The 140,646-nt window shown below is 58.2% G+C and overlaps 4 protein-coding genes and 8 long non-coding RNA genes across 12 annotated transcripts; all 12 read right to left on the reverse strand.

Moving 5' to 3' along the window:
- Positions 1-14,055: 14,055 nt before the first annotated feature.
- On the reverse strand, positions 14,056-15,295 carry LOC148161702 (uncharacterized). Its single transcript, XR_015767397.1, has 3 exons — positions 15,172-15,295; positions 14,979-15,070; positions 14,056-14,268 (listed from the first exon to the last, which is right to left on the reverse strand). It is a non-coding gene; the product is annotated as an uncharacterized LOC148161702 (long non-coding RNA).
- A 2,397-nt stretch (positions 15,296-17,692) lies between these two features.
- LOC148161703 (uncharacterized) lies at positions 17,693-19,267 on the reverse strand. The gene is made up of 3 exons (XR_015767389.1): positions 19,157-19,267; positions 18,811-19,025; positions 17,693-18,709 (listed from the first exon to the last, which is right to left on the reverse strand). It is a non-coding gene; the product is annotated as an uncharacterized LOC148161703 (long non-coding RNA).
- Positions 19,268-24,700: 5,433 nt separating this feature from the next.
- LOC148161704 (uncharacterized) lies at positions 24,701-25,865 on the reverse strand. Its single transcript, XR_015767399.1, has 3 exons — positions 25,742-25,865; positions 25,549-25,640; positions 24,701-24,816 (listed from the first exon to the last, which is right to left on the reverse strand). It is a non-coding gene; the product is annotated as an uncharacterized LOC148161704 (long non-coding RNA).
- Positions 25,866-27,208: 1,343 nt separating this feature from the next.
- LOC148161705 (testis-specific Y-encoded protein 1-like) lies at positions 27,209-30,155 on the reverse strand. The gene is made up of 3 exons (XM_088020619.1): positions 29,726-30,155; positions 29,380-29,594; positions 27,209-29,278 (listed from the first exon to the last, which is right to left on the reverse strand). Exon 3 carries the CDS (start codon positions 28,206-28,208, stop codon positions 27,603-27,605), a length of 606 nt encoding a protein of 201 aa, XP_087876745.1. The 5' UTR covers positions 28,209-29,278; positions 29,380-29,594; positions 29,726-30,155; the 3' UTR covers positions 27,209-27,602.
- A 5,110-nt stretch (positions 30,156-35,265) lies between these two features.
- On the reverse strand, positions 35,266-36,432 carry LOC148161706 (uncharacterized). The gene is made up of 3 exons (XR_015767398.1): positions 36,309-36,432; positions 36,116-36,207; positions 35,266-35,381 (listed from the first exon to the last, which is right to left on the reverse strand). It is a non-coding gene; the product is annotated as an uncharacterized LOC148161706 (long non-coding RNA).
- A 264-nt stretch (positions 36,433-36,696) lies between these two features.
- LOC148161707 (testis-specific Y-encoded protein 2-like) lies at positions 36,697-38,935 on the reverse strand. The gene is made up of 3 exons (XM_088020612.1): positions 38,266-38,935; positions 36,902-37,014; positions 36,697-36,706 (listed from the first exon to the last, which is right to left on the reverse strand). The coding sequence occupies exons 1-3, from the start codon at positions 38,776-38,778 to the stop codon at positions 36,697-36,699; spliced, it is 636 nt and encodes a 211-aa protein (XP_087876738.1). The 5' UTR covers positions 38,779-38,935.
- Positions 38,936-39,037: 102 nt separating this feature from the next.
- LOC148161708 (uncharacterized) lies at positions 39,038-40,725 on the reverse strand. The gene is made up of 3 exons (XR_015767393.1): positions 40,296-40,725; positions 39,950-40,164; positions 39,038-39,848 (listed from the first exon to the last, which is right to left on the reverse strand). It is a non-coding gene; the product is annotated as an uncharacterized LOC148161708 (long non-coding RNA).
- A 4,085-nt stretch (positions 40,726-44,810) lies between these two features.
- On the reverse strand, positions 44,811-45,903 carry LOC148161709 (uncharacterized). Its single transcript, XR_015767392.1, has 2 exons — positions 45,709-45,903; positions 44,811-45,005 (listed from the first exon to the last, which is right to left on the reverse strand). It is a non-coding gene; the product is annotated as an uncharacterized LOC148161709 (long non-coding RNA).
- Positions 45,904-52,251: 6,348 nt separating this feature from the next.
- LOC148161710 (testis-specific Y-encoded protein 1-like) lies at positions 52,252-53,844 on the reverse strand. The gene is made up of 4 exons (XM_088020624.1): positions 53,737-53,844; positions 53,380-53,525; positions 53,187-53,278; positions 52,252-52,464 (listed from the first exon to the last, which is right to left on the reverse strand). Exons 1-3 carry the CDS (start codon positions 53,807-53,809, stop codon positions 53,207-53,209), a joined length of 291 nt encoding a protein of 96 aa, XP_087876750.1. The 5' UTR covers positions 53,810-53,844; the 3' UTR covers positions 52,252-52,464; positions 53,187-53,206.
- On the reverse strand, positions 53,809-56,005 carry LOC148161711 (testis-specific Y-encoded protein 2-like). Its single transcript, XM_088020613.1, has 2 exons — positions 55,336-56,005; positions 53,809-54,084 (listed from the first exon to the last, which is right to left on the reverse strand). Exons 1-2 carry the CDS (start codon positions 55,846-55,848, stop codon positions 53,809-53,811), a joined length of 789 nt encoding a protein of 262 aa, XP_087876739.1. The 5' UTR covers positions 55,849-56,005.
- Positions 56,006-56,107: 102 nt separating this feature from the next.
- Positions 56,108-57,795, reverse strand: LOC148161712 (uncharacterized). Its single transcript, XR_015767394.1, has 3 exons — positions 57,366-57,795; positions 57,020-57,234; positions 56,108-56,918 (listed from the first exon to the last, which is right to left on the reverse strand). It is a non-coding gene; the product is annotated as an uncharacterized LOC148161712 (long non-coding RNA).
- A 4,093-nt stretch (positions 57,796-61,888) lies between these two features.
- LOC148161713 (uncharacterized) lies at positions 61,889-62,981 on the reverse strand. Its single transcript, XR_015767391.1, has 2 exons — positions 62,787-62,981; positions 61,889-62,083 (listed from the first exon to the last, which is right to left on the reverse strand). It is a non-coding gene; the product is annotated as an uncharacterized LOC148161713 (long non-coding RNA).
- Positions 62,982-140,646: the final 77,665 nt, after the last annotated feature.

Below are 140,646 nucleotides of genomic sequence, written 5' to 3' on the forward strand. Positions count from 1 at the left end.
CCGTGGTTCTGCTGCTGCCCTCCCCCGGTGCTCATGCACAGCAGCCAAACCCCACCCAGCCGGAGGAAGGATCCGCCTGGGCCCAGAAGCCAGGGATGCACTGGATGATGGCCCTCCGGCGAGCCAGGTGAGAACTCCGCTTCTGATTCACCCTGAGCTTGTGCCGCACGTAGGCCCTGGTAGCTTGGGCATCCAGAGAGCTGAGCGCTAACTGCACAACCTCCAGCGCGGCCAGCGGGGCCCCGGCTGGCTCTTCCTGCGGCAGCTCCTGCACTCCTCGTCCTGTTCTGCTTGAGTCACCTCCCCGTCTTCCACGGCCACGACCTCCATCACCGCCATGATATCCTCCGCCACCACCACCAACTCCTCCCCCGGGGCGGCCTCGCCTCTGCGCTGCCGGTTTTCAGCCTCCAGCGCAGCCTCTACCACTATGCCCCCCAGCCTAGGGCCTGCGGCGCCCCCGCCCGGCCCGGGCGCCTGCCTCCCCACCGGCCCCGGTCGTCACCGCCCCTCCGCGGACTAAGGCTGGTCAAGGATTCCGGAGCAGCCCCGTCGTCCCCGGACGGCGCCTCGCTCCCCATGGGGCCTTGGACCCCAACCGCGACAGCCGCGGAAGGTAGGAGCTGGGGGGGCGAGCACGCGGCGCCGGCAACCGCCGAGCAGTTGAAGCTCTGGCGCCCACGCTTCGAGGCGGGGCTCCTACCGGAGATGGGGGCCTGGCGGACGCATGCGCACAAAGCCTGCGGACTCGCGGCGTCTGGGTGGCGTGGGGGTGGCGCCCCCGGCACGCATGTGCCCTTGGCGGGATGTTACCACCCCCCTCAACCCCTCACGCCCAGGTGCTGAGCCGCCCGCGTGGTCCAACCAGCGGCACGGCGGTGGGCGTGGCCGCAACCAGCCCCGCCCCGCCCCTCCCGGGAGCCCGCCTCTGCTTCATCTCCTCGGGGTGGCGTCCGGGCCTGGACCGTGGCATTTTCTTCGCTGACACCTCCCAGGCCATTCCCGGGAGTTCCCTCGTACCACCAACCTCGTGTTCACACTCTCATCCGTTCCACTGGGAACACGCTGGGCTGGCACCGGGAAATTCACAGCCAGCCGCTCAATAGGGTGGCCCCCGCCGCCCGGGAACCCTCACCCGGCCCCTTCTTAGTCACACCGGGGGAAGCCCTGCACTCATTAGCTGGTGCTCCAACCACTGCCACATGGCTGTCCACAAGGCTTCCACCCCTTCGCCGCCCGGTGCGGGAGGGAGCCAGGAGGCGGCCAGGAGGATCCAGCACGCAGGCTCGTCCCCGCCCCAACGACCCGCCTCTCCTAGAAAGAGAGGAACCGCACACAGATCATTGGCCTGGCATGAGCAAGGAGCCAAGGTCCGAGGCCACCTCCGTGCTCACACAACCACTGGCACAGCCCCAGTCAGTTCCGGGATTGGGACTCATGGCATGCTAATGGGCGGGCCCAGGTAGCCTAAAGAGTAACTCTGTCGGGGGCCTGGGTGGCTCAGTCTTTAAGCTTCTGCGTTTGGCTCAGGTCATGATCCCAGGGTCCTGGGATGGAGCCCCGCATAGGGGCTCCGTGCTCAGCGGGGAGCTTGCTTCTCCCTCTCCCACTCCCCCTGCTTGTGTTTCTTCTCTCGCTGTGTCTCATCTCTGTAAATGAATAAATAAAATCTCAAGAAAGAAAAAACGGTAACTCTGGGTGTTCTTTCGTCAAAGCCACTGGTAGGATTGGTTCCCACCGTACTTACCCTCTGCCTGGCCCTTCCTCTTTGCTTCTTCCCTCCTTGTCTGACCTCCGCGTTCCTTTTCCTGGGTCTTTCTTCCCGCCTCACCATAACTGCCAGGGATGTCCGATCTCCAGCATAATGGTCCACGGAGACAGCTTTAATCCGCCTTGCTGAAGGAGCTGTGGCTGTCTTGGCTGCCCCAGCTCTGCTGCAAGTTCTTCCCTTGGTCTGTCTGTCCCTGAGTGGAGTGCCAGTCGGGAGGGGATGGCAAAGTGAGCATTGGCGGCACACCCTGCCCATTCTCAGCTACCCACAAGGCCATTCTCGACACTCCGCACTCCATGCCGGTCCCTGCAGGGAGGCGTACCGGAATATGGAGGTGTAGGGGCGCCTTGGGTGCCAGGAAGGCCCAGTGGGTGACGGCAAGGATGAGGCGTTGGTGTCGTATCGTGGGAGGGCCTCAGGTACAGAAGAGGAATGTGTCGGGCCGCCCGTGACGGGAGGGGTGGTTTTGAACCGAAGGAGGCAGGAGGAACACGCTTGGGGTGACGTGCAGGGTTCTGGATGGTAGGGCGTCAGCGTTTCAACTCTACTGGTCAACGCAAACCAGGGACTTTGCAGGGATGACAACGCCCGGCCGTCTGCAGGGGAGAAGCACAATTATCTGAGACTGTCCCTGACTCAACCCAGTCTGTGGGTTTACTGCTACAGTCCAAACTGAATTTGGTCTTGTATACATGCCCAGGACACTAGAGGAGCGTCCTGAGTAAATAGTGCACCCAAAACAACGCATCATGGAGATCGAGAAGCCTGGGGGGCGGGGGGCCGGACAGGGAGCGGGGAAGAGCGGGAGCGGCGCGGAGAAGGAGAGAAGAGGGAGGGTGGACAGAGGGAGAGGAACAGAGAGGGAGAGGTGGGGATGCGAGGGAGAGAGGAGGGCCAGAGGAGGAGGCAGGCTGGGGACAGGGTGGGCGGGGGAGGGAGAGAGGGAGCGAGGACGGGCGGAGTCTGGACGGAGGCTGAAAATCTGTACATTGCCAAGCCCACAGGCTGACAGCAAACATTCCCTCTTGGACGTCAAGAGGAGATCTGAAAGCACCCGTGGACCTTCAGACAGATCCCACTCGGTCATGCGGGGTTCGGTGGAGAGTTTAAACCTCAAAGAAATGAAGTGAAGGGCTCCACAGAAGGTCTGCGGGAAACCCTCATGCCCACGACTGACATGTACGACTCGGGAACGTCAGAGAGAGGTGGGGCAGAGTTACTCACGTAGCAGTTCCACGAAGACCTAACGTGACAGGGTTTGGAAGTTGCCCGACAACCCTGACTCTGCCCATCCAAGGAGCACTATGTGCGCCTAGCGGAAGACACGCGCCGAAGAGACGCCCAGGTCACTGGGCAAAGACACATCTCTCGGCAGTCTACAGAGGTGGGACTGACGCACCACACACTGGGGATCCTCAGGGAGAGGAAGAGCCAGCCTCCCCTTCGGATGCATGGAGGCCAGAAGGCAGTATGTGATAGGTTCGATATGTTAGAGAAAAAAGTAGTATAACGTGCAGGCCATGTTCGGCACCAATGACTCAGAAAATTTTCACCAGACAGAAGGTGCAGGAGTGGGAGGGTGAGCCCGTGGCTCGGAGGGGGGGGCTGGGCGTGGAATGGAGCTGGCAGCCGGGGCTCTCTGCTAAGGAGGGTCCGGCCGGCCGAAAGGAGGCGTGTCCGTGATTCCGCTAAGTCAAGCTGCTAGCCTGAAATAAGGCATCCCCCTAAAGTACACCATAACCAACACCAGAGCAGGTTTTGCCTATGGAAATCCTCCGCGTTGCCTATGGGGCCCCAAAGGCAAATGCGTCCAAGGAGGCATCCGTGTGCGTACCTCTGCTGAGCACGCACAGACCTGTATCTTGGAAGCTGGAGTGTGCCCTTCCGTGGATTCATGAGAGACAGCCAGGCGCAGGCCCCGGGCGCCTTTCGCCAACCATGTCCCTGGTATCGACAGACCCGGGTCCCGCCAGGCTAAGGTGTTCACTCAACTGGGTGTGGGGAGAGCCCCGACGAAGGTGCGTGCAATGTAGATGCGGTAAAGCACTCTGGGGTACAGGAGTTTTCTTCTCTGAGTGCCCAGGCTCTTGGCCGCGTCGCTTCGAGGAAGGAAGAGGCAGACCAGACGAAGAGCGCTGGGCAGCAGGGAAAGTTTTATTCAGCCGGAGGACAAAGCTCCCCGAGAGTGTTCCCGGGTTCCCATTCAGACTTGGGGGTTCTTTTGAGCTCTTTCCCGGACGTTGAGATTGCGCCCCCTGTGGATTACTCGCCAAGGTGTGCCAGTCAGGATTTGGAACACGCCCACGTCTCCGGTGCTGATGGGTCTTGTGGGCTGACATCTGGAGACTAAGTGCCTCAGGTTGTGACAGCGACCGATATTTCATGGTTAGTGGCTTTGTTTTGGGTCGTCCTGCAAAGGTCCCCCCCTGCAGAGGCTGCCAGACAGAATGCCATCGTGGTCTTGTCTGAGCGTTCACACGGGAATTCTGCGTGGGTTTGTCTAAGCTGTCCCGGCACCCTGCTTTCCTGTTGGGGACCCTGGCCCCGAAGGCCTCAGCGTCCAATTGAGTCCTGACATCTGGGGCTCCCTGATCTCCCAAAGCTTCCCCCCCAAACCTCGCCTCACCCTTCTCTCCGGGCCGTGCCCCAACATCACGCCTTTACGCGAGCGCTGGTGCGAGATGCTCCGAGTGGGGGACCCTGTGCCCACCTCTTTCCCCGAGCTTTACATCCTCTGCCAGTCCCTACCAAACGGCACATGCGTAGAGGACTACCCTGCGGTCCCCCGAAATGGCCCAGGCTAGGACCCCTTCAGACCATGCGCCAACATGGGATCTGACCTGCTCCCGCTGCGGATTATGAAGTCACACTTTCTTCTGAGCCGCGCAAGCAGAGCCAGGGGCCAACAGGCGCGTACACCGGCATTACCAGACCAAGCAGCTGAAAGGAAGGGCCCTTCGGTGGCTCAGTTGGTTAAGCCGCTGCCTTAGGTTCGTGTCATGATCCTGGAGTCCTCGATCGAGACCCACGTCGGGGGGGGGGGGTCCCTGCTCAGCGGGGAGTCTGCTTCTCCCTCTGACCCTCTTCGCTCTTGTGCTCTCTCTCATTCTCTCTCTCTCAAATAAAACAGTAAAATCCTATAAAAAAGGAAGCTGAGAAGACCGATCTCCCCTGCAGCCGGAGAGAGCCAAGCCTCCCTCCTAGAGCCTCAGGGGCCTCCGCCCACTCTCTAAGGGGCAAGGCTAGATCCTACAGATCATCAATTCCACAGGCTGACGCCGGACAGGCGATCGGTCCTGCATAATGAAAGGGACAAGAAGCATCCTTGCAGTTTGCCTGCCGAACGCTCCTCCGGGAAAGAGCCGCCGCAATTCCCGGAAGTTGTGGAGCGGGGAGCCCCACGGGGAGGGCCGCGGTCGGGGACAGGAAGGTTAGTATCGCCCTATCAGGGTCGGGGCTACTGCCCGTGCAGCCCTCTTAGCTGGGGATGGAGAAGAGTGTCATGGGGCGAACGCTGACATCTCCCCACTGTGCTGGCAGCAGATTCAGTCCTCTGCCAGCATCCCTAGGCCCAGGCGTCCCAGGCCAGCAGATGCCGGCCTGGGGGAGGAGCACCCCAGGGGCTCACCTCACCGCCTCCCAGGTGCGGCTTGCGACACCTACTCTCTATGCTGCGGGTCTTTCCATGGACCTACGCACAGAAGGCTAAGGGATATCAGCCCCAGAGTCATCATGGGACAGAGAGCACACGCGAGGTTGGCCCGGCCCTTACACTTAGCAACCGTCAAACCCTGTCCCTCCCCTCTCTCTGCACCCTGGCCTTAGGGAAATAGGGGGCTAGGATCCTGGGGAAGCATGCGTGCGTCAGTGTGTGAGTGTCAAGACATGTGAGTGAAGAAGCCTTTGGATGCGTCAGTGAGTGAGAGTGTGCCTGCGTGAGGACTGAGTGGGCGTTTGTCAGGGGCGGTGAGTGACGGAAGGAGTGTGTATGTGGGGGGTGCCTGAGAGTGAGTGTGTGTGTCAGTGTGTGGGAGTGCCTGAATGAGTGTGTGGGGGTGTGATTGTGCACCTGCTTGTGCATCTGAGAGTGTCTGTGTGTGTGTGTGTGTCGGTGTTCCCCACAAACGAGAGCCTCGCCCGGCGCCTGAATGAATGTCGTCTTCCTACCTTCCCACCTCCCTCTGTCGCCTCTCCCACCGTCCCTCCATATGCCCTGACCCACCCTCGCTATTACTGTGGCTGGTCCTGAGAGTCCAACCGTGTCAGCAAGAGCCTGTGCGCGTTCCAAGGCATGAAGAGCACCGGCGCTGGGTTCAACGGAGTGATGAACCTGGGTTCTCCCCCGACTCCCCCGTGGCGTGTGCAGTGGATGTCTGAGGACACCCACCAGGGAGCATCCCTGGACGACTGTTTTCTCCATCCAGCGAACGTGGGTCCTGCACCCGGTCGGCCCCGGCTCATCGCTCCTTTCCTTGAACGTCCTCATTTCCCCAGGGAAGAGATGAGCCCCAGGGAGCTGGCCTTGGTCCCATTTCCTCTCCCTGCTCAGCGCCCCCGCACCCCAAGGGAAGGACCTCTGGCCCCTGGGATGCAGTCCCCGTGCGTGTGTGCCCTAGCCCTCTGGGCAAGCATACAGGCCAAGCCATTCCATGGGCTGGCGATGCCCAGGCAGAGAAGTCAAACACCCACACGAGGCCGATGTGCTCAGGCAATCCCCCGACCCCTGCCTCAAAGAGGAGCGCAGGCACGCGAGCGACCCCGGGCGCGCGCACGCACACACACACACACACACACACACAGGCACACACACGCTCACCCACACACACATACACGGACATTTGACTTTGTTTTTCAACCTTTTAATATTTTTCCAGGGTTCCTGGCGCCTCAATCTGCCGATGTTTCGCCCCGGCAGAGGACTTCAGTTACTTCCCGCGCAGATGGACCGGCCAGACCTTTCGGCTCCACCTCAAGCTTGTGGACTGGCTTCGGTCAAGTGCGATGCTCCCTCCTATTCATCTCAAATTCATGACGCTCCCTGGGAGGGACAGACACACGGACACGCAGACAGACACACATACACACCGGCACAAGGGAGGAGACACCTGGGTACACTCTCCGGGCCATAGGTTGCTTCAGGGTTTGAAGGCCCTCTGCGGGATCCGCGGTCACTCTCCCATGCCACTCCCTGCTGCTGACTGTGATCGCCTTACCTTTCCTCCACCCACGTATTCAACTAATTTGTGCACGCTGGCCAGTGCACTCGGCGCGGCTGGGGGCGGGGGGAATGGAGCTGCCTATGGAAATGAAGGGGTCAACTGTGGTGTCCAGACCCACACAGACAGGTGACGGGGCGGCGGGGTGAGCCTTGGTGCCTGGATACCCAGACATCTGTGCCAAGCGTGGCGGGAGGTAGCTCCGGTGGGCCCACGTGTAAGGCGGTGTTAGGAGAGCTGTGGGTGGGGTTTATGGACTCGGAATGACAATTCCCACAAGTGCAGCTGGCTTTGACTCTCCAGCTCGGCTCATGGAGGCTGCCTGGCCCCGCCTGCCTCAAGCTTCGCCAGGCAGAAGCCGTTTGGCAATGCACTTATCCAGTCTTCCTGTCGCACGGTGATGCCCTTTGGACTCAGGGTCCCTGCGGCGGAGAGTTCCTCAGAGCCTCAGTGTCTCCATTGGTGGAGCCAGGTCCCACGGGCACCATGGTGCACAATTTGGCACCCACACCCCGAGCACCTCACCTGTCCTCCTCTCGGTTCCCTCTCCTGGGGCCTTCTTCCTCACGTAGTACTGCAGGGGTTGGGCCACAGGTCGTCCATGATGATCCGGCAGGGGAAACGGGGCAGGGTTCAGAGGCCCATCCTAAGCTGCCGCCGAACCCAGCGGGGTCCTTCCCGCTGTTTGTCGCAGGGCCCCACCTCAGCTATCCAGCTAGACCCGGCAAAGCTGTGCTCAGAGAACCAGTTGAAGAAGTTAGGACTGGTGTTGTGGTGCCTGCGACTGTAGGCCTCCTGTTCATAATCCTGGTGCCGCTGGATGGGAGTGGAATGTGACGGCCCATACCCTGCCGGAAGACGAGTTTGGGAGAAGGTGGAGGGTATGGAATCGTGTTTGGCCCTCCCTCCTGGACCTGCGACCGCCCATCCTGGCGGCGGCCTCTTAACCACAGCCCTGAGGACACACTCCTTCACACGACTACATTCTGGAAGTAGGGGTTCTGGCCAAAGAAGAGCAGGACCTTGCGGCAATCGTGGGGAACCCTGAGCTCCTCCACCTCCCGGGTGGCAGATTGGGGGAGACGGGGGTGAAACCTCTGTCGAGCCGAACCTCCCCGTCCTGACTTTGGGGATGGATCCCTTCGGCATGCTCCCCTCTCCCGTCCCGCGCTCCCGGCTAAGGCGGCTGTACAGACCTTCAAATCCGTCATGTAGCCAAGGAGGGCGTGATCTTGCTTCCTGATCACGGCTGACATCTGTGGGTGTTTCACAAACTGCTGTAAGTCAAGGACCCTCCGAGGGCTGGAGATGAAAGTGCTAGAACTACAGTGCAAGTCTGGACAGCAGCTGGGCACTGCTTCCCCTCTGCTCCCCCGGGTCATACTCCGTCCACACGGACTGCCTCAATGCCCCCGGGCCCCCTCACGGGATACTGCAGGTCTCAGCACTCACACAGGGGGCTGAGAATCCTCAGAGACAACCCCTCCCGCCCCAGGCCCACCTCCGCAGCTCATCCTCCTCTGCTGACAGCCAGACACAACCAGCTCATCTCCGGACAAGCACACCTTCCTGCCTCAGGCTGAGCAGGTGGGCACTCACAACCTCCGCCTGCCACGTTACCCCGAGGGGAACCTGAGCTTAAGCTGGACCTGTTTTGTGGGAAGACGCCCTGCTGCGACTCCTAATGCCTAATTGAAAGCTGGCTCTCTGGTCCTACACCTCCACTGGACTTCGAGAGCCTCGTGTGACATCAAGGGCAGCCAGAGGCCCCCAGCCCCCACCCCCACCCAGGGCGGGGATGTCCAGGCTGTCCGGATCACCAGGGCATGGGCGTGGCCACCGGAACCCGGGGAGTTGGGGTGGGGCTGGGGGTGGGGGGTTCACCTCCAGATGTATATTGATACTCAACGGCCCCCTCCCTTCGGTACTTCTTGCTCTAGCCCGGCCACATCGGGGTCCCTCCATGACAGCGTCAAGGCTACAGCCTTGGCCCAGAAGCCAGGGATGCACCGCATAAGGGCGCTTTGGTGTTCCAGGGGACGCTGCCGCCTCCGACAACACCTGAGCCTGAGCCCGGAGTAGGACCTGCTGGTTTGTTTCTTAACGCACTCCAGCTCTGACTGCAGGGCCTCTAGAGCCTCGAGCGAGGACGGGATCGGACCCCGCCGCCCCTCTGGCTGTTCTTCTCCTTTCTGCTTCTCCTGCATCTCCTGCGCCCCTTCTTCCTCCTTCTGGCCCTCCTCCCTCTGGTCCTCGTGCTCAGCCTCCTCCTCAGCCCCTTCAGCCTCCTCTCCCTCCTCAGGCTCCTCGCACTCCCCAGCCTCCTCTGCCTCAGCCACCTCCTCTCCAACAAGCTCCTCCTTAGCCTCCTCCACCTCAGCCTCTTCCGCAACAGCCTGCTCCTCAGCCTGTTCCTCCCCCTCCTCTTCCTCAGCCTCTTCAGGCCCCTCCACCTCCTCCTCTTCCTCGGGCTTCTCCTCCTCCCTTGGCTCCTGCTTAACCACCTCAGCCTCCTCCTTCTCAGCATGCTCAGCCTCCCCCTCCTCCCTGTCCACATCCTCCTCCTCCTCGCCCTGCTCCTGCTCAGCCTCTACAGCCTCCTCGCCCTCTTCCTCCACAGCCTTGTCAGCCTCTCCTCCTCCTCCTCCTCCTCCTCACCCTCCTCTTCCTCACCGTCCCCCTCTCTCTCTACTCCTCCGACTCCTAAACTGCCCTTGCCTCCTCTACCTCCTCCGGGTCCTCCGTGGCCTCCTCGCCGTCTCCGTCCTCGCCCTCCAACACGGCAAGGTTCAGCACCCACCATAAGACCAGCTCCACCGCCAGGATGGCACCCTCTCCCTCCCATCGCTCCTCCCCTTCCCGAACAGCCATGCCCGCCATCCCCACACCGAGGGACTTCAGCGCCCCCGGCGCGCCCCAGGGGCCTCTATCTCCGGGGACAGCCGCCACGTGACCGGCCCCTTTCCCGACTGAGGCGGGTCCGGGATTCCCTCGCACCCTGCGTCGCCGGGGCAGCTGCGGAGGGAAGGGCTGGAGTTGTGAGCACAGGCCTCCTCAGGTTCCTCCCCAAGCGCAGCTCTGGCACCCAGGGACGGCGACCGAGAGCAGTCTCCTCCCGGAGGCCTCTGGACAATGGGACCCATGCACACAAGGGCCTGGGGCGAGGTGTGCAAGAGGCAGATGTGGCCGGGCCACGCATGCGGCCTTGGCGGGATGGAGTCCCGGAAGCACGCCCAGGACTCAGCCAGGCCCTTGGCTCTAAGCTTGGGCAGGGCGGTGGGCGTGCCCGCTGGCGGCCCCGCCCCTCATCCCACCGGAGCCTGCCAGCCCGCCAGAGAGCCTGCCTGCGTGCCTCCTCCGCGGTGGCCTCGAGCTCCCAGCCCGACCGAACCCCCCTCCCACCCCTACGCCACCCCCCAACACAACCGCCACCCCACCCCCCCTGCCCGCGCCTCCCACGGCCTCGTCAGGTGCGTGCTCTGCCTGGATTTTGTACCGACAAGGCGAGGCTGTCCCTCAACCTTCCCGAATAGACTCCTCTAAGACCCAGGATACTGTGTGCACCACGGGAAGCCTGCTCCAGTGTGCGTGGAAATGGTCAGCCCAGACCCTGGAGTATTCATAGTGCGTTTCCAGGACACAGAGGCCCCGAACCCCTCTGCCGCCTCCGGGAAATATGCCGCTACATTTTGTCCCCGTGCATGCCCTCTGCTGGCCAGGAGGAAAGCGACGAAGAGCATTCACTCCACCCGTCCGACTGTCCTTTCCTCACGCTCTCCTCGCCGGCCTCCTGTCTGACTCTGTCTCCCGGCGCAATTTCTCTGACCCCTGTGGGCACACGGCCTCTGGTACCTAAAGAATTCCGGACAGAAGATGCAGCTGCATCTCGGAGCAGCTCCTCTCCCAGGAAATCAAAGCCCTCTCCCGCTCTGGGACCGGCAGCCACGCCGGTGACCCTCGAAAGGGTGCCAAGCCGGCTGCGCACACGAACACAGCTCACACACTCACACAGAGAACGAGTGTGTTTGTAAGGGAGGACAGAGGGACACATACCTTTCCTGGGGCCAAGAGCATACAGGAAAGGTGACCCAGACGCCCCTCCCTGAAGAGGAAGTCTGACCCAACCCTGTGGAGAGGGCGGCAGGTGGATGCTGTCCGCCGGCACAGTGAACTCAGGGCCCACTCATTGGAAAGCCAGGCGGCAAGCAGCTGAGGACGGGACCCAGGCGACCGGCAGCACGAACGCCCGGCCCCCCACCCCACAGACGGAGCGTCTAATGTTGCATGCTGCCAAAGGCACGAATGCCCCGGTAAGGGGTTGCCAGCTCGTCTGGCCTACAGAGGGGAACGCATCCTCCCTAGCCTTACGTGCTCTGGGCCAGCCGGGTCAGACCGTGAGTGGATCGGCAAGCTGGGCCATCACATACCCAGAGCTGGCCCACAAATGAGGTGAGAGATGCCCAAGTGTGGTTTGAAGCCTGAAAAATGGCATGGGGCTTTTGGTCGGTGCCAAGGCCAGCCTGTCTCTACAGGCATCACCGACAAAAGGGGCTTCTTACACGCCCCCCTGCCCCCGTCTCAGTCAGGAGAACCGTGCACGTGTATACAGGTAGAGTCCCCGACCGGGTCTCCACGTATTTCCACCAGACTGGATTTAATATGCGCCCCCACAGTCTTCGGACCGTGGTTTGCATCCGTTCGCCCGTCATGTGGATGCTGTCCACGTCCACTCCCACTCCCGTGTGACATTCGTGCAATGACAGACGTCTGGCCTAGCCCTTGCCGGGGAGGGAAGGTGAGAGAGGCCACACCACAAGAGGTGTGTGGCCTGGGAAGAGGGTGAAACCCCTAGCTAATTCCCACACCTGGAACCATGTGTTCAATCAGCACAGATGGGTGGTGTGCCTCACAACCGCCTGCCAAATCCCATCCCGCCCCCCTTGGCTTGGCCCCTTTGCGTCTGTGCATCGACACGGGAGACGGACCACTGAAGAACCACGGAATGCACACGAGGCCTGTGTGTCCGGAGGGACGTGGCTGCCCTCGGCCTCTTGCCCCTTTCTCCATCATCGGCAGAGCTAGCAATCCCACAGGCCCTCTCCTTCGCTGACCGGGGCCTACACACACTCTCATACACACGTGTGCACGTGCAAATGCTTGGACACACGACACAGACGCATACGGTCTCGACACACAGGCATGGGCCAGTGGCCACACACCCTCATACTCACACGTGCCTGCAAACACACAGAGACATGCAACACACACTCACGAGGTCATGCAAACACACGCACACGACACACACACACACACACACACACATTCCCGGGCTCGACACACGGGAATGAAGAGGGCCGCATGCACGCACATAAACACAAACCCATGCGGACGGCACCGCTCTCTCTCTCTCTCCCACGTGCGCGCGCACACACACACACACTCACACACACACAATCACCCAAAGCCTGCAAATACACACACAACAGACACCCTTGTGCCACCAATGACACTTACACTCAACGCTCACACGGAAGGTCTCTGGAACTCTTCCATACATACGGACCCCTGTGAAAGTCGCACGCCCAGGTACGCCTGAAAACACACACACACGCAATATGCCCATGGAATAGCACAGACAGCCAGGCGAATTTCTACTCGCCTGCACACACACGTTCACGTGCACTGGGAAACACAAACACCATGCAACACACACACACGGTCCCCGCACACAGGCATGCACATTGACCGCCCAAACACAGACCAACCCACGCATGGCCAAAGACACCCTCAGGAAACAGACACCCAAAATATTTGGTCTCCAGTACACAGACATGCACACTTGCCAGGAACACACACAGATGTGTACATGAAAGATACACACACTCACACAACACATGGAGGTACAAAACATCCCCGACACACAGAAACGCACACTTGGCCACACACATACACCCATGTGTCGCATGCAAACACGCATTCCCATTAAATATAAACACACGGTGCCCGCACAAAGGTATGTGCATGTGGGCCCACACGCGCGCGCGCACACACAGACACACACACACAAACAGACAAGCCATCTGTGTGGAAACACGCAACACACACCAACTCACAAGTGCTATGGCACACAAGCATGCGCACTTGGACACGCACATTAACACATACGTGGGCATGCAAACATGGAAATGCAGCACATAAACACCCTGGGCCCCTACACACTGATGCACACACGTGGCCTCCCAAACACACACACCCATGCGCCTGCAAACACATACTCTCGAAACACACCAAGACACATGGTCTTCGGACCACAGGCATGCACCCTTGCCACACACTCACGTGCGCATGCAAACTCACACACACTGCACAGACACACAAGATCCCCGGGAAAGGGCCATGCTCAGGGGGCCGAACGCACAGGCACACATACACGAACCCACATGCGCTGACACACACCCGAAAGTGTACGTGGGCATGCAACTCCCTCCCACACAACCCACTCACAAAGCCACAGTGCCCAGCACTCAAACCTGCCTTCCGTCACACGTGCTTGGAACTGTCCCCTGTGGGCAGGTGGTGCGGCGCAGGAGGGCTTGGGTCTGCAGGGAGCACAAGGAAATGCCTCCATCTTCTCCTCGGGACACGTGGGTTTTGCAGTGCTCCTGACCGGTTGAACGCATGGGAACCGATCACAGCATGTGGGGCACGCTTCCAGGTAGCAAGGCTATTGGGCCAAGCTCCTCAAGCGGTGTCAATGAGGCGGTGCCTGGAGCCACCAGGCGACGAGGGTCCCGCTCGCCAGGACCCTTCCCCGCCTGTGTGCCCTACCCTAAAGGACAAGGCTCCCATGAAGAGAGGTCTGCCTTTGACCGAGCTCCTCGTAGACCCTACCTAGGATGGGGGGTGCTCTGTCCGCATGCCGAGCCCTGACCTCCACTGCCCTGCCCCCATGCTGAACTTCACCGCCACACATGGAATCCCACAGGCCATGGGGTGGAGGGTCCCACTAGGCTGACTGCCTCCTCCCCATATCCTGGCTCCAAGTACAAACCCACACACAGACGCAAAGAACTTCTTAACTTGTTTATGCCTCTCTCGCCTTCCCCACATAGGTGCTGGATACTCTCCAGAGCGGGCACTGGTGATCCTTTTCACAACTGTGACCTGTGCAGGCAGAGCACCACGTAGATTCGTCCACACATCTCTCACAGCGGTGGTGGCCTCCTCGACGATTTCTTGTTGGTAAGATTCTGATGCTCTGAAGTGGACACGTCCACACAGCTGCCATGCACACGACACACACACACACACACACACACACACACACACACACACTTCCACACAGCTGCCATGCACACGACACACACACACACACACACACACACACACACACACACACACACGTCAGGGATTCGTGAAATTGCATAATACCAAGGATAGCCGAGGCGGTGTTGAGGGTGTCCTCTGTCCTCGTGGGATCCTTCTTCCAACTCAGCTAGAGCCTCACGAGCCTCCTGCTCAAGGCCCAGTGCCATTCCCTAGAATGGCCGTGTGGCTGTGCGAGGCCACGGGGTGGTCGGGACCGCGGAGGGAAGTTGGGATTCTGGGCACAGGAGCGGGAATGGAAGGAGGCAGCCCCACTCGTAAAGACACACAGGACATCCCCAAATGAACGAACGGCAGAAGGCCTGAGAGGGGGTCGACGGGCACGGGTGAGGGTTCAGAGAAACGGGGTGGAGAAGTCTTCCTTCTCCGGAGTGACCTGGGACATTCCAGCTGCCATCCTGGGGTCCCTGAACGTGCCCGCATGGGCGCACCTGCCTGGATGGGGACCCTGAGTTCCCCGAGGTTCCCCTCTCACCCTGCCAACCGCTCTCTGGGTGAGCTGGGGCCAAGGCTCCCCTGAGCCTCAGTGTCCCCGCCGCCAACCAGCCTGTGTCCCGGCACCTGCCACACACACAAGTCAGGACCCAGCGCCCCCGGCTTCTCACCGACAGGCCCTCTTCTCAGTTCATTCTCTTCGGCTGCCTTCCTGCCTCCGGTAGTACTGCAGGGGATTGGACCACAGGTCTTCGATGATGACCTGGTGGGGAAACAGACTAGCTGAGCAAGGAGCCCGGGCCCCGTTCCCAAGCACCGGGGCCCAGGCATCACCCCGGCGGACGAAGGCCGCAGAGTCCCCACCTCGGCGATGCCGTCAGACCCTGGGGAGCAGGGATCACACAACCAGTTGAAGAAGTTAAGGCTGGTGGTTTCGTGCCTGCGCCTGGCAGCTCCATGTGCATTGTCCCAGAACCACTGCACTGGAGTGGAATGAGACGCCCGATATCCTGCAGGAATGGAAAATTTAGGAAAGCCTCTCAACGGCCTAGCAACCAATCCCTCTCGGCCTCTCTCCCTCTCAACCTCCCCGCCTCTCTCCCTCCCAGGCAGGGTCCCGGCCCTGCCCCCCCCCGGGCCCCCCCCCGCCTACCTCCCCTTCCGCTCCCAAGGGCCCCCTGCCCGACCCCAGCACCCTCGAAGCTCAAGCCCACTCTTACCGGCAATGCTAAGGTGATACTCCTTAATGATCACTTTGTTCTGGAAGTAGGGGTTGTTCTCAAAGAAAAACATCAACCTGCAGCGGTACTTAGGACGGCACAATTCCTCCACCTACCCCGCCGAAGGAAGAGGAGGGCACGTGGGAACGTGTCCTCTACGTATCCGGGGCTGCTTGCCTGGCTGCCGCTCCTAACCACTATGCCGGGCCCATTCCTGCTCAAAGCCCACTCCCACCGGACCTCCCCCAGCCTCCGTCTCCCAGGACTGACCTCCAACTTGGTCATGAAGCTGAGCACGTCTCTGCCCTGGTCACCCGTCACGGCTGATATCTTGGGGTGATTCAGGATCTGCTTTGGGTCAAGGAGTCTCGGCAGCCCTTGCTACGGTACGAGAGCCAGGTGCAACCCAGCCCTTGCCGGCTGAGAGCAAGAGACCCGGACAGTGCATGTGCAGAATCACCAGGCACGGCCGGGCTCCCAACGTCCTCATCTCCTGCCCTATCTTCCCACCTGCTCAACCCTGGGGAGTGCCTTGGATTCCAGCACCTCAGAGGCTGCCGGCACCCGACAACAGGGGAAGGCCAAGGGCCTGAATGCTCTCCCTTCCCACGGGCCCCTGGCCTGTGCGTGTGGCCTGCAGGCGGTCACTTCTTTGGATGCCTGGATGTGCTCCCTCCCACGCTCACGTCTTCTTTGCTTGTGTGTTTGCCTGAGGTCTGGTAACTTTGAGGGGCCTCCTGCGCCCAGGAGGGGGCCGCTCGGCTCACGTGGAGCACGGCTGCACACCCACGGCCCAAAGGCTGGTCCTGGCAGAGTCAGCGAGTGAGGGAGGGAAAGGAGTAGATGGGGGCGGGAGGGAAAGCAAAAGAGAGACAGGGACACAGAGACCCCACACCGGGAGGAACGGACACAGGGGGAGGGCACAGAGGACAGAGCGAGGGGGCGAGCGAGGACACAGAGGGGGAGAGCCTGGCAGGGAGGAAAGGTGCATGTAGGCGCCTGAGCCTGGGGCCACGGCCTGGCTGTGTGGGGCTGGTGGAGACAGGTTTGCAGCACCGCCGCTGCGCCGTGTCTGAGGTTACGCGGTGTGCCGAAGCGAGGCGGCCCACTGACTGGCTTGGCAACCCGCGTGCGGACGAGATGGTGGGTCTGCCCTGAACTCTTTGGAAAACCACGCAGGGTCTGAAGGACAGGGAAGGGGTTCAGGCAGCCTCCCCGTTTGCCCCATGTCCCAACAACGGTTTCCTTCCAATAGGTTTTCTGAGCCAAGTGGGATTTGTGCTACACTACTTGTCGAAGGCTGTTGACCCGTGTTCCCTGAACCCCGCAAGCCTGCTGGGAGAGCTGCAGCCCCAAAGCTTCCGCCTGCAGCTTCTGATCACACACGGTCTGGACAGGTCTTAGCCCCTGCGTTCTCACGCGCGCCCCGATCCGCCTCCTTCTGCTGTGCATTATCGGGACCGTGGGCCCACTCCCACCCGGGGAAGGGGGTTGGAACCCTTCCCCTCAGCGCCCATGGCCGTGGCCGTGGTTCTGCTGCTGCCCTCCCCCCGGTGCTCCTGCACAGCAGCCAAACCCCACCAGCCGGAGGAAGGATACGGCCTGGGCCCAGAAGCCAGGGATGCACTGGATGATGGCCCTCCGGCGAGCCAGGTGAGAACTCCGCTTCTGATTCACCCTGAGCTTGTGCCGCACGTAGGCCCTGGTAGCTTGGGCATCCAGAGAGCTGAGCGCTAACTGCACAACCTCCAGCGCGGCCAGCGGGGCCCCGGCTGGCTCTTCCTGCGGCAGCTCCTGCAGCTCCTCGTCCTGTTCTGCTTGAGTCACCTCCCCGTCCTTCCACGGCCACGACCTCCATCACCGCCATGATATCCTCCGCCACCAACACCAACTCCTCCCCCGGGGCGGCCTCGCCTCTGCGCTGCCGGTTTTCAGCCTCCAGCGCAGCCTCTACCACTATGCCCCCCCAGCCTAGGGCCTGCGGCGCCCCCGCCTCGGCCCGGGCGCCTGCCTCCCCACCGGCCCCCGAGTCGTCACCGGCCCCTCCGCGGACTAAGCTGGTCAAGGATTCCGGAGCAGCCCCGTCGTCCCCGGACGGCGCCTCGCTCTCCATGGGGCCTTGGACCCCAACCGCGACAGCCGCGGAAGGTAGGAGCTGGGGGGCGAGCACGCGGCGCCGGCAACCGCCGAGCAGTTGAAGCTCTGGCGCCCACGCTTCGAGGCGGGCTCCTACCGGAGAATGGGGGCCTGGCGGACGCATGCGCACAAAAGCCTGGGGACTCGCGGCGTCTGGGTGGCGTGGGGGTGGCGCCCCCGGCACGCATGTGCCCTTGGCGGGATGTTACCACCCCCCTCAACCCCTCACGCCCAGGATGCTGAGCCGCCCGCGTGGTCCAACCAGCGGCACGGCGGTGGGCGTGGCCGCAACCAGCCCCGCCCCGCCCCTCCCGGGAGCCCGCCCTCTGCTTCATCTCCTCAGGGGTGGCGTCCGGGCCTGGACCGTGGCATTTTCTTCGCTGACACCTACCAGGCCATTCCCGGGAGTTCCCTCGTACCACAAACCTCGTGTTCACACTCTCATCCGTTCCACTGGGAACACGCTGCTGGCACCGGGAAATTCACAGCCAGCCGCTCAATAGGGTGGCCCCCGCCGCCCGGGAACCTCACCCGGCCCCTTCTTAGTCACACCGGGGGAAGCCCTGCACTCATTAGCTGGTGCTCCAACCACTGCCACATGGCTGTCCACAAGGCTTCCACCCCTTTCGCCGCCCGGTGCGGGAGGGAGCCAGGAGGCGGCCCAGGAGGATCCAGCACGCAGGCTCGTCCCCGCCCCAACGACCCGCCTCTCCTAGAAAGAGAGGAACCGCACACAGATCATTGGCCTGGCATGAGCAAGGAGCCAAGGTCCGAGGCCACCTCCGTGCTCACACAACCACTGGCACAGCCCCAGTCAGTTCCGGGATTGGGACTCTATGGCATGCTAATGGGCGGGCCAGGTAGCCTAAAGAGTAACTCTGCCGGGGGCCTGGGTGGCTCAGTCTTTAAGCTTCTGCGTTTGGCTCAGGTCATGATCCCAGGGTCCTGGGATGGAGCCCCGCATAGGGCTCCGTGCTCAGCGGGGAGCTTGCTTCTCCCTCTCCCACTCCCCCTGCTTGTGTTTCTTCTCTCGCTGTGTCTCATCTCTGTAAAATGAATAAATAAAATCTCAAGAAAGAAAAAACGGTAACTCTGGGGGTGTTCTTTCGTCAAAGCCACTGGTAGGATTGGTTCCCACCGTACTTACCTCTGCCTGGCCCTTCCTCTTTGCTTTCTCCCTCCTTGTCTGACCTCCGCGTTCCCTTTTCCTGGGTCTTTCTTCCCGCCTCACCATAACTGCCAGGGATGTCCGATCTCCAGCATAATGGTCCACGGAGACAGCTTTAATCCGCCTTGCTGAAGAGCTGTGGCTGTCTTGGCTGCCCCAGCTCTGCTGCAAGTTCTTCCTTGGTCTGTCTGTCCCTGAGTGGAGTGCCAGTCGGGGAGGGGATGGCAAAGTGAGCATTGGCGGCACACCCTGCCCATTCTCAGCTACCCACAAGGCCATTCTCGACACTCCCGCACTCCATGCCGGTCCCTGCAGGGAGGCGTACCGGAATATGGAGGATGTAGGGCGCCTTGGGTGCCAGGAAGGCCCAGTGGGTGACGGCAAGGATGAGGCGTTGGTGTCGTATCGTGGGAGGGCCTCAGGTACAGAAGAGGAATGTGTCGGGGCCGCCCGTGACGGGAGGGGTGGTTTTGAACCGAAGGAGGCAGGAGGAACACGCTTGGGGTGACGTGCAGGGTTCTGGATGGTAGGGCGTCAGCGTTTCAAACTCTACTGGTCAACGCAAACCAGGGACTTTGCAGGGATGACAACGCCCGGCCGTCTGCAGGGGAGAAGCACAATTATCTGAGACTGTCCCTGACTCAACCCAGTCTGTGGGTTTACTGCTACAGTCCAAACTGAATTTGGTCTTGTATACATGCCCAGGACACTAGAGGAGCGTCCTGAGTAAATAGTGCACCCAAAACAACGCATCATGGAGATCGAGAAGCCTGGGGGGCGGGGGCCGGACAGGGAGCGGGGGAAGAGCGGGAGCGGCGCGGAGAAGGAGAGGAAGAGGGAGGGTGGACAGAGGGAGAGGAACAGAGAGGGAGAGGTGGGGATGCGAGGGAGAGAGGAGGGCAGAGGAGGAGGCAGGCCTGGGGACAGGGTGGGCGGGGGAGGGAGAGAGGGAGCGAGGACGGGCGGAGTCTGGACGGAGGCTGAAATCTGTACATTGCCAAGCCCACAGGCTGACAGCAAACATTCCCTCTTGGACGTCAAGAGGAGATCTGAAAGCACCCGTGGACCTTCAGACAGATCCCACTCGGTCATGCGGGGTTCGGTGGAGAGTTAAACCTCAAAGAAATGAAGTGAAGGGCTCCACAGAGGTCTGCGGGAAACCCTCATGCCCACGACTGACATGTACGACTCGGGAACGTCAGAGAGAGGTGGGGCAGAGTTACTCACGTAGCAGTTCCACGAAGACCTAACGTGACAGGGTTTGGAAGTTGCCCGACAACCCTGACTCTGCCCATCCAAGGAGCACTATGTGCGCCTAGCGGAAGACACGCGCCGAAGAGACGCCCAGGTCACTGGGCAAAGACACATCTCTCGGCAGTCTACAGAGGTGGGACTGACTCACCACACACTGGGGATCCTCAGGGAGAGGAAGAGCCAGCCTCCCCTTCGGATGCATGGAGGCCAGAAGGCAGTATGTGATAGGTTCGATATGTTCAGAGAAAAAAGTAGTATAACGTGCAGGCCATGTTCGGCACCAATGACTCAGAAAATTTTCACCAGACAGAAGGTGCAGGAGTGGGAGGGTGAGCCCGTGGCTCGGAGGGGGGGGCTGGGCGTGGAATGGAGCTGGCAGCCGGGGCTCTCTGCTAAGGAGGGTCCGGCCGGCCGAAAGGAGGCGTGTCCGTGATTCCGCTAAGTCAAGCTGCTAGCCTGAAATAAGGCATCCCCCTAAAGTACACCATAACCAACACCAGAGCAGGTTTTGCCTATGGAAATCCTCCGCGTTGCCTATGGGGCCCCAAAGGCAAATGCGTCCAAGGAGGCATCCGTGTGCGTACCTCTGCTGAGCACGCACAGACCTGTATCTTGGAAGCTGGACTGTGCCCTTCCGTGGATTCATGAGAGACAGCCAGGCGCAGGCCCCGGGCGCCTTTCGCCAACCATGTCCCTGGTATCGACAGACCCGGGTCCCGCCAGGCTAAGGTGTTCACTCAACTGGGTGTGGGGAGAGCCCCGACGAAGGTGCGTGCAATGTAGATGCGGTAAAGCACTCTGGGGTACAGGAGTTTTCTTCTCTGAGTGCCCAGGCTCTTGGCCGCGCCGCTTCGAGGAAGGAAGAGGCAGACCAGACGAAGAGCGCTGGGCAGCAGGGAAAGTTTTATTCAGCCGGAGGACAAAGCTCCCCGAGAGTGTTCCCGGGTTCCCATTCAGACTTGGGGGTTCTTTTGAGCTCTTTCCCGGACGTTGAGATTGCGCCCCCTGTGGATTACTCGCCAAGGTGTGCCAGTCAGGATTTGGAACACGCCCACGTCTCCGGTGCTGATGGGTCTTGTGGGCTGACATCTGGAGACTAAGTGCCTCAGGTTGTGACAGCGACCGATATTTCATGGTTAGTGGCTTTGTTTTGGGTCGTCCTGCAAAGGTCCCCCCCTGCAGAGGCTGCCAGACAGAATGCCATCGTGGTCTTGTCTGAGCGTTCACACGGGAATTCTGCGTGGGTTTGTCTAAGCTGTCCCGGCACCCTGCTTTCCTGTTGGGGACCCTGGCCCCGAAGGCCTCAGCGTCCAATTGAGTCCTGACATCTGGGGCTCCCTGATCTCCCAAAGCTTCCCCCCCAAACCTCGCCTCACCCTTCTCTCCGGGCCGTGCCCCAACATCACGCCTTTACGCGAGCGCTGGTGCGAGATGCTCCGAGTGGGGGACCCTGTGCCCACCTCTTTCCCCGAGCTTTACATCCTCTGCCAGTCCCTACCAAACGGCACATGCGTAGAGGACTACCCTGCGGTCCCCCGAAATGGCCCAGGCTAGGACCCCTTCAGACCATGCGCCAACATGGGATCTGACCTGCTCCCGCTGCGGATTATGAAGTCACACTTTCTTCTGAGCCGCGCAAGCAGAGCCAGGGGCCAACAGGCGGGTACACCGGCATTACCAGACCAAGCAGCTGAAAGGAAGGGCCCTTCGGTGGCTCAGTTGGTTAAGCCGCTGCCTTAGGTTCGTGTCATGATCCTGGAGTCCTCGATCGAGACCCACGTCAGGGGGGGGGTCCCTGCTCAGCGGGGAGTCTGCTTCTCCCTCTGACCCTCTTCGCTCTTGTGCTCTCTCTCATTCTCTCTCTCTCAAATAAAACAGTAAAATCCTATAAAAAAGGAAGCTGAGAAGACCGATCTCCCCTGCAGCCGGAGAGAGCCAAGCCTCCCTCCTAGAGCCTCAGGGGCCTCCGCCCACTCTCTAAGGGGCAAGGCTAGATCCTACAGATCATCAATTCCACAGGCTGACGCCGGACAGGCGATCGGTCCTGCATAATGAAAGGGACAAGAAGCATCCTTGTAGTTTGCCTGCCGAACGCTCCTCCGGGAAAGAGCCGCCGCAATTCCCGGAAGTTGTGGAGCGGGGAGCCCCACGGGGAGGGCCGCGGTCGGGGACAGGAAGGTTAGTATCGCCCTATCAGGGTCGGGGCTACTGCCCGTGCAGCCCTCTTAGCTGGGGATGGAGAAGAGTGTCATGGGGCGAACGCTGACATCTCCCCACTGTGCTGGCAGCAGATTCAGTCCTCTGCCAGCATCCCTAGGCCCAGGCGTCCCAGGCCAGCAGATGCCTGCCTGGGGGAGGAGCACCCCAGGGGCTCACCTCACCGCCTCCCAGGTGCGGCTTGCGACACCTACTCTCTATGCTGCGGGTCTTTCCATGGACCTACGCACAGAAGGCTAAGGGATATCGGCCCCAGAGTCATCATGGGACAGAGAGCACACGCGAGGTTGGCCCGGCCCTTACACTTAGCAACCGTCAAACCCTGTCCCTCCCCTCTCTCTGCACCCTGGCCTTAGGGAAATAGGGGGCTAGGATCCTGGGGAAGCATGCGTGCGTCAGTGTGTGAGTGTCAAGACATGTGAGTGAAGAAGCCTTTGGATGCGTCAGTGAGTGAGAGTGTGCCTGCGTGAGGACTGAGTGGGCGTTTGTCAGGGGCGGTGAGTGACGGAAGGAGTGTGTATGTGGGGGGTGCCTGAGAGTGAGTGTGTGTGTCAGTGTGTGGGAGTGCCTGAATGAGTGTGTGGGGGTGTGATTGTGCACCTGCTTGTGCATCTGAGAGTGTCTGTGTGTGTGTGTGTGTCGGTGTTCCCCACAAACGAGAGCCTCGCCCGGCGCCTGAATGAATGTCGTCTTCCTACCTTCCCACCTCCCTCTGTCGCCTCTCCCACCGTCCCTCCATATGCCCTGACCCACCCTCGCTATTACTGTGGCTGGTCCTGAGAGTCCAACCGTGTCAGCAAGAGCCTGTGCGCGTTCCAAGGCATGAAGAGCACCGGCGCTGGGTTCAACGGAGTGATGAACCTGGGTTCTCCCGCGACTCCCCCGTGGCGTGTGCAGTGGATGTCTGAGGACACCCACCAGGGAGCATCCCTGGACGACTGTTTTCTCCATCCAGCGAACGTGGGTCCTGCACCCGGTCGGCCCCGGCTCATCGCTCCTTTCCTTGAACGTCCTCATTTCCCCAGGGAAGAGATGAGCCCCAGGGAGCTGGCCTTGGTCCCATTTCCTCTCCCTGCTCAGCGCCCCCGCACCCCAAGGGAAGGACCTCTGGCCCCTGGGATGCAGTCCCCGTGCGTGTGTGCCCTAGCCCTCTGGGCAAGCATACAGGCCAAGCCATTCCATGGGCTGGCGATGCCCAGGCAGAGAAGTCAAACACCCACACGAGGCCGATGTGCTCAGGCAATCCCCCGACCCCTGCCTCAAAGAGGAGCGCACGCACGCGAGCGACCCCGGGCGCGCGCGCACACACACACACACACACACACACACACAGGCACACACACGCTCACCCACACACACATACACGGACATTTGACTTTGTTTTTCAACCTTTTAATATTTTTCCAGGGTTCCTGGCGCCTCAATCTGCCGATGTTTCGCCCCGGCACAGGACTTCAGTTACTTCCCGCGCAGATGGACCGGCCAGACCTTTCGGCTCCACCTCAAGCTTGTGGACTGGCTTCGGTCAAGTGCGATGCTCCCTCCTATTCATCTCAAATTCATGACGCTCCCTGGGAGGGACAGACACACGGACACGCAGACAGACACACATACACACCGGCACAAGGGAGGAGACACCTGGGTACACTCTCCGGGCCATAGGTTGCTTCAGGGTTTGAAGGCCCTCTGCGGGATCCGCGGTCACTCTCCCATGCCACTCCCTGCTGCTGACTGTGATCGCCTTACCTTTCCTCCACCCACGTATTCAACTAATTTGTGCACGCTGGCCAGTGCACTCGGCGCGGCTGGGGGCGGGGGGAATGGAGCTGCCTATGGAAATGAAGGGGTCAAATGCCTCCATCTTCTCCTCGGGACACGTGGTTTTTGCAGTGCTCCTGACCGGTTGAACGCATGGAAACCGATCACAGCATGAGGGGCACGCTTCCAGGTAGCAAGGCTATTGGGCCAAGCTCCTCAAGCGGTGTCAATGAGGCGGTGCCTGGAGCCACCAGGCGACGAGGGTCCCGCTCGCCAGGACCCTTCCCCGCCTGTGTGCCCTACCCTAAAGGACAAGGCTCCCATGAAGAGAGGTCTGCCTTTGTCCGAGCTCCTCGTAGACCCTACCTAGGATGGGGGGTGCTCTGTCCGCATGCCGAGCCCTGACCTCCACTGCCCTGCCCCCATGCTGAACTTCACCGCCACACATGGAATCCCACAGGCCATGGGGTGGAGGGTCCCACTAGGCTGACTGCCTCCTCCCCATATCCTGGCTCCAAGTACAAACCCACACACAGACGCAAAGAACTTCTTAACTTGTTTATGCCTCTCTCGCCTTCCCCACATAGGTACTGGATACTCTCCAGAGCGGGCACTGGTGATCCTTTTCAGAACTGTGACCTGTGCAGGCAGAGCACCACGTAGATTCGTCCACACATCTCTCACAGCGGTGGTGGCCTCCTCGACGATTTCTTGTTGGTAAGATTCTGATGCTCTGAAGTGGACACGTCCACACAGCTGCCATGCACACGACACACACACACACACACACACACACACACACACACACACACACACGTCAGGGATTCGTGAAATTGCATAATACCAAGGATAGCCGACACACACACACACACACACACACACACACACACACACACACACGTCAGGGATTCGTGAAATTGCATAATACCAAGGATAGCCGAGGCGGTGTTGAGGGTGTCCTCTGTCCTCGTGGGATCCCTCTTCCAACTCAGCTAGAGCCTCACGAGCCTCCTGCTCAAGGCCCAGTGCCATTCCCTAGAATGGCCGTGTGGCTGTGCGAGGCCACGGGGTGGTCGGGACCGCGGAGGGAAGTTGGGATTCTGGGCACAGGAGCGGGAATGGAAGGAGGCAGCCCCACTCGCAAAGACACACAGGACATCCCCAAATGAACGAACGGCAGAAGGCCTGAGAGGGGGTCGACGGGCACGGGTGAGGGTTCAGAGAAACGGGGTGGAGAAGTCTTCCTTCTCCGGAGTGACCTGGGACATTCCAGCTGCCATCCTGGGGTCCCTGAACGTGCCCGCATGGGCGCACCTGCCTGGATGGGGACCCTGAGTTCCCCGAGGTTCCCCTCTCACCCTGCCAACCGCTCTCTGGGTGAGCTGGGGCCAAGGCTCCCCTGAGCCTCAGTGTCCCCGCCGCCAACCAGCCTGTGTCCCGGCACCTGCCACACACACAAGTCAGGACCCAGCGCCCCCGGCTTCTCACCGACAGGCCCTCTTCTCAGTTCATTCTCTTCGGCTGCCTTCCTGCCTCCGGTAGTACTGCAGGGGATTGGACCACAGGTCTTCGATGATGACCTGGTGGGGAAACAGACTAGCTGAGCAAGGAGCCCGGGCCCCGTTCCCAAGCACCGGGGCCCAGGCATCACCCCGGCGGACGAAGGCCGCAGAGTCCCCACCTCGGCGATGCCGTCAGACCCTGGGGAGCAGGGATCACACAACCAGTTGAAGAAGTTAAGGCTGGTGGTTTCGTGCCTGCGCCTGGCAGCTCCATGTGCATTGTCCCAGAACCACTGCACTGGAGTGGAATGAGACGCCCGATATCCTGCAGGAATGGAAAATTTAGGAAAGCCTCTCAACGGCCTAGCAACCAATCCCTCTCGGCCTCTCTCCCTCTCAACCTCCCCGCCTCTCTCCCTCCCAGGCAGGGTCCCGGCCCTGCCCCCCCCGGGCCCCCCCCCGCCTACCTCCCCTTCCGCTCCCAAGGGCCCCCTGCCCGACCCCAGCACCCTCGAAGCTCAAGCCCACTCTTACCGGCAATGCTAAGGTGATACTCCTTAATGATCACTTTGTTCTGGAAGTAGGGGTTGTTCTCAAAGAAAAACATCAACCTGCAGCGGTACTTAGGACGGCACAATTCCTCCACCTACCCCGCCGGAGGAAGAGGAGGGCACGTGGGAACGTGTCCTCTACGTATCCGGGGCTGCTTGCCTGGCTGCCGCTCCTAACCACTATGCCGGGCCCATTCCTGCTCAAAGCCCACTCCCACCGGACCTCCCCCAGCCTCCGTCTCCCAGGACTGACCTCCAACTTGGTCATGAAGCTGAGCACGTCTCTGCCCTGGTCACCCGTCACGGCTGATATCTTGGGGTGATTCAGGATCTGCTTTGGGTCAAGGAGTCTCGGCAGCCCTTGCTACGGTACGAGAGCCAGGTGCAACCCAGCCCTTGCCGGCTGAGAGCAAGAGACCCGGACAGTGCATGTGCAGAATCACCAGGCACGGCCGGGCTCCCAACGTCCTCATCTCCTGCCCTATCTTCCCACCTGCTCAACCCTGGGGAGTGCCTTGGATTCCAGCACCTCAGAGGCTGCCGGCACCCGACAACAGGGGAAGGCCAAGGGCCTGAATGCTCTCCCTTCCCACGGGCCCCTGGCCTGTGCGTGTGGCCTGCAGGCGGTCACTTCTTTGGATGCCTGGATGTGCTCCCTCCCACGCTCACGTCTTCTTTGCTTGTGTGTTTGCCTGAGGTCTGGTAACTTTGAGGGGCCTCCTGCGCCCAGGAGGGGGCCGCTCGGCTCACGTGGAGCACGGCTGCACACCCACGGCCCAAAGGCTGGTCCTGGCAGAGTCAGCGAGTGAGGGAGGGAAAGGAGTAGATGGGGGCGGGAGGGAAAGCAAAAGAGAGACAGGGACACAGAGACCCCACACCGGGAGGAACGGACACAGGGGGAGGGCACAGAGGACAGAGCGAGGGGGCGAGCGAGGACACAGAGGGGGAGAGCCTGGCAGGGAGGAAAGGTGCATGTAGGCGCCTGAGCCTGGGGCCACGGCCTGGCTGTGTGGGGCTGGTGGAGACAGGTTTGCAGCACCGCCGCTGCGCCGTGTCTGAGGTTATGCGGTGTGCCGAAGCGAGGCGGCCCACTGACTGGCTTGGCAACCCGCGTGCGGACGAGATGGTGGGTCTGCCCTGAACTCTTTGGAAAACCACGCAGGGTCTGAAGGACAGGGAAGGGGTTCGGGCAGCCTCCCCGTTTGCCCCATGTCCCAACAACGGTTTCCTTCCAATAGGTTTTCTGAGCCAAGTGGGATTTGTGCTACACTACTTGTCGAAGGCTGTTGACCCGTGTTCCCTGAACCCCGCAAGCCTGCTGGGAGAGCTGCAGCCCCAAAGCTTCCGCCTGCAGCTTCTGATCACACACGGTCTGGACAGGTCTTAGCCCCTGCGTTCTCACGCGCGCCCCGATCCGCCTCCTTCTGCTGTGCATTATCGGGACCGTGGGCCCACTCCCACCCGGGGAAGGGGGTTGGAACCCTTCCCCTCAGCGCCCATGGCCGTGGCCGTGGTTCTGCTGCTGCCCTCCCCCCGGTGCTCCTGCACAGCAGCCAAACCCCACCAGCCGGAGGAAGGATACGGCCTGGGCCCAGAAGCCAGGGATGCACTGGATGATGGCCCTCCGGCGAGCCAGGTGAGAACTCCGCTTCTGATTCACCCTGAGCTTGTGCCGCACGTAGGCCCTGGTAGCTTGGGCATCCAGAGAGCTGAGCGCTAACTGCACAACCTCCAGCGCGGCCAGCGGGGCCCCGGCTGGCTCTTCCTGCGGCAGCTCCTGCAGCTCCTCGTCCTGTTCTGCTTGAGTCACCTCCCCGTCTTCCACGGCCACGACCTCCATCACCGCCATGATATCCTCCGCCACCAACACCAACTCCTCCCCCGGGGCGGCCTCGCCTCTGCGCTGCCGGTTTTCAGCCTCCAGCGCAGCCTCTACCACTATGCCCCCCCAGCCTAGGGCCTGCGGCGCCCCCGCCTCGGCCCGGGCGCCTGCCTCCCCACCGGCCCCCGAGTCGTCACCGGCCCCTCCGCGGACTAAGCTGGTCAAGGATTCCGGAGCAGCCCCGTCGTCCCCGGACGGCGCCTCGCTCTCCATGGGGCCTTGGACCCCAACCGCGACAGCCGCGGAAGGTAGGAGCTGGGGGGGCGAGCACGCGGCGCCGGCAACCGCCGAGCAGTTGAAGCTCTGGCGCCCACGCTTCGAGGCGGGCTCCTACCGGAGAATGGGGGCCTGGCGGACGCATGCGCACAAAAGCCTGGGGACTCGCGGCGTCTGGGTGGCGTGGGGGTGGCGCCCCCGGCACGCATGTGCCCTTGGCGGGATGTTACCACCCCCCTCAACCCCTCAGGCCCAGGATGCTGAGCCGCCCGCGTGGTCCAACCAGCGGCACGGCGGTGGGCGTGGCCGCAACCAGCCCCGCCCCGCCCCTCCCGGGAGCCCGCCCTCTGCTTCATCTCCTCAGGGGTGGCGTCCGGGCCTGGACCGTGGCATTTTCTTCGCTGACACCTACCAGGCCATTCCCGGGAGTTCCCTCGTACCACAAACCTCGTGTTCACACTCTCATCCGTTCCACTGGGAACACGCTGCTGGCACCGGGAAATTCACAGCCAGCCGCTCAATAGGGTGGCCCCCGCCGCCCGGGAACCTCACCCGGCCCCTTCTTAGTCACACCGGGGGAAGCCCTGCACTCATTAGCTGGTGCTCCAACCACTGCCACATGGCTGTCCACAAGGCTTCCACCCCTTTCGCCGCCCGGTGCGGGAGGGAGCCAGGAGGCGGCCCAGGAGGATCCAGCACGCAGGCTCGTCCCCGCCCCAACGACCCGCCTCTCCTAGAAAGAGAGGAACCGCACACAGATCATTGGCCTGGCATGAGCAAGGAGCCAAGGTCCGAGGCCACCTCCGTGCTCACACAACCACTGGCACAGCCCCAGTCAGTTCCGGGATTGGGACTCTATGGCATGCTAATGGGCGGGCCAGGTAGCCTAAAGAGTAACTCTGCCGGGGGCCTGGGTGGCTCAGTCTTTAAGCTTCTGCGTTTGGCTCAGGTCATGATCCCAGGGTCCTGGGATGGAGCCCCGCATAGGGCTCCGTGCTCAGCGGGGAGCTTGCTTCTCCCTCTCCCACTCCCCCTGCTTGTGTTTCTTCTCTCGCTGTGTCTCATCTCTGTAAAATGAATAAATAAAATCTCAAGAAAGAAAAAACGGTAACTCTGGGGGTGTTCTTTCGTCAAAGCCACTGGTAGGATTGGTTCCCACCGTACTTACCTCTGCCTGGCCCTTCCTCTTTGCTTTCTCCCTCCTTGTCTGACCTCCGCGTTCCCTTTTCCTGGGTCTTTCTTCCCGCCTCACCATAACTGCCAGGGATGTCCGATCTCCAGCATAATGGTCCACGGAGACAGCTTTAATCCGCCTTGCTGAAGAGCTGTGGCTGTCTTGGCTGCCCCAGCTCTGCTGCAAGTTCTTCCTTGGTCTGTCTGTCCCTGAGTGGAGTGCCAGTCGGGGAGGGGATGGCAAAGTGAGCATTGGCGGCACACCCTGCCCATTCTCAGCTACCCACAAGGCCATTCTCGACACTCCCGCACTCCATGCCGGTCCCTGCAGGGAGGCGTACCGGAATATGGAGGATGTAGGGCGCCTTGGGTGCCAGGAAGGCCCAGTGGGTGACGGCAAGGATGAGGCGTTGGTGTCGTATCGTGGGAGGGCCTCAGGTACAGAAGAGGAATGTGTCGGGCCGCCCGTGACGGGAGGGGTGGTTTTGAACCGAAGGAGGCAGGAGGAACACGCTTGGGGTGACGTGCAGGGTTCTGGATGGTAGGGCGTCAGCGTTTCAAACTCTACTGGTCAACGCAAACCAGGGACTTTGCAGGGATGACAACGCCCGGCCGTCTGCAGGGGAGAAGCACAATTATCTGAGACTGTCCCTGACTCAACCCAGTCTGTGGGTTTACTGCTACAGTCCAAACTGAATTTGGTCTTGTATACATGCCCAGGACACTAGAGGAGCGTCCTGAGTAAATAGTGCACCCAAAACAACGCATCATGGAGATCGAGAAGCCTGGGGGGCGGGGGGCCGGACAGGGAGCGGGGGAAGAGCGGGAGCGGCGCGGAGAAGGAGAGGAAGAGGGAGGGTGGACAGAGGGAGAGGAACAGAGAGGGAGAGGTGGGGATGCGAGGGAGAGAGGAGGGCAGAGGAGGAGGCAGGCCTGGGGACAGGGTGGGCGGGGGAGGGAGAGAGGGAGCGAGGACGGGCGGAGTCTGGACGGAGGCTGAAATCTGTACATTGCCAAGCCCACAGGCTGACAGCAAACATTCCCTCTTGGACGTCAAGAGGAGATCTGAAAGCACCCGTGGACCTTCAGACAGATCCCACTCGGTCATGCGGGGTTCGGTGGAGAGTTAAACCTCAAAGAAATGAAGTGAAGGGCTCCACAGAGGTCTGCGGGAAACCCTCATGCCCACGACTGACATGTACGACTCGGGAACGTCAGAGAGAGGTGGGGCAGAGTTACTCACGTAGCAGTTCCACGAAGACCTAACGTGACAGGGTTTGGAAGTTGCCCGACAACCCTGACTCTGCCCATCCAAGGAGCACTATGTGCGCCTAGCGGAAGACACGCGCCGAAGAGACGCCCAGGTCACTGGGCAAAGACACATCTCTCGGCAGTCTACAGAGGTGGGACTGACGCACCACACACTGGGGATCCTCAGGGAGAGGAAGAGCCAGCCTCCCCTTCGGATGCATGGAGGCCAGAAGGCAGTATGTGATAGGTTCGATATGTTCAGAGAAAAAAGTAGTATAACGTGCAGGCCATGTTCGGCACCAATGACTCAGAAAATTTTCACCAGACAGAAGGTGCAGGAGTGGGAGGGTGAGCCCGTGGCTCGGAGGGGGGGCTGGGCGTGGAATGGAGCTGGCAGCCGGGGCTCTCTGCTAAGGAGGGTCCGGCCGGCCGAAAGGAGGCGTGTCCGTGATTCCGCTAAGTCAAGCTGCTAGCCTGAAATAAGGCATCCCCCTAAAGTACACCATAACCAACACCAGAGCAGGTTTTGCCTATGGAAATCCTCCGCGTTGCCTATGGGGCCCCAAAGGCAAATGCGTCCAAGGAGGCATCCGTGTGCGTACCTCTGCTGAGCACGCACAGACCTGTATCTTGGAAGCTGGACTGTGCCCTTCCGTGGATTCATGAGAGACAGCCAGGCGCAGGCCCCGGGCGCCTTTCGCCAACCATGTCCCTGGTATCGACAGACCCGGGTCCCGCCAGGCTAAGGTGTTCACTCAACTGGGTGTGGGGAGAGCCCCGACGAAGGTGCGTGCAATGTAGATGCGGTAAAGCACTCTGGGGTACAGGAGTTTTCTTCTCTGAGTGCCCAGGCTCTTGGCCGCGCCGCTTCGAGGAAGGAAGAGGCAGACCAGACGAAGAGCGCTGGGCAGCAGGGAAAGTTTTATTCAGCCGGAGGACAAAGCTCCCCGAGAGTGTTCCCGGGTTCCCATTCAGACTTGGGGGTTCTTTTGAGCTCTTTCCCGGACGTTGAGATTGCGCCCCCTGTGGATTACTCGCCAAGGTGTGCCAGTCAGGATTTGGAACACGCCCACGTCTCCGGTGCTGATGGGTCTTGTGGGCTGACATCTGGAGACTAAGTGCCTCAGGTTGTGACAGCGACCGATATTTCATGGTTAGTGGCTTTGTTTTGGGTCGTCCTGCAAAGGTCCCCCCCTGCAGAGGCTGCCAGACAGAATGCCATCGTGGTCTTGTCTGAGCGTTCACACGGGAATTCTGCGTGGGTTTGTCTAAGCTGTCCCGGCACCCTGCTTTCCTGTTGGGGACCCTGGCCCCGAAGGCCTCAGCGTCCAATTGAGTCCTGACATCTGGGGCTCCCTGATCTCCCAAAGCTTCCCCCCCAAACCTCGCCTCACCCTTCTCTCCGGGCCGTGCCCCAACATCACGCCTTTACGCGAGCGCTGGTGCGAGATGCTCCGAGTGGGGGACCCTGTGCCCACCTCTTTCCCCGAGCTTTACATCCTCTGCCAGTCCCTACCAAACGGCACATGCGTAGAGGACTACCCTGCGGTCCCCCGAAATGGCCCAGGCTAGGACCCCTTCAGACCATGCGCCAACATGGGATCTGACCTGCTCCCGCTGCGGATTATGAAGTCACACTTTCTTCTGAGCCGCGCAAGCAGAGCCAGGGGCCAACAGGCGGGTACACCGGCATTACCAGACCAAGCAGCTGAAAGGAAGGGCCCTTCGGTGGCTCAGTTGGTTAAGCCGCTGCCTTAGGTTCGTGTCATGATCCTGGAGTCCTCGATCGAGACCCACGTCAGGGGGGGGTCCCTGCTCAGCGGGGAGTCTGCTTCTCCCTCTGACCCTCTTCGCTCTTGTGCTCTCTCTCATTCTCTCTCTCTCAAATAAAACAGTAAAATCCTATAAAAAAGGAAGCTGAGAAGACCGATCTCCCCTGCAGCCGGAGAGAGCCAAGCCTCCCTCCTAGAGCCTCAGGGGCCTCCGCCCACTCTCTAAGGGGCAAGGCTAGATCCTACAGATCATCAATTCCACAGGCTGACGCCGGACAGGCGATCGGTCCTGCATAATGAAAGGGACAAGAAGCATCCTTGCAGTTTGCCTGCCGAACGCTCCTCCGGGAAAGAGCCGCCGCAATTCCCGGAAGTTGTGGAGCGGGGAGCCCCACGGGGAGGGCCGCGGTCGGGGACAGGAAGGTTAGTATCGCCCTATCAGGGTCGGGGCTACTGCCCGTGCAGCCCTCTTAGCTGGGGATGGAGAAGAGTGTCATGGGGCGAACGCTGACATCTCCCCACTGTGCTGGCAGCAGATTCAGTCCTCTGCCAGCATCCCTAGGCCCAGGCGTCCCAGGCCAGCAGATGCCTGCCTGGGGGAGGAGCACCCCAGGGGCTCACCTCACCGCCTCCCAGGTGCGGCTTGCGACACCTACTCTCTATGCTGCGGGTCTTTCCATGGACCTACGCACAGAAGGCTAAGGGATATCGGCCCCAGAGTCATCATGGGACAGAGAGCACACGCGAGGTTGGCCCGGCCCTTACACTTAGCAACCGTCAAACCCTGTCCCTCCCCTCTCTCTGCACCCTGGCCTTAGGGAAATAGGGGGCTAGGATCCTGGGGAAGCATGCGTGCGTCAGTGTGTGAGTGTCAAGACATGTGAGTGAAGAAGCCTTTGGATGCGTCAGTGAGTGAGAGTGTGCCTGCGTGAGGACTGAGTGGGCGTTTGTCAGGGGCGGTGAGTGACGGAAGGAGTGTGTATGTGGGGGGTGCCTGAGAGTGAGTGTGTGTGTCAGTGTGTGGGAGTGCCTGAATGAGTGTGTGGGGGTGTGATTGTGCACCTGCTTGTGCATCTGAGAGTGTCTGTGTGTGTGTGTGTGTCGGTGTTCCCCACAAACGAGAGCCTCGCCCGGCGCCTGAATGAATGTCGTCTTCCTACCTTCCCACCTCCCTCTGTCGCCTCTCCCACCGTCCCTCCATATGCCCTGACCCACCCTCGCTATTACTGTGGCTGGTCCTGAGAGTCCAACCGTGTCAGCAAGAGCCTGTGCGCGTTCCAAGGCATGAAGAGCACCGGCGCTGGGTTCAACGGAGTGATGAACCTGGGTTCTCCCGCGACTCCCCCGTGGCGTGTGCAGTGGATGTCTGAGGACACCCACCAGGGAGCATCCCTGGACGACTGTTTTCTCCATCCAGCGAACGTGGGTCCTGCACCCGGTCGGCCCCGGCTCATCGCTCCTTTCCTTGAACGTCCTCATTTCCCCAGGGAAGAGATGAGCCCCAGGGAGCTGGCCTTGGTCCCATTTCCTCTCCCTGCTCAGCGCCCCCGCACCCCAAGGGAAGGACCTCTGGCCCCTGGGATGCAGTCCCCGTGCGTGTGTGCCCTAGCCCTCTGGGCAAGCATACAGGCCAAGCCATTCCATGGGCTGGCGATGCCCAGGCAGAGAAGTCAAACACCCACACGAGGCCGATGTGCTCAGGCAATCCCCCGACCCCTGCCTCAAAGAGGAGCGCACGCATGCGAGCGACCCCCGGCGCGCGCGCACACACACACACACACACACACACACAGGCACACACACGCTCACCCACACACACATACACGGACATTTGACTTTGTTTTTCAACCTTTTAATATTTTTCCAGGGTTCCTGGCGCCTCAATCTGCCGATGTTTCGCCCCGGCACAGGACTTCAGTTACTTCCCGCGCAGATGGACCGGCCAGACCTTTCGGCTCCACCTCAAGCTTGTGGACTGGCTTCGGTCAAGTGCGATGCTCCCTCCTATTCATCTCAAATTCATGACGCTCCCTGGGAGGGACAGACACACGGACACGCAGACAGACACACATACACACCGGCACAAGGGAGGAGACACCTGGGTACACTCTCCGGGCCATAGGTTGCTTCAGGGTTTGAAGGCCCTCTGCGGGATCCGCGGTCACTCTCCCATGCCACTCCCTGCTGCTGACTGTGATCGCCTTACCTTTCCTCCACCCACGTATTCAACTAATTTGTGCACGCTGGCCAGTGCACTCGGCGCGGCTGGGGGCGGGGGGAATGGAGCTGCCTATGGAAATGAAGGGGTCAAATGCCTCCATCTTCTCCTCGGGACACGTGGTTTTTGCAGTGCTCCTGACCGGTTGAACGCATGGAAACCGATCACAGCATGAGGGGCACGCTTCCAGGTAGCAAGGCTATTGGGCCAAGCTCCTCAAGCGGTGTCAATGAGGCGGTGCCTGGAGCCACCAGGCGACGAGGGTCCCGCTCGCCAGGACCCTTCCCCGCCTGTGTGCCCTACCCTAAAGGACAAGGCTCCCATGAAGAGAGGTCTGCCTTTGTCCGAGCTCCTCGTAGACCCTACCTAGGATGGGGGGTGCTCTGTCCGCATGCCGAGCCCTGACCTCCACTGCCCTGCCCCCATGCTGAACTTCACCGCCACACATGGAATCCCACAGGCCATGGGGTGGAGGGTCCCACTAGGCTGACTGCCTCCTCCCCATATCCTGGCTCCAAGTACAAACCCACACACAGACGCAAAGAACTTCTTAACTTGTTTATGCCTCTCTCGCCTTCCCCACATAGGTACTGGATACTCTCCAGAGCGGGCACTGGTGATCCTTTTCAGAACTGTGACCTGTGCAGGCAGAGCACCACGTAGATTCGTCCACACATCTCTCACAGCGGTGGTGGCCTCCTCGACGATTTCTTGTTGGTAAGATTCTGATGCTCTGAAGTGGACACGTCCACACAGCTGCCATGCACACGACACACACACACACACACACACACACACACACACACACACACACACACGTCAGGGATTCGTGAAATTGCATAATACCAAGGATAGCCGACACACACACACACACACACACACACACACACACACACACACACGTCAGGGATTCGTGAAATTGCATAATACCAAGGATAGCCGAGGCGGTGTTGAGGGTGTCCTCTGTCCTCGTGGGATCCCTCTTCCAACTCAGCTAGAGCCTCACGAGCCTCCTGCTCAAGGCCCAGTGCCATTCCCTAGAATGGCCGTGTGGCTGTGCGAGGCCACGGGGTGGTCGGGACCACGGAGGGAAGTTGGGATTCTGGGCACAGGAGCGGGAATGGAAGGAGGCAGCCCCACTCGCAAAGACACACAGGACATCCCCAAATGAACGAACGGCAGAAGGCCTGAGAGGGGGTCGACGGGCACGGGTGAGGGTTCAGAGAAACGGGGTGGAGAAGTCTTCCTTCTCCGGAGTGACCTGGGACATTCCAGCTGCCATCCTGGGGTCCCTGAACGTGCCCGCATGGGCGCACCTGCCTGGATGGGGACCCTGAGTTCCCCGAGGTTCCCCTCTCACCCTGCCAACCGCTCTCTGGGTGAGCTGGGGCCAAGGCTCCCCTGAGCCTCAGTGTCCCCGCCGCCAACCAGCCTGTGTCCCGGCACCTGCCACACACACAAGTCAGGACCCAGCGCCCCCGGCTTCTCACCGACAGGCCCTCTTCTCAGTTCATTCTCTTCGGCTGCCTTCCTGCCTCCGGTAGTACTGCAGGGGATTGGACCACAGGTCTTCGATGATGACCTGGTGGGGAAACAGACTAGCTGAGCAAGGAGCCCGGGCCCCGTTCCCAAGCACCGGGGCCCAGGCATCACCCCGGCGGACGAAGGCCGCAGAGTCCCCACCTCGGCGATGCCGTCAGACCCTGGGGAGCAGGGATCACACAACCAGTTGAAGAAGTTAAGGCTGGTGGTTTCGTGCCTGCGCCTGGCAGCTCCATGTGCATTGTCCCAGAACCACTGCACTGGAGTGGAATGAGACGCCCGATATCCTGCAGGAATGGAAAATTTAGGAAAGCCTCTCAACGGCCTAGCAACCAATCCCTCTCGGCCTCTCTCCCTCTCAACCTCCCCGCCTCTCTCCCTCCCAGGCAGGGTCCCGGCCCTGCCCCCACACGGGCCCCCCCCACCGCCTTCCTCCCCTTCCGCTCCCAAGGGCCCCCTGCCCGACCCCAGCACCCTCGAAGCTCAAGCCCACTCTTACCGGCAATGCTAAGGTGATACTCCTTAATGATCACTTTGTTCTGGAAGTAGGGGTTGTTCTCAAAGAAAAACATCAACCTGCAGCGGTACTTAGGACGGCACAATTCCTCCACCTACCCCGCCGGAGGAAGAGGAGGGCACGTGGGAACGTGTCCTCTACGTATCCGGGGCTGCTTGCCTGGCTGCCGCTCCTAACCACTATGCCGGGCCCATTCCTGCTCAAAGCCCACTCCCACCGGACCTCCCCCAGCCTCCGTCTCCCAGGACTGACCTCCAACTTGGTCATGAAGCTGAGCACGTCTCTGCCCTGGTCACCCGTCACGGCTGATATCTTGGGGTGATTCAGGATCTGCTTTGGGTCAAGGAGTCTCGGCAGCCCTTGCTACGGTACGAGAGCCAGGAGCGACCCAGCCCTTGCCGGCTGAGAGCAAGAGACCCGGACAGTGCATGTGCAGAATCACCAGGCACGGCCGGGCTCCCAACGTCCTCATCTCCTGCCCTATCTTCCCACCTGCTCAACCCTGGGGAGTGCCTTGGATTCCAGCACCTCAGAGGCTGCCGGCACCCGACAACAGGGGAAGGCCAAGGGCCTGAATGCTCTCCCTTCCCACGGGCCCCTGGCCTGTGCGTGTGGCCTGCAGGCGGTCACTTCTTTGGATGCCTGGATGTGCTCCCTCCCACGCTCACGTCTTCTTTGCTTGTGTGTTTGCCTGAGGTCTGGTAACTTTGAGGGGCCTCCTGCGCCCAGGAGGGGGCCGCTCGGCTCACGTGGAGCACGGCTGCACACCCACGGCCCAAAGGCTGGTCCTGGCAGAGTCAGCGAGTGAGGGAGGGAAAGGAGTAGATGGGGGCGGGAGGGAAAGCAAAAGAGAGACAGGGACACAGAGACCCCACACCGGGAGGAACGGACACAGGGGGAGGGCACAGAGGACAGAGCGAGGGGGCGAGCGAGGACACAGAGGGGGAGAGCCTGGCAGGGAAGAAAGGTGCATGTAGGCGCCTGAGCCTGGGGCCTCGGCCTGGCTGTGTGGGGCTGGTGGAGACAGGTTTGCAGCACCGCCGCTGCGCCGTGTCCGAGGTTACGCGGTCTGCCGAAGCGAGGCGGCCTACTGACTGGCTTGGCAACCCGCGTGCGGACGAGATGGTGGGTCTGCCCTGAACTCTTTGGAAAACCACGCAGGGTCTGAAGGACAGGGAAGGGGTTCGGGCAGCCTCCCCGTTTGCCCCATGTCCCAACAACGGTTTCCTTCCAATAGGTTTTCTGAGCCAAGTGGGATTTGTGCTACACTACTTGTCGAAGGCTGTTGACCCGTGTTCCCTGAACCCCGCAAGCCTGCTGGGAGAGCTGCAGCCCCAAAGCTTCCGCCTGCAGCTTCTGATCACACACGGTCTGGACAGGTCTTAGCCCCTGCGTTCTCACGCGCGCCCCGATCCGCCTCCTTCTGCTGTGCATTATCGGGACCGTGGGCCCACTCCCACCCGGGGAAGGGGGTTGGAACCCTTCCCCTCAGCGCCCATGGCCGTGGCCGTGGTTCTGCTGCTGCCCTCCCCCCGGTGCTCCTGCACAGCAGCCAAACCCCACCAGCCGGAGGAAGGATACGGCCTGGGCCCAGAAGCCAGGGATGCACTGGATGATGGCCCTCCGGCGAGCCAGGTGAGAACTCCGCTTCTGATTCACCCTGAGCTTGTGCCGCACGTAGGCCCTGGTAGCTTGGGCATCCAGAGAGCTGAGCGCTAACTGCACAACCTCCAGCGCGGCCAGCGGGGCCCCGGCTGGCTCTTCCTGCGGCAGCTCCTGCAGCTCCTCGTCCTGTTCTGCTTGAGTCACCTCCCCGTCTTCCACGGCCACGACCTCCATCACCGCCATGATATCCTCCGCCACCAACACCAACTCCTCCCCCGGGGCGGCCTCGCCTCTGCGCTGCCGGTTTTCAGCCTCCAGCGCAGCCTCTACCACTATGCCCCCCCAGCCTAGGGCCTGCGGCGCCCCCGCCTCGGCCCGGGCGCCTGCCTCCCCACCGGCCCCCGAGTCGTCACCGGCCCCTCCGCGGACTAAGCTGGTCAAGGATTCCGGAGCAGCCCCGTCGTCCCCGGACGGCGCCTCGCTCTCCATGGGGCCTTGGACCCCAACCGCGACAGCCGCGGAAGGTAGGAGCTGGGGGGGCGAGCACGCGGCGCCGGCAACCGCCGAGCAGTTGAAGCTCTGGCGCCCACGCTTCGAGGCGGGCTCCTACCGGAGAATGGGGGCCTGGCGGACGCATGCGCACAAAAGCCTGCGGACTCGCGGCGTCTGGGTGGCGTGGGGGTGGCGCCCCCGGCACGCATGTGCCCTTGGCGGGATGTTACCACCCCCCTCAACCCCTCACGCCCAGGATGCTGAGCCGCCCGCGTGGTCCAACCAGCGGCACGGCGGTGGGCGTGGCCGCAACCAGCCCCGCCCCGCCCCTCCCGGGAGCCCGCCCTCTGCTTCATCTCCTCAGGGGTGGCGTCCGGGCCTGGACCGTGGCATTTTCTTCGCTGACACCTACCAGGCCATTCCCGGGAGTTCCCTCGTACCACAAACCTCGTGTTCACACTCTCATCCGTTCCACTGGGAACACGCTGCTGGCACCGGGAAATTCACAGCCAGCCGCTCAATAGGGTGGCCCCCGCCGCCCGGGAACCTCACCCGGCCCCTTCTTAGTCACACCGGGGGAAGCCCTGCACTCATCAGCTGGTGCTCCAACCACTGCCACATGGCTGTCCACAAGGCTTCCACCCCTTTCGCCGCCCGGTGCGGGAGGGAGCCAGGAGGCGGCCCAGGAGGATCCAGCACGCAGGCTCGTCCCCGCCCCAACGACCCGCCTCTCCTAGAAAGAGAGGAACCGCACACAGATCATTGGCCTGGCATGAGCAAGGAGCCAAGGTCCGAGGCCACCTCCCTGCTCACACAACCACTGGCACAGCCCCAGTCAGTTCCGGGATTGGGACTCTATGGCATGCTAATGGGCGGGCCAGGTAGCCTAAAGAGTAACTCCGCCGGGGGCCTGGGTGGCTCAGTCTTTAAGCTTCTGCGTTTGGCTCAGGTCATGATCCCAGGGTCCTGGGATGGAGCCCCGCATAGGGCTCCGTGCTCAGCGGGGAGCTTGCTTCTCCCTCTCCCACTCCCCCTGCTTGTGTTTCTTCTCTCGCTGTGTCTCATCTCTGTAAAATGAATAAATAAAATCTCAAGAAAGAAAAAACGGTAACTCTGGGGGTGTTCTTTCGTCAAAGCCACTGGTAGGATTGGTTCCCACCGTACTTACCTCTGCCTGGCCCTTCCTCTTTGCTTTCTCCCTCCTTGTCTGACCTCCGCGTTCCCTTTTCCTGGGTCTTTCTTCCCGCCTCACCATAACTGCCAGGGATGTCCGATCTCCAGCATAATGGTCCACGGAGACAGCTTTAATCCGCCTTGCTGAAGAGCTGTGGCTGTCTTGGCTGCCCCAGCTCTGCTGCAAGTTCTTCCTTGGTCTGTCTGTCCCTGAGTGGAGTGCCAGTCGGGGAGGGGATGGCAAAGTGAGCATTGGCGGCACACCCTGCCCATTCTCAGCTACCCACAAGGCCATTCTCGACACTCCCGCACTCCATGCCGGTCCCTGCAGGGAGGCGTACCGGAATATGGAGGATGTAGGGCGCCTTGGGTGCCAGGAAGGCCCAGTGGGTGACGGCAAGGATGAGGCGTTGGTGTCGTATCGTGGGAGGGCCTCAGGTACAGAAGAGGAATGTGTCGGGCCGCCCGTGACGGGAGGGGTGGTTTTGAACCGAAGGAGGCAGGAGGAACACGCTTGGGGTGACGTGCAGGGTTCTGGATGGTAGGGCGTCAGCGTTTCAAACTCTACTGGTCAACGCAAACCAGGGACTTTGCAGGGATGACAACGCCCGGCCGTCTGCAGGGGAGAAGCACAATTATCTGAGACTGTCCCTGACTCAACCCAGTCTGTGGGTTTACTGCTACAGTCCAAACTGAATTTGGTCTTGTATACATGCCCAGGACACTAGAGGAGCGTCCTGAGTAAATAGTGCACCCAAAACAACGCATCATGGAGATCGAGAAGCCTGGGGGGCGGGGGGCCGGACAGGGAGCGGGGGAAGAGCGGGAGCGGCGCGGAGAAGGAGAGGAAGAGGGAGGGTGGACAGAGGGAGAGGAACAGAGAGGGAGAGGTGGGGATGCGAGGGAGAGAGGAGGGCAGAGGAGGAGGCAGGCCTGGGGACAGGGTGGGCGGGGGAGGGAGAGAGGGAGCGAGGACGGGCGGAGTCTGGACGGAGGCTGAAATCTGTACATTGCCAAGCCCACAGGCTGACAGCAAACATTCCCTCTTGGACGTCAAGAGGAGATCTGAAAGCACCCGTGGACCTTCAGACAGATCCCACTCGGTCATGCGGGGTTCGGTGGAGAGTTAAACCTCAAAGAAATGAAGTGAAGGGCTCCACAGAGGTCTGCGGGAAACCCTCATGCCCACGACTGACATGTACGACTCGGGAACGTCAGAGAGAGGTGGGGCAGAGTTACTCACGTAGCAGTTCCACGAAGACCTAACGTGACAGGGTTTGGAAGTTGCCCGACAACCCTGACTCTGCCCATCCAAGGAGCACTATGTGCGCCTAGCGGAAGACACGCGCCGAAGAGACGCCCAGGTCACTGGGCAAAGACACATCTCTCGGCAGTCTACAGAGGTGGGACTGACTCACCACACACTGGGGATCCTCAGGGAGAGGAAGAGCCAGCCTCCCCTTCGGATGCATGGAGGCCAGAAGGCAGTATGTGATAGGTTCGATATGTTCAGAGAAAAAAGTAGTATAACGTGCAGGCCATGTTCGGCACCAATGACTCAGAAAATTTTCACCAGACAGAAGGTGCAGGAGTGGGAGGGTGAGCCCGTGGCTCGGAGGGGGGGGCTGGGCGTGGAATGGAGCTGGCAGCCGGGGCTCTCTGCTAAGGAGGGTCCGGCCGGCCGAAAGGAGGCGTGTCCGTGATTCCGCTAAGTCAAGCTGCTAGCCTGAAATAAGGCATCCCCCTAAAGTACACCATAACCAACACCAGAGCAGGTTTTGCCTATGGAAATCCTCCGCGTTGCCTATGGGGCCCCAAAGGCAAATGCGTCCAAGGAGGCATCCGTGTGCGTACCTCTGCTGAGCACGCACAGACCTGTATCTTGGAAGCTGGACTGTGCCCTTCCGTGGATTCATGAGAGACAGCCAGGCGCAGGCCCCGGGCGCCTTTCGCCAACCATGTCCCTGGTATCGACAGACCCGGGTCCCGCCAGGCTAAGGTGTTCACTCAACTGGGTGTGGGGAGAGCCCCGACGAAGGTGCGTGCAATGTAGATGCGGTAAAGCACTCTGGGGTACAGGAGTTTTCTTCTCTGAGTGCCCAGGCTCTTGGCCGCGTCGCTTCGAGGAAGGAAGAGGCAGACCAGACGAAGAGCGCTGGGCAGCAGGGAAAGTTTTATTCAGCCGGAGGACAAAGCTCCCCGAGAGTGTTCCCGGGTTCCCATTCAGACTTGGGGGTTCTTTTGAGCTCTTTCCCGGACGTTGAGATTGCGCCCCCTGTGGATTACTCGCCAAGGTGTGCCAGTCAGGATTTGGAACACGCCCACGTCTCCGGTGCTGATGGGTCCTGTGGGCTGACATCTGGAGACTAAGTGCCTCAGGTTGTGACAGCGACCGATATTTCATGGTTAGTGGCTTTGTTTTGGGTCGTCCTGCAAAGGTCCCCCCCTGCAGAGGCTGCCAGACAGAATGCCATCGTGGTCTTGTCTGAGCGTTCACACGGGAATTCTGCGTGGGTTTGTCTAAGCTGTCCCGGCACCCTGCTTTCCTGTTGGGGACCCTGGCCCCGAAGGCCTCAGCGTCCAATTGAGTCCTGACATCTGGGGCTCCCTGATCTCCCAAAGCTTCCCCCCCAAACCTCGCCTCACCCTTCTCTCCGGGCCGTGCCCCAACATCACGCCTTTACGCGAGCGCTGGTGCGAGATGCTCCGAGTGGGGGACCCTGTGCCCACCTCTTTCCCCGAGCTTTACATCCTCTGCCAGTCCCTACCAAACGGCACAGGCGTAGAGGACTACCCTGCGGTCCCCCGAAATGGCCCAGGCTAGGACCCCTTCAGACCATGCGCCAACATGGGATCTGACCTGCTCCCGCTGCGGATTATGAAGTCACACTTTCTTCTGAGCCGCGCAAGCAGAGCCAGGGGCCAACAGGCGGGTACACCGGCATTACCAGACCAAGCAGCTGAAAGGAAGGGCCCTTCGGTGGCTCAGTTGGTTAAGCCGCTGCCTTAGGTTCGTGTCATGATCCTGGAGTCCTCGATCGAGACCCACGTCGGGGGGGGGTCCCTGCTCAGCGGGGAGTCTGCTTCTCCCTCTGACCCTCTTCGCTCTTGTGCTCTCTCTCATTCTCTCTCTCTCAAATAAAACAGTAAAATCCTATAAAAAAGGAAGCTGAGAAGACCGATCTCCCCTGCAGCCGGAGAGAGCCAAGCCTCCCTCCTAGAGCCTCAGGGGCCTCCGCCCACTCTCTAAGGGGCAAGGCTAGATCCTACAGATCATCAATTCCACAGGCTGACGCCGGACAGGCGATCGGTCCTGCATAATGAAAGGGACAAGAAGCATCCTTGCAGTTTGACTGCCGAACGCTCCTCCGGGAAAGAGCCGCCGCAATTCCCGGAAGTTGTGGAGCGGGGAGCCCCACGGGGAGGGCCGCGGTCGGGGACAGGAAGGTTAGTATCGCCCTATCAGGGTCGGGGCTACTGCCCGTGCAGCCCTCTTAGCTGGGGATGGAGAAGAGTGTCATGGGGCGAACGCTGACATCTCCCCACTGTGCTGGCAGCAGATTCAGTCCTCTGCCAGCATCCCTAGGCCCAGGCGTCCCAGGCCAGCAGATGCCTGCCTGGGGGAGGAGCACCCCAGGGGCTCACCTCACCGCCTCCCAGGTGCGGCTTGCGACACCTACTCTCTATGCTGCGGGTCTTTCCATGGACCTACGCACAGAAGGCTAAGGGATATCGGCCCCAGCGTCATCATGGGACAGAGAGCACACGCGAGGTTGGCCCGGCCCTTACACTTAGCAACCGTCAAACCCTGTCCCTCCCCTCTCTCTGCACCCTGGCCTTAGGGAAATAGGGGGCTAGGATCCTGGGGAAGCATGCGTGCGTCAGTGTGTGAGTGTCAAGACATGTGAGTGAAGAAGCCTTTGGATGCGTCAGTGAGTGAGAGTGTGCCTGCGTGAGGACTGAGTGGGCGTTTGTCAGGGGCGGTGAGTGACGGAAGGAGTGTGTATGTGGGGGGTGCCTGAGAGTGAGTGTGTGTGTCAGTGTGTGGGAGTGCCTGAATGAGTGTGTGGGGGTGTGATTGTGCACCTGCTTGTGCATCTGAGAGTGTCTGTGTGTGTGTGTGTGTCGGTGTTCCCCACAAACGAGAGCCTCGCCCGGCGCCTGAATGAATGTCGTCTTCCTACCTTCCCACCTCCCTCTGTCGCCTCTCCCACCGTCCCTCCATATGCCCTGACCCACCCTCGCTATTACTGTGGCTGGTCCTGAGAGTCCAACCGTGTCAGCAAGAGCCTGTGCGCGTTCCAAGGCATGAAGAGCACCGGCGCTGGGTTCAACGGAGTGATGAACCTGGGTTCTCCCCCGACTCCCCCGTGGCGTGTGCAGTGGATGTCTGAGGACACCCACCAGGGAGCATCCCTGGACGACTGTTTTCTCCATCCAGCAAACGTGGGTCCTGCACCCGGTCGGCCCCGGCTCATCGCTCCTTTCCTTGAACGTCCTCATTTCCCCAGGGAAGAGATGAGCCCCAGGGAGCTGGCCTTGGTCCCATTTCCTCTCCCTGCTCAGCGCCCCCGCACCCCAAGGGAAGGACCTCTGGCCCCTGGGATGCAGTCCCCGTGCGTGTGTGCCCTAGCCCTCTAGGCAAGCATACAGGCCAAGCCATTCCATGGGCTGGCGATGCCCCGGCAGAGAAGTCAAACACCCACACGAGGCCGATGTGCTCAGGCAATCCCCCGACCCCTGCCTCAAAGAGGAGCGCACGCACGCGAGCGACCCCGGGCGCGCGCGCACACACACACACACACACACACAGGCACACACACGCTCACCCACACACACATACACGGACATTTGACTTTGTTTTTCAACCTTTTAATATTTTTCCAGGGTTCCTGGCGCCTCAATCTGCCGATGTTTCGCCCCGGCACAGGACTTCAGTTACTTCCCGCGCAGATGGACCGGCCAGACCTTTCGGCTCCACCTCAAGCTTGTGGACTGGCTTCGGTCAAGTGCGATGCTCCCTCCTATTCATCTCAAATTCATGACGCTCCCTGGGAGGGACAGACACACGGACACGCAGACAGACACACATACACACCGGCACAAGGGAGGAGACACCTGGGTACACTCTCCGGGCCATAGGTTGCTTCAGGGTTTGAAGGCCCTCTGCGGGATCCGCGGTCACTCTCCCATGCCACTCCCTGCTGCTGACTGTGATCGCCTTACCTTTCCTCCACCCACGTATTCAACTAATTTGTGCACGCTGGCCAGTGCACTCGGCGCGGCTGGGGGCGGGGGGAATGGAGCTGCCTATGGAAATGAAGGGGTCAACTGTGGTGTCCAGACCCACACAGACAGGTGACGGGGCGGCGGGGTGAGCCTTGGTGCCTGGATACCCAGACATCTGTGCCAAGCGTGGCGGGAGGTAGCTCCGGTGGGCCCACGTGTAAGGCGGTGTTAGGAGAGCTGTGGGTGGGGTTTATGGACTCGGAATGACAATTCCCACAAGTGCAGCTGGCTTTGACTCTCCAGCTCGGCTCATGGAGGCTGCCTGGCCCCGCCTGCTTCAAGCTTCGCCAGGCAGAAGCCGTTTGGCAATGCACTTATCCAGTCTTCCTGTCGCACGGTGATGCCCTTTGGACTCAGGGTCCCTGCGGCGGAGAGTTCCTCAGAGCCTCAGTGTCTCCATTGGTGGAGCCAGGTCCCACGGGCACCATGGTGCACAATTTGGCACCCACACCCCGAGCACCTCACCTGTCCTCCTCTCGGTTCCCTCTCCTGGGGCCTTCTTCCTCACGTAGTACTGCAGGGGTTGGGCCACAGGTCGTCCATGATGATCCGGCAGGGGAAACGGGGCAGGGTTCAGAGGCCCATCCTAAGCTGCCGCCGAACCCAGCGGGGTCCTTCCCGCTGTTTGTCGCAGGGCCCCACCTCAGCTATCCAGCTAGACCCGGCAAAGCTGTGCTCAGAGAACCAGTTGAAGAAGTTAGGACTGGTGTTGTGGTGCCTGCGACTGTAGGCCTCCTGTTCATAATCCTGGTGCCGCTGGATGGGAGTGGAATGTGACGGCCCATACCCTGCCGGAAGACGAGTTTGGGAGAAGGTGGAGGGTATGGAATCGTGTTTGGCCCTCCCTCCTGGACCTGCGACCGCCCATCCTGGCGGCGGCCTCTTAACCACAGCCCTGAGGACACACTCCTTCACACGACTACATTCTGGAAGTAGGGGTTCTGGCCAAAGAAGAGCAGGACCTTGCGGCAATCGTGGGGAACCCTGAGCTCCTCCACCTCCCGGGTGGCAGATTGGGGGAGACGGGGGTGAAACCTCTGTCGAGCCGAACCTCCCCGTCCTGACTTTGGGGATGGATCCCTTCGGCATGCTCCCCTCTCCCGTCCCGCGCTCCCGGCTAAGGCGGCTGTACAGACCTTCAAATCCGTCATGTAGCCAAGGAGGGCGTGATCTTGCTTCCTGATCACGGCTGACATCTGTGGGTGTTTCACAAACTGCTGTAAGTCAAGGACCCTCCGAGGGCTGGAGATGAAAGTGCTAGAACTACAGTGCAAGTCTGGACAGCAGCTGGGCACTGCTTCCCCTCTGCTCCCCCGGGTCATACTCCGTCCACACGGACTGCCTCAATGCCCCCGGGCCCCCTCACGGGATACTGCAGGTCTCAGCACTCACACAGGGGGCTGAGAATCCTCAGAGACAACCCCTCCCGCCCCAGGCCCACCTCCGCAGCTCATCCTCCTCTGCTGACAGCCAGACACAACCAGCTCATCTCCGGACAAGCACACCTTCCTGCCTCAGGCTGAGCAGGTGGGCACTCACAACCTCCGCCTGCCACGTTACCCCGAGGGGAACCTGAGCTTAAGCTGGACCTGTTTTGTGGGAAGACGCCCTGCTGCGACTCCTAATGCCTAATTGAAAGCTGGCTCTCTGGTCCTACACCTCCACTGGACTTCGAGAGCCTCGTGTGACATCAAGGGCAGCCAGAGGCCCCCAGCCCCCACCCCCACCCAGGGCGGGGATGTCCAGGCTGTCCGGATCACCAGGGCATGGGCGTGGCCACCGGAACCCGGGGAGTTGGGGTGGGGCTGGGGGTGGGGGGTTCACCTCCAGATGTATATTGATACTCAACGGCCCCCTCCCTTCGGTACTTCTTGCTCTAGCCCGGCCACATCGGGGTCCCTCCATGACAGCGTCAAGGCTACAGCCTTGGCCCAGAAGCCAGGGATGCACCGCATAAGGGCGCTTTGGTGTTCCAGGGGACGCTGCCGCCTCCGACAACACCTGAGCCTGAGCCCGGAGTAGGACCTGCTGGTTTGTTTCTTAACGCACTCCAGCTCTGACTGCAGGGCCTCTAGAGCCTCGAGCGAGGACGGGATCGGACCCCGCCGCCCCTCTGGCTGTTCTTCTCCTTTCTGCTTCTCCTGCATCTCCTGCGCCCCTTCTTCCTCCTTCTGGCCCTCCTCCCTCTGGTCCTCGTGCTCAGCCTCCTCCTCAGCCCCTTCAGCCTCCTCTCCCTCCTCAGGCTCCTCGCACTCCCCAGCCTCTTCTGCCTCAGCCACCTCCTCTCCAACAAGCTCCTCCTTAGCCTCCTCCACCTCAGCCTCTTCCGCAACAGCCTGCTCCTCAGCCTGTTCCTCCCCCTCCTCTTCCTCAGCCTCTTCAGGCCCCTCCACCTCCTCCTCTTCCTCGGGCTTCTCCTCCTCCCTTGGCTCCTGCTTAACCACCTCAGCCTCCTCCTTCTCAGCATGCTCAGCCTCCCCCTCCTCCCTGTCCACATCCTCCTCCTCCTCGCCCTGCTCCTGCTCAGCCTCTACAGCCTCCTCGCCCTCTTCCTCCACAGCCTTGTCAGCCTCTCCTCCTCCTCCTCCTCCTCCTCACCCTCCTCTTCCTCACCGTCCCCCTCTCTCTCTACTCCTCCGACTCCTAAACTGCCCTTGCCTCCTCTACCTCCTCCGGGTCCTCCGTGGCCTCCTCGCCGTCTCCGTCCTCGCCCTCCAACACGGCAAGGTTCAGCACCCACCATAAGACCAGCTCCACCGCCAGGATGGCACCCTCTCCCTCCCATCGCTCCTCCCCTTCCCGAACAGCCATGCCCGCCATCCCCACACCGAGGGACTTCAGCGCCCCCGGCGCGCCCCAGGGGCCTCTATCTCCGGGGACAGCCGCCACGTGACCGGCCCCTTTCCCGACTGAGGCGGGTCCGGGATTCCCTCGCACCCTGCGTCGCCGGGGCAGCTGCGGAGGGAAGGGCTGGAGTTGTGAGCACAGGCCTCCTCAGGTTCCTCCCCAAGCGCAGCTCTGGCACCCAGGGACGGCGACCGAGAGCAGTCTCCTCCCGGAGGCCTCTGGACAATGGGACCCATGCACACAAGGGCCTGGGGCGAGGTGTGCAAGAGGCAGATGTGGCCGGGCCACGCATGCGGCCTTGGCGGGATGGAGTCCCGGAAGCACGCCCAGGACTCAGCCAGGCCCTTGGCTCTAAGCTTGGGCAGGGCGGTGGGCGTGCCCGCTGGCGGCCCCGCCCCTCATCCCACCGGAGCCTGCCAGCCCGCCAGAGAGCCTGCCTGCGTGCCTCCTCCGCGGTGGCCTCGAGCTCCCAGCCCGACCGAACCCCCCTCCCACCCCTACGCCACCCCCCAACACAACCGCCACCCCACCCCCCCTGCCCGCGCCTCCCACGGCCTCGTCAGGTGCGTGCTCTGCCTGGATTTTGTACCGACAAGGCGAGGCTGTCCCTCAACCTTCCCGAATAGACTCCTCTAAGACCCAGGATACTGTGTGCACCACGGGAAGCCTGCTCCAGTGTGCGTGGAAATGGTCAGCCCAGACCCTGGAGTATTCATAGTGCGTTTCCAGGACACAGAGGCCCCGAACCCCTCTGCCGCCTCCGGGAAATATGCCGCTACATTTTGTCCCCGTGCATGCCCTCTGCTGGCCAGGAGGAAAGCGACGAAGAGCATTCACTCCACCCGTCCGACTGTCCTTTCCTCACGCTCTCCTCGCCGGCCTCCTGTCTGACTCTGTCTCCCGGCGCAATTTCTCTGACCCCTGTGGGCACACGGCCTCTGGTACCTAAAGAATTCCGGACAGAAGATGCAGCTGCATCTCGGAGCAGCTCCTCTCCCAGGAAATCAAAGCCCTCTCCCGCTCTGGGACCGGCAGCCACGCCGGTGACCCTCGAAAGGGTGCCAAGCCGGCTGCGCACACGAACACAGCTCACACACTCACACAGAGAACGAGTGTGTTTGTAAGGGAGGACAGAGGGACACATACCTTTCCTGGGGCCAAGAGCATACAGGAAAGGTGACCCAGACGCCCCTCCCTGAAGAGGAAGTCTGACCCAACCCTGTGGAGAGGGCGGCAGGTGGATGCTGTCCGCCGGCACAGTGAACTCAGGGCCCACTCATTGGAAAGCCAGGCGGCAAGCAGCTGAGGACGGGACCCAGGCGACCGGCAGCACGAACGCCCGGCCCCCCACCCCACAGACGGAGCGTCTAATGTTGCATGCTGCCAAAGGCACGAATGCCCCGGTAAGGGGTTGCCAGCTCGTCTGGCCTACAGAGGGGAACGCATCCTCCCTAGCCTTACGTGCTCTGGGCCAGCCGGGTCAGACCGTGAGTGGATCGGCAAGCTGGGCCATCACATACCCAGAGCTGGCCCACAAATGAGGTGAGAGATGCCCAAGTGTGGTTTGAAGCCTGAAAAATGGCATGGGGCTTTTGGTCGGTGCCAAGGCCAGCCTGTCTCTACAGGCATCACCGACAAAAGGGGCTTCTTACACGCCCCCCTGCCCCCGTCTCAGTCAGGAGAACCGTGCACGTGTATACAGGTAGAGTCCCCGACCGGGTCTCCACGTATTTCCACCAGACTGGATTTAATATGCGCCCCCACAGTCTTCGGACCGTGGTTTGCATCCGTTCGCCCGTCATGTGGATGCTGTCCACGTCCACTCCCACTCCCGTGTGACATTCGTGCAATGACAGACGTCTGGCCTAGCCCTTGCCGGGGAGGGAAGGTGAGAGAGGCCACACCACAAGAGGTGTGTGGCCTGGGAAGAGGGTGAAACCCCTAGCTAATTCCCACACCTGGAACCATGTGTTCAATCAGCACAGATGGGTGGTGTGCCTCACAACCGCCTGCCAAATCCCATCCCGCCCCCCTTGGCTTGGCCCCTTTGCGTCTGTGCATCGACACGGGAGACGGACCACTGAAGAACCACGGAATGCACACGAGGCCTGTGTGTCCGGAGGGACGTGGCTGCCCTCGGCCTCTTGCCCCTTTCTCCATCATCGGCAGAGCTAGCAATCCCACAGGCCCTCTCCTTCGCTGACCGGGGCCTACACACACTCTCATACACACGTGTGCACGTGCAAATGCTTGGACACACGACACAGACGCATACGGTCTCGACACACAGGCATGGGCCAGTGGCCACACACCCTCATACTCACACGTGCCTGCAAACACACAGAGACATGCAACACACACTCACGAGGTCATGCAAACACACGCACACGACACACACACACACACACACACACATTCCCGGGCTCGACACACGGGAATGAAGAGGGCCGCATGCACGCACATAAACACAAACCCATGCGGACGGCACCGCTCTCTCTCTCTCTCCCACGTGCGCGCGCACACACACACACACTCACACACACACAATCACCCAAAGCCTGCAAATACACACACAACAGACACCCTTGTGCCACCAATGACACTTACACTCAACGCTCACACGGAAGGTCTCTGGAACTCTTCCATACATACGGACCCCTGTGAAAGTCGCACGCCCAGGTACGCCTGAAAACACACACACACGCAATATGCCCATGGAATAGCACAGACAGCCAGGCGAATTTCTACTCGCCTGCACACACACGTTCACGTGCACTGGGAAACACAAACACCATGCAACACACACACACGGTCCCCGCACACAGGCATGCACATTGACCGCCCAAACACAGACCAACCCACGCATGGCCAAAGACACCCTCAGGAAACAGACACCCAAAATATTTGGTCTCCAGTACACAGACATGCACACTTGCCAGGAACACACACAGATGTGTACATGAAAGATACACACACTCACACAACACATGGAGGTACAAAACATCCCCGACACACAGAAACGCACACTTGGCCACACACATACACCCATGTGTCGCATGCAAACACGCATTCCCATTAAATATAAACACACGGTGCCCGCACAAAGGTATGTGCATGTGGGCCCACACGCGCGCGCGCACACACAGACACACACACACAAACAGACAAGCCATCTGTGTGGAAACACGCAACACACACCAACTCACAAGTGCTATGGCACACAAGCATGCGCACTTGGACACGCACATTAACACATACGTGGGCATGCAAACATGGAAATGCAGCACATAAACACCCTGGGCCCCTACACACTGATGCACACACGTGGCCTCCCAAACACACACACCCATGCGCCTGCAAACACATACTCTCGAAACACACCAAGACACATGGTCTTCGGACCACAGGCATGCACCCTTGCCACACACTCACGTGCGCATGCAAACTCACACACACTGCACAGACACACAAGATCCCCGGGAAAGGGCCATGCTCAGGGGGCCGAACGCACAGGCACACATACACGAACCCACATGCGCTGACACACACCCGAAAGTGTACGTGGGCATGCAACTCCCTCCCACACAACCCACTCACAAAGCCACAGTGCCCAGCACTCAAACCTGCCTTCCGTCACACGTGCTTGGAACTGTCCCCTGTGGGCAGGTGGTGCGGCGCAGGAGGGCTTGGGTCTGCAGGGAGCACAAGGAAATGCCTCCATCTTCTCCTCGGGACACGTGGGTTTTGCAGTGCTCCTGACCGGTTGAACGCATGGGAACCGATCACAGCATGTGGGGCACGCTTCCAGGTAGCAAGGCTATTGGGCCAAGCTCCTCAAGCGGTGTCAATGAGGCGGTGCCTGGAGCCACCAGGCGACGAGGGTCCCGCTCGCCAGGACCCTTCCCCGCCTGTGTGCCCTACCCTAAAGGACAAGGCTCCCATGAAGAGAGGTCTGCCTTTGACCGAGCTCCTCGTAGACCCTACCTAGGATGGGGGGTGCTCTGTCCGCATGCCGAGCCCTGACCTCCACTGCCCTGCCCCCATGCTGAACTTCACCGCCACACATGGAATCCCACAGGCCATGGGGTGGAGGGTCCCACTAGGCTGACTGCCTCCTCCCCATATCCTGGCTCCAAGTACAAACCCACACACAGACGCAAAGAACTTCTTAACTTGTTTATGCCTCTCTCGCCTTCCCCACATAGGTGCTGGATACTCTCCAGAGCGGGCACTGGTGATCCTTTTCACAACTGTGACCTGTGCAGGCAGAGCACCACGTAGATTCGTCCACACATCTCTCACAGCGGTGGTGGCCTCCTCGACGATTTCTTGTTGGTAAGATTCTGATGCTCTGAAGTGGACACGTCCACACAGCTGCCATGCACACGATACACACACACACACACACACACACACACACACACACGTCCACACAGCTGCCATGCACACGACACACACACACACACACACACACACACACACACACACACACACACACACACACACACGTCAGGGATTCGTGAAATTGCATAATACCAAGGATAGCCGAGGCGGTGTTGAGGGTGTCCTCTGTCCTCGTGGGATCCCTCTTCCAACTCAGCTAGAGCCTCACGAGCCTCCTGCTCAAGGCCCAGTGCCATTCCCTAGAATGGCCGTGTGGCTGTGCGAGGCCACGGGGTGGTCGGGACTGCGGAGGGAAGTTGGGATTCTGGGCACAGGAGCGGGAATGGAAGGAGGCAGCCCCACTCGTAAAGACACACAGGACATCCCCAAATGAACGAACGGCAGAAGGCCTGAGAGGGGGTCGACGGGCACGGGTGAGGGTTCAGAGAAACGGGGTGGAGAAGTCTTCCTTCTCCGGAGTGACCTGGGACATTCCAGCTGCCATCCTGGGGTCCCTGAACGTGCCCGCATGGGCGCACCTGCCTGGATGGGGACCCTGAGTTCCCCGAGGTTCCCCTCTCACCCTGCCAACCGCTCTCTGGGTGAGCTGGGGCCAAGGCTCCCCTGAGCCTCAGTGTCCCCGCCGCCAACCAGCCTGTGTCCCGGCACCTGCCACACACACAAGTCAGGACCCAGCGCCCCCGGCTGCTCACCGACAGGCCCTCTTCTCAGTTCATTCTCTTCGGCTGCCTTCCTGCCTCCGGTAGTACTGCAGGGGATTGGACCACAGGTCTTCGATGATGACCTGGTGGGGAAACAGACTAGCTGAGCAAGGAGCCCGGGCCCCGTTCCCAAGCACCGGGGCCCAGGCATCACCCCGGCGGACGAAGGCCGCAGAGTCCCCACCTCGGCGATGCCGTCAGACCCTGGGGAGCAGGGATCACACAACCAGTTGAAGAAGTTAAGGCTGGTGGTTTCGTGCCTGCGCCTGGCAGCTCCATGTGCATTGTCCCAGAACCACTGCACTGGAGTGGAATGAGACGCCCGATATCCTGCAGGAATGGAAAATTTAGGAAAGCCTCTCAACGGCCTAGCAACCAATCCCTCTCGGCCTCTCTCCCTCTCAACCTCCCCGCCTCTCTCCCTCCGAGGCAGGGTCCCGGCCCTGCCCCCCCCGGGCCCCCCCCCCCGCCTACCTCCCCTTCCGCTCCCAAGGGCCCCCTGCCCGACCCCAGCACCCTCGAAGCTCAAGCCCACTCTTACCGGCAATGCTAAGGTGATACTCCTTAATGATCACTTTGTTCTGGAAGTAGGGGTTGTTCTCAAAGAAAAACATCAACCTGCAGCGGTACTTAGGACGGCACAATTCCTCCACCTACCCCGCCGGAGGAAGAGGAGGGCACGTGGGAACGTGTCCTCTACGTATCCGGGGCTGCTTGCCTGGCTGCCGCTCCTAACCACTATGCCGGGCCCATTCCTGCTCAAAGCCCACTCCCACCGGACCTCCCCCAGCCTCCGTCTCCCAGGACTGACCTCCAACTTGGTCATGAAGCTGAGCACGTCTCTGCCCTGGTCACCCGTCACGGCTGATATCTTGGGGTGATTCAGGATCTGCTTTGGGTCAAGGAGTCTCGGCAGCCCTTGCTACGGTACGAGAGCCAGGAGCGACCCAGCCCTTGCCGGCTGAGAGCAAGAGACCCGGACAGTGCATGTGCAGAATCACCAGGCACGGCCGGGCTCCCAACGTCCTCATCTCCTGCCCTATCTTCCCACCTGCTCAACCCTGGGGAGTGCCTTGGATTCCAGCACCTCAGAGGCTGCCGGCACCCGACAACAGGGGAAGGCCAAGGGCCTGAATGCTCTCCCTTCCCACGGGCCCCTGGCCTGTGCGTGTGGCCTGCAGGCGGTCACTTCTTTGGATGCCTGGATGTGCTCCCTCCCACGCTCACGTCTTCTTTGCTTGTGTGTTTGCCTGAGGTCTGGTAACTTTGAGGGGCCTCCTGCGCCCAGGAGGGGGCCGCTCGGCTCACGTGGAGCACGGCTGCACACCCACGGCCCAAAGGCTGGTCCTGGCAGAGTCAGCGAGTGAGGGAGGGAAAGGAGTAGATGGGGGCGGGAGGGAAAGCAAAAGAGAGACAGGGACACAGAGACCCCACACCGGGAGGAACGGACAGAGGGGGAGGGCACAGAGGACAGAGCGAGGGGGCGAGCGAGGACACAGAGGGGGAGAGCCTGGCAGGGAGGAAAGGTGCATGTAGGCGCCTGAGCCTGGGGCCTCGGCCTGGCTGTGTGGGGCTGGTGGAGACAGGTTTGCAGCACCCCGGCAGCGCCGTGTCTGGGTTCCCGCGGTCTGCCGAAGCGAGGCGGCCCACTGACTGGCTTGGCAACCCGCGTGCGGACGAGATGGTGGGTCTGCCCTGAACTCTTTGGAAAACCACGCAGGGTCTGAAGGACAGGGAAGGGGTTCGGGCAGCCTCCCCGTTTGCCCCATGTCCCAACAACGGTTTCCTTCCAATAGGTTTTCTGAGCCAAGTGGGATTTGGGCTACACTACTTGTCGAAGGCTGTTGACCCGTGTTCCCTGAACCCCGCAAGCCTGCTGGGAGAGCTGCAGCCCCAAAGCTTCCGCCTGCAGCTTCTGATCACACACGGTCTGGACAGGTCTTAGCCCCTGCGTTCTCACGCGCGCCCCGATCCGCCTCCTTCTGCTGTGCATTATCGGGACCGTGGGCCCACTCCCACCTGGGGAAGGGGGTTGGAACCCTTCCCCTCAGCGCCCATGGCCGTGGCCGTGGTTCTGCTGCTGCCCTCCCCCCGGTGCTCCTGCACAGCAGCCAAACCCCACCAGCCGGAGGAAGGATACGGCCTGGGCCCAGAAGCCAGGGATGCACTGGATGATGGCCCTCCGGCGAGCCAGGTGAGAACTCCGCTTCTGATTCACCCTGAGCTTGTGCCGCACGTAGGCCCTGGTAGCTTGGGCATCCAGAGAGCTGAGCGCTAACTGCACAACCTCCAGCGCGGCCAGCGGGGCCCCGGCTGGCTCTTCCTGCGGCAGCTCCTGCAGCTCCTCGTCCTGTTCTGCTTGAGTCACCTCCCCGTCTTCCACGGCCACGACCTCCATCACCGCCATGATATCCTCCGCCACCAACACCAACTCCTCCCCCGGGGCGGCCTCGCCTCTGCGCTGCCGGTTTTCAGCCTCCAGCGCAGCCTCTACCACTATGCCCCCCCAGCCTAGGGCCTGCGGCGCCCCCGCCTCGGCCCGGGCGCCTGCCTCCCCACCGGCCCCCGAGTCGTCACCGGCCCCTCCGCGGACTAAGCTGGTCAAGGATTCCGGAGCAGCCCCGTCGTCCCCGGACGGCGCCTCGCTCTCCATGGGGCCTTGGACCCCAACCGCGACAGCCGCGGAAGGTAGGAGCTGGGGGGGCGAGCACGCGGCGCCGGCAACCGCCGAGCAGTTGAAGCTCTGGCGCCCACGCTTCGAGGCGGGCTCCTACCGGAGAATGGGGGCCTGGCGGACGCATGCGCACAAAAGCCTGCGGACTCGCGGCGTCTGGGTGGCGTGGGGGTGGCGCCCCCGGCACGCATGTGCCCTTGGCGGGATGTTACCACCCCCCTCAACCCCTCACGCCCAGGATGCTGAGCCGCCCGCGTGGTCCAACCAGCGGCACGGCGGTGGGCGTGGCCGCAACCAGCCCCGCCCCGCCCCTCCCGGGAGCCCGCCCTCTGCTTCATCTCCTCAGGGGTGGCGTCCGGGCCTGGACCGTGGCATTTTCTTCGCTGACACCTACCAGGCCATTCCCGGGAGTTCCCTCGTACCACCAACCTCGTGTTCACACTCTCATCCGTTCCACTGGGAACACGCTGCTGGCACCGGGAAATTCACAGCCAGCCGCTCAATAGGGTGGCCCCCGCCGCCCGGGAACCTCACCCGGCCCCTTCTTAGTCACACCGGGGGAAGCCCTGCACTCATTAGCTGGTGCTCCAACCACTGCCACATGGCTGTCCACAAGGCTTCCACCCCTTTCGCCGCCCGGTGCGGGAGGGAGCCAGGAGGCGGCCCAGGAGGATCCAGCACGCAGGCTCGTCCCCGCCCCAACGACCCGCCTCTCCTAGAAAGAGAGGAACCGCACACAGATCATTGGCCTGGCATGAGCAAGGAGCCAAGGTCCGAGGCCACCTCCGTGCTCACACAACCACTGGCACAGCCCCAGTCAGTTCCGGGATTGGGACTCTATGGCATGCTAATGGGCGGGCCAGGTAGCCTAAAGAGTAACTCTGCCGGGGGCCTGGGTGGCTCAGTCTTTAAGCTTCTGCGTTTGGCTCAGGTCATGATCCCAGGGTCCTGGGATGGAGCCCCGCATAGGGCTCCGTGCTCAGCGGGGAGCTTGCTTCTCCCTCTCCCACTCCCCCTGCTTGTGTTTCTTCTCTCGCTGTGTCTCATCTCTGTAAAATGAATAAATAAAATCTCAAGAAAGAAAAAACGGTAACTCTGGGGGTGTTCTTTCGTCAAAGCCACTGGTAGGATTGGTTCCCACCGTACTTACCTCTGCCTGGCCCTTCCTCTTTGCTTTCTCCCTCCTTGTCTGACCTCCGCGTTCCCTTTTCCTGGGTCTTTCTTCCCGCCTCACCATAACTGCCAGGGATGTCCGATCTCCAGCATAATGGTCCACGGAGACAGCTTTAATCCGCCTTGCTGAAGAGCTGTGGCTGTCTTGGCTGCCCCAGCTCTGCTGCAAGTTCTTCCTTGGTCTGTCTGTCCCTGAGTGGAGTGCCAGTCGGGGAGGGGATGGCAAAGTGAGCATTGGCGGCACACCCTGCCCATTCTCAGCTACCCACAAGGCCATTCTCGACACTCCCGCACTCCATGCCGGTCCCTGCAGGGAGGCGTACCGGAATATGGAGGATGTAGGGCGCCTTGGGTGCCAGGAAGGCCCAGTGGGTGACGGCAAGGATGAGGCGTTGGTGTCGTATCGTGGGAGGGCCTCAGGTACAGAAGAGGAATGTGTCGGGCCGCCCGTGACGGGAGGGGTGGTTTTGAACCGAAGGAGGCAGGAGGAACACGCTTGGGGTGACGTGCAGGGTTCTGGATGGTAGGGCGTCAGCGTTTCAAACTCTACTGGTCAACGCAAACCAGGGACTTTGCAGGGATGACAACGCCCGGCCGTCTGCAGGGGAGAAGCACAATTATCTGAGACTGTCCCTGACTCAACCCAGTCTGTGGGTTTACTGCTACAGTCCAAACTGAATTTGGTCTTGTATACATGCCCAGGACACTAGAGGAGCGTCCTGAGTAAATAGTGCACCCAAAACAACGCATCATGGAGATCGAGAAGCCTGGGGGGCGGGGGGCCGGACAGGGAGCGGGGGAAGAGCGGGAGCGGCGCGGAGAAGGAGAGGAAGAGGGAGGGTGGACAGAGGGAGAGGAACAGAGAGGGAGAGGTGGGGATGCGAGGGAGAGAGGAGGGCAGAGGAGGAGGCAGGCCTGGGGACAGGGTGGGCGGGGGAGGGAGAGAGGGAGCGAGGACGGGCGGAGTCTGGACGGAGGCTGAAATCTGTACATTGCCAAGCCCACAGGCTGACAGCAAACATTCCCTCTTGGACGTCAAGAGGAGATCTGAAAGCACCCGTGGACCTTCAGACAGATCCCACTCGGTCATGCGGGGTTCGGTGGAGAGTTAAACCTCAAAGAAATGAAGTGAAGGGCTCCACAGAGGTCTGCGGGAAACCCTCATGCCCACGACTGACATGTACGACTCGGGAACGTCAGAGAGAGGTGGGGCAGAGTTACTCACGTAGCAGTTCCACGAAGACCTAACGTGACAGGGTTTGGAAGTTGCCCGACAACCCTGACTCTGCCCATCCAAGGAGCACTATGTGCGCCTAGCGGAAGACACGCGCCGAAGAGACGCCCAGGTCACTGGGGAAAGACACATCTCTCGGCAGTCTACAGAGGTGGGACTGACTCACCACACACTGGGGATCCTCAGGGAGAGGAAGAGCCAGCCTCCCCTTCGGATGCATGGAGGCCAGAAGGCAGTATGTGATAGGTTCGATATGTTCAGAGAAAAAAGTAGTATAACGTGCAGGCCATGTTCGGCACCAATGACTCAGAAAATTTTCACCAGACAGAAGGTGCAGGAGTGGGAGGGTGAGCCCGTGGCTCGGAGGGGGGGGCTGGGCGTGGAATGGAGCTGGCAGCCGGGGCTCTCTGCTAAGGAGGGTCCGGCCGGCCGAAAGGAGGCGTGTCCGTGATTCCGCTAAGTCAAGCTGCTAGCCTGAAATAAGGCATCCCCCTAAAGTACACCATAACCAACACCAGAGCAGGTTTTGCCTATGGAAATCCTCCGCGTTGCCTATGGGGCCCCAAAGGCAAATGCGTCCAAGGAGGCATCCGTGTGCGTACCTCTGCTGAGCACGCACAGACCTGTATCTTGGAAGCTGGAGTGTGCCCTTCCGTGGATTCATGAGAGACAGCCAGGCGCAGGCCCCGGGCGCCTTTCGCCAACCATGTCCCTGGTATCGACAGACCCGGGTCCCGCCAGGCTAAGGTGTTCACTCAACTGGGTGTGGGGAGAGCCCCGACGAAGGTGCGTGCAATGTAGATGCGGTAAAGCACTCTGGGGTACAGGAGTTTTCTTCTCTGAGTGCCCAGGCTCTTGGCCGCGTCGCTTCGAGGAAGGAAGAGGCAGACCAGACGAAGAGCGCTGGGCAGCAGGGAAAGTTTTATTCAGCCGGAGGACAAAGCTCCCCGAGAGTGTTCCCGGGTTCCCATTCAGACTTGGGGGTTCTTTTGAGCTCTTTCCCGGACGTTGAGATTGCGCCCCCTGTGGATTACTCGCCAAGGTGTGCCAGTCAGGATTTGGAACACGCCCACGTCTCCGGTGCTGATGGGTCTTGTGGGCTGACATCTGGAGACTAAGTGCCTCAGGTTGTGACAGCGACCGATATTTCATGGTTAGTGGCTTTGTTTTGGGTCGTCCTGCAAAGGTTCCCCCCTGCAGAGGCTGCCAGACAGAATGCCATCGTGGTCTTGTCTGAGCGTTCACACGGGAATTCTGCGTGGGTTTGTCTAAGCTGTCCCGGCACCCTGCTTTCCTGTTGGGGACCCTGGCCCCGAAGGCCTCAGCGTCCAATTGAGTCCTGACATCTGGGGCTCCCTGATCTCCCAAAGCTTCCCCCCCAAACCTCGCCTCACCCTTCTCTCCGGGCCGTGCCCCAACATCACGCCTTTACGCGAGCGCTGGTGCGAGATGCTCCGAGTGGGGGACCCTGTGCCCACCTCTTTCCCCGAGCTTTACATCCTCTGCCAGTCCCTACCAAACGGCACATGCGTAGAGGACTACCCTGCGGTCCCCCGAAATGGCCCAGGCTAGGACCCCTTCAGACCATGCGCCAACATGGGATCTGACCTGCTCCCGCTGCGGATTATGAAGTCACACTTTCTTCTGAGCCGCGCAAGCAGAGCCAGGGGCCAACAGGCGGGTACACCGGCATTACCAGACCAAGCAGCTGAAAGGAAGGGCCCTTCGGTGGCTCAGTTGGTTAAGCCGCTGCCTTAGGTTCGTGTCATGATCCTGGAGTCCTCGATCGAGACCCACGTCGGGGGGGGGGGGGTCCCTGCTCAGCGGGGAGTCTGCTTCTCCCTCTGACCCTCTTCGCTCTTGTGCTCTCTCTCATTCTCTCTCTCTCAAATAAAACAGTAAAATCCTATAAAAAAGGAAGCTGAGAAGACCGATCTCCCCTGCAGCCGGAGAGAGCCAAGCCTCCCTCCTAGAGCCTCAGGGGCCTCCGCCCACTCTCTAAGGGGCAAGGCTAGATCCTACAGATCATCAATTCCACAGGCTGACGCCGGACAGGCGATCGGTCCTGCATAATGAAAGGGACAAGAAGCATCCTTGCAGTTTGCCTGCCGAACGCTCCTCCGGGAAAGAGCCGCCGCAATTCCCGGAAGTTGTGGAGCGGGGAGCCCCACGGGGAGGGCCGCGGTCGGGGACAGGAAGGTTAGTATCGCCCTATCAGGGTCGGGGCTACTGCCCGTGCAGCCCTCTTAGCTGGGGATGGAGAAGAGTGTCATGGGGCGAACGCTGACATCTCCCCACTGTGCTGGCAGCAGATTCAGTCCTCTGCCAGCATCCCTAGGCCCAGGCGTCCCAGGCCAGCAGATGCCTGCCTGGGGGAGGAGCACCCCAGGGGCTCACCTCACCGCCTCCCAGGTGCGGCTTGCGACACCTACTCTCTATGCTGCGGGTCTTTCCATGGACCTACGCACAGAAGGCTAAGGGATATCGGCCCCAGAGTCATCATGGGACAGAGAGCACACGCGAGGTTGGCCCGGCCCTTACACTTAGCAACCGTCAAACCCTGTCCCTCCCCTCTCTCTGCACCCTGGCCTTAGGGAAATAGGGGGCTAGGATCCTGGGGAAGCATGCGTGCGTCAGTGTGTGAGTGTCAAGACATGTGAGTGAAGAAGCCTTTGGATGCGTCAGTGAGTGAGAGTGTGCCTGCGTGAGGACTGAGTGGGCGTTTGTCAGGGGCGGTGAGTGACGGAAGGAGTGTGTATGTGGGGGGTGCCTGAGAGTGAGTGTGTGTGTCAGTGTGTGGGAGTGCCTGAATGAGTGTGTGGGGGTGTGATTGTGCACCTGCTTGTGCATCTGAGAGTGTCTGTGTGTGTGTGTGTGTCGGTGTTCCCCACAAACGAGAGCCTCGCCCGGCGCCTGAATGAATGTCGTCTTCCTACCTTCCCACCTCCCTCTGTCGCCTCTCCCACCGTCCCTCCATATGCCCTGACCCACCCTCGCTATTACTGTGGCTGGTCCTGAGAGTCCAACCGTGTCAGCAAGAGCCTGTGCGCGTTCCAAGGCATGAAGAGCACCGGCGCTGGGTTCAACGGAGTGATGAACCTGGGTTCTCCCGCGACTCCCCCGTGGCGTGTGCAGTGGATGTCTGAGGACACCCACCAGGGAGCATCCCTGGACGACTGTTTTCTCCATCCAGCGAACGTGGGTGCTGCACCCGGTCGGCCCCGGCTCATCGCTCCTTTCCTTGAACGTCCTCATTTCCCCAGGGAAGAGATGAGCCCCAGGGAGCTGGCCTTGGTCCCATTTCCTCTCCCTGCTCAGCGCCCCCGCACCCCAAGGGAAGGACCTCTGGCCCCTGGGATGCAGTCCCCGTGCGTGTGTGCCCTAGCCCTCTGGGCAAGCATACAGGCCAAGCCATTCCATGGGCTGGCGATGCCCAGGCAGAGAAGTCAAACACCCACACGAGGCCGATGTGCTCAGGCAATCCCCCGACCCCTGCCTCAAAGAGGAGCGCAGGCACGCGAGCGACCCCGGGCGCGCGCACGCACACACACACACACACACACACACAGGCACACACACGCTCACCCACACACACATACACGGACATTTGACTTTGTTTTTCAACCTTTTAATATTTTTCCAGGGTTCCTGGCGCCTCAATCTGCCGATGTTTCGCCCCGGCACAGGACTTCAGTTACTTCCCGCGCAGATGGACCGGCCAGACCTTTCGGCTCCACCTCAAGCTTGTGGACTGGCTTCGGTCAAGTGCGATGCTCCCTCCTATTCATCTCAAATTCATGACGCTCCCTGGGAGGGACAGACACACGGACACGCAGACAGACACACATACACACCGGCACAAGGGAGGAGACACCTGGGTACACTCTCCGGGCCATAGGTTGCTTCAGGGTTTGAAGGCCCTCTGCGGGATCCGCGGTCACTCTCCCATGCCACTCCCTGCTGCTGACTGTGATCGCCTTACCTTTCCTCCACCCACGTATTCAACTAATTTGTGCACGCTGGCCAGTGCACTCGGCGCGGCTGGGGGCGGGGGGAATGGAGCTGCCTATGGAAATGAAGGGGTCAACTGTGGTGTCCAGACCCACACAGACAGGTGACGGGGCGGCGGGGTGAGCCTTGGTGCCTGGATACCCAGACATCTGTGCCAAGCGTGGCGGGAGGTAGCTCCAGTGGGCCCACGTGTAAGGCGGTGTTAGGAGAGCTGTGGGTGGGGTTTATGGACTCGGAATGACAATTCCCACAAGTGCAGCTGGCTTTGACTCTCCAGCTCGGCTCATGGAGGCTGCCTGGCCCCGCCTGCCTCAAGCTTCGCCAGGCAGAAGCCGTTTGGCAATGCACTTATCCAGTCTTCCTGTCGCACGGTGATGCCCTTTGGACTCAGGGTCCCTGCGGCGGAGAGTTCCTCAGAGCCTCAGTGTCTCCATTGGTGGAGCCAGGTCCCACGGGCACCATGGTGCACAATTTGGCACCCACACCCCGAGCACCTCACCTGTCCTCCTCTCGGTTCCCTCTCCTGGGGCCTTCTTCCTCACGTAGTACTGCAGGGGTTGGGCCACAGGTCGTCCATGATGATCCGGCAGGGGAAACGGGGCAGGGTTCAGAGGCCCATCCTAAGCTGCCGCCGAACCCAGCGGGGTCCTTCCCGCTGTTTGTCGCAGGGCCCCACCTCAGCTATCCAGCTAGACCCGGCAAAGCTGTGCTCAGAGAACCAGTTGAAGAAGTTAGGACTGGTGTTGTGGTGCCTGCGACTGTAGGCCTCCTGTTCATAATCCTGGTGCCGCTGGATGGGAGTGGAATGTGACGGCCCATACCCTGCCGGAAGACGAGTTTGGGAGAAGGTGGAGGGTATGGAATCGTGTTTGGCCCTCCCTCCTGGACCTGCGACCGCCCATCCTGGCGGCGGCCTCTTAACCACAGCCCTGAGGACACACTCCTTCACACGACTACATTCTGGAAGTAGGGGTTCTGGCCAAAGAAGAGCAGGACCTTGCGGCAATCGTGGGGAACCCTGAGCTCCTCCACCTCCCGGGTGGCAGATTGGGGGAGACGGGGGTGAAACCTCTGTCGAGCCGAACCTCCCCGTCCTGACTTTGGGGATGGATCCCTTCGGCATGCTCCCCTCTCCCGTCCCGCGCTCCCGGCTAAGGCGGCTGTACAGACCTTCAAATCCGTCATGTAGCCAAGGAGGGCGTGATCTTGCTTCCTGATCACGGCTGACATCTGTGGGTGTTTCACAAACTGCTGTAAGTCAAGGACCCTCCGAGGGCTGGAGATGAAAGTGCTAGAACTACAGTGCAAGTCTGGACAGCAGCTGGGCACTGCTTCCCCTCTGCTCCCCCGGGTCATACTCCGTCCACACGGACTGCCTCAATGCCCCCGGGCCCCCTCACGGGATACTGCAGGTCTCAGCACTCACACAGGGGGCTGAGAATCCTCAGAGACAACCCCTCCCGCCCCAGGCCCACCTCCGCAGCTCATCCTCCTCTGCTGACAGCCAGACACAACCAGCTCATCTCCGGACAAGCACACCTTCCTGCCTCAGGCTGAGCAGGTGGGCACTCACAACCTCCGCCTGCCACGTTACCCCGAGGGGAACCTGAGCTTAAGCTGGACCTGTTTTGTGGGAAGACGCCCTGCTGCGACTCCTAATGCCTAATTGAAAGCTGGCTCTCTGGTCCTACACCTCCACTGGACTTCGAGAGCCTCGTGTGACATCAAGGGCAGCCAGAGGCCCCCAGCCCCCACCCCCACCCAGGGCGGGGATGTCCAGGCTGTCCGGATCACCAGGGCATGGGCGTGGCCACCGGAACCCGGGGAGTTGGGGTGGGGCTGGGGGTGGGGGGTTCACCTCCAGATGTATATTGATACTCAACGGCCCCCTCCCTTCGGTACTTCTTGCTCTAGCCCGGCCACATCGGGGTCCCTCCATGACAGCGTCAAGGCTACAGCCTTGGCCCAGAAGCCAGGGATGCACCGCATAAGGGCGCTTCGGTGTTCCAGGGGACGCTGCCGCCTCCGACAATAGCTCAGTCTCAGCCGAGAGGAGGACCTGCTGGCTTGTTTATTCTTGGGCTCCAGCTCTGACTGCAAGGCCTCTAGAGCCTCGAGCGGGGACGGGATCGGACCCCGCCGCCCCTGTGGCTGTTCTTCCCCTTTCTGCTTCTCCTGCAGCTCCTGCGCCCCTTCTTCCTCCTTCTGGCCCTCCTCCCTCTGGTCCTCGTGCTCAGCCTCCTCCTCAGCCTCTTGAGCCTCCTCTCCCTCCTCAGGCTCCTCGCACTCCCCAGCCTCCTCTGCCTCAGCCACCTCCTCTCCAACATGCTCCTCCTTAGCCTCCTCCACCTCAGCCTCTTCCACAACAGCCTGCTCCTCAGCCTGTTCCTCCCCCTCCTCTTGCTCAGCCTCCTCAGGCCCCTCCACCTCCTCCTCTTCCTCGGGCTTCTCCTCCGCCCTTGGCTCCTGCTCAGCCTCCTCAGCCTCCTCCTTCTCAGCATGCTCAGGCTCCCCCTCCTCCTCCCTGTCCACATCCTCCTCCTCCTCCCCCTGCTCCTGCTCAGCGACTACAGCCTCGTCGCCCTCTTCCTCCACAGCCTTGTCAGCCTCCTCCTCCTCCTCCTCCCCCTCCTCCTCCTCCTCCGCCTCCTCTCCCTCACCATCCCCCTCCCCCTCCTCCTCCGACTCCTCAACCTCCCTAGCCTCGTCTTCCTCCTCCGTGTCAGCCTCGTCTACCTCCTCCGCGGCCTCCTCCGTGTCCTCCTCGTCCTCTCCGTCCTCCCCCTCCAACACGGCCAGTTGCAGCACCAACCTCAGGTCAGCCCCCACTAGGACCAGCTCCACCACCAGGATGGCATCCTCTCTCTCCCATCGCTCCTCCCCTTCCCGCACAGCCTCGTCTGCCATCCCCACACCTATGGCCTTCAGCGCCCCCGGCGCGCCCCGGGGGCCTCTAACCCCGGGCACAGACACCTCGTTACCGGCCCCTTCCCCGACTGAGGCGGGTCCAGGATTCTGGGGACCGCCCCGCCTCCCCCGAAGCCCGCCTCCCCACCCCCGGACCCTGCCTCGCTGGGGCAGCTGCGAGGGAAAGGCTGGAGGTGTGAGCGCAGGCCTCCGCAAGCGGCTCGGCAGGTGGGGCTCCGTCGGGCGCCCAGGGGCGGCGACCGATAACGGTCTCTTCCCGGAGGCTGCCGGACTCTGGGACGCATGCGCACAAGGGCCTGGGGCCGGGTGTCCAAGGAGACGACGTAGGCGGGGCACCCGTGCGGCCCTGGAGATATCGAGTCCCTGAGCCACGCCCAGGACCCAGCCCCCCTGGCTCCTCACTGACAGGCCCTCCTCTCATTTGGATCCCTTTGGCTGCCTTCCTGCCTCAGGTAGTATTGCAGGTGTTTGGGCCACAGGTCCTCGATGACGAACCGGTAGGGGAAACAGGCCAGCCGAGCACGGGGCCCGGGTCCTGTTCCCAAGCAGCTGGGGCTCAACATCACCCCTGCTGACGAATGCCGCAGGTGCCCCACCTCGGCGATCCTGTTAGACCCTGGGCCGCTGGGGTCACCAAACCATTTGAAGAGGTTAAGGCTGGTGGTGTTGTGCCTGCGTCTGGCAGCTCCACATTCATAGTCCCAGGACCACTGGACTGGAGTGGAAAGAGATGCCCTCTATCCTGCAGGAAGGGAAAATTTAGAAGAGGGTCTCCATGTCCTAGGACCCACTCCCTCTTGCCCTCTCTCCCTCTCATTCTCCCATCCTCTCTCCCTCCTGGGCAGGTTCCTGCACCCGCCCCCTCCTGGGGTGGCCCATGCGCACCTCCCCTCCTGATCCCACGTGCCCCCCTGCCCACCCCTATCATCCTCGAAGCTCAAGCCCACTCTTTCCGGCAATGCTAAGGTGATACTCCTTAAAGATCACTTTGTTCTGCAAGTAGGGTTTGTTCTCAAAGAAAAACTTGAACCTGCAGGGGTACTTGCGATGCCACAATTTCTTCACCTGCCCCGCCGAAGAAAGAGGAGAGCACATGGGAACATTTCTTCTGTGTGTCCCATGCTACTTGCCTGGCTGCCCATCTGAGCCAATTTGCCGGGTCCCCTCCTGCCCAAACCCCTCTCCCAATAGGCCTACCCCAAGCCTCCGTCTCCCAAGAATGACCTCCAAATTGGTCATGTAGCTGAGCTCGTCTCTGTCCTTCTCACATGTCAATGCTGATATCTTGGGCTGATTCAGCATCTGCCTTGAGTCAAGGGGCTCACCGCCACGTGGTACAGAAGAGAGCCAGGAGCAAACCAGGCCTTCCCGGCTGAGAGCAAGGGAACCGCTAGTGCAAAAGTGCAGAAACACCAGGTACTGCCACACTCCCAAGCTTGGCAGCTCCTGCAATTTCTTCCCACCTGTTCCACCCTGGGGAGTACCTTGGCTTCAGCACCGCTGAGGCTGCTTGCGCCCAACAGGGTAAGGCCAATGGCCTGATTGCTCTCCATTCCCACGTTTCCCTGGCCTATGCGTGCGACTGGCAGGCAGTCACAGCATTGAATGGCTGGATGTGCACCGCCCCACGCTGACGGCTGTGTTTGTTGTGTGTTTAGCTGAAGCCCCGTGCCTTTGAGGGGCCTCCTGTGCCCAGAAGGGAGCCACTTGCCTCACCGGGAGCACGGCTATGCACCCACGGCACAAAGGGTGGTCCTGGCAGAGTCAGCGAGAGAGGGAGGGAAAGGGGTAGGTGGGCGCAGGAGGGAAAGAAAAGAGAGAGAGGGACAGAGAGACCCCACACCGGGAGGAAGGGACACAGAGGGAGGGCAGAGAGGGCAGTATGAGAGGGCGGGCGAGGACACAGAGGGGGAGAGAAGGGCAGGGAGGAAAGTCGTATTTAGGCACATGGGCTGGGGCCTGGCCCTGGCTGTGTAGGGCCTGTGGAGACAGAGTTTGCAGCACCCCGGCAGCGCCGTGTCTGGATTCCCGCGGTCTGCTGAAGCGAGGTGGCCCGCTGACTGACTAGGCAACCCGCGTGCGGACAAGATTGTGGGTCTGCCCTTTACTCTTTGGAAAATCACACAGACTCTGAAGGACTGGGAAGGGGGGCGGGCAGGCTCTCCATCTGCCCCATATACCCATCAAACTTTTCCTCCCAATGTATGCTCTGAAACAAGGGTGCTTTGGGCTATACTACTTGCCGTTGAGGGTTGACCCGTGTTCCCTGAAGCCCGCAAGGCTGTTGGGAGTGCTGCAGTCCCTATGTTTTGGCCCACAGCTTCTGCTCAGACAGGGTCTGGATGGGTCTCTGCCCCTGCGTACTCACCCCCGCCCTGCCCAACCCTGGGACGCCCTCCTATACTGTGCATTATAGGGATCATGGGCCCACACCACTTTGGGCTTTGGGCTTGGGATGGGGAGAGCCCTTCCCCCCAGGACTCATGGCCCTGGCTGTGGCTCTGCTCCTGCCCTCCTCCCAGTGCTCCTCCACAGCAGCCAAGCCCCATCAGCTGGAGCAAGGATACGGCCTGAGCCCATAGGCCAGGGATGCACTGGATGATGGCCCTCTGGTGAGCCAGGTGAGAACTTCGGTTCTGATTCATTCTGCGCTTGAGCCACAAGTAGGCCCTGGTAGCTTGGGCATCCAGTGAGCCGAGCGCTAAGAGAGCAACCTCCAGTGTAGCAAGTGGGGCCCCGGCGGCCTCGGGACCCAGCACTGACTCTTCCTGCGTCAGCTCCTGCACGTTCTCTTCCTGCTCAGCTCACGCCAACTCCTCTTCTTCTGACACCATAACCTCCACCACAGCCATGATATCCTCCATCACGACGACCAACTCCTCCCCCGGCCGGTCCACGCATCTGATTTCCCAGGCCTCAGCCTCCTGCACAGCCTGTGCCACCTTCCCCCCTCACCCAGGGCCTGTGGCAACTCTGTCTCACCCCAGGCGCCTGCCTCCCCATGGGCCCCCGGCTCCTCACGTCCCCCTCCACGGACTAGGGTGGTCCAGGATTCCTGGGCAGCCCCAGGGTCCCTGGACCATGCCTCGCTCTCCATTTGGACGTCGATCCGATCCTCGGAACGGAGTTGCGACAGCGGCAGACGGAATGAGCTGGAGGTGTGAGCATGAGGCTCCCGCAAGCAGTTGGCAGGTGGAAATCTGACGCCCAGGCCTAGAGTCGGGCACCTATCAGAGGCCGTGTGCCCGCGGGATGCATGCACGCAATGGTTTGGGGCCAGGTGGCTTCTAGGTCGAGGGCACGTGGGCTACCGGTACACGGCATTGGCTGGATGGAACTCCATGGCCAAGCCCAGGATGCTAACCAGACACCGGGACCACTCAGTGGCAAGGCGGTGGTCAGGGCCTCACGCGTGCCCGACCCTCTCCCCAGGAGGAGCCAGCCAGCTACCCAGGAAGCCTGATGGTGTGCCCCCTCCTCGGTTACCTCGGCCTCCCAGCTGCACTGAGCACCCCTCACACACCCACTCCTATGCTGAAGCCCCACCCACACCCCCACTGCCCGCGCGAACTGCTCCTGCGGCCTCTTAGGGCACGCCGTCTGCTTGTTATTTTTGCCGAGAATGCAAAGCTGTCCCTCACCCTTCCGAAATAGACACCTGTAAGGCTATGGGCACTGTGTGCGTCACTGGGAAGCCTGCTCAAATGTGCGTGGAAATGTTCAGCCCAGGCCCTGGAGTATGAATAGTGTGATTCCAAGGGACCAAGGCCCCGATGCTGTCTGCCTGCTCGGGGGAAATGTGCGGCTACACTTTGTCCCCGTGCATGCCCTTTGCTGGTCAGGAGCAGAATGACGAAGGGTGCTCTGTAGATCGCTCTGCCTGTCCTTTCCTCACACTCTCCTCTCCGTCCTCCTCTCTGACTTTCTCTTCCGGCGCTCTTTCTCTGACCCCTCTGGCTACACGGCTTCATCCGGAGGGAGGATGAAGATGCGTCTCTGAGCAGCTCCTTTCCCGGGAATTCAAAGCCCTCTCCCGCTTTCGGACCAGCAGCCAGGCCGGTGAGCCTCGAAAATGTGCCAAGCTGGGTGCCCACACAAACCCACGCTCACATGCTCACACAGACACGCAGTGTGTTTGGCATGGAGGACAGAGGGACGCATGCATTTCCTGGAGCCAAGAGCATACAGCCAAGTGGACACTGATGCCCCTCCCGAAGAGGAAGCTTGGGTGAACCTGTGGAGAGGGTGGCAGGTGGATGCTGTCCGCTGGCTGGGTGACCTCAGTGCCCCCTCTTTAGAAGGCCAGGTGGCAAGGAGGTTAGGACGCCATCCAGGGGACAGGCAGCATGAATGCCTTCACCACCAGAGACGGAGTGTCTTGTGTTGCATGCTGCCAACAGCACGAATGCCCCGGCAAGGGGTTCCCGGCTCGTCTGCCCTGCAGAAGAGAACACATCCACTCTCAAGTTCCCTGCTCCTGGCCAGCCGCATGAGACCATGAGTGGAACATCAAGCGGGGCCATCACATCCCCAGAGTGGGCCCCCAAATGTGGTGAGAGAATGCCCAAGTGTGGATTCGAGCCATCAAAGTAGGCCTGGGGCCGATGGTCTGGTGCCAATGCAAGCCAGGCTCTCCAGGCATCAGCGACAAGCAGGGCTTCATGCACTCCCGCACTCCCCCGTCTCAGTAGGGGAAGTGTGAACATATATCCAGTCATAGTCCCCGACTGGGACTCCATGCATTTCCCCAGGAGTGGATTTCATATGCACCCCCATGGTCTTGGACCGTGGTTTCCATGAGTTCAGGCTTCATGTGGATGTTGTCCACATTCACTCTTACTCTTGGGTTACATCCATGCAATGACAGACATCTGGCAATGCCCTTGCTGGCGATGGAAGATGAGAGGGGCCACACAACAAGAGGTATGTGGCCCGGGAAGGAGAGTGAAACTCCTAGCCATTTTCCACAAACACAAACCCATGCATACAGGCTCCCCTCTCTCTCTTTCTTTCTGACAGGCCTATGCGCACAAACACGTGCACACAATCTGTGTCCCACAGGCATGCATGTGCTGCACACACCCACTTACACACACACGTGTATGCAGACACACTCAGATCACATAACTCAAAAAACACACGCATCCTGCACACAGGCATGCGCACTTGCCCGTGCAAACTCACACAGCTGTGCTCACGAACACACACAAAACACTCACAGAAGTTCTCGGCACAGCCATACATACATGACCTGGCACTATCACACATGCCCCCCTCAACCCAAGAACTCACGCACACACACATGCGACAAATACACATGTTAATTGGCACATATGCATACACAAGTGGCCCTCACTGAGACACATGCACACACACCTGCCCTGAGGATAACCACAGGGAAAAGAATCACACGGTCTGCGTCACACAAGAATGCACATTGATCCACACCAACACACACAGACGCACGTGCTCATGCAAACACGCACACATGCACTCAACACAATGTCGCTGGCTCACTGCATATGTGCTGACCTTCCCAACACACACACTCACACACATTTCCACATATAGTTCCACACCCACAACATAAAAAACCTTCTCCAGTACAGAAGAATACACAATGGGCCCTGGAAACACACACAGACACATACACACACACACAGAAACATATGGACCCTACAGCTCACAGACACTCAAAAAACACACACGGTCTTAGGTACACAGGCATACACCGCTGTTCCCGCACCCACAGAAATTCACACACACATGAGCTCATGCCAACACACACAGCCACATGTGTTTTTGTCACACAAGGTTGCACACATGACCACCCCAGTACACACGCAGTTGCTAAGACAACACATGCCTACCCAGCATGCACACATTCTCCAAAACTGAGGCATGAGCCCTTCGCTACATATGTGTGTACACATCCACACACACACACACACAATCACCCAAATGCCTGCAAACACAGACACACAACAGACACCCCTGCACACTCAAGCACACATATTTCAACATTCACACGGAAGTTCTCTAGCAAATGTCCATACATATGTAGCCCCGCAGAAAGTCACACACCCAGGTGCGCCTGAAAACACACAGGTGGCATACACTCATGGACTAGCACAGACACCCAGGCAGATTTGTGCTCACAAGCACACACACATCCAGGTACACTGGGAAGCACAGACACCACATGACACAAACGGTCCCTGCACACAGGCATGCACACTTGGTCGCAAAAACACAATCCACCGTGCATGGGCAAAGACACAATCAGGAAATAAACACCCAAGACATATAATCCCCAGTACACAGGCATGCACACTTGACAGGAACAGACACAGACGTGCACAAGAAACACACACAAACACACACTCTCACAACACGGAGAAGCACACACTGTCACAGGCACATGGGCACGAACGCATGACCACACACATACATATATGCACACATGTAAGGACGCATACACATGAAATGTAAACACACATGGTGCCCGCACACAGGTATGTGCACTGGGCCACACACATGCACACACACACACACACACACACACACACACATGCACATCCGTGTGCAAACACACACTCAGGCAACACCCACCAACTCACAAGGTCTGTGGCACACAGACATGCACAATGGCCTCAGACACCAACACATACGTGGGCATGCAAACACGCAACACATAAACACCCAGCGTCCCTACACAGTGGCACACACATGTGGCCTCACAAACACAACACCCATTCACCTGCAAAAACTCTCTCCCGATACACACACCAAGACACAGGGTTTCGGTCCATGGGCATGCACACTTGCCACACATGCACATGCACATGCAAACACACACACCACACAAACACACACAAAAAAGAGAGAGGTGGGAGGGAGTTAGTCATGCAGCAGGTGCACGAAGACCTAATGTGACAGGACTTTGCAAGTTGCCCGACAACGCTGACTCTGCATATCCAAAGAGCCCAATGCAATCGTAGCGCAAGGCACGCTCCAAAGAGACGCCCAGGCCAGTGGCCCAGCGAGGCAAAGACGCATCTCTCGGCAGCCTACAGAGGTGGGACTGACCAACCACACACCGGGGATCCTCAGGGAGAGGAAGAGCCAGCTTCCACTTTGGGTGCACGGAGGCCAGAAGGCACTGAGAGATATGATCGACAGGTTCAGAGAAAAAAACTACTGTAATGTGCAGGCACGTTCAGCACCAATGAGCCAGAATATGTTCACCTGACATAAGGAGAAGGAGTGGGAGGATGAGCCCGTGGGTTGGAGGGGTGGGGGTGGGATGGACGTCGCAGGTGAGGCTTTATGCTAAGGAGAGACGGGCTGGCCGAAATGAAGTGGGTTGGTGAGTCCATTAAGTCAAGCTGCTAGCATGAAATAAGGCATCCCCTTAAAGTACACGCATAACAAACACCAGAGCAGGATTTGAGTGTGGAAGTACTCTTTGTTGCCTATGGGGCCCCAAAGACAAATGCGTCCAAGAAGGCATCCGTTTGTGTTCCGCGGCTGAGCACGCACAGAGCTGTATCTTGGAAGCCGTGCGGTGCCCTTCCGTGGAGTCATGACAGACAGCCGGGAGCAGGCCCCTCATGCCTTACGCCAACCATATCTGTGTTATTGGACGACCTATGTCCCGCAAGGCTAAGGTGTTCACTGCAACTGTGAGTGGGGAGAGCACCGAAGAAGGTTCGTTCAACGTAGATGTGGCAAAGCACTCTGGGTTACAGGAGTTTTCTTCCATTAGTGCCCGGGTTCTTGGCTGTGCCGCTTCGAGGAATGAAGAGGTTGACCAGACGAAGACTGCTGGGCTGCAAGCCAAAGTTTATTGAGCCAGGGTACAAAACTCCACGAGAGTGCTGCCGGGTACCCATTCAGACTTGGGGGTTCTTATGAGCTCTTTCCAGGACCTGAGAATGGGCCCCTTGTGGATTCGCTGCCAAGGTGTGGCTAGTCAGGGCTTGGATCACAGCACCGTCTCCCGTGCAGATGGGTCTTGTGGGCTGACATCTGGAGACTGAGTGCCTGAGCTTGTGACAGTGACCGATGTTTTATGGTTAGTGGCTTTGTTTCGGGTCGAGTTGCAAAGGTCACCCCTGCAGAGGCTACTAGACAGGATGCTATACTGGTCTTGTCGGAGCGGTCAAATGGGACGCTAGTGCGGTTTTGTCTGAGCACTCCCGGCTCCCTGCTTTCCTGTTGGGGACCCTGGCTGTGACACCCTCAGCGTCCAATTGACTCCCAACATCTGGGGCTCCCTGATCTCCCAAAGCATCCCCCCTACCCCCGCCTCACCCTTCTCTCTGGGCCGGGCCTCAATGACACGCCGTTGCTCGAGCGCTGGAGGGATATGCTAAGAGGTTGGGGACCCTGTGCCCACCTCTTCCCCCAAGCTTTACATCCTCGGCAACACCCTACCAAACGACGCAAGTGTAGTGGACTACCCTGCGTTAACCCGAAATTGCCCAGCCTAGGACCCTTTCAGACCATGCGCCAACATGGGGGCTGTCCTGATACCGCTGCGGATTATGAAGTCACACTTTCATCTGAGCCGCAGAAGCAGAGCCAGGGGCCAGCAGGCGGGTACCCTGGCATTTACACACCAAGAAGCTGAGAAGAAGGGCCCCTGGGTGGCTCAGTTGTTTAAGCGGCTGCCTTCAGCATGGGTCATGAACCTAGAGTCCCAGGATCGATTCCCACATTGGGCTCCCGGCTCTGCGGGCAGTCTGCTTCTCCCTCTAAGCCTGTTCGCTCTCGTGCTCTCTATCTCTCATTCTCTCTCTCAAATAAATCAATAAAATCCTTAAAAAAAGAGGCTGAGAAGACCGATCTCCCCTGCAGGTCGAGAGAGCCAAACCTTCGCTCCTAGAGCCTCAGGTGCCTCCGCCCGCCCTGGAAGGGGCAAGGCTAGGTCCTACAGAGCATCAATTCCACAACCTGACGCCAGACAGGAGATCTGTCCTGCATACTGAAAGGGTCAAGAAGCATCCTTGCAGTTTGACTGCAAAACCCTCCTCCGGGAAAGATTCGCTGAACTTCCCGGAAGTTGTGGAGCGGGGAGCCTCACGGAGCGGGGCGTGGTGGGGGACAGGAAGGTTAGTATCGCCCCATCACCCTCAGGGCTGCTGCCCATGCAGCCACTTAAGATGGGGATGGAGAAGAGCCTTGTGGGGCAAATGCTCACCTCTCCCCACTATGCTGGCATTGGACTCAGTCCTCTGCCAGCTTCCCTAGGCAGAGGTGTCTCAGGTAGGCAGATGCCCGCTCGGGGGAGGAGCACCCAAGGGGCTCACCTCACCGCCTCCCAGGTGCGGACTGTGACAGGTGTTCTGTATGCTCCAGGTCTTTCCTTGGACCTACACACAGAAGACTAAGGGATATCAGCACCAGAGTTATCATGGGACAGACAGCACACGGCTGGGTGGCCCGACCCTTGCACTTAGCAACCGTGCTACCACAGCCCCACCCCTCTGACAGTCTGCACTCTGGCGGACCCCAAACTAGGGCCCTAGGGAAACAGGGGGCTGGGGATCCTGGGGGAGCGTGGGTTGGTCAGTGTTTGAGTGTCAGGACATGTGATTGAAAGAGGCTGTGGGTGGGTGGGTGAGTGAGTGTGTGCCTGAGCGAGGGAGCGAGTGTGCGTATGTTAGGGGTTGTGGGTGAAGGAGTGTGTATGCGGGGGCTGACTGAGAGTGACTGTGTTGCAGTGTGTGGGAGTGCCTGAATGAGTGTGTTTGGGGGGTGATTGTTCACCTGAGTGTGCATCTGAGAGTGTCTCTGTGTGTGTGTGTCAGTCTTCCCCGCAAATTAGAGCCTCGCCTGGCTTCTGTGCCCAAATGAGTGTCATCTTTCCTACTTTCCCACCTCCCTCTGTCACCACTCCCACCGACCCTCCTTAAGGCCTGACCCACACACCCTATCTTTGTGGCTGGCCCTGAGATTCCAACTGTGTCAGCAAGAGCCTGTGCACGTTCCTAGGCACGTGAAGAACACCAGCCCTGGGTTCAAATGAGTAATGTACCTTGGGGTCTCTCCCCACCTCCCCCAAGACATTTGCAGTGGATGTGTCGGAGGACACCCACCAGGGAGCATCCCTGGATGACTGTCATCGCCATCCAGCGAACCTGGGTCCTGGACAAGTTCGGCCCTGGCTCGTCGCTCCCTTTCTTGAACTTCCTCATTTCCCCAGGGAAGAGATGAGCCCCAGGTATCTGGCCTCGGTCTCGTTTCCTCCCCCTAACCAGTGCCCCCACACGCTTAGGGGAAGGACCTCTGGCCCCTGGGTTGCAGTCCCCGAGCTTGTGTGACCAAGCCCTCTGGGCAAGCATAAAGGCCAAGCCATTCCATGGGCCGGCGATGCCCAGGCCGAGAAGTCAAACACCCACATGAGGCCAATGCCACAATGGGGACCGCACGCACCCGAGCACCCGCGTGCACACACACACACACAAACACACGCACACATTCACAGAAGGACACTTGACCTTGTTTATTAAACTTTTAATACTTTTCCAGGTCTCCTGGGGCCTCAATCTGCCCTACGTTTCGGACTGGCACCGGTCTTCGGTTACTCCTGTGCAGAGGAACCGGCCTGACCATCGGCTCCATCTGAAGCTTTTGCACTGGCTTCGAACAAGTGCGATGCTCCCTCATATTCATCGCAAATTCATGACGCTCCTTGGGAGGGACAGACACACAGACACACAGACAGACACACATGAACACAGAAGACTCATGTGTACCTTCTCTGGGCCATAGGTAAGGTTGCTTCAGTGTTGGAAGGCCCTCCCTGGGAACGGCGGTCACTCTCCCATGCTGCTACCTGCCACTGACTGTGATCGCCTTACCTTTCCTCCACCCATGTATTCAACTAATCTGTGCATGCTGGACACTGCTCACGGCATGCCTGTGGGCAGGGGGAGAGGAGCTGCCCGTGGAAATGAAGGGGTCAACTGTGGTGTCCAGACCAACACAGAAAGGCGACGGGGTGGCGGGGTGAGCCTTTGCACCAGGAAACCCAGGTGTCTGTGCCAAGCGTGGTGGGAGGCAGCTTCAGTAGGCCCATGTGTAATGCAGTGCTAGAAGACCTGAGGGTTGGGCTCATGGCCCTGGAATGACAATTCCCACAAGTGCAGCTGCCGAGCCGGTTTTGCCTCCTCAGCTCTTCTCATGGACACTGCTGGGCCCCTCCTGCCTCAAGCTTCCCCAGGCAGAAGCCGTTTGGCACTGCACTTGTCCAAGCTCCCTGTCATGGTGATGCCCTTTTGACCCAGGGTCCTTGCGTCGGAGAATTCCTCAGATCCTCAGTGTCTCCACTGGTGGAGCTGAGGTCCCACGGAGCCCCATGGCGCACATTTCAGCAACCACACCCCATGCCCCTCACCTGTCCTCCTCTCGGTTCCCTCTCCTGGGGCCTTCTTCCTCACGTAGTACTGCAGGGGTTGGGCCACAGGTCTTCCATGATGATCTGCAGGGGAAACGGGGCAGAGCTCAGAGGCCCATCACAAGCAGCCTGGGAACCCACGGCATCCTTCCCACAGTTAGTCACTGGGCCCCACCTCAGCTATGCTGCTAGACCCGGCAAAGCTGTGGTCAGAGAACCAGTTGAAGAAGTTAAGACTGATGTTGTGGTGCCTGCGACTGTAGAGCTCCCGTTCATAATTCTGGTGCCACGAGATGGGAGTGGAATGGGATGGCCCGTACACTGAGGGAAGACGAGAATGGCAGAAGGCGCCGGGTATAGAATCGGGTTCGACCCTTCGTCTTGCACCTGCGGCCGCCCATCCAGGCAGCAGCCTCTTACCAGCAGCACTGAGGACATACTCCTTCACAACAACTTCATTCCAGAAGTAGGGGTTCTAGCAAAAGAAGAGCAGGATGTTGCGGCAATCACGGGGAAACCTGAGTTCCTCCACCTGCCGGGTGGCAGAGTGGGTGAGACGGGGGTGAAAACTCTGTCCAGGAGAACCTCCCCGTCCTGACTTCGGGGCTGGATCTCTTCGGCACGCTCCTCTCTCCCGTTCTGCGTCCCGGCCTCAGTCGGCTAGGCCAGACCTTCAAATCCGTCATGTAGCCAAGGTGGCCTTCATCTTGCTTCCAGATGACGGCTGACATCTTTGGGTGGTTCACAAACTGCTCTAAGTCAAGGATCCTCTGAGGGCTTGAGATGATAGAGCTACCAAACAGAGCCAGTATCGACAGCAGGCGGGGACTGCCTCCCCTCTGCCCTCGCGGGTCGCACGCCCTCTACAAAGCCTGCGTCAAGGCCCACTGGGCCCCTGCACGGGATCCTGCAGATCTCCGCATACACACAGGAAGGTGTCCATACTCAGAGACACCCCTCCCGCCCCACAGCCCCCTCCCCAGCTCATCCTCCTGCGCTGACGGCCAGACACAACCAGCTCATCGCTGGACAAGAACACAGTCCTGCCTCATGCTGACCAGGTGGGCACTCACACCCGTTCACCACCCGCATTACCCTGAGGGGAAACCGAGCTTTGCTGGAGTTGTTTTGTGGGAAGACGCCCTGCTGCGGCTCCTAATTCCTAATTTGCAGCTAGACCTCTGCTCCTAATCCCCCACTGGACTTCCAGTGCCTCATGCGACATCAAGGGCACCCTGAGGCCCCCAGCCCCCACTCCCACCCAGAACGAGGATGTCGAGGCTGTCGGGATCACCAGGGCATGAGCGTGGCCCCCACACCCCAGCAGGGCTGGGGGTGTGGCTGGTGGTGGGGGCGTTCACCAACAGATGTATTTTGATACTCATCAGTCCCCTCCCTTCGGTTCCTCTTGCTCTAGCCCGGCCACATCCGGGTCCCTCCATGAGAGCGTCAAGGATACAGCCTTGGCCCAGAAGCCAGGGATGCCCCGGATAAGGGCGCTTCGGTGTTCCAGGGGACGCTGCCGCCTCCGACAAAACCTGAGCCTGAGCCCAGTGTAGGACCTGCTGGCTTGTTTCTTCATGCGCTCCAGCTCCGACTGCAGGGCCTCTAGAGCCTCGAGCGAGGACGGGATCGGACCCCGCCGCCCCTCTGGCTGTTCTTCCCCTTTCTGCTTCTCCTGCAGCTCCTGAGCCCCTTCTTCCTCCTTCTGGCCCTCCTCCCTCTGGTCCTCGTGCTCAGCCTCCTCCTCAGCCTCTTGAGCCTCCTCTCCCTCCTCAGGCTCCTCGCACTCCCCAGCCTCCTCTGCCTCAGCCACCTCCTCTCCAACATGCTCCTCCTTAGCCTCCTCCACCTCAGCCTCTTCCACAACAGCCTGCTCCTCAGCCTGTTCCTCCCCCCTCCTCTTCCTCAGCCTCTTCAGGCCCCTCCACCTCCTCCTCTTCCTCGGGCTTCTCTTCCTCCCTTGGCTCCTGCTCAGCCTCCTCAGCCTCCTCCTTCTCAGCATGCTCAGCCTCCCCCTCCTCCTCCCTGCCACATCCTCCTCCTCCTCCCCCTCCCCCTCCTCCTCCGCCTCCTCTCCCTCACCATCCCCCTCCCCCTCCTCCTCCCACTCCTCAACCTCCCTAGCCTCGTCTTCCTCCTCCGTGTCAGCCTCGTCTACCTCCTCCGGGTCCTCCGTGGCCTCCTCGTCGTCTCCGTCCTCGCCCTCCAACACGGCAAGTTTCAGCACCAACCATAAGACCAGCTCCACCACCAGGATGGCACCCTCTCTCCCATCGCTCCTCCCCTTCCCGCACAGCCTCGTCCGCCATCCCCAAACCTAGGGCCTTCAGCGCCACCGGCATTGCCCGGGGGTTCTAGCTTCCCACACAGCCACCTCGTGAATGGCCCCTTCCCTGACCGAGGCGGGTCCATGATTCTGGGGACCGCCCCGCCTCCCCTGGAGCACACCTCAACATCCCCAGACCCTGCCTCACTGGGCCATCTGCGGAGGGATGGGCTGGATGTGTGAGCGCAGGGTTCCGCAGGCAGCATGGCAAGTGGAGATCTGGCGCCCACGGGCAGCGACTGATAGCGGTCTCCTCCCGGAGGTCGCTGGACCCTGGGACACATGCGCACGAGGGCCTGGGGCCAGTTGTCCAAGGGGCAGTGGTGGCCGGGACCCGTATGCATCCTAGGTGGGATGGAGTCCACGAGCCAAGCCCAGGATGCAGGACAGCCCTCGGGTCCAACCAGTGCCACAGCGGTGGGTGTGCCCGCCGATGGCCCTGCACCTCGCCCCCACTGGTGTCAGTCAGCCAGCTTTTGAGCCTGAAGGTGTACCTCCTCCCCGGTGGCAACGGGCTCCCAGCCGCACCGAAAACCCCTCCCACCACCCCACTGCTCCCCCAACACCAACCCTAGCCCACCACCCCGCCCACACCCCACCCGCGGCCGTGTCGGGCGCGCCCTCTGCCTGGATTTTGTATCAACAATGTGAAGCTGTCCCTCGCCCTTCCCGAATAGAGTCCTGTTAGACGCAGGAAGGTGTGTGCACCTACGGGAAGCCTGCTCCAGTGTGCGTGGAAATGGTCAGCCCAGGCCCTGGAGTATTCATAGTGCGATTCCAGGACACAGAGGCCCCGAAATCATCTGCCTGCTCAGGGGAATTGTGCGGCTACAGTTTGTCCCAATGCATGCCCTCTGCTGGTCAGGAGAAACTGAAGAAGAGCGCTCTGTCCACCAGTCCACCCATCCGTTCCTCACGCTCTCCTCTCCGTCCTCCTCTCTGACTTTGTCTTCCAGCGCTTTTTTTTCTGACCCCTGTGGCCACAAGGCGACTGGAACCTAAAGGCTTCTGGACGGAAGATGCATATGCGTCTCGGAGCATCTCCTTTACCTGGCAATCAAAGCCCTCTCCCCCTCAGGGAATGCCAGCCAGGCCGGTGACCCTCGAAAGAGTGCCAAGCTGGGTGCCCACACAAACACACATTCACAGAGACATGCAGTGTGTTTGCATGGAGGGCACATGGAGGCATTCCTTTCCCGAGCCAAGAGCATACAGCAAAGGGGACCTAGATGCCCCGCCCTGAAGTGGAAGTCTGGGCCAACCCTGTGGTTAGGGCGGCAGGTGGATGCTGTCCGCCGGCACGGTTACCTCAGTGCCAACTCTTTGGAAGTCCACGGGGCAAGGAGCTGAGGATGGTAACCAGGTGACAGGCAGCAGGAACACCTGCCCCACCAGAGATGGAGCATCTTGCGTTGCATTCTGCAAATAGCATGAGTGTCCCGGGAAGGGGTTTCCGGCTTATCTGGGCTGCAGAGGAGAACACATCCTCCCTAGCCTTCTCTGCCCTGGGCCAGCCGGGTCAGACCGTGAGCGGATCATCAACCCAGGCCATCACAACCCCAGAGCTGGTCCACAAATGTGCTGAAAGATGCCCAAGTGTGGTTTCGAGCCAACACAATAGGCTTGGGGCTGTTGGTCTGGGGCCAGTGCAAGCATATCTCTCCGGGCATCACCGAGCAAGGGGCTTTTTCACTCCGCTCCCCCATCTCAGTCAGGAGAAGTGTGCACATATATACAGTTATAGTGCCCGACTGGGTCTGCACGTGTTTCCACCAGAATGGATTTCATATGCACCCCCACAGTCTTTGGACCATGGTTTTCCTCTGTTCGCCCTTCGTGTGCATGCTGTCCAGGTCCACTCCCACTCCCGGGTGACATTCCTGCAATGACAGACTTCTGGCATTGCACTTGCCAGGGAGAGAAGTTGAGAGGGGCCACATGAGAAGAGGTGTGCAGCCTGGGAAAGAGACTTAAACCACTAGCTATTTCCCACACCTGGAACCATCTGTGCAATCAGCACAGTTGGGTGGTGTGCCTCTCACCCGCCTGCCATTTCCCACCCCTCCCTCCTTTGCTTGGCCCCTGTGCGTCTGTGCATCGACACGGGAGACAGATCCCTGAAGAACCACAGAATGCACACGATGCCTGTGTTTCGGGAGGGATGTGGCTGCCCTTGGCCTCTTGCCCCTTCCTCCATAAGCGGCAGAGCTGGAAATCCCGGAGTCCTTGCTTTCGCTGACTGGGCATACACACAGACGCATACACAAGTGTGCAAATGTAAACGCTTGGACACACGAGAGTCACGCATACAGTCTCGACACAGAGGCATGGGCCAGTGGCCACACACACTCACACTCACACCTCCCTGGAAACACAGAGAGACACGCAACATGCTCAAGACTTCATGCAAACACACGCACAAGACACACACCTACACACTTGTGCTCGAAACACAGGAATGGAGATGGCTGCACGCACACACACAGACACAAACACATTCAGGCAAGCACTGCTCCCTCTCTCTCTCTCTGTCTCTCTCACACTCATGCACACAGAAACACAGATACACACACACAATCTGCCCCCCACAGGCATGCATGTGTCTGCACACACCCACTTGCATGCAGAGCTTTGCATACACACACACTCAGAACACATCTCACACAAACATATGCGTCCTGCACACAGGCATTAACGCTTGCCCGTGCAAACACAGACACCTGCACTGGCAAACACTCCCACAACACTCACAGAAATTCTCTGGCACAGCCATACACTCGTGACCTGGCACTATCACACACAGCCCCCTCCCCCCAGGAAATCACGCACACACACGCACAACAAATACACACCTCGTCTACCTCCTCCGTGTCCTCCTCCGTGTCCTCCTCGTCCTCTCCGTCCTCCCCCTCCAACACGGCCAGTTGCAGCACAATCTTTAGGTCACCCCCCACTAGGACCAGCTCCACCACCAGGGTGGCATCCTCTCTCTCCCAACGCTCCTCCCCTTCCCGCACAGCCTCGCCCGCCATCCCCACACCTAGGGCCTTTAGCGTCCCTGCACACCCCCGGGGTCTCTATTCTCTGGCACAGCTGCCTCGTGAATGGCCTCTTCCTTGACTGGGGGTGGGTCCAGCATTCTGGGGACCGCCCTGCATCCCCCAACCCTGCCTCGCCAGCCCTGACCAAGCCTTGCTTGGGCAGCTGTGCAGGGAAGGGCTGCAGTTGTGAGCACAGGCCTCCGCCGGCGCCTCGGCAAGTGGAGCTCTGGCACCCAGGGGCGGCAACCTATTGCAGTCTCCTCCTGGAGGCCGCTGGACTCTGGGACACATGCGCACAAGGGACTGGGCCAGGGGTCCAAGGGGCAGAGGTCACGGGGCACGCATGCGGCCTTGGCTAGATGGAGACCCCGAGCCATGCCCAGGACGCAGGCCGGCCCGTGGTCCAACCAGTGGCACGGTGGTCGGCATGCCCACCGACGGCCCCACCCTCCTCCCCATCCTGAGCCAGCCAGCCAGGGAGCCTTCCGGTGCGCCTACTCTGGGGTGGCCTTGGGCTCCCAGACACACCAAACCCCCACTCCCAACCCCGCGCCATCCCCCCAACACCACCCCCACCCCACCCTCCATAGCCCCCTTCCGCGGCCTTGTCGGGCACGCCCTCCGCCTGAATTTTGTACTGACAATCGGAAGCTGTTCCTCGCCCTTCCTGAATAAACTCCTATAAGACTCAGGACACTATGTGCACCACCGAAAAGCCTGGTTCAGTGTGCGTGGAAAAGGTCAGCCCAGGCCCTGGAGTATTCATCGTGTGATACCAGGAGACAGAGGCCCTGAAGCCATGTGCCTGCTCTGGGGAAATGTGTGGCTACATTTTGTCCCGGTACATGCCCTTTGCTGGTCAGGAGAAGAGTGACGAAGACCACTCTGTCCACTGGTCCGCCTGTCCTTTCCTCACGCTCTCCTCTCCGTCCTCCTCTCTGACTTTGGCTTCCGGCGCTCTTTCTCTGACCCCTGTGGCCACACGGCCTCTGGGACATAAAGCCTTCCGGATGGAAGATGAGCAGCTCTTTTCCTAGGAAATCAAAGCCCTCTCCCCCTCTGGGACTGCCAGCCAGATCGGTGACCCTGAGAAATGTGCCAAGCTGGGTGCCCACACAAACACACGCTCACACACTCACACAGACACACAGTGTGTTTGGCATGGAGGACAGAGGGACGCATGCCTTTCCTGGAGCCAAGAGCATACAGCAAAGGGGAAACAGATGCCCCTCCCTAAAGACGAAGTCTGCGCCACCCCTGTGGAGAGGGCGGCAGGTGGATGCTGTCCGCCAGGTGGATGCTGTCTGCCGGCACACTGACCTTAGTGCCCACTCTTTGGAAAGCCATGTGGGGAGCTGAGGATGCACCCAGGCAACAGGCAGCACAAACTCTTGCAAAACCAGAGACAGTGCACCTTGTGATGCATTCTACCAACAGCACGAATGCCCCAGGAAGTGTTTCCCAGCTCGTCTAGCCTGCAGAGGAGTACACATCCTCCCTAGACTTCCCCGCTCTTGGCCAGCCTGGTCAGACCCTGAGCAGAACATCAAGCTGGGCCAACACAACGCAAGATCTCGCCCACAAATATGGTGATAGAAGCCCAAGTGTGCTTCGAGCATGCAAAGTATGTTTGGGGCCGTTGGTCTGGTGCCAATGCAAGCCTGTCTCCAGGCATCACCGACAGGAAGGGGGTTCTTAGAGGCCCCCCTTCCCCTGTCTCAGTCAGGAGAAGCGTGCACATATCTACAGGTATCGTGCACGACTGCGTCTCCATGCGTTTCCACCAGAATGGATTTCATATGCACCCCCACATTCTTTGGACCGTGTTTTTCATCTCTTCACCCTTCATTTGGATGCTGTCCATGTCCACTCCCACTCCCAGGTGACATTCGTGCAATGAGAGACATCTGACATTGTCCTTGCCTGGGAGGGAAGGTGAGAGGGGCCACAGGACAAGATGTGTGTGGCTGGGAAGGAGCCCTAGGTTTTTTCCTCACATGGAACCATCTGTGCAATCAGCACAGAAGGGAGGTGCACCTCACAGCAGCCTGCAAACTCTCACCCGTCCCTCCATGCCTTGGCTCCTGTGCATCTGTGCATCGAGAGTGGAGAGCGACACCTGCAGAACCATGGAATGCACATGAGACCTGTGTGTCCGGAGGGATGTGCGGCCCTCGGGTCTTGCCCCTTTTTCCATAATCGGCAGAGCTGGAAATCCTGCAGTCCCTCTCCTTTGCTGACTGGGTCCTACACACGCACATACACACGTGTGCACATGCAAATGCTTGGACACACGACACATATGCATACAGTCGCGACAGACAGGCATGGGCCATGGCCACACATACTCACACTCACATGTCCCTTGAAACACAGAGACACACAACACACACATGAGCTCATGTAAACACATGCACACGACACACACCCACATAACATGTCTCGACACCCTGGAATGGAGATGGCCGCACACACGCACACAGACACAAAACCATGCAGACAGGCATCACACTCTCTCTCTCTCACAGACACAAACACACACACACAACAAACACACAATCTGCACCCCAAAGGCATGTATATGCCTGCACACATGCACTTACACACACACCTGTGCTGGCTCACACACTCAGGTCACATAACACACAAACACATGTCATGTAGACAGGCATGCACACTTGCCCGTGCAAACACAGACACTTGCGCTTGCAAACACATGCACAACACTCATGCAAGTACTCTTGCACAGCCATACATGTGTGGCCCGGCACTATCACACACACCCCCCTCTGCCCAAGAATTCACACACACACACGTGGAACAAATACACACGGTCTTAGGCACACATGCATACACAACTGGCCCTCATCCAGACACACGCACACACCACCTGCCCTCAGTATACCTACACAGAACAGAAACACACTGTCTGTATCACACAGGAACACAACTGAGCGGCACCAACACACACACACACGCACGTTTCACGCACATGCCCACACGCAGCCACACAAAGTCTCTGGCTCACAGGCATGTGCGATGAGCTTCCGAAAACACACACATTTTGCACGTGTAATTGCATACCCACAGCATACACAAACGTTCTCCAGTACAGAAGAATACACAATTGACCCCAGAGCAACACACACACACACGTTCACACAAACACTCACACACCCTCACACAAACTCACACACACACACACATGGCCTGTACAGCACAGAGACACTGAAGGGACACACACGGTCTTCAGTACAAAGCATACATTGCTACTTCCACACCCACAGACACGCACACACCACACGAGCTCATGCCAACACACATACATGTGGCACACACACCCACAGGTTTTTATCGGCACACAGGTGTGCAAACATGACAACCAAAATACACACACACATGCTATGCAACACATACACACCAACCACACAATCTCTAACAAAGAGAAATGAACAGGTGGTTACAGAAGGCGTGTGTGGTTGCACACACAAACACAAACACACAATCACACAAAGGCCTACAAACACACAGACACACAACAGATACCCTTGTGCATGCAAGCAAACGTACACACAAACCTCACACGGAAGGTCTCTGGCACATATCCATACATACATACCCCACAGGAAGTCATTCATCCAGATGAGCCTGAAAACACACACACATGCAATACACCCATGGAATAACACAAACAGCCAGGCAGATTTCTGCTCACATGCACACACACATTCATGTGCACAGGTAAACACACACACCAGGCAAAACACACGCGGTCCCTGCACACAGGCATGCACACTTGGTCACACAAACAGACCACCGTGCGTGGGCAAAGACACACTCAGGAAACACCCACCAACACATTTGATATCCAGTACAGTTTCATGCGCACTTCTCAGGAACACACACGGACGTGCACATGAAAGACACACACAAACACAACACTGGGAAGTACACACTGTCACCAACACACAGAAACGCACACTTGGCCACACACATACACACATACGAAGCATGCAAAGACATATTGGCATGAAATATAAACACACAGTGACCAAACAAAGGTATGTGCATTTGGGCGCGCACACACAAACACACACACACACACAAATCCGTGTGCAAACAGACTTCAGGTAACCCCCACCAACTCACAGTTTGTATGTCACACAAGCATGCACACTTGGCCACACACATCAACACATAGTTGGGTATGCAAACATGCACATGAAACACATAAACACCCAGGGTCCCTACACACTGGCACACACATGTGCCCTCGCAAACACACACACTCGTGCCCCTGCAAACACACACTCTCGAAACACACACCAAGACACATGGTCTCCTGGCCACAGGCATGCACTCTTGCCACACACTCACGTGCTCATGCAAACTCACACAAACAGCACCAACACACACGATCCCCGGCAAAAGGCATGCTCAGGTGGCCGCGCATGCAAGCACACATATAAGTACGCACGTGCGCACACACACCCGAACGTGAACCTCGGCATGCACCTCCTTCGCACACAGCCCACTCACAAATGCACAGTGCTCACCACTCACACCTGCCTTCCCTCACACGGCCTTGGAACAGTCCCTTGTGGGCAGCTAATGCGGCGCAGGTGGGCGTGGGTCCGCAGGGAGCGCAAGGAATTGCCTTTTCCTTACTCTTCCTGGGACATGTGGGTCTTGCGGTGCTCCTGACCGGACACATGCATGGGACCGCATAACAGCAGTCTGGGGCACTCATCCAGGAGCAAGGCGACTGGGCCATGCTCCCCAAGCGGTGTCAATGCGGCGGTACCAGCATCCACCAGACAACGAGGGCCCCGCTCACCCGGACCCTTCACCGCCTGAGTGCCCTGCCCTAAAGACAAGGCTCCCTTGAAGAGTGGTCTGCCTTTTTCTGTCCTCCTCCTAGACCCTGACTAGGATGCACGATGCTCTGTCTGCATGCCAAACCCTGCCCTGCCCTGCCTCTTGCTGAATATCACTGCCTCACATGGAATCCCACACGCCATTGGTGGGAGGGTCCCCCTAGGCTGTCTTCCTCCTCACCATGTGCTGGCTCTAAGTGCAAACCCACACACAGACGCAAAGAGCTTCTTAACTTGTTTATGCCTCTTTGATCATCTGTACATAGATGCTGGATACTCTCCAGAGTCGCCACTGGTGATCATTTTCCCCATTTCTGTCCTGTGCAGGCAGAGAAGCATGTAGACTCGTCCACCCATCACTCACAATGATGGACGCCTCCTCGTATTCTTCTTGTTGGTCAGATTTTGATGCTCTGTGGTGTACACATACATACAGCTACCATGGCCCCGACAAACACACACACACACACACACACACACACACACACACAGCCACAAACACACACACGTTAGGGATTCGTGAAATTGCATAATGCCAAGGATAGCCAAGGCAGTGTTGAGGGTGCCCTCTGTCCTCGTGGGATCCCTCTTCCTCCTCAGTGAGAGCCTCACGAGCCCCCAGCCCATGTCCCAGTGCCATTCCCAAGAATGACCGTGTGGCTTTGTGAGGCCAGGGGGTGGTTGGGAACACAGAGTTAGTCTGGGATTCTGGACACAGGAGCGGGAATGGAAGGAGGGAGCCCCGCTCCCAAAGACTGGCATGAGGACCCCACCTGAATGAGCGGCAGGAGCCTGAGAGAGGGTTGATGGGCATGATGAAGTTCAGAGAACCTGGGTGGGAAGCCTCGCTTCTCCCAAGTGATCTAGGACATTCCAGCTGCCAGCCTCGGGGCCTGAACATGCCCGCATGGATGCACCTGCATCGATGTGTGCCCTGAGGTCCCCCAGGTTCCCTTCTCACCCTGCCAGCCGCTCCCGGGGCCAGCTGGGGCCCAGGCGCCCCTGAGCCTCAGTTCCCCCGCTGCTAACCTGCCTGTCCCCCAGCAACTTCCACACACACACGTCAGGACCCAGGCCCCTGGCTTCTCACCGACAGGTCCTCCTCTCAGTTCATTCCCTTCGGCTGCCTTCCTGCCTTGGGTAGTACTGCAGAGGATTGGGCCACAGGTCCTCGGTGACGACCTGGTAGGGGAAAGAGGCCAGATGAGCAAGGGTCCCGGGCCCTGTTCCCAAGCAGCTGGGGCTCGACATCACCCCTGCTGACGAAGGCCATAGGGGCCCCACCTCGGCGATCCTGTGAGACCCTGGGCCGCTGGGGTCACACACCAGTTGAAGAGGTTAAGGCTGGTGGTGTCGTGCCTGCGACTGGCAGCTCCACGTTCATAGTCCCAGAACCACTGGACTGGAGTGGAACGAGACACCCTCTATCCTGCAGGAAGGGAAAATTTAGGAGAGGGTCTCCATGTCCTAGGACCCACTCCCTCTCGCCCTCTCTCCCTCTCAACATACCAGCCTCTCTCCCTCCTGGGCAGGGTCCCACCCCCGCCGCCTCCTGGGGGGCCCGGGCACACTTCCCCTCCTGCTCGCAAGTGCCCCCCTGCTCGCCCCTATCATCCTCAAAGCTCAAGCCCACTCTTACTGGCAATGCTAAGGTGATACACCCTAGCAATCACTTTGTTCTGCAAGTAAGGTTTGTTCTCAAAGAAAAACATCAAACTGCAGGGGTACTTGTGATGGCCGATTCCTCCACCTGCCCTGCCAAAGAGAGAGGAGAGCACGTGGGAATATTTCCCCTACATGTCCCGAGCTGCTTGCCTGGCTGCCGCTCTGAACCACTTTCCCAGGCCCACTCCTGCTCAAAACCCTGTCGCACCAGGCCTACCCCAGCATCCATCTCCCAGGAATGACCTCCAAATGGGTCACATAGCTGAGCACGTGTCTGTCCTGCTCACAGGCTGATATCTTGGGGTGATTCAGGATCTGCCTTGGGTCAAGGAGCCTCACTGGTACATGCTACAGAAGAGAGCCAGGAGCAAACCAGCCCTTCCCTGCTGAGGGCAAGGGAAACAATCGTGCAAAAGTGCAGAAACACCAGGTACTGCCACACTCCCAACCTTCGCAGCTCCTGCCCTTCCTTCCCACCTGCTCCACCCTGGGGAGTCCCTTGGCTTCCAGCACCACTGAGGCTGCCTGCGCATGACAGGGTAAAGCCGATGGCCTGATTGATCTCTGTTCCCATGTTTCCCTGGCCTATGTGTATGGCTGGCAGGCAGTCACATTTGGAATGGCTGGATGTGCACCATCCCACGCTGACGGCTGTGTTTGCTTATGTGTTTGCCTGAAGCCATGTGCCTTTGAGGGCCTCCTGTGCCAAGAAGAGGGCCGCTTGGCTCACCTGGAGCATGGCTGTGCACCCACGGCGCAAAGCGTGGTCCCGGCAGAGTCAGCAACAGAGGGAGGGAATGAGCTAGGTGGCGGCAGGAGGGAAAGAAAAAGAGAGAGAGGGACAGAGAGACCCCACACCAGAAGGAAGGGACACAGGGTTTGGGCAGAGAGGGCAGAGGGAGAGGGCGGGCAAGGACACAGAGAGGGAGAGAAGGGCAGGGAGGAAAGGCGCGTGTATGCACATGGATTGGGGCCTCGGCCTGGCTGTGTAGGGCCTGTGGAGACAGAGTTTGCAGGACCCCGGCAGCGCCGTGTCTGGGTTCCCGCGGTCTGCCGAAGTGAGGCGGCCCACTGACTGACTTGGAAAACCGCCTGCGAATGAGATTGTTTGTCTGCCCTTTACTCTTTGGAAAACCACGCAGGCTCTGAAGGACAGGGAAGGGGGGCGGGCAGCCAATCCGTCTGCCCCATGTACCCAGCAAATGTTTCCTTCCAGTATCTGTTCTGAGCCAAGTGTTCTTTGGGCTACACTACTTGTTGTTGAGGTTTGACCCGTGTTCCCTGAAGACCGCAAGGCTGTTGGGAGTGCTGCAGCCCCAAAGTTTTGGCCCACAGCATCTGCTCAGACTTGGTCTGGACGGTTCTCATAACCTGCGTACTCACCCCTGCCCCGCCCAGCGCCAGGATGTCTTCCAATCCTGTGCATTAGAGGAATCATAGGCCCACACCACCAGGGGCCTGTGCGTGGCAGCGGGGGAGAGCCCTTCTACCCAGGACTCATGGCCCTGGCTATGGCTCTGCTCCTGCCCTCCTCCCGGTGCTCCTCCACAGCAGCCAAGCCCCATAAGCCTGAACAAGGATATGGCCTGAGCCCATAAAGCAGGGATACACTTGATGATGGACCTTTGGCGAGCCAGGTGAGAACTTCAGTTCTGATTCATCCTGAGCTTGAGACACATGTAGGCCCTGGTAGCTTGGGCATCCACTGAGCCAAGCGCTAACAGAGCAACCTCCAGGCAAGTGGGGCCCCGGCTGTCTCGGGACCCAGCACTGGCTCTTCCTGTGTCAGCTCCTGCACCTTCTCAACCTGCTTAGCTTGCGCCACATCCCCGTCTTCCGACAACACGACCTCCACCATGGCCATGATATCCTCCACCATGACGACCAACTCCTCCCCCGGGCCAGCCTTGCCTCTGTGTTCCCAGGCCTCAGCCCCCTGCACAGCCCGAGGCACCTTCCCGCCTCACCTAGGGCCTGCGGCACCCCCGCCTTGTCCCAGACGCCTGCCTACCCATGGGCCCCCGCCACCTCACGGTCCCCTCTGCGATCTAAGGTGGTCCAGGATTCCAGGGCATCCCCGGGGTCCCCGGACCATGCCTCAGTCTCCATTTAGACGTCGATCCGATCCTTGGAACCGAGCCGCAGCAGCGGCAGACGGAATGAGCTGGAGGTGTGAGCCTGCGGCTCCTGTAAGCAGTCTGATGCCTAAGCCTAGAGGCGGTCAACTCTCAGAGGCTGTGCACCTGCGGGATGCATGTACACAATGGTTTGGGGCCAGGTGTCTTCTAGGTCGTGGGGGCGTGGGCTCCTGGTACGCGGCCTTGGCTGAATGGAACTCCATGGCCAAGGCCAGGATGCTGACCGGACCCCGGGATGACTCAGTGGCAAGGCAGTGGTTGGGGCCTTAGCCGTGCCCGCCCCTCTCCCCAGGAGGTGCCAGCCAGCCAGCCAGGGAGCCGGACGGTGTACCCCCTCCAGGGTTGCCTCGGGCTCCCAGCCGCACTGAGCACCACTCACACACCCACTCCCACACTGCAGCCCCACCCACACCCCCACTGCCCATGCGAACCGCTCCCGCGGCCCCTTAGGGCATGCCATCTGCCTGGTATTTTTACCAACAATGTGAAGCTCTCCCTCGCCCTTCCGAAATAGACACCTATAAGGCTATGGGCACTGTGTGCATCACTGGGAAGCCTGGTCGAATGTGCGTGGACATGTTCAGCCCAGGCCCTGGAGTATGAATAGTGTGATTCTAGGAGACAGAGGCCCCGAAGCCGTCTGCCTGCAAGGGGGAAATTTGCGGCTACAGTTTGTCCCCTTGCATGACCTTTGCTGGTCAGGAGCAGAATGATGAAGGGTGCTCTGTAGATCGCTCTGCCTGTCCTTTCCTCACGCTCTCCTCTCCGTCCTCCTCTCTGACTTTCTCTTCTGCCGCTCTTTCTCTGACCCCTCTGGCTACACAACCTCTGCAACATAAAGGCTTCTGGAAGGAAGATGCAGATGTGTCTCTGAGCAGCTCCTTTCCCAGGAATTCAAAGCACACACTCACTTACATGCACACTTGTGCATGCAAACACACTCAAATCACATAACTCAAAAAACACACGCATCCTGCACACAGGCATGCACGCTTGCCCGTGCAAACTCTCACAGCTGTGCTCACGAACACACAAAAAACACTCACGGAAGTTCTCTGGCACAGCCATACACGCGTTACCCGGCACAATCACACATGCCCCCCTCAGCCCAAGAACTCACCCACACACGTGTGACAAATACACACGGTAATTGGAACATATACATAAACAAGTGGCCCTCACCGAGACACATGCACACACACCTGCCCTGCGGATAACCACAGGGAAAAAAAACACATGCTCTGCATCACACAGGAATGCACATTGATCTGCACCAACACACACAGACGCACATTCTCATGCAAACACTCACACATGCACTCAACACAATGTTGCTGACTCAGTGGCATATGCACCGACCTCCCAACACACATATTCACACACATTTCCACATATAGTCCCACACCCACAACTTGCAAAAACCTTCTCCAGCACAGAAGAATACACAATGGGCCCTGGAAACACACACACACACACACACACACACACACACACACACACACACACACAGAAACATATGGCCGCTACAGCACACAGACACTCAAGGAACACACACGGTGTTAGGTACACCGGCATATACCGCTGTTAACGCACCCACAGACATTCACACACACACGAGCTCATGCCAACACACATACATGCAACGCACACACAGCCACACTTGTTTTCGGCACACAAGTTTGCACACATGACCACCCCAGTACACACACATGCTAAGACAACACACGCCCATCAAACCCATGCACACAGTCTCCAAAACTGAGGCATGAGCAGTTCGCTACATATGTGTGCACACATACACACTCACACACACACACACACAATCACCCAAAGGCCTTCAAACACAGACACACTACAGACACCCCTGCGCACGCAAGCACACATACATTCAACATTCACACGGAAGTTCTCGAGCACACGCCCATACATATGTAGCCCTGCAGAAAGTCACACACCCAGGTGCGCCTGAAAACACACAAACACCATACACCCATGGACTGGCACAGATAGACAGGCAGATTTTTGCTCACATGCACACACACGTCCACGTACACTGGGAAACACACACCACGCGACACACACACAGTCCCCGCACACAGGCATGCACACTTGGCTGCACAAACACAGTCCACAGTGCACGGGCAAAGAAACAATCAGCAAATAAACACCCAACACATATGATATCCAGTGCACCGTCATGCACACTTGACAGGAACACACACTGATGTGCACCAGACACACACAAACACACACTCTCACAACACTGAGAAGCACACACTTTCACCGGCACACAGGCACGGACACATGACCTCACACATACACATATATGCACACATGTAAAGACACACACACATGAAATAGAAACACACATAGTGCCCGCACACAAGTACGTGCACTGGGCCACACATGCACACACACACACACACACACACACACACACACATGCCCATCCATGTGCAAACACACACTCAGGCAACACCCACAAACTCACAAGGTCTGCGGCAAACAAACATGCACAATGGCCTAACACACTGACACATACATGGGCATGCAAACACGCAACCCATAAACATGCAGCGCCCCGATACAGTGGCACACACACGTGGGGTCACAAACACAACACCCGTTCACCTGCAAAATCACTCTCCTAATACACACACCAAGACAGAGGGTCTTCAGTCCACAGGCATGCACACTTGCCACACATGCACATGCACATGCAAACACACACACCACACAAACACACACGATCCACAGAAGAGTGGCATGCTCAGGGGGCCGCACGTGCAAGCTCACACACACATATGCATGCACACACACACACACACAGCTGAACGCAGACCTCGCTCACACAGCCCACTCACAAAGCCACAGTGCCTTCCCTCACTCACAGGTGCCTTCCCTCACACATCGTTGGAACAGTCCCCTGTGGTTGGGTTTTGTGGCTTTCGACGGTGTGGGTCCGCAGAGACTGCGAGGGACGGCCTCCTACTTAGTTCTCCCGGGACACGTGAGTTTTGTGGTACTCCTGACTGGACGCAGGCAGGGAACGCATCACAGCAGTGTGGGGCATGCTTCCAAGATCAAGTGTACGGGCCAAGCTCCCTAAATGTTGTCATTGCGGCGGGACCGGGAGCCAACAGGTCACGAGGGTCCCGCTCGCCAGGACCCTTCCCCACCTGTATCCTTGCCCTGAAGGATAAGGCACCCATGAGGAGAACTCTGCCTTTTCCCGTTGTCCTCCTAGACCCTGCCTAGGAGATCCTCATGCCATGCCCTCCCCTAACCTCCACCCACGCTGAACATCACCGCCATTCATACAATCCCACATTTCGGGAGATGGAGGGTCCCCCCAGGCAGACTGCCTCTTTCCATGCCCTGGCTCCAAGGACAAACACACACACAGATGTAAAGCGCTTCTTAACTTTCTTATGTCACTCTCGCCATCCTTTCAGATACGTGCTGGATACTCTCCAAAGCTCGACTGGTGATCCTTTCCCCCTTTTCTGTCCTGTGCAGGCAAAGCACCACGTAGACTCGTCCACCCATCTCTCACAGCGGTGAACACCTCCTCGACTTCTTCTGGTTGGTCAGACTCTGATTCTCTGCGCTGTCCACGTCCACACAGCTGCCGTGCCCCGGGTACGCGCACTCACACAGACACACAGACACACAGACACACAGACACACAGACACACACACACACACACACAAACACATTAGGGATTCGCTAAAATGCTTAATGCGAAGGATAGCCCGGCGGGTTCAGGGTGTCCTCTGTCCTCGTGGGATCCCTGTTCTTCCTCCCCTAGAGACCCAGGAGCCTCCAGCCCACGGCCCAGTGCCATTCCCAAGTATGGCCACGTGGCTGTGGTAGGCCCCGGGGTGGTCGGGAACATGGAGGGAAGTGGGGAATTCTTGGCACAGGAGCGGGTTGGGACAAGGGAGCCCCACTCCCAAAGACTGGCAAGGCACCCCTAGGAACAAGCAGCTAGAGTCCTGACTGAGGGGCCGACGTGCACGGGTGACATTTCCAAGAAATGGGACGGAGACCCTTCGCCTCTCCTGAGTGACCTGGGACATTCTGGCAGCCAGCCTGGCGGGCCTGAATTTGCCAGCATGGACGCAACCCCCTGGATGTGTGCTGAGTTCCCCCAGGTTCACTTCTCACCCTGCCACATGCTCCCTTGGCCAGCTGGGGCCCAGGCTCCTCTGAGCCTCAGATTCCCCACCATGAATCTGCCTGTCCCCTCGTATATTCCACATACACACACATCAGGACCCAAACCCCTGGCTCCTCACCGACAGGCTCTCTTCTCATTTCATTACCTTCAGCTGCCTTCCTGCTGCGGGTAGTATTCCAAGGGATCGGGCCACAGGTCCTCAGTGATGACCTGGTGGGGAAACAGACCAGCTGAGCACGGAGACTGGGCCCCGTTCCCAAGCAGCTGGGGCTTGGGCATCACCCCGGCTGATGAAGGCCGCAGGGGCACCACCTCTGCAATCCTGTTAGAACCTGGGCAGCTGGGGTCACACAACCAGTTGAAGAAGTTACGGCTGCTGGGGTTGTGCCTGCAGCTGGCAGCTCCACCTTCATAATCACAGGACCACTGGAGTGGAGTGGAACGAACCGCCCTCAATCCTGCAGGAAGAATAAATTTAGAAGAGGCTCTCCACGGCCTAGGAGACACACGCTCTTGCCTTCTCTCCCTCTCAACCTCCCAGGCTCTCTCCATCCTGGGCCAAGTCCCGCCCCAACTAGGGGACCTCACACTTCTCCCCTCCTGCTCCCAAGTGCCCCCATGCATACCCGCAGCCTCCAGGAAGCTCAAGCCCACTCCTACCGGCAATGCTAAGCCAATACACCTTAACGATCACTTTGATCTGGAAGTAGGGGCTGCTCCCAAAGGAAAACATCAACCTGCAGTGGTAAGTGGGACCCCAAAGTTCCTCTACCTGCCCCGCTGAAGAAAGAGGAGGGGAAGGGTAAGGTGTCTCCTAGGTGTTCCGAGCTGCGTGCCTGGCTGTGGCATTGAACGTCTTTGATGGGCACACTCCTCCTCAAACCCCAGGCCAACCAGGCCTCCCCCAGTCTCTGTCTCCCAGGACTCACCTACAAATTGGTCATGTAGCTGAGCACGACACTGACCTGATCACCCATCATGGCTGATATCTTGGGGTGTTTCAGGATCTGCCTTGGGTCAAGGAGCCTCACTGGCACGTGCTACAGAAGGAGAGCCAGGAGCGAACCAGCCCTTCCTGGCTGAGAGCAAGTGACCCGAACATGCAAAAGTACAGAAACACCAGGCCCTGCCGCCCTCCCAACTACTTCAGCTCCTGCCCTTTCTTCCCACCTGCTCCACCTTGGGGAGTCCCTTGGCTTCCAGCACCTCTGAGGCTGCCTGCACCCAACAGGGCAAGGCAGAGGGCCTGATTGATCTCCGTTCCCATGTTTCCCAGGCCTGTGCATGTGGCTGGCAGGCAGTCACAGCTTTGGATGGCTGGATGTGTTCCGTCCCACGCTGGCGGCTTTGTTTGCTTGTGTGTTTGCCTAAAGCCCTGTGCCTTTGAGGGGCCTCCTGTGCCTAGAAGAGGGCCGCTTGGCTCACCTGGAGCACGGCTGCGCACCCACGGTGCAAAGGGTGGTCCTGGCAGAGTCATTGAGAGAGGGAGGGAAAGGAGAAGGTGGGGGCAGGAGGGAAAGTAAAAGAGAGAGAGACGGACAGAGAGACCCTAAACAGGGAGGAAGGGACACAGAGGGAGGGCAGAGAGGACAGAGGGAGAGGCCAGGCGAGGACACAGAGGGGGAGAATAGGGCAGTAAGGAAAGGCACATGTAGGAGCCTGGGCCTGGGGCCCCGGCCTGGCTGTGTGGGGCCTGTGGAGACAGAGTTTGCAGCACCCTGGCAGCGCCGTGTCTGGGTTCCCGCGGTCTGTCTAAGCGAGGCGGCCCAGTGACTGACTTGGCAACCTGTGTGCGGACGACATTGTGGGCTCCCCTGAACTCTTTCGAAAACCACGCAGGCTCTTTAAGGCAGGGAAGGGGGGTGGGCAGCCTATTCGTCGACCACATGTACCCATCAAACTATTCATTCCAATATCTGCTCTGAGCCAAGTGTGATTTGGGCTACACTACTTGTTGTAGAGTGTTGACCCTTGTTCCCTGAAGCCCGCAAGGCTGTTGGGAGTGTGCTGCAGCCCCAAAGATTTGGCCCACATCTTCTGCTCAGACAAGGTCTGGACAGGTCTCAGCCCCTGTTTATCACCCCCACCCCGCCCTGCACCTCCCCGCCCTCCTATGTTTGTATTATAGGGATTGTGGGCCCACACCACCTGGGGCCTGGGCATGGGTGGGAGAGCCCTTCCCCCCAGCGCTCATGGCCGTGGCCGTTGCTCTGCTCCTGCCCTCCTCCCGGTGCTCCTCCACAGCAGCCAACCCCACCACCCGGAGGAAGGATACAGACTGGGCCCAGAATCCAGGGATGCACTGGATGATGGCCCCCTGGCGAGCCAGGTGAGAACTTTGCTTCTGATTCATCCTTCAGTTGAGGCACAAGTAGGCCCTGGTAGCTTGGGCATCCACTGAGCTGAGCCCTAACAGAGCAACAGCCAGTGTGGCAATTGGGCCCCGGCTGTCTCGGGACCCGGCACTGGCTCTTCCTGCAGCAGCCCCTACAGCTTCATCATCCTGCTAGGCTCAGGTCACCTCCTCATTGTCCGCCACCACGACTTCAACAACCACCAAGATATCTTCCAACATGACGACCAACTCCTCCCCTGGGCTGGCCTCGCCTCTCCGCTGCCGGGCCTCAGACTCCTGCACAGCCTGTGCCACCATCCCCCCTCACCTGGGGCCTGCGGCACCCCAGGTTCAACCCAGGTGCCTACCTCCCCGTGGACCCCGCCTCCTCATGGCCCCCTCCGCAGACTAAGGTGGTCCAGGATTCCGGGGCATCCCCGAGGTCCCTGGATCATGCCTCGCTCTCCATTTAGACTTGGAGCTGATCCTTGGCATCGAGCTGCAGCAGCGGAAGAGGGAATGAGATTTAGGTGTGGGTACGTGGCTCCCTCCAGCAGCCGGCATTTGGAGACACACAAACATACAGTCTCCACATCCAGGCATCTGCTGGTGTCACACACTCTCACAATCAAACGTGACCGGAAACACACAGAGACACGGAACACACACATGAGCTCAGCCCTACACACACACACGACACACAGCCACACACCTGGGCTCAACACACGGGAAAGATGGCCCCACGCAGTCATGCATACACAAAACCATGCAGACAGGCACTGCGCCCTCTCTCTCTCAAACTGGTGTGTGCACGCACACACACACACACACACACACACACAAACAAAACACATTTATTTCTTCTGCATGTGGCTGTCCAATTTTCCCAACACCATTTGTTGAAGGGATTGCCCTTTTTCCATTGGACATTCTTTCCTGCTTTGTCAAAGATGAGTTGACCATGTAGTTGAGGTTCCATCTCTGGGCTCTCTATTCTGTTCCATTGATCTATGTGTCTGTTTTTGTGCCAGTACCATACTGTCTTGATGATGAAAGCTTTGTAGTAGAGCTGGAAGTCCGGAATTGTGAAGCCACCAGCTTTGCTTTTCTTTTTCAATATTCCTCTGTCTATTCGGGGTGTCTTCTGTTTCAATACAAATTTGAGGATTATTTGTTCCATTTCTATGAAAAAAGTGGATGGTATTTTGATGGGGATTGCATTTAATGTGTAGATTGCTCTTGGTAGCATTGACATCTTCACAATGTTTGTTCTTCCAGTCCATGAACATTCAACGTATTTCCATTTCTTTATGTCTTCTTCAATTTTTTTCATGAGTATGTTATAGTTTTCTGAGTACAGATGCTTTGCCTCTTTGGTTAAATTTATTACTAGGTATCTTATGATTTTCGATGCAATTGTAAATGGGATCGACGCCTTGATTTGTCTCTCTTCTGTTTGTTGGTGTATAGGAATGCCACTGATTTCTGTGCATTGATTTTATATCCTGCTATTTTACTGAATTCCTGTATGAGTTCTGTCAGTTCTGGGGTGGAGTCTTTTGTGTTTTCCACATACAGTATCATGTCATCTGCAAAGAGTGAGAATTTGACTTTCTCTTTGCCGATTTGGATTCTTTGATTTCTTTTTGTTGTCTGATTGCTGTCACTAGGACTTCTAATAATATGTTGAATAGCAGTGATGATAGTGGACATCCCTGCCGCGTTCCTGACATCAGGGGAAAACTTTTTTCTCAGCTTTTCCCCATTGAGAATCATATCCGCTGTATGTTTTTCATAGATGGCTTTTATGATATTGAGGTATGTACCTCTATCTCTATATTCGGAAGAGTTTTGATCAAGAAAGGTTGCTGTACTTTGTCAAATGCTTTTTCTGCATCTATTGAGAGGATCATAGGATTCTTGTTCTTTCTTTTGTTAATGTATTTATTGTATCAGGTTGTTTGATTTGCAGATATTGCACCAACCTTGAAGCTCAGGCATAAATCACACTTGGTCATGGTGAATAATCTTTTAATGACTGTTGGATCATATTGGCTAGTATTTTGGTGAGAATTTTTGCATCCATGCTCATCAAGGATATTGGTCTATAATTCTCCTTTTCGATGGGGTCTTTATCTGGTGGGGGTTCAAGGTAATCGTGGCCTCATAAAATGAGTTTGGAAGTTTTCCTTCCATTTCTATTTTTTGGAACAGTTTCAGGAGAATAGGTATTAATTCTTCTTTAAATGTTTGGTAGAGTTCCCCTGGGAAGCCACCTGGCCCTGGGCTTTTGTTTGTTGGGAGATTTTGGATGACTGCTTCAATTTCCTTAGTGGTTATAGGTATGTTCAGGTTTTCTATTTTTTCCAGGTTCAATTTTGGTAGTTCATCCATCTCTAGGAGTGAATCCATTTCTTCCAGGTTATCTAATTTGCTCGCATGCAGTTGCTCATAATATGTTCTTATAATTGTTTGTATTTCTTTGGTGTTGGTTTTGATCTTTCCTCTTTCATTCATGATTTTGTTGATTTGGGTCATTTCTCTTTTCTTTTTGATAAGTCTGGCCAGGGCTTTATCAATCTTGTTAATTCTTTCAAAGAACCAGCTGCTAGATTCGTTGATCTGTTCTACTGTTCTTTTGGTTTCTATTTCATTGATTTCTGCTCTGATGTTTATTATTTCTCTTCTCCTGCTGGGTTTAGGCTTTGTTTGCTCTTTTTTCTCTAGCTCCTTTAGGTATAGGGTTAGGTTGTGTATTTGAGACCTTTCTTGTTTCTTGAGAAATGCTTGTATTGGTATGTACTTTCTTCTCAAGCCTGCCTTTGCTGTATCCCAAAGATTTTGAACAGTTTTATTTTCATTTTCATTGGTTTCCATGATTTTTTTTTTAATTCTTCTTTAATTTCCTGGGTTGACCCTTTCATTCTTTCATAGGATGATCTTTAGCCTCCATGTATTTGAGTTCTTTCCAACTTTCCTCTTGTGATTGAGTTCTAGTTTCAAAGCATTGTGGTCTGAAAATATGCAAGGAATCATCCCAGACTTTGGGTACTGATTGAGTACTGATTTGTGACCTAGGATGCAATCAATTCTAGTGAATGTTCCATGGGTACTAGAGAAGAAAGTGTATTCTGTTGCTTTGGGATGGAATGTTCTGAATATGTCTGTTAAGTCCATTTGGTCCAGTGATTCATTTAAAGTCTTTATTTCCATGTTGTTCTTTTGCTTAGATGATCTGTCCATTTTAGTCAGGGGGGTGTTAAAGTCCCCCACTATTTTTGTATCATTGTCATTGTGTTTCTTTGCTTTTGTTATTAATTGCCTTATATAAATGGCTGCTCCCATGTTAGGGGGCATAGATATTTACAATTGTTAGATCTCTTTGTTGGATAGACCCTTTAATTAGGATATAGTGTCCTTCTTCATCTCTTACTACAATCTTTGTTTAAAATCTAATTTGTCTGATAAATGATTGCCACCCAGCTTTCTTTTAGTGTCCATTAGCATGATAAATGGTTTTCCACCCCCTCACTTTCAATCTGGGTTTGTCTTTGGGTCCCAAATGAGTCTCTTGCAGACAGCATATCCATGGGTCTTGTTTTTTAATCCAATCTGATAGCCTGTGTCTTTTGTTTAGTGTATTTAGCCCATTTACATTCAGAGTAACTATTGAAAGATAGGATTTTAGTGCCATTGTATTGCCTGTATGGTGACTGTTAGTGTATATTGTCTGTGTTCCCTTCTGCTCTATGCTGCTTTTAGGCTCTCTCTTTGCTTAGAGGACCCCTTTCAATATTTCATGGAGGGCTGGCTTCATGGTTGCAAATTCCTTTAGGTTTGTTTGTCCTGGAAGCATTTTATCTCTCCTTCTATTTTCAATGACAGCCTAGCTGGATATAGTATTCTTACCAGCCTTAAATCTTCAACTGGTTGTCTGACCCTAGCTCCCCAGGGTCTAACAGGATCGCTGAGGTGGGGCCCCTGTGGCCTTTCTCAGCAGGGGTGATGCCCGAGCCCCAGCTGCTTGGGAATGGGGCCCGGGCCCTGCGCTCAGCTGGACTCTTTCCCCTATCAGGTCATCATCGAAGAATTGTGGCCCAATCCCCTGCAGTACTACCTACGGCAGGAAGGCAGCCAAAGGGAATGAACTGAGAGGAGGGCCTATCGGTGAGGAGCCAGGGGGCAGGGCCTGACGTGTGTGTGTGGAAGTTGCTGGGGGACAGGCAGGTTAGCAGCAGAGAAACTGAGGCTCAGGGCAGCCTGGGCCCCAGCTTGCCAGGGAGCAGATGGCAGGTTGAGAAGGGAACCGGGAAGAACTCAGGGCACACATTGAGTTGTTGCGTCCACGTGGGCAAGTTTAGGCCCCCCAGGCTGGCAGCCGGAACATTCCAGGTCACTCGGGAGAAGGGAGGGTTCTCCACCCCGGTTCTCTGAACTGTCAGCTCTGGATTTCGACCCTCTCTCAGGCCTCCTGCCACTTGCTGAGTTGGGGACCTCCTGCCGCTCTTTGGAGTGGGGCTCCCTTGCTCCATTCCCGCTCCTGTGCCCAGAATCCCAGACTTACCTCCATGTTCCCGACCACCCCGTGGCCTCGCACAGCCACACGCCTTTCTTGGGAATGGCACTGGGCCATGGGCTGGGGCTCCTGAGGCTCTAGCTGAGGAGGAAGAGGGATCCCACGAGGACAGAGGAGACCCTCAACACCACCTTGGCTATCCTTGGCATTATGCAATTTCACGAATCCCTAACGTGTGTGTGTGTGTGTGTGTGTGTGTGTGTGTGTGTGTGTTGGGGCCATGGCAGCTGTGTGGACGTGTACACTGTAGAGCATCAGAATATGACTAACTAGAAGTCGAGGAGGCGTCCACCGCTGTGATAGATGGGTGGACGAGTCTATGTGGTGCTCTGCCTGCACAAGACAGAATGGGGGAAAGGATCACCAGTGGCTGCTCTGGAGAGTAACCAGCACCTACATAGGGATGACGAGAGAGGCATAAACAAGTTAAGAAGCTCTTTGTGTCTGTGTGTGGGATTGTACACGGAGCCAGGACATCACGAGGAGGCAGTCAGCCTAGGGGGACCCTCCAAACCATGGCCTGTGTGATTCCATGTGGCGCAGTGATGTTCAGCATGGGGGCACGTCAGGGCAGGGCTTGGCATGCGGACAGAGCATCGCCCTTTCTAAGCAGGGTCTATGAGGAGGACGGAAATAGGCAGACCTCTCTTCATGGGAGCCTTGTATTTTATGGCAGGGCACACAGGCAGGGAAGGGTCCTGGCAAGCGGGGCCCTCGTGGCCTGCTGGCTCCTGGTACTGCCGCTTTGTCACCACTTGGGGAGGTTGGCACAATAGCCTTGCTCCTGGAAGTGTGCCCCACCCTTCTGTGATGCGGTCCCATTCATGCGTCTAGTGAGGAACAGTGTAAAACCCACGTGTCCCAGAGAGAGTAAGGAGGAGGCCATTCCTTCTGCTCTCTGCGGAACCGTGCCCTCCCACTCTGCATCACCCGCCCACGGGGAACTGTTCCAAGGACTTGTGAGGGAGGGCAGGTTTGAGTGTTGGGCCCTGTGGCTTTGTGAGTGGGCTGTGTGTGAAGGAGTTGCATGCCCAGGTTCACGTTCGGGTGTGTGTATGTGCATGTGCATGCATGTATGTGTGCCTGTGTGTGCGGCCACCTGAGCATGCCTCTTTGCCGGGGATCGTGTGTGTTTGTGCAGTGTGTGAGAGTTTGCATGCGCACATCAGTGTGTGTCAAGAGTGCATGCCTGTGAACCGGAGACCATGTATCTTGGTGTGTGTTTCGAGAGTGGGTATTTGCAGGGGCACAGGTGTGTGTGTTCTGTTTGAGAGGCCACGTGTGTATGCCAGTGTGCAGGGGCCCTGCGTGTTTATGTGTTGCACGTTTACATGCCCACGTACACATTGGTGTGTGTGGCCACGTGTGTGTTCCTGTGTGCTGGTGAGAGTGTGTGCTTCCCAGCATTGTGTGAGTGTGTGTTTGTGTGTGTTTCTTGTGCACGTCAGTCTGTGTTCCTGTCAAGTGTGCATGGCTGTGCACTGGAGATCGTATATGTGGGGTGTGTATTTCCTGAGGTTGTCATTGCCTGCGCACAATGGTCTGAGTTGTTCGGCCAAGTGTGCATGCCTCTGTGTGGGGGCCATGTGTGTGTGTTGCTTGGTGTGTGTGTTTCCCAGTGCACGTGAACGAGTGTGTGCATGCAAACAGAAATCTGCAGGGTTGTGTGTGCTAATCCATAGGAGTATGGAGTATGGCGTGTGAGTGTGTTTTCCGGCCCACCTGGGTGTGTGACTTTGTGCGGGGCTACATATGTTGGATGTGTGTCAGAGACCTTCCGTGTAAAGGTAGAGTGTATGTCTGCTTGCATGCACAAGGGTGTCTTTTGTGTGTCTGTGTTTGCAGGACTTTGGGTGATTGTGTGTGTGTGTGTGTGTGTGTGTGTGTGTGGAGTTTTGGAGACTGCATTCTTGTTGGGTGTGTGTTTTCTTAGCAACTGCATGTGTATTTGGGTGGTCATGTGTGCAACTTGGGTGCCGAAAACACGTGTGGCTGTTTGTGCATAGCTTGTAGGTGTGTTGGCATGTGCTCATGTGTGTGTGATTTATGTGAGTGTGGGAACAGCTGTATAGGCCTGTGTACTGACGACTGTGTGTGTTCCTTGAGTGTTTGTGTGGGGTAGAGGCTGTGTGTTTGTGTGTGTGTTTGTGTGTGTTTTTGGGGGGCCAATTGTGAATTCTTCTGTAATGGAGAAGGTTTGTGTATGTTGTGGGTGTGGGACTACACGTGGAAAATTGTGTGTGTGGGTTGGGAATATCAGCGCCTATTCCAGTGAGCCACTGACTGTTTGGAGTGAGTGTATGTTTGCGTGAGCATGTGCTTTGTGTGTGTTGGTGCAGACCAGTGTGCATTCTTGTGTGACGTAGGCCATGTGATTCAGTTCCCTGTGGATATAATGAGGGCAGGTGTTGTGCATGTGTCTCGGTGAGGGCCAGTTGTGTAGGCATATGTACCTAAACCTGTGTGTATTTGTTGCGCTTGTGTGTGCGTGAGTTCTAGGACAGAGGGGGGTGTGGGTGATAGTGCCGGGTCACACTGTATGGCTGTGCCAGAGGAATTCTGTGAGTGTTGTGCGTGTGTTCGTGAGCGCAGCTGTTTGTGTTTGCATAGGCAAGTGCGCATGCCTGTGTGAATGACGTGTCTGTTTGTGTGTTATGTGATCTGAGGGTGTGTGCATGCACACTTGTGCGTGTAAGTGGGTGTGTGCAGCCACATGCATGCCTGTTGGCCGCAGATTGTGTTCATGTGTGTGTGCATGTGTACATCTGTGGGAGAGAGAGAGAGAGGGGGGTCTGTCTGCATGGGTTTGTGTTTGCGGGCATGCGTGCGGCCGTCTTCTTGCCCATGCGTCGAGTTGGGTGTGTATGCATGAGCTCATGTGGGTGTTGCGTGTATCTGTGTGTTTCCAGTCACGTGTGATTGTGAGATTGTGTGGCCACCAGCGCAGGCCGTTGTGTGGAGACCAAATGCGTGTGTGTCATGTGGCCACACGTGGGCATGTGCACACGTGTGTATGAGTGTGTGTGTAGGCCCCGGGCAGCAAAGGAGAGGGACTGCAGGATTTCCAGTTCTGCCGATTATGGGGAAAGAGGCAGGAAGCCGGGTGCAGCCACGTCCCTCCCGACACAAAGGTCTCATGTGCATTCCGTGGTTCTTCAGAGGTCTTTCTCCCCTGTTGATGCACAGACGCACAGGGGCCAAGGCAAGGAGGGAGGGGCTGGAGTTGTCTGGTGGGTGTGAGGCGCACCATCCATCTGTACTTCTTGCACAAATTGTCCCCGGTGTGGGAAATAGCTATTTGTTTTAGTCTCCTTCCCAGGCCGCACACCTCCTGTCCTATGGCCAATCTCATCTTCCCTCCCTGGCAAAGACAATGCCAGATGTCTCTCATTGCACAAATGTCACCTGGGAGTGGGAGTGGATGTGGACAGCATTCACATGAAGGTCGAACAAATGGAAACCAAGGTGAAGCCCGTGGAGGCGCATATGAAATCCACTCAGGGGGAAACTTGTGGAGATTTTGTCGGGGACTATGCCTGGATATATGTGCATGCTTCTCCAAACTGAGATGGGGGTGGGGGGTGTGCAAGGAGCCCCAGCATGTCGGTGATGCCTGGAGAGATTGGCTTCATTGCCCCAGACCAAAAGCCCCAATCCTAAGTTCTGGGCTCGAAACCACACTTGGGCATTCTCTCACCACATGTCTTACCAGCTCTGGGGACGCGGATGCCCAGCTTGATGTTCTGATCAAGGTCTCACCCTGCTGGCAAAATGTAACTGCACATTTCCCCCTTGCAGACAGATGGCTTTGGGCCTCTGTCCTGGTATCACACTATTCATACTCCAGGGTCTGGGCTGAACATTTCCATGTACACTCGACCAGGCTTCCTGTTGCTATTTACAGTGTCCTGTGTCTTACAGGAATCTATTCGGGAAGGGAGAGGGACCACTTCCCATTGGCGGTACAAATACCAGGCAGACGGTGCAGCTGACAGAGCCACGGGAACAGATCGTGCCGGCATTGTGGGTGGGGGTGGGGTTGCGGCGTGGGAGTGCATGTGCGAGGGGTGGTTGTGCGACTGGGAGGCCAAGGCCACCCATGTGGGTGCACATGGTCGGGCTCCTTGCCCGGCTGTCTGGTTCCCACTGGGGCGAGGGGAGGGGCCTGTTATGGCCACAACCACCGCCTTGCCACTAGGTGGTCCCGGGGTCTGGTCAGCATCCTGGACTTGGCCATGGGGTTCCATCCAGCCATGGTCGCTTCCCGGGAGCTCACACCCCCGCCACGCAGAAGCCACCTGGCACCAAACTAGTGTGTGCAAGCATGCCGCAAGAATGCGGCCTGTGAGAGGTGCCCGCCTCTAGGCCTGGTAACCAAATCTCCACCTGCCGGCTGTTTGCAGAAGCTGCGTGTTCGCACCTGCATCTCATTCCCGTGGCCAATGCCGCGGCCGGATGCTGAAGCTTGACTCCACGTCCAAAGGGAGAGCGAGGCGTGGTCTGTGGCATCCCGGGCTGCCCCGGAATCCTGGACCACCTTAGTCCTTGGAGGGTGTCGTGGGGAGGCGGGGGCCGACGGGGAGGCAGGCGCCTGAGGCGAGGCAGGGGAGCCGAACACCCTACGTTAGGGGGCATGGTGACACGGGCTGTGCGAGAGGTAACCCCCGGCAGTGCAGAGGCGTGGCTGCCCCGGGGGAGGAGTTGGTCGTGGTGGTGGAGGATATCATGGCGGTGGTGGAGGTCGTGGCGGCGGAAGATGAGGAGGAGGCATGAGGCGAGCAGGACGAGAAGCAGCAGGAGCTGCCACCGGAAGAGCCAGTGCTGGTTCCCTAGACAGCCGGGCTCCCTTGTCCCAACCCGCTCCTGTGCCGTGAGTTCCCCACTTCCCTCCGTGTTCCCGACCACCCCGTGGCCTCCCACAGCCGCATGGCCATACTTGGGAATGGCACTGGGCCATGGGCTGGAGGCTCCTGAGTCTCTAGGGGAGGAGGAACAATATCCCACGAGGACAGGGGATGCCCTTAACCCTCCTTGGTTATCCTTTGCATTATGCAATTTCACGAATCCCTAACATGTGTGTGTGTTTGTGTGTGTGTGTTTGTGCACACGTACGTGCGCACCTGGGGCACGGTAGCTGTGTGGATGTGGACCACGCAGAGATCAGAGTCTGACCAACCAGATGAAGTCGAGGAAACATTCACCGCTATGAGAGATGGGTGGACGAGTGTAGGTGGTGCTTTGCCTGCACAGAAATGCACAGACAGAAATGGGGGAAAGGATCACAAGTGGCAGCTCTGGAGATTATTTGAGGCAGCAAAGTAGACTTGGGGCTATTGGTCTGGCACCAAGGCAAGCCAGTCTCTCCAGGCATCACGGACAAGCAGGGTCTTCTTTCTTGCCCCCCACTCCCCCGTTTCAGTCAGGGGACGTGTGCACATATATACAGGCATAGTCCCCACCGGGATCTCCATGTGTTTTCCCCAGTGTGGATTTCATATGCGCCCGCACGGTCTTGGACCGTGGTTACCATCTGTTCGGCCTTCATGTGGATGCTGTCCACGTCCACTCCCACTCCCAGGTGATATTCGTGTAATGACAGACGTCTGGCATTGTGCTTGCCGGGGGTGGGAGGTGAGAGGGGCAACACAACTAGAGGTGTCCGGGCCGGGAAGGAGACTGACACCCCAGCTATTTCCCACACCTGGGACCATCCGTGCAAGCAGCACAGCAGGGTCGTGTGCCTCACACCCACCTGCCAACTCCCACCCGTCCCTCCTTGCCTTGGCCCCTGTGCATCTGTGCATCGACAGGAGAGACAGACCTCTGAAGAACAATGGAATGCAAACGAGACCTGTGTTTCAGGGGGACTTGGATGCACTCGGTCTCTCGCCTCTTTCTCCATTATCGGCAGAGATGGAAAACACGTAGTCCCTCTCCTTCGCTGCCCAGGGCCTACAGACACACTCATACACACGTGTGCACATTCAAACATGTGGACACATGACACACATGCATACGGTCTCCACACACAGGCACACACCGGTGGCCACACACTGTCACCATAACACGTGACTGCAAACACTCAGAGACACACAACACACAGATGAGCTCATGCATACACACGCACACGACACACACCCACACACCCGGGCTCGACACACGGGAAAGAAGATGGCCGCACACACACACACAAACACAAACCCACGCAGACAGGCTCTGCTCTCTCTCTCTCTCCCACAGATGTTCACGTGACATACACATGCACACAATCTCCGGCCCACAGGCATGCATATGGCTGCACGCACCCACTTACAAGCACACATGTGCATGCACACACTCAAAACACATAACACACAAACACACACGTCCTGCACACAGGCATGTGCACTTACCCATGCAAACACAAAGCGGCACTTGTGAAAACATGCACAACACTCACAGAAGGTCTCTGGCACAGCCATACACGCGTGACCTGGCACTATCACACATGCCCCCTCCGACCTAGAAATCACACACACACACACACATGCTCAACAAATACACATGGGTTTAGGCACCTATGCATACACAACTGTTCCTCACCGAAACACACGCACACACACCTGCCATCAGGATAACCACAGGGAACCGAAACACGGTCTGCATCACACAGGAATGCACACTGCTCTGCACCAAAACACACACATGCATGTGCTCACGCAAACCCGCACTCACGCACTCCAGCAAACTCACTGGCTCAAAGGCATATGCGCTGACATTCCCAACCCACACACACACTTTGCTCATAAGGTCCCACACCCACAACATACACAAACATTCCCCAGTACAGAAGAATACACAATCGGGCTAGGAAACACACACACACACACACACACAAACACACAAACACACGGCCCTACTGCACACAGACACTCAAGGAACACACCCAGTCATCAGTACACAGGCATACACCGTTGGTCCCGCACCCACAGACACGCACACACACACGAACTCATGCCAACACACATACATGCAAAACACACACAGCCACACGTGTTTTCGGCACACATGTTTGCACCCATGATGACACAAATACACACACACGTTCTAAGACAGCACACACACACCAAGCATGCACACAGTCTCCAAAACTGAGGAATGAGTAGGTGGTACAGATGTGTGCACACATCCCCCCCACTACTCACACACACAAACACTCAAAGGCCTGCAAACACTGACACACAACAGACACCTTGTGCACACAAGCACACACATTCAACACTCGCATGAAAGGTCTCTGGCACACGTCCATACATATGAAGCCCCGCAGAGAGTCACACACCCAGGTGCACCGGAAACACACACACATGCCATACACCCATGGACTAGCACACACAGCCATGCATATTTCTGCTCACATGCACACACAGGTTCACTTGCACTGGGAAACATACACACCACGCAACACTCACAAGGTCCCCAAACACAGGCACGCACACTTGGCCGCAGAAACACAGACCAGCATGCGCAGGCAATGAGACACTCAGGAAACACACACATAAGATCTCCAGGGCACAGGCATCCACACTTGACAGGAACACACACTCACGTGCATAAGAAACACACACAAACACACACTCACACAACCCTGGGAAGAACACACTGTCACCGGCACACAGGCATGCACACATGGCCACAGAAATACACACATATGCACTCATGTAAAATGCACACACATGAAATAGAATCACACATGGTGCCCGCCCACAGGTATGTGCACTGGGCCTTGAACGCACACACCCACACGCCCATCTGTGTGCAAACACACACTCAAGCAACACCCACCAACTCACAACGTCTGTGGCACACAAGCATGCACAAATGGCCACACACACCAACACATACGTGGGCATGCACAGACACAACACATAAACACCCAGGGTCCTGACAAAGTGGCACACACACATGGCCGCGCAAACACAACACCTGTGCACCTGCAAACACCCTCCCGATACACACACCAAGACACATGGTCTTCGGGCCAGAGTCATGCACACTTGCCACACACACACATGCACATGCAAACTCACACACACCGCACAAACACACATGATCCCCGGCACAGAGGCATGCTCAGGTGGCCGCGCAAGCACACACACATGCACGCACGCACACACACACAAACACACACACGTTAGGGATTCGTGAAATTGCATAATGCCAATGATAGCCAAGTCGGTGTTGAGGGTGTCCTCTGTCCTGGTGGGATCCGTCTTCCTGCTCAGCGAGAGCCTCACGAGCCCCCAGCCCATGGCCCAGTGCCATTCCCAAGAATGCCCTGCCTTCCCGGACCCCGCCTCGCTCTCTATTTGTAGGTGGTGCCGAGGATCGCTCTCCATGGGGCCATGGACCCGATAGGTGGCAGCCACGGAAGGAAGGAGCTGGCGGGGTGAGCATGCGGCTCCCAAAAGGGGCCGACAGGTGACACTCTAGCGCCCACGGCTGGAGGCAAGCACCTAGCCGAGGCTGCTGGCCTGGGGGACGCATGTGCACAAAGTCTTGGGGCCTTTTGGCGTCTGGGTGGCAGGGCGGGGGGGGGGGGCAATGGCCTTGGCGGGATGCAACCCCGGACTCAATCCCAGGATGCTGACTGGCCCCGGAACCAACCAGGGGCTCGGCGGTGAGCGTGGCCACAGCCGGCCCCGGCCCTCGCCCTTGCCGTGGCCAGCCTGCCCACGCATCCTCTCAGGGGCATCCGTGCCTGGACCCTGGCCATATTCTTCGCTGACACCTCCCAGACTATTCCTGGGAGGTCCCTGCTATCACAAACCTCATGTACACCTCCTCATCAGTTCCCCTGGGAACAAGCTACTGCCACCGGGGAATTCAAACCCAGCATCTCAATAGGGTTACCGCCGCCTGCCCGGAAACTGCTCCTGGCCCATTCTTACAGTGGGGGAAAGTCCTGAAATCATCAGCTGGTGCTCCAACCACTGCTACATGGCTGTCCACATGGCTCTCCCCCCTTTAACTGCCCGTGCGGGAGGGAGTCAGGAGGCGGCCCAGCAGAATCCGGGATGCAGGGACATCCCCGCCCCAATGACCCGCCTCTCCTACAAAGAGAGGAACTGCACACAGATATTGGCCTGAAATTAACAAGGAGCCAATGTCCAAGACCACCTCCGTGCTTACACAACCACTGGCACAGCCCCGGTGAGGTCCGCGAATGGGACTCGGTGGCATGCTAATGGGCTGGCAAGGTAGCCGAAAGAGTAACTCTGGGTGTGTTCTTTCGTAAAACCCACTGGTAGGACTCGTTCCCACCGTACTTTCCTCTGCCGGCCCTTCATCTTTGCTTTCTCCCTCCTTGTCTGATTTCCGCGCTCCCTTTCCCTGTGTCTTCCTTCCCGCCTCACCATAACTGCCAGGGATGTCCGAGCTCCAGCATAATGGTCCGCGGAGCCTGCTTTTATCCGCCTTCCTGTGGAGCTGTGGCTTTCTTGGCTGCCCCAGCCCTGCTGCAAGTCCTTCCTTGGTCTGTCTGTCACTGGAGTGCCACCCAGGGAGGAGATGGCAAAGTGAGTACTGGCAGCACACCCTGCCCTCTCTCCGGTACTCACCAGGTCCTTTGCGAAGGTCCCACACCTCATGCCGGTCTGCTGCAGGGAGGCATACTGGAATGTGTACGATGCACGCTGCATGAGTTTCGAGGAAGGCCCAGTGGGGGATGGCAAGGTCGAGGGCCTTGGTTTTGCATCGTGGGAGGGCCTCACATACGTAAGAGGAATGGGTCGGCCGCCCGTGGCAGGAGGGGGGATTTTGACGGGATAGAGGCCGGAGGAGCCCCCTTGGGGTGAAGTGCAGGACTCTGGGCGGTAGCGTGTCATTGTTACAAACTCTACTTCTCAACGCAAATGAGGGACCCTGCATGGTAGGAACATCCTGCCGTCTGCGGGGGAGAAGTACAATTTTCTGAGACTGTCCCTGACTAGCCCAGTCAGTGGGTTTACTGCTACAGTCCAAACTGAATTAGCTCTTGTAAACTTGCCCAAGACACTGAAGGAGGGTTCTGAGGAAATAGTGCACCAAAAACAGCACATCCTTGAAGTTGGTACTTTACATCCCTGTAAAGTACACACATAACAAACACCAGAGCAGGATTTGCATATGGAAGTACTCTGCTTTGCCAATGTGGCCCCAAAGACAAATGCGTCCCTGCAGGCATCTGTTTGCGTTCCTTGACTGAGCACGCACAGAGTTGTATCTTGTAAGCTGTAGAATGCCTTTCCATGGAATCATGACAGCCAGCTGGGTGCAGGCCCCTCGCGCCTTACACTGACCAAGTCCGTGTTATCGGCCAACCTGGGTCACCCCAGGCTAAGGTGTTTGCTGCAGCTGTGAGTGGGGAGAGCCCCGAAGAAGGTGTGTTCAACGTAGATGCAATAAAGCACTGTGCTAAAATAAAAGAAGCCAGCCCCAAAAGGAGGCCTACTGGAAGGGACCACTCACGTGTGTGGAAGCTGAAATTTAAGTCCGAGGCGTGCAAGCAACCAGAGGGGAGAGTTGCGGTTACAGTGTGAACGGGGTGGGGGAGGGGGGAGGGCGCTAGGGGGAGGTGTCGCCCAAGGATATGAAGACCCAGTTCCGCCAGGCTCAGGAAGTCTGCTGAATTAAGGAGCCTGGGGCCTGCAGGAAACCGTACTTGGCTGTGTCCCTAGTGTATGGATTAGCCAAGCGTTTGCAGAGAGATTTCAGAGCGAAGGGGGCAGGAAGGACCCCGTGTACGTGATGGACACCCGCACGTCCCTGATGCTACCTTGAGTACCTCCCTCACGCACAGCACAGTTAACTTCTAGGCCGAGCGGAGCTCAATCCATTGATGTCAAAGGTGTCAGCGTTCGCATGTCCCGAAAACATGAATCAGACACCAGAGGAGGAAGTAACAGAGGAATTGAGGTTGGGAAAGGGGGCGGGGTACGCAGAAACCAAGTAGTGCAGCGGCGGATGCTACTCTGCCCTGGTCAGCAAAGTGGCTAGGCGGCAACCTGGTAAGGTTTGCATGACAGCAGAATGTTCTGCCTTTGAAAACCTGCCCACGTCTATGCTCTGTGTAAGAGACTGACCTTTTAGGCCCGAGGCCACAGAGCGGCTGGAAGCGGGAGGATGGAAAAGAGGAGTGACCTTATGCCCTAAGCGAGGCCACTGGGATCCCTGCCCCTCGCTGACTGGTGGTACTGTGCGTGGCTGCTTGTCTGTACCCAAGGAGGCGTCACAGCACACGATATGGTATGGGCAGTGGAGGACTCCTCGCTGCTCACCAATGACTAGTAACGCACTGCCCCCACCCCCACCCCTACTGCCCATTGGAGGAGGACAGGATTCTGATCGCCAGATGGAAGGAACAGGGTCCAATCCACAGGCAGACAGATTCAGAGACAGGAACTCTCACAACAGACCCAAGTCAGGTCAACAGCCCGGCAGCTGGAAGAAAGCCGCAAGACTCGCAAAGGCAAAGGCACTTATGGGGACACAGATGCGCCCGTCCAGGGCTCAGGCACCGATGCGAGAACAGAGACATGATGGCACAGGCAGGTCCAGGCCAAGACACGCCAAGGCAAGACACGCTCAGGAAGACACCGAAACATGGGCAAAGTGGGACGCCCGCGATCCACCCTTTACGCAGACAAGAACTCGAAGATCCGGAGATGCCAGGGACTGAAGCACATGGGACAGACCCATGGAGCCAGAATGCTCATGAGCTCCTGAGGCGGTCCTCTCCTATCAGACAGCACCCTGGGTTACAGTTTTGTTCCCTTAGTGCCCGGGGCCTTGGCCACGCTGCTTCGAGGAAGAGAGAGGAAGACCAAACAAAGAGCACTGGGCAACAGGGCAAAGTTTATTGAGCCAAAGTACCAAGCAACCCGAGAGGACTGCCGGGTTCCCGTTCAAACTTGGGGGTTTTTATAAGCTCTTTCCAAGACCTAGAGCGTGGCCCCCTGTGGATTCTCTGCCAAGGTGTTGCCAGTCAGGGCTTGGATCACGCCCCCATCTCTCGTGCTGATGGGTCTTGAGGACTGACAGTTGGAGACTTAGTGCCTCAGGTTGTGACAGCGACTGATGTTTCATGGTTACTGGCTTTGTTTCAGGTCGTGCTGCAATGGTCACCCCTGCAGAGTCTGCTAGACAGGATGCTATCCTGGTCTTGTCTAAGCAGTCAAATGGGACGCTAGCCCGGTTTTGTCTGAGCTGTCCTGGCCCCCCGTGTTCCTGTTGGGGACCCTGGCCCTGACGTCCTCAGCGTCCAATTGAGTCCTGACATCTGGGGCTCCCTGATCTCCCAAAGCATCTGCCCCAAACCATGCCTCAGCCTTCTCTCCAGGCCGGGCCTCAACGTCACGCCGTTGTCCAAGCGCTGCCCACAGATGCTAAGAGGTGGTGGACCAGTGCCCACTTCTCCCCACAAGCTTTTAGTCCTTGGCCACACCCTCCAAAACAGCACAAATGTAGAGACTACCCTGCGGTCCCCGAAATGGCCCAGCCTAGGACCCCTTCAGACCATGAGCCAACATGGGAGCTGTCCTGCTCCTGCTGTGGATTTTGACATCACACGTTCATCTGAGCCGCACAAGTAGAGCCAGTGTTCAGCAGGCGGGTATCCCGGCACTTACAGACCAAGAAGCTGAGAAGACCAGTGTCCCCCGCAGTCCTAGAGAGCCAATCCTTCCGTCCTAGAGCCTCAGATGCCTCCGCCCACCCTGGAAGGGGCAAGGCTAGGTCCTACAGATCATCAAATCCACAACCTGACGCTGGACAGGCGATCCGTCCTGCATATTGAAAGGGACAAGAAGCATGGTTGAGGTTTGACTGCTAAACCCTCCCCTGGGAAAGAGCCGCTGCACTTCCCAGATGTTGTGGAGAGGGCAGTCTCACTGGGTGGGGCGCGGTGGGGGGCAGGAAGTTTAGTATTCCCCTGTCCCCCACAGGGCTGCTACCCTTGCAGCCAACTTAGCTGGGGATGGAGAAGAGCCCCATGGGTCAAACACTCACATCTCCCACTCTACTGGCAGCGGACTCAGTCCTCTGCCAGCTTCCCTAGGCAGAGGCATCTCAGGCAAGCAGTCATCCGCTCCGGGGAGGAGCGCCCCAGGGGCTCACCTCACCGCCTCCCAGGTGCAACTTGCGACAGGTACTCTGTATGTCCCATGTCTTTCCATGGACCTACGCACAGAAGGCTAAGGGATATCAGCCCCAGAGTCATCATGGGACAGATAGCACACGCGAGGTTGGCCCGGCCCTTGCACTTAGCAACCGCGCTACCCTGCCTCTCCCCTCTGACTGTCTGCAATCTGGTGGACCCCCTAACGAGGACCCTAGGGAAACAGGGGGCTAGGGAATCTGGGGGAGCGTGGGTTGGTCAGTGTGTGAGTGTCAGGGCATGTGAGTGAAAGCCTGTGGGTGGGTGGGTGAGTGATTGTGTGCCTGAGTGAGGGACCGAGTGGGCGTATGTCAGGGGATGTGGGTCAGTGAAGGAGTGTGTGTGGGGTCGGTGAGTGAGCGTGAGTGTGTCAGTGTGTGGGAGTGCCTGGAAGAGTGTGTGGGGGGGTGAGTGATTATGCACCTGAGTGTGTATATGAGAGTGTCTGTGTGTGTGTCTGTGTGTCTTTCCCCACAGATTAGACCCTCCCCTGGCTCCTGTGCCCACATGAGAGTGCCATCCTTCCTACCTTCCCACTTCACTCTGTCCCCTCTCCCACCGTCCCTCCATACGGCCTGACCCACACTCACTATCATTGTTGCTGGTCCTGAGAGGCTTACCCTGTTAGCAAGAGCCTGTGTGCATTTCTAGGACCAGGAATAGCAACGGTGCTGGGTACAACTGAATAAAGGACCTTGGGTTCTCCCCCTGTCTCCCCCGTGGCGTGTGGAGTGGATGTGTCTGAGGACACCCACCAGGGAGCATCCCTGGTGGACTGTCATCACCATCCAGCGAACCTGGGTCCTGAATACGTTCGGCCCTGGCTTGTCGCTCTCCTTCTTTGAACTCCCTTATATCCCCAAGGAAGAGATGAGCCCCAGGTAGCTGGCCTTGGTCTCATTTCCTCACCCTACTCAGCGCCCCTGCACCCCCAGGGGAAAGACCTCTGCCCACTGGGATGCAGTCCCTGCGTGTGTGTGACCTAGCCCTCTGGGCCCAGCCATTCCACGGGCTGGAGATGCTCATCTATAGCAGTCAAACACCCACACGAGGCCGATGTGCTCAGGCACTCCCCTGAACCCCTTCCACTAAGGGGAGCGTGCGCACCTGAGCACCCGCGGTCACGTGCGCGCGTGCGCGCGTGCGCACACACACACACACACACACACACACAAGCACACTTGACCTTCTTTATCAACCTTTCAATATTTTTCCAGGACTCCTGGTGCCTCAATCTGCCCTATGTTTCACCCCGGCTACAGTCTTCGGTTACTTCCCGTGCAGAGGAAACTGCCTGACCATTCGGCTCCACCTGAAGCTTTTGGACTGGCGTTGGTCAAGTGCAATGCTCCCTCATATTCACCCAGCACATATCTGAAGGGATGGCAAAGGAGACATAAACAAGTTAAGAAGGGCTTTGCGTCTGTGTGTGGGTTTGTTCTTGGTCCCAGGACATGGCAAAGAGGCAAATGCCTGGTGGGAACCACCAACTCCTGAAGTGTTGGATTGTATGAGTGGCGGTGATGTTCAGCGTGGGTGCAGGGCAGGGAGGTGCATGGCATGAGCACATCCTAGGCAGCATCTAGGAGGAGGACAGGAAAAGGCAGCTCTGTTCACGGTGTCTTATTTTTCAGGTCAGGGCACACAGGTGGGGAAGGGTCCTCGCAAGTGGGGCCATCGTGGCGTGGTGGCTCCTGGTCCCTCCACATTGACACCACTTAGGGAGCTTGGCCTAGTACCTTTTCTCCTGGAAGCATGCCCCACAATGTAGTGATGCGGTGCTGTGCATGCGTTCAGTCAGGAGAACAGCAAAACACACATGTCCCAAGAGGACTAAGGATGAGACCATCCCTCGTGGTCCCTGCGGACCTACGCCGTCCCACACCACAAAACCTGCTCACAGATGACAGATCCATGGACGTGTGAGGGAAGGCTCACGTGAGTGGTGGAAGGTAATGCGGCTTTGGGAGTGGGCTGGGTGAGGTAGGTCTGCCGTCAGCTGTGCGTGTGTTTGCGTGTGTGTGTGTGTGTGTGTGTGTTTTCTTGCATGTGCGGCCACCTGAACATGACTCTGTGCCAGCGATCATGTGTGTGTGTGCGGTGTATGGGAGTTCGCATGCACACGTGTGTGTGTGGCAAGTGTGCATGCCTCTGGACCGAAGACCATGTGTCTTGTTGTGTGTATCAGGAGGGTGTGTTTGCAGGTGCACGGGTGTTGTGTTTGCGAGGCCACATGTGTGTGCCACTGTGTAGGGACTCTGGGTGTTTATGTGTTGCATGTTTGCATGCCCACATACATGTTGTGTGTGGCCACGTGTGCATGCTTGTGTGCCACAGACGTTGTCAGTTGGTGGGTGTTGCCTGAGTGTGTTTTTGTACAAGGATCTGCGTGTGTGTGTGTGTGTGTGTGTGTGTGTGTGTGACCAAGTGCACATAACTGTGCGGGCACCATGTGTGTTTCTATTTCATGTGTGTGTGGCTTTACATGTGTGCGTATGTGTGTATGTGTGTGGCCATGTGTGTGTGTGTGCCAGTGATAATATGATTTCCCCTGTGTTGTGTGAGTGTGTGTTTCTGTGTGTTTCTTGTGCACCTCAGTATGTGTTCCTGTCAAGTGTGCATGGCTGTGCACTGGAGATCAAATGTGTTAGGTGTGTATTTCCTGAGTGTGACATTGCCCCCGCACAGTGGTCTGTGTTTGTGCGGCCAAGTGTGCATGCCTCTGTGCGGGAACCTTGTGTGTATTGCATGGTGTGTGTGTTTCCCAGTGCACGTGAACGTGTGTGTGCATGTGAACAGAATTCTGCCTGGCTGTGTGTGATAGTCCATGCGTGTATGGCGTGTGTCTGTGTTTTCAGGTGCACCTGGATTTGTGATTATCTGCGGGGCTCCATATGTGTGGACGTGTGCCAGAGACCTTCCATGTGAGAGTTGTGTGTATGTGTGCTTGCATACGCAAGGGCGTCTGTTGTGTGTCTGTGTTTGCAGGCCTTTGGGTGATTGTGTGTGTGTGTGTGCATGTGTGGAGATTTGGAGACTGTGTGCATGCTTGTTGAGTGTGTGTTGTCTTAGCAAGTGCATGTGTATTTGGGTGTTCATGTGTGCAAACTTGGGTGCCGAAAACACGTGGCTGTGTGTTCATTGCTTGTATGTGTGTTGGCATATGCTCGTGTGTGTGTGCATGTCTGTGGTTGCGGGACCAGCGGTGTAGGCCTGTGTACTGACGACCGTGTTTGTTCCTTGAGTGTCGTTGTGCGGTAGGGACCATGTATTTGTGTGTGTGTGTGTGTGTGTGTGTGTGTGTGTGTGTGTGTGGGCATGCACACTGGCGCTTGGGTGCGTGTGCTCCCATTTTGGAAGGCGGTTGGTGGAGTGCGTGAGCACATCGGCCTTGTGTGGGTGTTTGACTTCTCTGCCTGGGCATCGCCAGCCTGTGGAATGGCTGGGACTGTATGCTTGCCGAGTGGGTTAAGTAACACACGCCTGGGGACTGCATCCCAGGGGACAGAGGTCCTTCCCCTGGGGCTGTGGGGCTGCTGGGTAGGGAGAGGAAATGAGACCAAGGCCATCTAGCTGGGGCCCTTTTCTTCCCTGGGGAATGAGAGAGTTCAAGGAAAAGGAGCGACAAGACAGGGCCGAACGTGTCCAGGACCCAGGTTTGCTGGATGGCGATGACAGTCGTCCAGGGATGCTCCCTGGTGGGTGTCCTCAGACACATCCACTGCACACGCCATGGGGGAGGCAGGGGGAGAACCCAAGTTTTATTACTCAGTAGAACCCAGGGCTGATGCTCCTCCTGGTCCTATGAACGCGCACAGGCACTTGCTGACAGGTGAGCCTCTCAGGACCAGCAGCAATGATAGTGCGTGTGGATCAGGCTTTATGGAGGGATGGTGGGAGACGGGACAGAGTGAGGTGGGAAGGTAGGAAGGATGACCCACTCATTTGGGCACAGGAGCCAGGGCGAGGGTCTAATCTGTGGGGAAAGACGCACACACACACTCTTACATGCATACTCAGGTGCACAATCATTCACCCCCTCACACACACACACAATTTAGGCACTCCCACACACTGACAGACATACTCTCACTCACCGCCCACACACCCACTCCTTCACTTACACTCATACCCTTACATATGCCCACTCAGTCCCTCATTCAGGCACACAATCACTCACCCACCCACCCACCCACCCACAGGCTCCTTCACTCACATATCCTGACACTCACACATTGACGCACCCACGCTTCCCCAGGATCCCTAGCCCCCTGTTTCCCTAGGGCCCTGATTTGGGGTCCACCAGACTGCAGACAATCAGAGGGGAGGGGTCGGGGTAGCACGGTTGGTAAGTGCAAGGGCCAGGCCATGCACCCGTGGGCTGTCTGTCCCATGATGATTCTGGGGCTGATATCCCTTAGGCTTCTGTGTGTAGGTCCATGGAAAGACCTGGAGCATACAGAGCACCTGTTGCAAGCTGCACCCGGAAGGCGGTGAGGTGAGCCCCTGGGGTGCTCCTCCCCCAAGCAGTCGTCTGCTTTCCTGAGATGCCTCTGACTAGGGAAGCTGGCAGAGACCCAGTCGCTGCCAGTAGAGTAGGGAGATATGAGTGTTTGCCCCACGGGGCTCTTCTCCATCCCCAGCTAAAGTGGCTACAAGGGCAGCAGCCCAGAGGGTGACGGGGTGGTACTAAGTTTTCTGCCACCCACCGTGCCCCACCCCATGAGGCTCCCCTCTCCACAACTTCTGGGAAGTGCGGCGGCCCTTTCCCGGCAGAGGTTTTGGCAGTCAAACTGCACGGATGCTCCTTGTCCCTTTCAATATGCAGGACAGATCGCCTGTCTGGAGTCAGGTTGTGGATTTGATGATCTGTAGGCCCTAGCCTTGCCCCTTTCAGGGTGTGCGGATGCACCTGAGGCTCTAGGAGGGAAGGCTTGGCTCTCTTGTACTACGGGGGAGACTGGCCTTCTCAGCTTCTTGGTCTGTAAATGCCGGGGTAACCGCCTGCTGGCCACTGGCTCTGCTTGAGCGGCTCAGATGAAAGTGTAACATCAAAATCTGCAGCGGGAGCGGGACAGCTCCCATGTTGGCACATGCTCTGAAGGGGTCCTAGGCTGGGACATTTCAGGGGCCCGCAGGGTAGTCCTCTACCCTTGTGCCGTTTGGTAGGGTGTTGCTGAGGACGTAAAGATTAGGGGGAGAGGTGGGCACAGGGCCCCCCTCTTAGAATCTCTGGCCAGCGCTCAGGGAACGGTGTGACGTTGAGGCCCAGCCCAGAGAGAAGGGTGAGGCGGTGGTGGGGGGGATGCTTTGGGAGATCAGGGAGCACAAGGTGTCAGGAGTCAATTGGACACTGAGGGCGTCAGGGCCAGGGTCCACAACAGGTAAGCGGGGAGCCGGGACAGCTCAGACAAAAACCGCGCTAGTGTCCTGTTTGACTGCTTGGACAAGACCAAAATAGCATCCTGTCTAGCAGGCTCTGCAGGGGTGACATTTGCAGTACGGCCCGAAACAAAGCCACTAACCATGAAACATAAGTTGCTGTCACAAGCTGAGGCACTAAATCTCCAGATGTCAGCCCACAAGACCCATCAGCACGGGAGACAGGTGCGTGATCCAAGCCCTGAATGGCAACACCTTGGCAGCAAATCCACAGGGGGCCCACACTCAAGGTCCTGGAAAGAGCATATACGAACCCCCAAGTCTGAACGGGAACCCGGCAGCCGTCTCACGGTGCTTTGTACTCTGGCTCAATAAAATTTGCCCTGCTGCCCAGGGCTCTTCATCTGGTCTACCTCTTCCTTCCTCGAAGCAGCGCGGCCAAGACCCCGGGCACTAAGGGAACAAAACTCCTGTAACCCAGAGTGCAACCTGATCGGAGAGGACCGCCTCAGGAATTCAGAAGCATTCTGGCTCCATGGTTCTGAACCACGTGCTTCAGTCCCTGGCCTCTCCATTTCTTTGAGCACTTGACTGCGTAAAGGTTGGATCGTGGTTGTTCCACTTTGCCCGTGTTTCTGTGTCTTCCTGAGTGTGCCTTGCCTTGGCGTGTCTAGGGTTGGCCCTGCCTGTGCCGTCACGTCTTGGTTCTTGCTTCCGTGCCTGAGCCCCGGACGGGCACACCTGCGCTCCCATAAATGCCTTCGGCTTTGCAAGTCTCGCTGCTTTGCTCCAGCTGCCGGGCTGTTGGCCTGACTTGTGTCTGCTCTGAGAGTTCCTATTTCTTAGTCTGTCTGCCTGTGGATTGGACCCCGTTCCTTCCATTTCAGGATCGGAATCCTGTCCTCCTCCAAAGGGCAGGAGGGTTTCGGGGTGGGGGCAGTGAGTTACTAATCGTTGGTGAGCCCCTAGGAGTCATTCTCTGCCCATACCGTGTCATGCAGGGTGACGCCTCCTTGGGTGCAGACAAGCAGCCACGCACTGTACCACCGGTCAGCGTGGGGCAGGATCTCAGCGGCCTCGCTTAGGGCATAAGGTCACTCCTCTTTCTCTGTCCTCCCTCTTCCAACCGCTCTGTGGCCTCGGGCCTAAAAGGTCAGTCTCATTCATGGACCATAGACATGGGAAGATTTTCAAAGGCAGAACGTTCTGCTGTCGTGCAGACCTTACCGGGTTGCTGCCTACCCTCTTTACTGACCAGGGCAGATTAGCGTCCGCCGTTGCACTACTTGGTTTCTGCGTACCCCGTGCCCTTTCCCATCCTCAGTTCCTCCGTTACTTCCTCCTCTGGTGTCTGATTCATGTTTTCGGGACACGTGAACGCTGACATCTTTGACACCGCTGGATTGATGTCCGCTCGGCCTAGGAGAAGTTAGTTGTGCCCTGTGCATGAGGGAGGTTCGCAGGGTAGCGTCAGGGACGTGCGGGTGTCCGTCACGTCCACGGGGTCCTTCCTGACCCCTTTGTTCTGAAATCTCTCTGCAAATGCTTGGCTTATCCATGCGCTAGGGACACAGCCACGTACAGTTTACTGCGGGCCTCGGGCAGCTTGGGTCTGCAGAACTCTTGCGCCTGGCGGACCTGAGTCTTCATACCCTCGGGCCAACACCTCCCCCTTGTGCCCTTCCCCCACGCCCCTCCCCGCCACCCCGTTCACCCCATATCCTCAACTCTCCCCTCTGGTCGCTTGCACGCCTCGGACTTAAATTTCAGCTTCCGCACCCATGGGTGGTCCCATCCAGAGGCCTCCTTCTGGGGCTGGCTTCTTTCATTTAAGCACAGTGCTTTACCGCATCTACGATGAATGCACATTTTCGGTTCTCTACCCAGTCACAGTTGCAGTGAACACCTTAGCCTGGGGGGACACAGTTTGGGCAATAACACGACTTGGTTGGCATAAGGCACGAGGGGCCTCCTCCCGGCTATCTGTCATGACTCCAGGGAATGGCTTCATACAGCATACAAGAGACAGCCCTGTGCACTCTCAGCCAAGGAATGCAAACGGATGCCTGCTTGGATGCATTTGTCTTTGGGACCAGATTGGCAACCCAGAGTACTTCCATACTCAAATCCTGCTCTGGTGTTTGTTATGCATGTACTCTACGGGGATGCCTTATTTCAGGCGAGCAGCTTGACTTAATGGACTCAGGGACCTGCTTCATTTCGGCAGGCTGGACTCCCCTTAGCACAGAGCCCCGCCTCCCACCTCCATCCCACCCCACCCCTCCCGACCCATGGGCTCATTCTTCCACTACATCTCCTTATGTCTTGTGAACATTTTCTGGGTCATTGGTGCTGAACATCGCCTGCATGTTACAGTAGTTTTTCTCTGAACCTGTTGAACGTATGACGCACTGCCTTCTGGCCTCCGTGCATCCGAAGGGGAGGCTGGCTCTTCCTCTCCCTGAGCATCATGGTGTGTGGTGCGTCGGTCGACCTCTGTAGGCTGCCGAGAGACGCGTCTCTGTCTTGCTGATCCACTGCCCTGGGCTTCTCTTTGGAGTGTGCCTTCCTCTATGAGTGCTTTGGGCTCCTTGAATGTGCAGTGAGTATTGTGCGCCAACGTGCAAAGCGCTATCACTTAGGTGTTTGTGCAATTGCTGCATGACTAAATCCCTCCCACCTCTCTCTGGCGTTCCCAACTCGTGCATGTCAGTGGTGGGCATGAGGGTTTCCCACAGAGCTCAGAGAAGCCCTTCACTCCATCTCTTTGGGGCTTTGCCTCTCCATCTCACCCCACATGACCTCGTGGGATCTGTCTGCAGGTCCACGGGTGCTTTCAGATCTCCTCTTGACGTCCAGGGAGGAAAGTTTCCTTTCAGGCTGTAGGCTTTGCAATGTATAGAATTCAGCCTCCCTCCCTTCCTCCGCCTGTCCTCGCTCCCTCCCTCTCTCTCTCACCCTCCCTCCCTGCCCCATGCATCCCTACTCCTCTGCCCTCCTCTCTCCCTCTCACCCCTTCTTCTCCATCCCTGTTTCTCTCCCTCTCCCACCCTCTCTCCTCCTCTCTTTCTCTACGCTGCTCCCGCTCTTCCCCCTCTCCCTGTCAAGGCCCCACCTCCAGTCTTCTCCAACTCCAAGGATGCGCTGTTTTTGGTGCACTATTTCCTTGGAACCCTCCTTTAGTGTCTTGGGCAAGTTTACAAGAGCTAATTCGGTTTGGCCTGTAGCAGTAAACCCACAGTCTGGGCTGTGTCAGGAACACTCTCAGAAAATTGTGCTTCTCCCCCGCAAACGGCCGGGCATTGTTATCCGTACAGGGTCCCTCGTTTCCGTTGACAAGTAGAGTTTGAAACGGTGATGCGCTACCACCCAGAACGCTGCACTTCACCCCAAGGAGGCTCCTCCGGCCCCTTTCCCGTCAAAATCCCCCCCTCTTGCCACAGGCGGCCGGACCCATTCCTCTTACGGACGGGAGGCCCTGCCACAATGCAAAACAAACGCCCTCAGCCATGCCATACCCCACTGGGCCTTCCTCGAAACTCATGCAGCGTGCATCGTACACATTCCAGCATGCCTCCCTGCAGCAGACCGGCATGAGATGTGGGACTGTCGCGAAGGACCTGGTGAGCACCGGAGAAAGGGCAGGGTGTGCGCTCAGTGCTCACTTTGGCATCTCCTCCCTGGCTGGCACTGCACTCAGTGACAGACAGACCAAGGAAGAACTTGCAGCAGAACTGGGGCAGCCGAGACAGCCGCAGCTCCTCAGGAAGGCAGACAAAAGCGGGCTCCGTGGACCATTATGCTGGAGCTCGGACATCCCTGGCAGTTATGGTGAGGCGGGAAGGCAGACACAGGGAAAGGTAGCACGGAAGTCAGACAAGGAGGGAGAAAGCAAAGATGAAGGGCCCGGCAGAGGAAAGTATGGTGGGACGGAGTCCTACCTGTGGGTTTAACGAAAGAACACACCCAGAGTTACCCTTTAGGCTACCTGGCCGGCCCATTAGCATGGCACCGAGTCCCAGTCACAGACCTCACCGGGGCTGTGCCAGTCATTGTGTAAGCACGGAGGTGGCCTCGGACCTTGGCTCCTTGTTAATTTGAGGCCAAATATCTGTGTGCGGTACCTCTCTATGTTGGAGAGGCGTGTAGTTGGGGCGGGGACGTTCCTGCATTCCGGATCCTCCTGGGCCGCCTCCTGACTCCCTCCCGCACTGGGCCGTGAACTGGGGGAAAGCCATGTGGCAGTGGTTGGAGCACCAGCTGATGACTTCAGGGTTTCCCCCCGGTGTGACTAAGAAGGGGCCGAGGGAGGCTTCCGGGCGGGGGGAGGTCACGCTATTGAGCCGCTGGGTTTGAATTCCCTGGTGCCAGTAGCGTGTCCCCAGGGGAAATGAAGAGAAGGTGAACACGAGGTTTGTGATAGCAGGGACCTCCCGGGAATGGCCTGGGAGGTGTCAGCGAAGAAGATGGCCGGGGTCCAGGCACGGACGCCACCCGTGAGGAGATGCACATGCGGACAGGCTCCCGCGTGGCGAGAGGCGGGGCCGGGTGCGGACACTCCCACCGCCGCTACACTGGTTGGTTTCCCGGGCCGGTCAGCGTCCTGGGCAAGAGGCCGGGTTCCATGCCGCCAAAGCCACATGCGCCCCCCCCAAGCCCCGCCACCCAGACACCATCAGGCCCCAAGGCTTGTGCGCATGCGTCCCCCAGGCCCAGGGCTTCTGCTAGGTGCCTCCCTCCAGCCGTGGGCGCCCGAGCTCCACCTGCTGGCCGCTTGTGGGAGCCGCGTGCTCGCCCCTCCAGCTCCTTCCCTCCGTGGCTGCCGCGGTTAAGGTCCATGGCCCCATGGAGAGCGAGGCCGGGTCCGGGGAAGGCGGGGCTGCCCCGGAATCCTGGACCACCTTAGTCCGCGGAGCGGGTCGTGAGGTGGGGGCCTGTGGGAAGGCAGGCGCCTGGGGCGAGGCGGGGGCGCCGCAGGCCCTAGGTGCGGGGGGCATGGCGGCAGAGGCTGCGCAGGAGGCTAAGGCCTGGCAGCACAGAGGCGAGGCCGGCCCAGTGGAGGATTTGGTGGTCGTGGGGGAGGATATCATGGCGGTGGTGGAGGTCGTGGCGGTGGACGACGAGAAGGTGGCACAAGCAGAGCAGGACGAGAAGCTGCAGAAGCTGCGGCAGGAAGGGCCAGTGCTGGGTCCCGAGCCAGCCTGGTCCCCACTGGCCGCGCTGGAGGTTGTTCAGTTGGCGCTCAGCTCTGTGGACGCCCAAGCTACCAGGGCCTACTTGCGGCCCAAGCGCAGGATGAATCAGAAGCGGAGTTCTCACCTGGCTCGCTGGAGGGCCATCATATCCAGTGCATCCCAGGCCGTATCCTTCCTCCGGTTGGTGGGGCTCGGCTGCTGTAGAGGATCACCGGGAGGAGGGCAGCAGCCGAGCCACGGCCACGGCCATGAGCGCTGGGGGGAAGGGCTCTTCGTCCCCTTCCCGGGTGGGAGTGGGCCCACGATCCCTACAATGCACAGCAGAGGAAGGCGGGGCACGGAGGGTGTGAGAACGCAGGGGCTGAGACCTGTCCGGACCGTGTCTGTGCAGAAGCTGCCGGCCGAAGCTTTGCGGCTGCAACACACTCCCAACAACCTTGCGGGGTTCAGGGAACACCGGTCAACACTCTTCCACAAGTAGTGTAGCACAAAGCCCGCTTGGCTCAGGGTAGATATTAGAGGTAAATGTTTGCTGGGTACATGGGGCAGACGGAAAGACTGCCTTTCCCCCTTCCCTGTCCTTCAGAGCCTGCGTGGTTTTCAAAGGGTTCAGGGCAGATCCACAATGTCGTCTGCTCGCGGGTTGCAAGTCAGTCAGCGGGCTGCCTGGCTTTGGCAGACCACGGGAACCCAGACGCGGCGCTGCTGGGGTGCTGCAAACTCTGTGTCTCCGCAGGCCCCACACAGCCACGCCGAGGCCGCAGGCCCAGGCGCCAACACGCACCTTTCCTCCCTGTCTGTCTCTCGGCCTCTGTGTCCTTGCCCGCCCTCACATTCTGTCCTCTCTGCCCTCCCTCTGTGTCCCTTCCTCCCGGTGTGGGGTCTCTCTGTCCCTCTCTCTCTCTTTTGCTTTCCCTCCTGCCCCCACCTAGCTCATTCCCTCCCTCTCTTGCTGACTCTGCCAGGACCACTCCTTTGTGCCGTGGGTGTGAAGCCTTCCTCCAGGTGACCCGTGTGGCCCCCTCTGGGCAGAGGAGGCCCCTCAAAGTCAAGGGGCTTCAGGCAAACACACAAGCAAACACAGCCGTGAGAATGGGACCCAGCACATTGAGCCATCCAAAGCAGTGACTCCCTGCATGCCATATGCACACACCAGCGGGACATGGGAAGAGAGAGCATTCAGGCCCTCGGCCTTGCCGTGTCAGGGGCAGGGAGCCTCAGAGTTGTTGGAAGCCAAGGGACTTCTCAGGGTTGAGCAGGTGGGAAGAAAGGGCAGGAGCTGAGGAGTTTTGGAGGGAGGCAGTGTCTGGTTTTTCTGTACATGGCGCTGTTTGGGACACTTGCTCTCAGCCGGGAAGGAGTGGGTTGCTCTTGGCTCATCTTATGTAGCACGTGCAGGCGAGGCTCCTTGACCCAAGGCAGATCCTGAATCACCCCAAGATATCAGCCGTGACGGGTGACCAGGACAGACACGTGCTCAGCTACATGACCAATTTGGAGGTCAGTCCTGGGAGACGGAGCCTGGGGGAGGCCCAGTGGGAGCGGGGTTTGAGCAGGAGGTCCCCAGCAAAGTGGTTCAGCGTGGCAGCCAGGCAAGCAGCTCGGGACACGTAGAGGCCACGTTCCCACGTGCCCTCCTCTTTCCTCAGCGGGCAGGTGGGGGAATTGTGCCGTCCCAAGTACCGCTGCAGGTTGATGTTTTTCATTGAGAACAACCCCTACTTCCAGAACAAAGTGATATTTACGGAGTATCACCTTAACATTGGCGGAAAGAGTGGGCTTGAGCTTCGAGGGTGCTGGGGGCGGGCAGGGGGTCAATTGGGAGCGGGAGGGGAGGTGCGTGGGGGTCCCTGCGTGGGGGTGGGGGTGGGACCAGCCCCAGGATGGAGAAAGGCTGGGAGGTTGAGTGGGAGAGAGGGCGAGAGGCCATGGGTCCTAGGCCGTGGAGAGCCACTCCTGAATTTTCCCTTCCTGCAGGATATAGGGCCTCTCCTTCCACTCCAGTCCAGTGGTTTTGGGACTATGAACATGGAGCTGCCAGCCGCAGGCACGACATCACCAGCCTTAAATTCTTTTTCTTTTTGTTTTTTTAATTGTTTGTTGTTATGTTAATCACCATACATCACATCATTAGTTTTGATGTAGCATTCCACGACTTATTGTTTGTGCATAACACTCAGTGTTCCACGCAGAATGTGCCCTCTTTAATACCCATCACCAGGCTAACCCATCCCCCCACCCCCCTCCCCTCTAGAACCCTCAGTTTGTTTCTCAGAGTCCATCGTCTCTCATGGTTTGTCTCCCCCTCCAACTTGCTTCCATTCATTCTTCCCCTCCTGCTATCTATTTCTGGTTTTTTCTTATCGTATATTGCATTGTTTCAGAAGTATGATCTGTGATTGAACAGTCTTGCACAATTCACAGTGCTCACCATATTACATAACCTCCCCAATGTCTATCACCCAGCCACCCCATCCCTCCCACCCCCCATCATTCCAGCAACCCTCAGTTTGTTTCATGACGTTAAGAATTCCACATTTCAGTGAGGTCATATGATACATGTCTTTCTCTGATTGACATATTTCACTCCGCATAACACCCTCCAGTTCCATCCACGTCGTTGCAAATGGCAAGATCTCATTCCTTTTGATGACTGCATAATATTCCATTGTTATATATACAACCTCTTCTTTATCCATTCATCTGTCGTTGGACATCTTTACTCTTTCCACATTTTAGCTATTCTGGACATTGCTGCTATAAACATTGGGCTGTACATCCCCATTCGGATCCCTACATTTGTATCTTTTTGTAAATACCCAGTGGTGCAATTCCTGGATACTATGCTAGCTCTATTTCCAACTCTTTGAGGAACCTCCATACTCTTTTCCAGAGTGGTTGCACCAGCTTGCATTCCCACCAACAGTATAGGAGGGTTCCCTTTCTCTGCAATCCCGCCAACATCTGTTGTTTCCTGAATTGTTCATTTTAGCCATTCTAACGGGTGCGAGGTGGTATCTCATTGAGGTTTTGATTTGGATTTCCCTGATGCCGAACGATGTTGAGCACTTTTTCATGTGTCTGTTGGCCATTTGAATGTCTTCTTTGGAAAAATGTCTGTTCATGTCTTCTGCCCATTTCTTGATTGGATATTTGTTCTTTGGGTGTTGAGTTGGATAAGTTATTTATAGATTTGGTACACTAGCCCTTTATCTGAAAAGTTGTTTGCAAATATTTTCTCCCATTCTGTCGGTTGTCTTTTGGTTTTATGGACTGTTTTTTTGCTGTGCAAAAGCTTTTTATCTTGATGAAATCCAAATAGTTCATTTTTGCCCTTGCTTCCCTTGCCTTTGGTGATGTTGTTAGGAAGAAGTTGCTGCGGCTGAGGTTGAAGAGGTTGCTACCTGTGTTCTCCTTTAGGATTTTGATGGACTCCTGTCTCACATTTAGGTCTTTCAACCATTTGGAGTCTATTTTTTTGTGTGTTGGAAGGAAATGGTCCAGTTTCATTCTTCTGCATTTGGCTGTCCAAATTCCCCAACACCCTTTATTGAAGAGACTGTCTTTTTTTCCATTGGACATGCTTTCCTGCATTGTCAAAGATTAGTTGATGATAGAGTTGAGGGTCCATTTCTGGGCTCTCTATTCTGTGGCATATGCGGTGAGATTCCCAACACACACACACACTTTGCCACGGGTAATCCCACATCCACAACATACACAACCCTTCTCCAGTACAGAAGAATACAAAATTGTCACCGAAAACACACACACACACACACACACACACACACACGGCGCATACTGCACAGAAACACTCAAGGAACACAAGGGTCCTCATTACACAGGCATGCACTGCTGGTCCCGCAACAACAGACATGCACACACACATGAGCTCATGCAAACACACATACATGCAATGCACACAGTGCCATACTTGTTTTCGGGACACAGGTGTGCACACATGACTACCCTAATACACACACATGTGCTAATTCTACACACACACACACCAAGTATCACACAGCCATAAGCAGTTGGCTAAAGAAATGTCCACCCCCCCACACACAATCACTGAAAGGCCTGCAAACACAGAGAAATACAACAGACACTCTTGCGCGTGAAAGCACACATACACTCAACCCTGACATGGAAGTTCTCTGAAACATTTCCATACATATGTAGCCCCACAGAAAGTCAAACACCCAGGTGCACCTGAAAATACACAAATGCCATACCCCCATGGACTTGCACACACAGCCAGGCAGATTTCTGTTCACATGCACACACATGTTCACGTGCACTGGGAAACACACACACCGCGCAACACACACACAGTGTCACTGCACACAGGCAATCACTCTTGGCCGCACAACACAGACCACCATGCGTGGGCAAAGACACAGGAAACACACACCCAACACATAGAATATCCAGTGCACAGGCATGCACACTTGACAGGAACACACACTGACATGCACAAGAAACACACACAAACACACACTCACCCTACACTGGGAAGCACACTCTCACCGGCAAACAGGCACACACACATGGCCACACACAGACACACAAATGCATGCAGGGAAACACGCACACACATGAAATAGAAACACACATGGTGCCCACACACAGGTATGTGCACTTGGCCACGCACACACACACACACACACACACACACACAGGCCCATCCATGTGCAAACAAACACTCAGGGAACACCTGCCAAATCACAAGGTCTGTGGCACACAAAAATGCACACTTGGCCACACACCCCAACACATACTTGGGCATGCAACCAGGCAACACATAAAGACCCAGGATCCCCAACAGTGGCACACACATGTAGCCTCGCAAACACACACATCCATGCACGTGCAAACACATCCTACTGATATACACAACAAGACACATGGTCTCCAGTCCACAGGCATGCACTCTTGCCACACTCACACGTGCACATATGCAAACTCACACACACCACAGAAACAACATGATCCCTGGCACAGAGGCATACTCAGGTGGTCGCACGCGCACTCAGAGACACACAAACGAACACACGCGCACACTAACACAGCCAAATGCAGAACTCCCTCACACAGAGCCCACTCAAAAAGCCACAGTGCCTTCCACCTCTCACACCTGCCTTCCCTCAAACGTCATTCGAACTGTCCTCAGGGGGTGGGTTTTGCAGCCCGGTATGACAGGAGTACGCAGGGACCGTGTGAGATGGCCTCCTCTTTGGTCCTCCCAGGATACAAGGGTTTTGCGGTTCTCCTGACCGGACGCATACATGAGACCGCATTGCAGCCACACGGGGCCCGCTTCCAGGAGCAAGGGTAATTGGCCAAGCTCCCTAAGTGGTGTCAAAGCGCCGGAACCAGGAGCCACCTGGCCACGAGTGCCCCGCTCACCAGGACCCTACCACACCTGTGTGCCCTGCGCTGAAGAATAAGCCACCCATTAACAGAGGTCTGCCTTTTCCGCCCTCCTCCAAGAGCCTGCCTCATGTGTCCTCATGCCATGCCCTACCCTGCCCTATCCCCATGCTGAACATCACTGCCACACAGGCAATTCCACATGTCAGAGGTTGGAGGGTCCCACCAGGAAGACTGCCTACTCACCATGTCCTGGCTCAAGGACAAACCCAAACACAGTCGCAAAGCCCTTCTTCAATTGTTTATGTCTCATTTCCCGTCCCTTTAGATACGTGCTGGATACTCTCCAGAGCTGCCAATGGTGATCCTTTCCCCCATTTCTGTCCTGTGCAGGCAAAGCACCACGAAGACTTGTCCACCCATCTCTCACTGTGGTGAAATCCTCCTCGACTTCTTGTGGTTGGTCATACTCCTATGCTCTGCAGGTTCCACGTCCACACAGCTGCCGTGCCCCGGGCGTGCGCGCGCACACACACACACACACACACACACACACACACACATTAGGAACTCATGAAATTGCTTAATGCAAAGATAGCCGAGGTGGGATGAGGGTGTCCTCTGTCCTTGTGGGATCCCTCTTCATCCTCACCTAGAGATTCAGGAGCCTCCAGCCCATGGCCCAGTACCATTTCCAAGAATGGTCATGTGGCTGTGGGAGGCCACGGAGTGGTCGGGAACACAGAGGGAAGTGGGTGATTCTCGGCACAGGGGTGGGATGGGACAAGGGAGCCCGGCTGTCGCGGTTACCAGCACTGGCACTTCCGGCGGCAGCTCCTGCATCTTCTCGTACTGCTCGGTAAGTGCCACCTCCTCGTCTTCCGCCCCCAAGACCTACACCACTGCCATGATATACTCCACCACGATGACCAACTCCTCACCTGGGCCAGGCTCGCCTATGCGCTGCCAGGCCTCGCGCACCTGTACAGCATTTGCCGCCATCGCCCCTCAAATAGGGACTTCGGCACCCGAATCTCGCCTCAGGTGCCTGCCTCCCCATCGGCCCCTGCCTCCTCATGACCCTCTCTGTGGACTAAGGTGGTCCAGGATTCCAGGGTGGCCTGAGGTTCCCCGGACCACGCCTCGCTCTCCATTTGGACGTGGACCCGAGCCTCAGCACCGAGCCACGGTCTCAGCATAGGGAATGAGCTGGAGGTGTGAGCACGTAGGTTCTGCAAGCAGCCGGCAGTTGGAAATTTGGCGCTCAGGCCTAGAGGCGGGCTCGTATCAGAGGCTGGGTGCCTGCGGGATGCAGGCACACAATGTTTTGGTGCCACACAAACACACACACACACAACACTGGGAAGTACATACTATCGCTGGCACACAGGCACGCACACATGGCCACACTCATACACACATATGCACACACGCAAACACGCACATACATGAAACAGAAACACACACGGTGCCCGCACACAGCTATGTGCACTTGGCCACGCACACGCACACACACATGCCCATCCATGTGCAAACAAACACTCAGGGAACACCTGCCAAATCACAAGGTCTGTGGCACACAAAAATGCACACTTGGCCACACACCCCAACACATACTTGGGCATGCAACCAGGCAACAAATAAATACCCAGGGTCCCGACACAGTGGCACACACACATGGCCTCGCAAACACACACACCTGTGCACCTGCAAACACACCCTCCTGATACACACACCAAGACACCTTATCTCCTGTCCACAGGCATGCACTCTTGCCACACACACACACGAGCCCATGCAAACTCACACACACTACACAAACAACATGATCCCCGGCACAGCCCTCTCAAAAAGCCACAGTGCCTTCCACCACTCACATCTACCTTCCCTCACATTTCCTCGAACATGTCCCCAGTGGGCAGGGTTGCGGCGTGGGTTGACGACGGTCCACAGGGACCGTGTTGGATGGCCTCCTCCTTCATCCTCCTGGGACACGTGGGTTTTCCGGTGCTCCTGACTGGAGGCATGCATGAGACCGCATCACAGCAGTGAGGGGCCCGCTTCCAGGAGCAAGGGTACTGGGCCAAGCTCCCTAAGCAGTGTCAATGCACCGGGACCAGGAGCCAATGAAGCGACGGAGGCCCCGCTCACCAGGACACTTTGCCACCTGTGTACCATGAGCTGAAGAATAAGGCACACATGAACAGAGGTCTGCCTTTTCCGCCCCCTCCTAGAGCCTGCCTCGGGTCTTCCCATGCCATGCCCTGCCCTACCCTGCCCGATACTGAACACCAACACCACACAGGCAATCCCAAACATCAGAGGTTGGAGGGTCCCACCAGGCGGACTGTCTCCTCGCCATGTACTGGCTCCAAGGACAAACCCACACACAGACACAAAGCCCTTCTTAACTTGTTTATGTCTCCTTTCCTGTCCCTTCAGATATGTGCTGGATACTGTCCAGAGCTGCCACTGGTGATCCTTTCCCCCATTTCTGTCCTGTGCAGGCAAAGCACCACGTAGACTCGTCTACCCATCTCTCACCAGTGGTGAATGTCTCCCGACTTCTTGTGGTTGGTCAGACTCTGATGTTCTGTGGGGTCCTCGCCCACACAGCTGCCATGCCCCACGCACGTGCGTGCACGCACGCACACACACACACACACACACGTTAGGGATTCATAAAATTGCGTAATGCCAAGGATAGCTAAGGCATGTTGAGGTTGTCTTCTGTCCGCCGGGTCAGTGACCTCAGGGCCCACTCTTTGGAAGGCCAGGTGGCAAGGAGCTTCAGACAGCACCCAGGGGACAGGCAGCATGAATGCCTTCACCACCAGAGACAGAGGATCTTGTGTTGCATGCTGCCAATAGCACAAATGACCGGGAAGGGTTTCCCGGCTCATCTGGCCTTTAGAGGAGAACCCATCCACTCTCAACTTCCCCACTCCAGGCCAGCCGGGTGATACCGTGAGCAGCACAACTAGCCGGGCAATCAGGTCCACAGAGCTGGCCAACAAATGAGGTGAGAGAATGCCCATGTGGTTTCGAGGCAGCAGATTAGGCGTGGGGCTGTTGGTCTGGCCCCAATGCAAGCCAGTCTCTCCAGGCATCACCGACAAGCAGCGTCTCCTTGCATGCCCCCCACCCCACCGTCTCAGTCGGGGGAAGCATACACATTTATCCATGCATAGTCCCCAACCAGTTCTCTACGCTTATCCCCCAGTGTGGATTTCATATGCGTCCCCAGTCTTGGACCTTGGTTTCCATCTGTTCGGCCTTCATGTGGATGCTGTCCACGTCCACTCCCACTCCCAGGTGACATTCGTGCAATGACAGACTTCTGGCATTGTGCTTGTCGGGGAGGGAAGATGAGAGGGGCCACATGACAAGAGGTGTGCTGCCCGGGAAGGAGACTGAAACCCCTAGCTATTTCCCACACCTGGGACCATCCGTGCAAGCAGCACAGATGGGTGGTGTGCCTCACACCCGCCTGATAACTCCCACCCCTCCCTCCTTGCCTTGGCCCCTGTGCGTCTGTGCATCGAGAGGGGAGACAGACCACTGAAGAACCACGGAATGCACACGAGGCCTGTGTGTCTGCAGGGACGTGGCTGCCCTCGGCCTCTAGCCCCTTTCTCCATGATCAGCGGAGCTTGAAATCCCGCAGTCCCTCTCCTTTCTTCCCCGGGGCCTACACACACCCTCCTACACACGTGTGCACATGCAAATGTGTAGACACAAGACACACACGCATACGGTCTCCACACACAGGCATGCGCTGGTGGCCACACACTCTAACAATCACAAGACTGGAAACACACAGAGACACGCAACACACACATGAGCTCATGCATACACACCAACATAACACACACCCACACACCCAGGCTCGACACACAGGAAAGACGATGGACACACGCGCGCATGCAAACTCAAGCCCATGCAGACGGGCTCCGCTCTCTCTATCTCTCCCACAGATGTACGTGCATACACACACATGCACACACTCTTTGGCCCACAGGCATGCATGCGGCTACACACACCCACTTAAATGCACAGTTATGCATGTCCACACATTCAGATCACATAACACACAAACACACGCATCACACAAAAATGCATGCCCACTTGCCCTTACAAACACACATAGCTGCGCTCGCAAAAACTCACACAACACTCACAGAAGGTCTCTGGCACAGCCATACACGCATGACCCAGCACTATCACACACGCCCCTCCATAGAACTCACACAAACACACGTACAACAAATACACACGGGTTTACACACATATACATACACAGTTTTTCCTCACCGAAAAACACACATACCTGCCCTCAGGATAACCACAGGAAAAAGAAACACATGGTCTATGTCACACAGAAATACACACCGCTCCGCACCAACATACTCACTGCTCACGCAAACACGCACCCATGCACTCCACACAAAGTCACTGCCTCACTGGCATATGAGCTGACATTCCCAACCCACACACACACTTTTGCATGTATAGTCTGACACATATAGCATACACAAAACTTCTCCAGTACAGAAGAATACATAATTGGCCCCAGGAAAACACACAAACACACACACAAACACAAAGCCCCTACGGTACAGCCCCTCCACCTCCTGGCCCCTACGGTACAGAGACACTCATGGAACACACAGTAAACAGTCATACACCGCTGGTTCCACACCAACAGACACGCACACACATATGAGCTCATGCCAACACATATACATGCAACGCACACACACCAACACGTGTTTTCAGCACACAAGTTTGCACACATGATCACCCAAATACACACGCATGTGCTACGACAACAGACACCCACCAAGCATGCACACAGTCTCCAAAACCGAGGCATGAGCAGGTGGCTAAAGATGTGCGCACACATCGCCCCCCCCCCCAATAAACCAAAGGCCTGCAAACACAGACACACAATAGGCACCCTTGCGCATGAAAGCACACATACACTCAACAATCACACGAAAGTTCTTTGGCACACGTCCATACATATGTAGCCCCGCAGAAAGTCAAACACCCAGGTGCACCTGAAAACACACACACATGACATACACCCATGGACTAGCACACACAGCCATGCAGATTTCTGCTCACATGCACTACTGCCTTGCCACTGGTATTTCCAGGGTCTGGTCAGCATCCTGGGCTTGGCCATGGGGATCCAACCAGCCAAGGCCGAGTGCCAGGAGAACACATTCCCACGACCCAGAAAAAACCTGGCCCCAAACCATTTTGTGCATGCATCCCGCAGGCGAACAGCCTCTATTAGGTTCCTGCCACTAGGCCTGGGCGCCAGATCTCCACCTCCCGGCTGTTTGCGGGACACACGTGCTCTCACCTCCAGCTCACCCCCTCTGCCGCTCTCACGGCTCAGTGCTGAGGATTGGCTCCACGTCCAAATGGAGAATAAGGCATTGTCAGGGGACCCTAGGACTGCCCTGAAATACTGGACCACCTTAGTCCACAGAGGGGGCCGTGAGGATGGGGAGGGCATGGGGAGGCAGGCGCCTTGGGCGAGGCGGAGGTGCCGCAGGCGCTAAGTGAGGGGGGATGGTGGCACAGGCTGTGCAGGGGGCTGAGACCAGCAGCGCAGGGCAAGGGTGGCCCGGGGGAGGAGTTGTTCATCGTGGGGAGGATATCATGGCGGTGGTGGAGGTCGTGGTGGCGGAAGATGAGGAGGTGGCGCGACCTGAGCCAGAGAGAAGATGCAGTAGCTGCTGCAGGAAGAGCGAGTGCCAGGTCCCGAGTCACCCAGAGCACGTCTTTCCACACTGGATGTTGTTCTGTTAGCGCTCAGCTCTGTGGATGCCCAAGCTACCAGGGCCTACTTGTGGCACAAGCACAGGATGAATCAGAAGCGGAGTTCTCACCTGGCTCGCCGGAGGGCCATCATCCAGTGCATCTCTGGCTTCTGGGCCCAAGCCATATCCTTCCTCTGGCTGGTGGGGCTCGGCTGCTGTGGAGGAGCACCGGGAGGAGGGCAGCAGCTGAGCCATGGCCACGGCCATGAGCGCGGGGGGAAAAGCTCTTTGCCCCATTCTGTGTTGGGAGTGAGCCCCGATCCCTAAATGAACAGCAGAGGAAGGCGGGGCGGGGCATGGTTTGAACTCAGGGGCTGAGACCTGTGCAGACCGTGTGTGATCAGAAGCTGCGGGCCGAAGCTTTGGGGCTGCGGCACTCCCAACAGCCTTGCAGGGTTCAGGGAACACGGGTCAACACGCTTAGACAAGGAGTGTAGAACAAAGCACCCTTGGCTCAGAGCAGTATTGGAAGGGAACGTTTGCTGGGGAAATGTGGCAGACGGAGAGGCTGCCTTCCCCCCTTCCCTGTCCCTCAGAGCCTTTGTGGTTTTCCAAAGAGTTCAGGGCAGACCCACAATGTCGTCCACTCTCGGGTTGCCAAGTCAGTCAGTGGGCCGCCTTGCTTGGGCCGACCCCAGGAACACAGACATGGTGCTGCTGGGTTGCTGCAAACTCTGTCTCCACAGGCCCCACACAGCCAGGGCGAGGCCCCAGGCCCAGGCGACTACATGCACCTTTCCTCCCTGCCTGTCTCTCCCCCTCTGTGTCCTCACCCGCCCCCTCGCTCTGTCCTCTCTGCCCTCCCCCTGTGTCCATTCCTCCCGGTATGGGGTCTCTCTGTCCCTCTCTCTCTTTTGCTTTCCCCCTGCCCCCACCTACCGCTTTCCCTCCCTCCTGCGCTGACTCTGCCAGGACCACCCTTTGTGCCGTGGGTGCGCAGCCATGCTCCAGGTGACCCGAGCGGCCCCCTCCTGTGCACAGGAGGCCCCTCAAAGTCACGGGGCTTCAGGCAAACACACAAGCAAACACAGCTGTCAGTGTGGGACGGAGCACATCCAGCCATCCAAAGTAGTGACTGCCTGCCGGCTGCCCGCACTGGCCAGGGAAACATGGGAACAAAGAGCAATCATGCCCTCAGCCTTTCCCTGTCCAGTGCAGGCAGCCTCAGAGGTTCTGGAAGCCAAGGGACTCCCCAGGGTGGAGCAGGTGGGAAGAAAGGGCAGGAGCTGACGAGGTTGGAAGGGCGGCAGTGCCTGTTGTTTCTGCACTTTTGCACCTTCAGTTGGCTGCTCTCAGCTGGGAATTTTCAGGTTGTTCCTGGTCCCTTTCCATAGCACGTGCTGGCAAGGCTCCTTGACCCAAGGCAGATCCTGAATCACCCCAAGATATCAGCCGTGACGGGTGACCAGGACAGAGACGTGCTCAGCTACATGACCAATTGGGAGGTCAGTCCTGGGCGAAGGTGGCTGGGGAGGCCCGGTGGCCTTGGGGTTTGAGCAGGAGGGGGCCCGGCATAGTGGTTCAGTGCCGCAGACAGGCATGCAGCTGGGACACCTAGAAGACACATTCCCCCTCCCCTCCTCTTTCTTCGGAGGGGCAGGTGGTGGAAATGGGCCATCCCAAGTATCGCTGCAGGTTGATGTTTGCCTTTGGGAGCAACCCCTACTTCCAGAACACAGTAATCATTAAGGTGTATCGGCTTAGCATTGCCGGTAGGAGTGGGCTTCAGCTTTGAGATGGTGGAGAGGGGCAGGGGGCCACTTGGGAGTGGGTGGAGAGGTGCACTGTGTCCCCAGCATGTGGTGGGACCATGTCCAGGAGCAAGAGAGGCGGGAGTTTGAGAGGGAGAGAAGGCGAGAGGGCATGGGTTTTAGGCCGTGGAGAGCATCTCCTAAATTTTCCCTTCCTGCAGGATAGAGGGTGTCTCGTTCCATGCCAGTCCAGTGGTTCTGGGAAAATGAAGGTGGAGCTGCCAGCTGCAGGCACAACACCAGCTGTAACTTTTTCAAATGCTTGTGTGACCCCAGCTGCCCCGGGTCTAAGAGGATCAGCGAGGTGGGGCCACTGCAGGCCTCGTCAGCCATGGTGATGCCTGAGAGGGCCCCGGGCCCCATGCTTAGCTGGCCTGTTTCCCCTACCAGGTCGTCATTGAGGACCTGTGGCCCAATCCCCTCCTGTACTACCCGAGGCAGGAATCAGCTGTAGGGAATGAACTGAGAGGAGGGCCTGTCCGTGAGGCGCAAGGGGGGCTAGGTCCTGATGTGTATGTGTGTGGAAGTTACCAGGGGACAGGGAGATTAGTCGTGGGGAAACTGAGGCTCAGCGGAGCCTGGACCCCATCTGGCCCAGGGAACTATTGGCAGGGTGAGAAGGGAACCTGTGGCAATGCAGGCACACATCCAGGGCTGTGCGTCCACGAGGGCAAGTTCAGGCCTCCCAGGCTGGCACCTGGAACATCCCAGGTCACTCGGAGAGGCCAAGCTCCTTCACCCCATTTCTCAGAACTGTCACCCGTGCCCGTCAGCCCCTCTGTCAGGTCTCTGGCCGCTTGTTCTGTTGGGGATGACCTGCCAGTCTTTGGGAGTGGGGCTCCCTTGTCCCATCCCGCTGCTGTGCCAAGAATCCCTCACTTCCCTCCATGTTCCCGACCACCCCGTGGCCTCCCACAGCCACATGGCCATTCTTGGGAATGGCACTGTGCCGTGGGCTGGAGGCTCCTTTGTCTCCAGGAGAAGAAGAACAGGGATCCCACGAGGACAGAGGACACCCTCATCCACCTTGGCTATCCTTGGCATTATGCAATTTCACAAATCCCTAACGTGTGTGTGTGTGTGTGAGTTTGAGTGTGTTTGTGTGTTGTGTGCACCTGGGGCATGGCAGCTGTGTGGACGTGGACAGAGCAGAGCATCAGAGTCTGACCAAGAACAAGAAGTTGAGGAGGCGTTCACCGCTGTGAGAGGTTTGTGCACGAGGCTACGTGGTGCTTTGCCTGCACAGGACAGAAATGGCGGAAAGGATCACCAGTCCAGATCTGGAGAGTATCCAGCACGTATCTGAAGGGACAGCAAAGGAAACATAAACAAGTTAAGAAGCGCTTTGCGTCTGTGTGTGGGATAGTTCCTGGAGCCAGGACATGGCGAGGAGGCAGTCTGCCTGGTGAGGCCCTACAACCTCCGAAGTGTGGGATTGTATGAGTGGCGGTGACGTTCAGCGTGGGTGCAGGGCAGGGCAGGGCATGGCATGATGACATCCTAGACTGGGTCTAGGAGGAGGGCGGAAGATATAGACCACTGTCCGTGGGAGCCTTATTCTTCAGGGCAGGGCACACAGGTGGGGAAGGGTCCTGGCGAGCGGGGCCCCCGTGGCCTGGTGGCTCCTGGTCCCGCCACACTGACACAGGTTAGGGAGCTTGGCCCAGTACCATTGCTCCTGGAAGCGGGCCCCGCACTGCTGTGATATGGTCCCACTTATGTGTCCGGTCAGGAGAACCGGAAAACCCACATATCCCGGGAAGACTAAGGAGGAGGACATCCCTCCTGGTCCCTGCAGACCCTCGCCATACCACGCCGCAACACTCGCCCACAGGGGACAGTTCCAAGGACGTGGGAGGGAAGGTAGGTGTGAGTGGTGGAAGGCACTGCGGCATTCTGAGTGGGCTGTGTGTGAGGGAGGTCTGCGTTCGGCTGTGTGTGTGTGCAGAGTCATGCATGCGTGTGTGTGTGCTTGCATGTGCGGTCACCCAAGCATGCCTCTGGGCCATGGATCATGTTGTTTGTGCGGTGTGTGTGAGTTTGCATTAGCACATGTGAGTGTGGCAAGAGTGCATGCCTATGGACAGGAGACCATGTGTCTTGGTGTGTGTATAGGGAGGGTGTGTTTGCAGGAGCACTGGTGTGTGTGTTTGTGAGGCCACGTGTG

The sequence above is a fragment of the Eumetopias jubatus genome, unplaced genomic scaffold (genome assembly GCF_037043125.1).
Source record: "Eumetopias jubatus isolate StellerSeaLion01/CBP00866 unplaced genomic scaffold, mEumJub1_p1.0 scaffold_86, whole genome shotgun sequence".
Classification (NCBI taxonomy): domain Eukaryota; kingdom Metazoa; phylum Chordata; class Mammalia; order Carnivora; family Otariidae; genus Eumetopias; species Eumetopias jubatus.

What these genes read in the sequence shown, in the direction of transcription:
- LOC148161705 (XM_088020619.1), bottom strand. Translation starts at nt 28,208, where the DNA reads ATGGAGAGCGAGGCGCCGTCCGGGGACGACGGGGCTGCTCCGGAATCC.
- LOC148161707 (XM_088020612.1), bottom strand. Translation starts at nt 38,778, where the DNA reads ATGGAGAGCGAGGCGCCGTCCGGGGACGACGGGGCTGCTCCGGAATCC. An exon ending in CTGGCTTCTGGGCCCAGGCC is followed by an intron (nt 37,015 to 38,265) that starts GTATCCTTCCTC and finishes GACCCAAAGCAG; the next exon opens with ATCCTGAATCACCCCAAGAT.
- LOC148161710 (XM_088020624.1), bottom strand. Translation starts at nt 53,809, where the DNA reads ATGTTTTTCTTTGAGAACAACCCCTACTTCCAGAACAAAGTGATCATT. An exon ending in GTATCACCTTAGCATTGCCG is followed by an intron (nt 53,526 to 53,736) that starts GTAAGAGTGGGC and finishes CCATTCCTGCAG; the next exon opens with GATATCGGGCGTCTCATTCC. An exon ending in GGTCTGACGGCATCGCCGAG is followed by an intron (nt 53,279 to 53,379) that starts GTGGGGACTCTG and finishes TTTCCCCACCAG; the next exon opens with GTCATCATCGAAGACCTGTG.
- LOC148161711 (XM_088020613.1), bottom strand. Translation starts at nt 55,848, where the DNA reads ATGGAGAGCGAGGCGCCGTCCGGGGACGACGGGGCTGCTCCGGAATCC. An exon ending in CTGGCTTCTGGGCCCAGGCC is followed by an intron (nt 54,085 to 55,335) that starts GTATCCTTCCTC and finishes GACCCAAAGCAG; the next exon opens with ATCCTGAATCACCCCAAGAT.